Below are 144,179 nucleotides of genomic sequence, written 5' to 3'. Positions count from 1 at the left end.
CTCCTGATCGATCCTGTGTAATAATTGTGCCATGTGCAGTTTTTCATAATTATGGCCTAAGCAGAGGGCAGTGGAAGCCTGGTGCCAGGTGAGTAGTTGGTGCATCAAGAAGAAAATGAAAAAGATGAGGGAGAAGCTGCAGCAGGGCAAGGAGCAAGGGAATACAGAGTGTGATGTGGAGGAAGAGGTTTGGACACGAAGACACTTTACGTGAAACTGAGTAATTATGGTGTTCGTAATGAAAGATTGTGATCCAGCCTTTAATGTTTACATTTTTTACTTTAATTCGGATAAGTTTATCTCCAAAAATGAAAAGATTGAATACAGTTAGATCTCTGTGTTATCTGAATTGCCCAGTTTTGACTGACACAGTGACAACAAATATAGCGTCAGAGGTTATTGTTAGTGTTTGTTCCGTCCTCAACTCCTCCTTCAGCGAGTGTCCGCATGTTCATGTCTTGTCATTCCTTCAGTCCGGCTCGATGGTACTCTTGGGTATGCCGTTAATTCTTTTAGGTGGTTCCTTCTCAGAGCTGAATGTTTGAATTTCGTCCCCGTCAGTTGATGGACGTACTATTATGGTATTATCCTCAATAATACTATGCAAAATGTACCCAGTCCTCCTACACCATTGCCTAAAATAAAGAAATAACAAGTTTGTTTAAAATTATTTTTTCTTAACCATAAAATGTTTATTCCACCCATCATCATATAGAAGTATACTTGGGTAGTTTAGGAAAGAGAAAGCTAGAAATAATTAACATTATGTCGTTCCTATTTATGATCTGTCGGACGTGCTGAACGCTCCAAAGCGCATAGAGATTAATCCTATTTAAGTTCATACTTATTGCGGAGTAGTGTCAACAGGTTTCAAAGAAGGCGAACGTTAGAAGTTGTTGGGGATACTGAACACTCTAGTCATTGTTCAGAACTCTGTAGTGGTGATGATGATTACGAAGATCACGAATATCGTGAACAAATCTTATGTTGAGATCGAGGGAGGGAGATGGCAGCAGTGAGGTTAGCGACGTTCTCTTGTTCAAATTCCGCGCCAAAACACTAAAGTGATGTTAGGGTCTGTCAAGAGCAAGTGATTTTGTTTACAAACAAGACCACGTGCTCGTGACGGCACGGTCACCTGGTGATGACGTCATGGGTCGGTGACCTTGGCCGGGGTCAATAACCTCTTGGGAAAATGCTTACGCAGATCCCATTGTCTTATAACCCGCCCATCCCTACTACTAAAGTGCAGTAAAGCTAATGCAGTGAAAATGCAGTTGCGATCAACTGTATTCTGTAAGAGAACTCTGTAGTTTGTACAATGTAGTACATATGAGATGGTTTGGCATAACAGCAGGCTTCATAGCCTGAGCCACGCCACAAGTCAATAAATAAATAAATAAATAAATAAATAAATAAATAAATAAATAAATAAATAAATAAATAAATAAATAAGAAGGAAGTCAGCTCACATACGAAACTAGGTTTTGCCTTAATAACACACTGAGAGCATCCATACATGTGTGCCTTTTGGATATTCCTTTATTTTCTATATATTAATAGCTGACGAACGGCAAATATTTCAGCTGTTTATATAGATGCCATGTGGGATAATATGAATGTTTCGATAATAGCAGTTGAGGGGAGTAAAATGCGACTCCTTTCTTTCTTCTACAATATTGCTTTACATTGAACCGACACAATGGCGACAATGGAAAGGTCTAGGAGTGGGAGGGAAGCAGCCGAGGCCTTATTTAAGTTACAAACCCAGGATTTTCCTGGTGTAAAATGGGAAACTACGGGAAATTATCTTCAGGGCTGCCGACGGTGGGGTTCGAACGCACTCTCTTTCGGATGCTACCTTACAGTGGCCCGCCCCTAACAGTACGGCCAACTCGCCTGATAATTCGCAGTTAGGAAACAATTTCCTAACTGTGAAGGTGGAAAGCATGTGAAGTTACGAAAGCCTCACAACAGTGGCTTACTGTACTTCAATTATTATTATTATTATATTGTTTTATGGCACTTGTGTCTGGGGATCTGACTCTCCCCGTGATAGTTGTTGGTTCCTATGGTAGAAACAGAGATGGTGGGATCCTTTCAAATTCTTTATTTGAAGAGAAATTAATTAATAAGCAGATTGACCTTCCAAAGACGAACCTCTCTATGAATGAGGTATAACTGTGCCTCATGTGATTGTGGCTGATGAGGTGTTTAGATTGCTTCTGTACGTATTGAAACCATGTCCAAGTAGGGGACTCGCTGATGACAAATAGCCTTTCAGTTTTCAATTGTCTTAAGCACGGAGTGGTGTAGAATGTGCCTGAGGTTTATTGGCCTCTAAGTTCCATACCCCATAAAGTACTGAAAAAATAATACTGCCAATCTGTGTCCTGCATAACATGATACTGGAGAGAGATGGGGTGGGGTGCGATGAACTCGTCCAAGATCCAAGAGCCTTCGACAGCTTAACAAATGACACAGGTGACTATAATGCTGAAAGAAATGTCAATGCCTCAAGTCATTGTTCACATAAAATTAGAAATTAGAGATAAGCTTAACACGTTTCCTTCCACCATATTCTAAAAGATCTTTCTCAGGAGCCGTTTTGGCAGTATCAGACAATCCTAATAAATGTCACTATATTTTATCAAAAACTTGTCCATCGAGTTAAAAAAGTAAATATTACACATTTAAAACAATATTTATTTTGTGACGCCTTAAAGCGTCAGTGGCATTTCGGGCCGTGTTTCGGAAGAGAGTCCCACCTGATGCTTTAAAGTGTCAAGCAAAACATTTCTTTTGTACTAATTATTTGTATAACGATGCACAACGTTGTTGATCAGAGAGCACATTATTGTAAATAAACGTCCGTTTGTCCCAAATTGTGATGGACTCAAGTTATATTGTTAAACAAATAATATAATTTATAGGTACACAAACATGCTAATTATGTCCGCATAATGTTTACGAATGGCACAGATGCAGAGATCTTTGATTGTACATCAATTTGTGACAGAAGACACTCCAACGTAGACAGTATCCTGGTTGATCTGGACATGCGTCTGTTCGTCCTCCTTCTTGAGCACAGAGTGTACATAATCTGTTTCTTCCCTGGTGTTGGTTCGCGCTGCTGTGGCACATCACTTGATGGGCGGTTCTGTTCACTGATTGAAGGTAACAGCTGCTTGATGATGTTCAGTCTGAAATCATAAAGTGTCATAGTGCCACCCCAGTACTTACTGAACAAGTAATTTGAATACAGTAGAACCATTTCAACAAAGTGTGTGAAAAGTGTGTTAGGCCAACGGACTATTTCCCTTTGGGGTGGATAATAGGATAACATCTGATCTTGTTTATCCACTCCTTGCATGAATTTGCAAAGGCTTTTTTAATGTTCCTTTCCGTCTGTTTTCTACTTTCACAAGTCTGTTCTCATACTCCGTAGAGATGTAACTACTTGCCTATCATAACTCCGTTAGCATATCTTGCGATTGTCTCCCCTTGTTTCTGTTTTGCATCTTTCACTTCCTTAGGTGAATTTCATCTATCCAACCTTAGCGTTCCAGTACAGTGTGTTTCAACATCGAGGAATTTCTTAGCCAAATCAAAACTGTTGTAATAGTTGTCCATAAAAATGTGGTGAACAACATTTAATTGAACTGCTAATAAATGGTTAAATACCTTCTGTGCATAACCTTTACCACCACAATCATCTAACGAACCAGTATATACCGCAACTTTCTGGGTGAATACTTTCGGTGTTGTCAGCATGTAAATTTCACTCCATATTTAGACCGCTCATTCTTATGTCAGCTAGCGACAAGTGCAGACGTGTGGGGAGAGGAGTGCGGTGAGTCATGGTGGGAATGGAGCAATGCCGGGCGGCTATCGGGAGCTGTCTGAGAAGGTGGTAGATAACTACGGGGAAGACGGCAAGTAAGAATGGAAGGGGAAGATTGGAGACGTACTACTGGTGGCGGCGGTGATAGCGTTGATGTTGGTGATTGGGGGTGGGGTGGTATTGAACCCCGTTCCGAACGGCAACTTGAATTGGGAAGATATAGATAATATTCGGGAGGTGGTAATTGGAGTGTTAAAGGAGCAAAACCAAACGAATAAGGTAATGGAGAAGCTAGAGTATTTGAGAAAGGGACAAGAGGACCTCATAGACTGATTGAAAAGGCTTAAGGTAGAGGAGGAGACTAAGTCAGGAAGACACGAGAAAGAGAGTCAGAGGTTAACAGAAAAGTAAGTAGTCTTAAAGAGGAGGTTGTGCTGTTGAAGAGAGAGGTGGCGGGCATAAGCCAGGATAGGGTGAAAAAATACATTTTCATATATGGAGTGCAGGAAGAAGGGGCAGAATCGAAGATAGATATAATATATAAAGTCATGGATATTATACAAAACAAAATGAAAATCAACTTTAGTTAGGTGGATATTGAAGACGTAGTAAGAATAGGGAAGGTGAAGAGTAGTGGGGCGATAAATGTTCAACTGATATTTAGAATAATGGCGGACATACTATTAAGAAACGCGAGCAATCTGCAATGAAAGAAAATTTGGCTTAAGAGAGACATGGGGAGAGTAGGCAGCGAGATCCTAAGAATCCTGAAGAGGCATCAAGGGAGAGCAAGAGCGCAGGGGCTGAAAGCGTATATTAGTGGGCAACGGCTGTGGGTGTCCCGCGGAAACCGGAGACGATCCTGGACCGTAGCTGAGCTGAAAGTTATGGAACAGAACCTGAAAGAAGAGGACCTGGATTCAAGACAAGACGGAAGACAGGCAGCAGATCAAGAGGACCGAGGAATCGAGACAAGAAGTTAATCCAACGAAGGGGTAAGTGTGCAGTGCAGCATGGAACTAAATACAAGCTCCCAGGAGGTAGGGCTGGTGGGTGACACCCAAGAAAAATCTAATACAGAACAAAGGGGACATGGGCATAATAATGAAGGAAATGGATCGAAGGACGATAAAAATGGGAGAGACATGCTGGTGAAGGGAGAAAGCAGGAGCTTAAGAGATCTGTGGGATAAAAAATAAGGGTACGGAGGAAAAAGATAAGAAAGAACGCCCAAATCGTCAAGATATGAATGGGTGGAGGTAGATGGAGAAAGGCTAATGACGACGAGAAATAAAACAAAGAAGGTAATGCAGGAGGAAGAGAGAGCAAGTTATAACTAGATTTGTAAATATCGAGGGTCTGCCAAGCAAAATAAATAATACCGACGTGATATAGGTAGTTGTAAGTTATGATATTGTAGCATTACAGGAGACTTGGATACAACCGGGAGTTCACTGTTAAATGCGAGGTAAGGAGAAGGAACGAGCACCTGAAGGAATAGTGGTGTTAATTAAAGACGAAGTTAACGAGTTGGTAGAGGAAATTGATAATAATCTAGATGAAGTGTTATGGTTTAATATAGGAAGGGAGGAGGGAATAAAACAGTTATGGAGTTTTGTTGCTGGAGTTCTGTGAGTCAGGAAAATTCTATATTTCAAATGGATTCTGGGAGGGGACAAAAAAGGGAAATTGACACATATAAAGCAACTATAGTGGGAAGTGTGACTGACTTAATGTTGTGTTCAGGAGATATTCTAGGAAAAATTAGAAGGATAGAAATTGTAGATTGGATAGAGTCACACCACGCACCGATAGGGGTGTGGATAGAAAGGAATATAGGGGAAGAACGGACAGGGCTTAAAATTAGTGTGGAAGAGAGGGGCAAGAGGTATGCTAAGTATATATGGACCGAGAGTACACATAGAGAAATAGAGGACTTTATGAAGCAGGAGATGCAGTTAATAAAGTGTGGGTGGGAAGTAGCATTAGATGAGAATAACATAGATAGAGCATCCTATAAGGAGGGCGGCAAGGGTGGAGCAAGGAAAGAGATGGAATAGTTGGATGGTACAACAAGGAATGCAAGATGTTAAGGAGCCAAGTTATGAAGGCTTTAAAAAGGTATTCATTTAGTGAAGACATGGAGGAGAGAGTTTATTTCTGTAGGTTAAGGAAGGAATACAAAAGGAAAATTGCTGAGAGGAAGAAGTTATGGATAACAGAACAAACGGAGGCGATTAACAGTCAATGTAATTTAAACCAAGCGGAGAGAGTACCGAAAAGAATAAACAGAATTAATAAAGGAGGGAAAAGGTGTGATAAAGCTGTAATCGATTATCACCAATGGGTAACTTACTTCAGTGGGTGGTTAGGAGCCAGGAATAGCTGAAAGTGTGAAGACAGGATGACGAATACATGGAGACATTTAGAAATTAGTATATAAGAACTAGACAAAGAGATCTCTATAGAAGAAGTACAAGAGGTAATAAGAAAACTCAAGAATAAACCGGCGTGGGAAAAGGAATGGCGTAAATAATATATGCCGGAAAAAGTATGGAATTACAGTCAGTTGAGGGAGGGAATAGTTAAATTATTCAATAGGATCTTCGATAGCGGCATCACACCGAAAGAATGGGAAAGCGGAATCATCTGCCCAATCTGCAAAGAGAAAGGGAGCAGAAAAGTACCAAGTAATTATCGAGGAATAACGTTACTGGACTCGCTGAGTAAGATTTATACAGGGGTTTTGGCTGATAGGTTAACGATATGGGCAGAAAGTCAATCAATATTATCAATATTCCAAGGAGGATTCCGGAAAGGAAGACGAACAGACAATATTATGACAGTCAGGATTATATTGGATAAATATTTAAGTAGAGAAAGAGGATGTGTGTACCTTGCGGCCATCGATTTTGAAAAAGCTTTTGATACGGTCAACAGAAAAGCACTGGTATAAAAAATAGCCAGGTTGGGGGTCTCAAGAAAAATTATACGAGCGATAGAGGCGTTGTACAAGACGGTTCATTGCTGTATCAAGCTAAAAGACAAATTAATTAACGAGCCCTTAGACTGTAAGACGGGGCTAAAACAAGGATGTAAACTTTCGCCGCTGCTATTCTTGTTGTTCAATAATGACATCTTGGAAGGGCAGGGCAGAAAAAGTGGGAAGTACCGGTCATGAATAATCTAGAGATCCCGGGTTTGACTTTCGTAGATGATGTCATATTAATAGCTTTGACAGGAGGTGGTCTACAAAACAGTTTGGACGAGCTGTCGGAGTTCGCAAAGAAGTGGGAATTAAGAGTTAACAGCAACAAATCCAAGGTACTAACTATAAGCAAGGTCAAGAGGTGGAAAGCAAAAAGGAAATAGAAGTTACAGGGAGAAAGCACAGAAGAAGTAGACAAGTTAGAATACTTAGGAGTGATATTAAACAGAACGGGGGGGGGGGAAGATCATATGAAGAGGGCGAAGTGGAGAAGTGCTGCAGCACTTTCTATGGTTAAAATCTTAATATCGAAATTCCCGGGGATAATCTACAGGATATTGAGATTAGTGTTAAAGACGTTAATTTTGAGTAAGGTACTATATGGGACAGAAGTTAGGGGGATGGAAAAAAAAAGGAATATGTTAAACCAAATAATACATAAATTTAACAAAATAAATATGAGACTACCTCAATGCACAGCGAACGTGGGGGTGGCATTATTATGTGGAGAACATATAGAAGTAGATTGCGTTGGGAGACCTGCACTATTGGAAACGACTGAGAAGAAGACAGGGTGGGCTAGTGGTCCAGGAAGCCTTCGAGCAACAGGAAAACGGTATGCATGCAGAAAGTTGGTTGGTGAAATTTAAAGCCTACGTAGAGAGGATAGGGTTGGGCTATATGTAGATGGAAACATGGAAGGGTAAAGGAAGTAGAGGCAAGAGAGCTATGCTAGCTAGAATTAAGGACATTCAAACTCAAAGGTTGATAGAAGAATATGGGAAGAGAGCTTCTCTTAGTTTATATTACAAGGAATTCCAAGTCTCTAAGATGAATATAAGATTTGGAAATAAAAGACGTAAAGGGGATTGATTTGGAGGGTAATGGGGCTGCAAAAGAATTTTTGTTATTTGCTTTTTGTCGTACAGACACGGATATGTCTTACGGCGACGATGGGGTAGAAAAGGCCTAGGAATTGGAAGGAAGCGGCCGTGACCTTAATTAAGGTACAGCCCCGGCATTTGCCTGGTGTGAAAATGGGAAACCATGGAAACCAACTTCAGGGCTGCCGACAGTGGGGCTCGATCCCACTACCTCCCGATTACTGGATACTGGCCGCACTTAAGCGACTGTAAATATCAGACTCAATGCACAAGAATATGGGATGGATTACGAGAAAAGACACTTCATTATATATCTGATGTGAAAGAATACGGATGATCTACATCTGATTGGGTAGTGTGAGGGAACTGAGAAATTGGATGGTAAAAGAGTGAAAACAACTTGTACAAATACTTAAGTGCCGTGAGGAATCTGTGTAAAAGAAAGTGAGTTTGGAATGTTGCGTAGTTGTAAATAGTGATGATGTAAGAGATCAAACAGAACGGAACTTAAATGGTAAAGAGAACAGACCAGTTCCAGCAGAAAAGAGGTTCGCGCACTCACTATCGGAGCCAGGCAACAGTGGTATATCGTAATACTAGGTCAGCTGGCTCCTTGCAGGGAACAGATGAGCAAACACCAGGCATTAGTTTGCATTATGTTGTGCTACTTATTTTATATTTTCTCATCCTTTCAGCATCGTGAGTAACCTCGCGATTACTGGCAAACCCCGTTTACCTGGCAATCTCCAGACTCCAAAACGCAGTGAATACCGCGCGGAGAGCATTATACTCCGGGCCACACCGGGCGGTGGTCGCTGCGTGGACGGTCTACTTAGCATGTTTGTATATTTTAACTGTATACTTGTTTGGTTCATTACTAACAAAACACGGTCGGAGTTGGAGGCGACGTCTGTATAGATCCACTGGAAATAAATAAATATATAAATAAATAAATAAATAAATAAATAAATAAATAAATAAATAAATAAATAAATAAATATATAAATAAATAAATAAATATTTAGACCGCTTGTTCAGGATGTATTGACGAAATGACAAACGACCTCGCCAAAGAACCATGCTTTCTTCTAGTGACCGTTCACGACCTGGACAGTACACTTCTGACATCCTGTCATTGAAATATGTGATCACTGGTCTTATTTTGTACAAGCGGTCACTTGATTTCGGTTGACCTTCACCAGGATTTCTTCAAAAATAAAGAGCGCGCAATATCAGAAGAAACCTACAGTGTGACTCATACTCGCTGAAATGCCTTTATTATACAGTAAAATGTATTTCTTCCCATAATACTGTAACCTATTCATTTTCACTTTACCCGTGTGGAGATACACACCCAAAAATACCATTCTAAAGTTATGTCTTTCCGCTGACAGATGCGCGATTTGTCTTTAATTTATGTACCCAGAAATATCTGTATAACATTGTAATTAATTTCGTCTACAACTTCTTGGACGAATAAATCATCCAATAAAAGATGGAAGTAGTCAATAGGCTGGTAACCGTCCGAAAAAATAGGAAGGCTATCCTTCTTGGTAAACGGGAAACAAGTCATTCCTATTGGATCACCTACCCAATTAATTTCCTTTCCATTTGCTGATGTTGATTGCACATTTTCACGAACAGAGTAGTCTTCATTCAGTGTACTGTTTTCACTTTCACTATCAGAATCCCTCCACTCATCGCCCTCACTGCCTGACAACTCACCAGATTCGCTGTCATAAACTTTTAACATTTTAAGTAAATCTCCATTAGTATCAAATTGTCTCTCATACAGCTTCTCAGGATGAGACGGTGCGGGCTCTGACCTGTTCTTCCCCATTTTAAAGCAAAACTGATTGTCACCTAATTACTCAACAATGGAACCATGCGCGGCAAATTGTTCTAAAGGCAACCTTCCTGCAGTGCCGGTATAAACACAAGCATCAGTCGCCAAACCGGCGTGTTTCTCTGCAGCTTTAGAAACGTAGGGCCCTGTACGCTTTAAAACATCAGTGGCAGTGAACATGTTAAGGATTATTTCACCTGGGACTCTGTTACAATACAGACAATACAGTTTTGAAAGTTTCATTTTTTAACATTCGAGCTCAAAATGTCATTAGGTTTAATCATTTAACAAAGGGATCAATTTGATATTTTTATTTATAACTTAGCTACAAATACTCACTTGGTTAGTATTTTTATTGTGTTCTTGAAATCCAATTTTTTGTTACAGTAATATTTTTAAACATTGAAGCATTTGCCATGTGTATGTGAATTAATTTCCTTTCACAGTTATTTCTGGCACTTACGACTTTACATTATTTATCCCTGGAAATTTTTCAGGTAATAGAAATGTATCAAATTTCAAGTCCATTAAAAAGCTGCTTTACTACCTAGCTGAACAGCTGTGAAATTTTAAAACATGGAGTTCTTGTGATAGACAATCAAAATATGTGCACGCGTTTTAACAGGTGCCAGTGATACTACTGGTGACACCCCAAGATTTTGTTGACCCAATATACCTCTAAGAAAATGTAGGTTATTTTATGTATACGACGATCATGAAACATATTTTTAAATCCAGAGAGATACCACTTACAGTTTTTACGGTATAATGTGTAGTTGAGCTCCGGTACCAATACTGTGGTGTAGCGTGCGATAAATAATAGTATCAAGTGAAGTGCACGGCACTAGTGGCAATGTACATACGATAGAGATATAATACAAGATAGTATAGAGCTTAAGCAATCATAGAAAGAGGAGGCTCGGATAGTAATAATAATAATAAAAACATAGAAACGCGCAGTAAGAAGGAGCTAGGCCAAGAAATGAAAGAATATGGGAACAAGAGAAAAAAAACAAAGATTAACAATAAGATATATTTAATAATGAAACATTTTGCAACAAGATAAATAAATCGAAGACATATTTTAATAAGTAGTGAAAGATATATATGTAAAACCTGAGAAATAAAAGTGTGCCACATTTACAAGTAGGTATATCAAAATATATCATAGAATAGCCCTATGACCAAAGACGAGCGTACAATGAAGATATATAGAAGCTGGATAAGAAAAGAGGAACGAAACCTGAAAGAAAAGAGGTACGAAAGGAAAAGAAATGGGAAGTGGGATAAGGATCAGAATGGGAAAATTATTTTCTTCACCGGATAACACTATGTTGCGGGAACAGAATTTACAAAATAGCATACGTCTTAAAAGGCAACTGAAGTGATTACAAATTTTTGCATTGTCCGTAGTGCAGTTCGTGATTAGAAAGGTGTTGTAGAAGTGAAGCCTTGCATATGAGATTTGAAAATACAACTTTAAGTCGGCGGAAGGAAAGCTCAGCAGGCAGATGGCTCAGATGAAAAATGAATGTCCAAATATTGATAAATCTTGCTCACCAAATTGTTTGAAGATTAAGAGTCCAGATGGAAGTGACATAATACAGAGTAGCACGGTTATTTTAGTGCTCCACCACTCCGAGACGAAGGCAGACTCAAACTGTGGTGCAGCGGAGTGGGAATGTATAGCGGTGTAGAAAGATCTAGAAAAGTAAGGAGGCTAAAGGCCAGCAAGTTCCAGAAGCATTTTTATCACGTGTCCAGTAGGTAAGCAGCAGCGCACACACGACGGAGAAGGCGAAGCGTAGAGAGGATGACGTCAGAGTCACGTGAAGAATGGAGCAGTCAAAGCACAGGAAAGCGGAGTAGTAGAATGCGTCGAGCAGCGGCGACGAGATCGAAGTAGCATGCAAGGTGGGGAATACAGGTAGTATAAGCGGAGATCGTAACATATTCCCCACGTGCCGGCGAAAGCGAACCGTCCAGATGATGCAGAGACGATAGCGTAGCGGTCTTCACAAGTGGCGCCAACTTGGAAGAGCGAAGATCGAGCACTAGAAGGAGAAAGCAGACTGGCGAGAAATGGTGTACCCTAATGAAGAAAAAAGGGGGAAAGGATATGGACCGGTCCAAAAGGAGGGAAAGGGAATAAGAAGGAGGAAAGCGGTTCAGAAAATTGAGCAGTGATATATAATCGTTACATAAGTAGTACAATATAAAGTATACAATATAAAAAATACGGATTGGCACAGAAAAAAATATAAATATAGTTAAGAATACATAGGTTTCCAAATTAGATTCCATGAGGGCAATGTAAGAAAGAGAAATGAAAATTATTTAGCCTCTCATGGGGAGTCCGGATGGAAACGGAGTGATGGAGACCAGAATCTGATGAGCAAGAGAAATAATAAAAAAAGGTCGGTAACCCAAGGACCAAAAAATAAACATAAAATAACCAAATAACAAAATAACCAAAAGGACCAAAAAACAAGCCCCATAAAAAATGAAAGGAAACAATCACTCCGGGAAGAAAATCTTTCCACATAAAAAAGGAGGGGGGAAGGAGGGAAAGAGAGAGAAAAAATATTAGTCATCAGAAGTAGGAGCATGGAATATTTTAGCTGTAAAATATGAACATGTTTGACATCAAAGGAATCAGAAGTGGACTGTAAAAGGGCATTAGCAGGAGTAGGGAGGGAAAGTATGCGAAATGGGCCTATCCACGGAGAAGTTAATTTAGCAGAAAGCTGATCACTTTCGGAACCTTGGGGGTGATTACGTAAGAGAACCATGTCACCAAATTTAAAGGTAGAAGGTCGGTGACGAGAGTCATGTGTTTCCTTGGAAAGTAATTGAGCAGCACGAAGATGAGAAAGAGCTTCGGTCCAAAGAGACTGAATAGATTTAGCATCATCAGAAACTAAAAGGGCGTGAAGATCCCAAGTAAGTGATAAAGGAGTATGAATATCGCGGCCCAAAAACAGTTTAGCAGGGTTTGTTGGGTAGAAGAATTTATGCTCCAATTGAAAGCAAGGACTAAAGCAGAAAGATTTAGATCCCAATCCTTATGGTAGGAGTTGTGAAAAATAATAGAGAGCGATTTTAAGGTTTCCGTGATAGCGTTCGACGTTGTTAGCCTGGGGATAATATGGAGAGGTATTTATCTTCTTAATTCCTAGTTGGAAACACATTTGAAAGAAAGCTTTGGAAGTAAAAATAGAAGCATTGTCGGAAACTAAATTAGAAGGAAAACCAATAAGGGGAAATATGATGTTGGAGAGAATATTAATAATAATGGAAGAAGAAATTTTTCGTAAACGGTGAAGTATTAAATACTTAGAAAAACCATCCAGTAAGTTAAAAATATAAGTGTTACCACGGGATGAACGAACAAGAGGTCCAACCAGGTCAATAAAATTGTTTGAGCTGGAGAGATGGGAGAAAGAGCAGAATGTAGGCCGGCAGAACTAGAATTTAAAGGTATAGCTAACTGACAATGTTGACAAGTAGAAACATACTGACGAATATCTTTACGCATGTTAGATCAGAAATAAAGAGAAGCAATGCGAGCGTGAGTTTTGGCAAATCCAAAATGCCCTCCCACAGCAGAAGAATGATAGTAAGAAAGTATCATGGGTTGAAGGATAGAAGAGACAACAACTCAGGCAGAAGATTTAGGGGCGGGTTTAAAAAGAAGTAGACCTTTGGAAAACACAAAAGGACCGCAATAGGAAGGGTCAGAAAGCAAAGCTTTCGTCTGAATGCAAAATCCATCCTGAAGTTGATGAGATTGGCAAGACAGAAAAGATAAGGGGAAATCAATCAATGAACAAATTAAATTATCCAAAGGCGGTGAATCAGAGGTGGGGAGCGAGTGGAAAGTGGTAGGTGAAGGAGAAGTGTCAGAGAATGAAGGATCAAATAGACGAGATAGAGCATCTGCAACACAATTCTGGGTACTAGAGATGATTTTAATAGAGAATTTAAAGCGAGAAAGACGGAGCAACCAGCGGTCAGTTTTGCCAAATTTAGGGGCATTAGAGAGAAGCCATGAAAGGGCTTGATTATCGGTTTTGACAATAAATTCTTTATGACCGAGGTACTCAGAAAAATGTTCAAGGGTGGTGACTAAAGCCAAGGCTTCTCGCTCATAGATGGAATAGTTACGTTCAGTGGGGGAGAGTAAGCAATAGGCAGAGGGTGCCCTCAACAACTTGATTAATAATACCAGAAATAGCATCATCAGAGGCGTCAGTGGGAACGAAGGGTAAAGAGAAATCTGGGAACTGCAAAATGGGGGCTTTGATAAGAAGAGTAGGAAAAGCATGTTGAGTAGGCGTCTAAAGAAATTGAACAGCTTTAAGTTTGAGATAATGCCATTGTTCAGCAATATGAGAGAAGTTGGGAATAAAACGGTTATAAAAGGACACCATGCCAAGAAATGTGCGCAGTTGTTTAGGAGGAGAGAGTTGAGTAATAGCCGCAATACGATCAGAAACACCTTGGGAGGAAACGATGTGACCTAAGAATTTAACAGAAGTTTGGGCAAGAGAAAGTTTGGAAGGGTTAATAGTGAGAACTGCCGTACGAAGACGAGAAGGTACTTCAGTAAGATGAATAATATGGGAGTCAAAATCAGGAGAAAAAATCAATAAATCGTCTATGTACGGATAAAGATAGTTGTACTTAATATCAGAAAAAAGGGAATCAACAAGGCGTTGCATGACCTGGGATCCTATATTAAGACCAAAAGGAAGCTTAGTAAATTGATAGAGACCATTAGGTGTAATAAAAGCAGTAAGTTTAAAAATAGCAGAATCTAAGGGAATTTGGTGAAAAGCGGAGTTACAGTCAAATATGGAAAAATATTTAGCATTAGCGAAAAATTGAAAAGCGTTTTGCAGCTTGGGAAGGGGATAAGCATCATATTTAATCTTACTATTGAGATGACGGTAATCAATGACAAAGCGCGTGGAATTATCAGGCTTATTGACCAGAAAAGCAGGTGAAGCATAATTCGAAGTAGAAGGGATAATGGTACCATCAGCAAGCATGTGAGATATGTGTTGCTCCAAAAGTTGCATACGAGGTGGACTAAGATGATAAGGGGGAGATCTGACGGGAGAGTGGTCCATGAGATAAAAATGAGCCTTATAATTGCAGACAGTACCAAGTTGTTCGGTAACCACGCCAGAAAATTGGTTAAGTAGCGAAGTTAAAACTTCCTGCTGAGACTCAGTAACATAAACATGAGAGTTATAAAGATGTAATGAAGTGGGGGTAATCAGAAGGATTAATCAAATGAATGCTAGTCAAGGAGTCAAAATGAAAAGAAATGGAAGAGATTTGAGTGTGGAGAATTAAGCCAGTATGTAAAAATATCATATCAAAGTATAAGGAGAATAGGAAGATCTTGAGCGACGTAAAAGGGAAAGGACCATGAAAATTTAGAAATCTTTACAGTAAGAATAAGTTGACCAAGAACATTTAAAGGGTAATGTGAGACAGAAGTACATATTAAATCCGAAAAACGTAATTGAATGTGTGGATGCAATTGAAGTAATTGCTGAAAGAAAGAGGAACTGAGAAGTGAAATAGAAGCTCCGGAGTCTAATAATGCAAGGGTTGGGAATATTCTGATGTACAGCAAGAATATAAGCAGATCGAGCCTGACACGGAGCGGCGAGTGGCAGATTTTGCCCCATAGACCGGATGCTGCCTACATACGGCGGGAGGGAGCGTTTCCCGATCGTGGAGTTGAACAATAGCGAGCGATATGGCTTCGACCTTGACAGCGAAAACAAGAGGGAGTGGAGGTGGCTGGATGAAGAGGAGAAGTAGAAGAAGAGGGAGGGAGGGTGGGAACAGAAGCATAATATGAAGCATTACTATAAGAATTGCAAGTGTCCATTTGAGCAATATGATAAAGGTGAGAAATAGACGTGGGAGGAGAAAAAGGGTTAATTCCTGAGGGTGTTCAGATGTGGCAAGAACATCAGCAAAGCTAATGAGAGAATCCAAAAATTCATAAGTCGTTTCATCAGGACGTTGATGACGACGTAAGAAAACAGAGCTTAACTGTTGGCGAATCTCATAGGGAAGACAGTAATTGTGTACAATGGAACGAAATTGAATCCAATCGTGGCAATCAAACATGTTGTAAAAGAAAATTACTAAAATGACCAGAAGTTTTAGAATACAAGAGGGAAAGTAATTGAGAAAATGGGGCCATGTTCAGTTTTAAACATTTACGAGCGGCAAACAACCAGAGTGTAAGTACCTGTGGATGCGTCGAAGTGAGGTGGGAGACTAAGTCTAAGGATTTCTTAATAAGATGGAAGTTAATAGCTTGTGAATGAGGAGAGGTAGAAAAGGGATTAGGAGATTCATACCAAAATTGTGGAGACGGAGTAGGCGATGGTGTAGGCTGGGGTGGGGAAGCGGTTAAGAAAGGTTTGGGAGGGGGAGGGGCGATTGACATAAAGGGGAATAAAGGGGACATAAAGTAGGAATAAAAGAGGCATAATCAAGAGATGGTTCTTTCGGCGGTAAAGAAGTTTCGGAAGAAGGTAGGGCAGAAGACAGCATAGAATCCGTAGTGGAAGAAGAATTATGAGAAAGTAAATCATAAGCAACAAAAGGGTTTGGAACCGAGAAATTGACAGGATAGGAAAAAGATGTAGAAGAAGTGTCGGATTGATAAGGAGAAAAATTGTCTGAAAAGTAAGCCATAGTAAGAAGACAAGGAAGAAAGCAAAAGACTATACCTCAAATAAAAATAAAAGAAGAGACGGGAGTCGAACCGGAGTTACTCTGCTACCATACTGTTGTTGAGCTCCGGTACCAATACTGTGGTGTAGCGTGCGATAAATAACAGTATCAACTGAAGTGCACGGCACTAGTGGCAATCTACATACGATAGAGATATAATATAAGATAGTATAGAGCTTAAGCAATCGTAGAAAAAGGAGGCTCGGATAATAATAATAATAATAATAATAATAATAATAATAATAATAATAATAAAACCATAGAAACGCGCGGTAAGAAGGAGCTAGGCCAGAAAATGAAAGAATATGGGAACAAGAGAAAAAACATAGATTAACAATAAGATATATTTAATAATGAAACATTTTGCAACAAGATAAATAAATCGAAGACACAGTGAAGTAGTGAAAGATATATATGTAAAAGCTGAGAAGGAAAAGTGTGCCCATTTACAAATAGGTATATCAAAATATATCAAAGAAGTAGCCCTATGACCAAAGACGAGCGTACAATGAAGAAATGTAGAAGCTGGATAAGAAAAGAGGAACAAAACCTGAAAGAAAAGAGGTACGAAAGGAAGGGAAAAGGGAAGTGGGATAAGGATCAGAATGGGGAAAGGATTTTCTTCACCGGGTATTACTATGTTGCGGGAACAGAATTTACAAAATAGCATACGTCGTAAAAGGCAACTGAAGTGATTACAAATTTTTGCATTGTCCGTAGCGCAGTTCGTGATTAGAAAGGTGTTGTAGAAGTGAAGCCTTGCATATGAGATTTGAAAATACAACTTTAAGTCGGCGGAAGAAAAGTTCAGCAGGCAAATGGCCCAGATGAAAAATTAATGTCCAAATATTGATAAATCTTGCTCACCAAATTGTTTGAAGATTAACAGTCCAGATGGAAGTGACATAATACAGAGTAGCACGGTTATTTTGGTGCTCCACCACTCCGAGACGAAGGCAGACTCAAACTGTGGAGCAGCGGAGTGGGAGTACATAGCGGTGTAGAAAGATCACGTGGTCATGACGTCATGGAATCAATGTCCTCGGCTGGAGTCCATGACCTCGGTAGCTAACTCAGCAGAAAAAAGTGCTGACGAGGTGGCTTTGAATCCCCTTTGCTCATACTCCTCTTGGCCTGTTTTAATCCGTAAAAGAAATAATCAAGCTGGCCACATGGGCGAAAATCTTTATTGTACACAGTCTGGTCAAATCGTATTTTTAAACAAAATTACATCGTATATTTCGATTTGAATTAAAAGTAATTCATTACTTTTGAAAAGGTAACATCAATACCACTTTTGATAGCCAAAGACGCTAAACTCTCCTGGGCTACCGTGTTCCTGCATTATGTTTCTAAAGGCCTCAAGCAAGAAAAGTGCCTCCCACTTGTTGCTTAGTTCATTATACATTATATTGTATAAATCTTAAGAATTCTTATAAATGTAATGTATTGACAAGGTTGACCATATAATAACTTGTTTTATTTTATAACCTAATATATGAATATTCAATACGGACCAAACATGATATTTAGTTCATTAGAACTGTAGAAATCAATTGGGAAACTTCAGAAATGAGACCGAACACATTTTCAATTACTTATCTACGAAAGAGCCAGGTCTTTCATAGTTATACTTCTTTTTATTCTTCCATTTCGTAAAACAAATCACCGTATCTCAGACAGAAAGAGTTTCTTGTCCAAAGCGTAAAATTTACATACACGTCTACTTCGCTTTCATTTACAACTTGACTTAAATGGTTAAGAACATTAAAGCCTGCTCTCTAACCCTACCTTAAGCATGTCAATAATTGTAGCTTTGTAGCACCGTTGTCCTGTCTCAAGTGGAACTTTATTCCCAATTTTCTTGGCAAATCTGTGGCGCTAAATGCACATTTCTCTGCTCCCTCCGTGCAGTGATTGAACAATATTGAGTAAATATTCTTGGCTTGTAAAACATCAAGTGTCATTGCATTTTTACAACTTCATAGGTCACAGTGCTGGACTGTTATAAGGAGTCATATTCCGTTAGAACTCTACTGAGTAAAAGCAATTAAAATCAAAAGTTGAAATCCTCCATGGGTTTTAACAGGGCATTACCTTGTTTACCGCTGGCAGAGTCAGCCCGTGAAATTTGTTGTAGAGCCGACGGAGTGGCCTCAACAGTATCTAACAAATATTGTTAGACAAACCTGAAAAGTATTTATCCATAAAGATAAAATGTTGTAATTAACGTGGCACAAATTAAACCGGAGAAAATAAATACAGTTGAAGGTTCCCTTACCATTCAGCCACTAAAATTATTGAAGTATGCGGCAAATCAGAACAGCCATTACGTACAAGTACAGGAGGTGCACGAGACAGACAGTCTGAACATCAGTTGTGTAGAGCCGCAGTCCGTCGCATTTTATAAAGCCTTGTATAGGTAGCCGCACAGTTCTGTAACGATCAGTTTGTTTCGTTGGATGAAATTTAATGAGGAAAATTTGGTTTTTATCAAAATATTGGAGTGGCACTGCCACCCCCCGAATTACTAATTTCTTGTAAAGTGCAGCACTTTGGGCCGTGCAGCGGATGATTGCTAGGCTACGGCCTTTCAGGGTTGCTGCGAGTAGGTTTAGCACACTGTGTGTTAGTGAGGAAAACAACAGTAGCTGTGGTTGCTCATGTGTTGCAGTAGCGGCGCTAAGAATCTCGCCATTCCCGCGTTTCCTGATAAGGAAAGTTACAAGTTTATTTCGTGGTACAAGATTGTATATTACTGCAATGAGTAGCAACGACGATAATAATAATAATAATAATAATAATAATAATAATAATAATAATAATAATAATAATAATAATAATAATCATCATCATCATCATCATCATTTTTCCGGGGATGTATGGAAAGCAGAGGTGAAAGAAGGTGCGGGCATGAATATGCAAGATATTGAAGCTTAATTTAGAACTTTAAAATTATCACTTTCATGTCTTTCCTCTGTCTTTCAGATTTTAAACAGAGTTAGAAAATAACAATAAATCAGGTACAATATTTAGCCTTTAAGCTTGAGTAAAACAGTTGGAAAATCAGAATCACCAATTAACAACCTGAGCTTGAAGCTCTCACCTGAGCACTACTGCTCCTTTAAATCACTAGTCAAGCAGACTGATCTCCCAATATTTTTTATACCACTAGGAGGCAGAGCACCTTTGTTTCACGAAAGGAGACTAATCTCCAGACATTATACTATTCCGGCCTTCTGCAGGCACCATTCAACCTTTACATTAATAGGGAGAGAGCCTTGCTCTCTAAATCGACATTTAGAATTTTTTTTCGAAAATTTACACTTTACAGGCCTATCAGAGCCATAAGCTACATCTGAAAAGTCAAACAGTATTCGCTGTCTTAACTGCTAAATTAATTGCCTCACAACGAAAAATAATGAAATACAGTTTGACAGGGATAACAAGTACCCATTATATTTGACCTTATTGAAAGGAAAAGGTTAACTTTAAAGGCCTAAAATCATCATGTTAGGAGTCGAACTCTTGCACTCCTTTGAAAATCATCTGATATAAGTTAAAACCTATGGGGGCTTACAGCCCGATGCTACAGAGGCCATTACTGAGCTGACTAGATGTAAAAACATTCAAGTTACAGAAATTACAAGATAGAAAATGTTACATAATCATAGTCACCTCAGAATCAAGTTGAGAAGGAATACGAGAAGGAACCTCACTCTCTCTATTCCCTGATTTCGGTTGAGTTCTTTCGGCTTGTTTGAAATTTATATTTAGAGTTTGAAATTTACATTTTAGAAAAAGAAGTTACATTAGTTAAGATTGGAAACCTTCCCCTCGAGGTAGCTTTCAAAGACTACTACATAGCTAAATTGAATCTGCCATTACCTTGAGCTGGTGAACCTCCTAAGAATGGAAGAGACGGCCCCACGTACGCACTCTCGATTGGAGCGATCACAACATGGCCAGAAAATGTGCCTTCTTTTATAAAGGAGGGTAAAGTTCCAAAACATACTGGGCCAAGGCCCTGACACACACCCAATTATGATTGGTTAATTCTATAAATACTACAACATTTTGATTGGAGGGAAAATAAGTGTACAAAATTTCCAATTGGCCAACATCTTAACTTGGCGGGAAGAGATAGGAGTGTTGATAACTTTTGAACATCAAAAACAAACTATAAACAACTCAGTTTAGCAACCTTAACAGACAAAATTACTCTTGAATTTAAATAGTTCATCTTCACACCAGATGGCGCAACATAAGTTTATAGTAGCGACCTCTGTGAGAAACGTTCAAACTTCTTGTAATAGTCGTTTCAAGCTTTCAATTAAAAAGGGCCTAATCCAAGGCGCTTAATTTAAACAATAATAATAATAAAAATAATAACAATTTGCACAATTTAGTTTCAAATCCGAAGGAATAAAATAATACACTTATATGGTGCAACCCCCCCCCCCCCCCACACACACTCACAAGAAATTCAAATTCCAATTATAGTAACCAAAACACGGTGACCGTCACAATGATAGGAAGTAATCTCGCTCGAAGGACCAAATAATTTACTACTATTTACAAACAAAACCGTCCATTGTAGGCCTTCTTAGCTACTCTGACTGCCAAGAGTTATAAACAGGCTCGAATCTTCAGTATTTAGAGTTCATATAAGATGTTTTTGTTATCGCTTATTCGCTTACTACTGGGTTCTCAGAACTGGATAATTATTTCAAAAGCCTTGTTGATTGTTGTGAGCGGCAGCAAGGGATTGTTATTATTGGAACACGCTGGGAAACCCACATTCTTTCAGGAATATCTACCGGTACTCCTATTTGCGAAAAACCTCTGCCATACGACGGTCTAAGTTTGGAATAACCCTATGCAATACAAAAAATACTGTGTTATGCGCTGTACCTTTTTCAATATGTAAAATCACCCTTCAGCTACTGAATTAATAAACAGTCATGTGCCCCTCATAAGCGGGGTCCTTATCGCCACCACTCGGTCAGCATATGGCCCCAGTATATTCAGAAAAGAGTAATAGCGGTATCGGTCAGTGTAAACTAGGAATTAAACACAGAGTCTGCGCATGTTCACAGGTGATTTATTCCACATTCAGATATGATTATCGTAACTACTTTTAAAATTAATATTGGTGTCCGAATTTTCTCCAGCGAGAGAACTTGCTTAGGTGTATATAAAACAGAATTAAAAATATAATTCCCAACCGAAGAGTAGACATTATACAGGAATTAAACGGCGCGTTTACAGAAGCGTATCACATATCATTGATTAAATTCACCACAAACACGAACACGTTTAGTGGTGTAACATGGTAGCATTTGACACACAACTTACTCACTTTCGTTATCATAATATACACTGTTATCCAACGGGAAACCATCACTAAAAGGGAGTAATATGGAAATAAAGGCTATGTTCTCCTTGCTCCTCATAACCGCTCTCCTCCTTACGTCACACAGCCCCGCGCTACCGAAATTGAACCTCTTCGCTGGTTCGGGAGAGCGACCGAGTGTCAATCAATCAATCAATCAATCAATCAATCAATCAAGCAATCAATCAATCAATCAATCAATCAATCAATCAATCAATCAATCAATCAATCAATCAATCAATCAATCAATCAATCAATCAATCAATCAATCAATCAATCAATCAATCAATCAATCAATCAATCAATCAATCAATCAATCCTTACTGCGTTTACGCCAGTCGCCCAGGTGGCAGATTCCCTATCTGTTGTTTTCCTAGCCTTTTCTTAAATGATTGCAAAGAAATTGGAAATTCATTGAACATCTCCCTTGGTAAGTTATTCCAATCCCTAACTCCCCTTCCTATAAACGAATATTTGCCCCAATTTGTCCTCTTGAATTCCAACTTTACCTTGATATTGCGATCTTTCCTACTTTTAAAGACACCACACAAACTTATTCGTCTACTGATGTCCTCCCATGCCATATCTTCACTGACAGCTCGGAACATACCACTTAATCGAGCAGCTCGTCCCCTTTCCCCCAGTTCTTCCCATCCCAAATTTTGCTACATTTTTGTAACACTACTCTTTTGTCGGAAATCGCCCAGAACAAATCAAGCTGCTTCTCTTTGGATATTTTTCCAGTTCCTGAATCAACTAATCCTGATAAGGGTCTCATACACTGGAACCATACTCTAGATGGAGTCTCACCAGAGTCAAATATGCTCTCTCGTTTACATCCTTACAACAACCCCTAAATACTCTCATAACCATGTGCAGAGATCTGTACCCTTTATTTTCAATCCCATTTATGTGATTACCCCAAAGAAGATCTTTCCTTATATTAATACCTAGGTATTTGCAATGATCCCCAAAGCAAACTTTCACCCCATCAACGCAGTAATTAAAACTGAGAGGATTTATCCTATTTGTGGAACTCACAACCTGACTTTTAACCCCGTTTATCATTATACCATTGCCTACTGTCCACCTCAGAACATTATCGAGGTCATTTTGCAGTTGCTCACAATTTTTTAACTTATTTATTACTCTGTACAGAATAACATCATTTGCGAAAAGCCTTATCTCTGATTCCACTTCTTTACACATATCATTGTTGATATATATATATATATATATATATATATATATATATATATATATATATATATATATATATATATATATATAAGAAAACATGAAGGTGCAAAAATACTTCCTTGAGGAAGTCCCGTCTTAATTCTCACAGGGACAAATAAAGCTTCACCTACTCTAATTCTCTGAGTTCTATTTTTTAGAAACAGAGCCACCCATTCAGTCACTCTTTTGTCAAGTCCTATTGCACTCATTTTTGACAGTAGTCTCCCATGATCTACCCTATCAAATGTCTTAGATAAGTCAATCGCAATACAGTCCAACTGACCTCCTGAATCCATGATATCTGCTATATCTAGCTGGAATCCTACAAGTTGGGCTTCAGTGGAAAAACCTTTCCCAAATCCAAACTGCCTTCTATCAAACCAGTTATTAATTTTGCTAATGTGTCTAATACAATCAGAAACAATGCTTTCCCAAAGCTTACATACAACGCATGTCAAACTGACTGGCCTGTCATTTTCAGCTTTATGACTATCACCCTTTCCTTTATATACAGGGGCTACTATATCAACTCTCCTTTCATTTGGTAAAGTTCCTTCATGCAAACAAAAATCAAACAAGTACTTCAGATATGGTACTATATCCCAACCCATTGTCTTTAGTATATCCCCCAAAACCGTATCAATTCCAGCTGCTTTTCTAGTTTTCAAATTTTGTATCTTACTGTAAATGTCATTGCTGTCATAGGTAAATTTTAATACTTCTTTGGTATTAGTCACCTCGTCTATCTGGACATTATCAACAATCTTTACCTTCTGCTGACTGAATACTTCTGCCTTTTGAAGATCCTCTCATACACATTATTCCTGGAATGTCCTTCTTGGAACCTGTTTCTGCCTTAAAGTACCTATACATACTCTTCCATTTTTCGCTAAAATTATTGTGGCCACCAATTATGCTTGCCATCATGTTATCCTTATCTGACTTCTTTGCTAGATTCAATTTCCTAGTAAGTTCCTTCAATTTCTCCTTACTTCCACAGCCATTTCTAACTCTATTTCTTTCCAACCTGCACCTCCTTCTTAGTCTCTTTATTCCCTGTTATAATATAGTGGATCATTACCATACCTTACCACCTTTAAAGGTACAAACCTATTTTAACGTTCCTCAACAATTGCTTTAAACCCATCCCAGAGTCTGTTTACATTTTTATTTACCGTTTTCCACCGATCATAGTTGCTTATTAAAAACTCCCTCATGCCTGTTTTATCAGCCATATTGTACTGCCTAACAGTCTTAATTTTAATCTCTTCCTTTCTTTCACATTTATTTTTAACTATCACGAAAACAGCTTCGTGATCACTAATACCATCTATTACTTCGGTTTCTCTATATAGCTCATCTGGTTTTACCAGCACCACATCCAGGATATTCTTCCCTCTAGTTGGTTCCATCACTTTCTGAACCAGGTGCTCTTCCCATATTAACTTATTTGCCCTTTGTTGATCATGCTTCCTGTCGTTCGCATTAACTTCCCAATTGACATTTGGTAAATTGAGATCACCTGCTACGATCACGTCCTTTCTTTATCGTTTCCCACATAGCTGATTATCTTATCAAATAATTCTGCACCATGTTAAATGATCGCAACGAGTGCGAATAAACAGAGCTAATTAAAGGAAGAGGCTCTTGATGAACCATCTTACTACTTCTAGGAGCTTCACTGAACACACAGTGGCTGTAGGTAGGGGGGCAAAAAGGAATTACAGACAACAATGTACCCTGGTTTGTGGGGGAGGGGGGGTGAAAAAATGCTTCAAAATTGTAAATGTTCTGCTCACTGAGCGAATGTTGCCAACTTAACTGTGATAACAATAGTTGTTTGAGATCTTGATTACATACTATACAATAAAACTTTCACGAAAGGAACAACAATTAGACAGTTAAATATTAGTACGGCGTGATTACAAAATTAAAATAATTTTGTATTTGACAATGTGGGATGGCCACGGCCTCCCTCGTCCCCTTAATCGCCGCTACTGCTTCCTGCCCACTTCCTCTCCCAACGTCCCCATAAAACCTGTCGCTTTGGTGGGGCGTGAAGAAAACACTTTATTATTATTATTATTATTATTATTATTATTATTATTATTATTATTATTATTATTATTATTATTATTATTATTATTATTATTGTACCGGTAAGTACACCAGTCCATGAAGCGCCATGAAGAATGCCATCTTAAATCTAAAACTTGCAACAACTAATAAAATAAGTTTGGAGATTTCTCTACAGATGTGTCTACTCTAACTTATAGTATGTTATGCCCTCTGCTGTGAAAATGGACTTTTTAAATTTTAATGTAACTTGGTATCCTAAGGCTTCCTTAACCCGCGAGTGGTCGCTATATGAGATTTTCTCTCACATTATTTTTTATTGTGATATTACTTCACAGTGATGAAAGGGAGGTGACTGTTCCCTCTTCTAGCTGACTTTATAACTGTCGTGAGTAGAGAGATTCACATTTGAAGGGTAGGCACCCTTCCCCTAGTCAGAACAAAGGTTCCTATGTGCCCGTGCGTGCTACGTGAGAGTTTCTCTCATTGCGCGACCAATGACGTTTTGTTATGTTGAAGTGGAGCGGGAAACTTACTCCTGTTAGTATTTGTATTATGAGCACTTCTTGTTTTTGAAAATGTTATTGTGTTCAGAAACCTTGCTTTGTAGGCCTACATAAATATTACTAGATATAAAGCATGTGTGAGATTTTATTTTTACAACTTCAGGACGGATGTTATTTTTATGTACATTGCATATGTTAATTTAAGTAGTAATTTGTGTCTTTAATAAACAGCTAATCATTTCATTTTTATCTAAAATATGTCCGGCTCCATGGCTAAATGGTTAGCGTGCTGGTCTTCGGTCACAGAGGTCCCAATTTCCGGCAGGGTTAATTTTGCTGGCTCGGGGGCTGGGTGTATGTGTCGTCTAACATCATCATTCCATCCTCATCACAACGCGCAGGTCGTCTACGGGAGTCAAATCGAAAGACCTGCATCTGGCGAGCCGAACTTGTCCTCGGACACTCCCGGCACTAAAAGCCATACGCCATTTATTTCATTTATCTAAAATATAAAAGGTAGAACTTGCATTTCATTTCAGTAGTAAATTTCAGCCTTACGCCCATAAAACTGTGAAAAAACTGATATTTATTTTAATGTGAGAGAAAGTCTCACGCGCGACCACTCGCGGGTTAACTGAAGTGATTATTCCTTGTTTTTGGTGTTTTAAAGTTTACAACACTTCTATCTTTTCCCGCCAACTTAACATGTTGGCCAATAGAAAATTGTGTATATTTATTTTTGAGCCAATAAGCATTGTTTAGTATCCATTTAATTACCGAATGAAAATTTGGGTGTGTCGGGCCTTAGCCCAGAGTTTTCTGGAACCTTCCTCTCGGGTACAAAACCTGGCACAGTTTCGAGCCAGAATTGATCGTTCCAGTCTACAGAGTGTGTGTTAATAAAGGAGGTGGAGGTCCCTCGTCCATCATTGATTAGTCAATCAGCTCAAGGTAATGGCAGTTCTGGTTTTAAAGCTAGCTCGAGGGGAAGGTGTCCGATCTTTAACCATGTAACATTAATGTAAATTTTAAAATTCAAATGTAAATTTCAAACAAGTCGAAGGAATTTGGCCGAAATCATGGAACAGAGAATGTGATGTCCTCTCGTGTTCCCTGTCAACTTGATTTTGAGGTGACTGTGATATTGTACCCTTTTTCAGTTTGTAACCTTTGTAACAGGGAAATAAAGGCTATGTTCTCCTTTCTCCTCATAGCCGCTCGCCTCTTTATGTCCTGAAATTGAACCATGGAGAATTTTTCTGAATAATAATAATTATTATTAGTTACCGGTACTTGATTGAAGGATGATCATTTTAGAAATAAGTACCCAACAAAATTTAATGTATACTTATAATTTTTTTTTTTTTTGCTAGTTGCTTTACGTCGCACCGACACAGATAGGTCTTATGGCGACGATGGGACAGGAAAGGGCTAGGAGTGGGAAGGAAGCGGCCGTGGCCTTAATTAAGGTACAGCCCCAGCATTTGCCTGGTGTGAAAATGGGAAACAACGGAAAACCATTTTCAGGGCTGCCGACAGTGGGGTTCGAACCTACTATCTCCCGAATACTGGATACTGGCAGCACTTCAGCGACTGCAGCTATCGAGCTCGGTCTTCTAATTTTTATAAATTGGAGTTTTACTTAACTTACCTGTGTGTGCGTTTTAAGAGGGATACCAGTACACGTAATGTTGATTTCTTGGCTCCGGTAAAGAAGTAGGGGACTGGAAATATTATTAATATTACATTGAAAATTACTCACAGGTGTTCAGGACTCAATTTTGAATATTATTTGATCCCGAAATGTTGCATTATTAATGATTTTGTGGGTAATATTGGTAATAATTGCACATAAGAAGTTCGAGGATGTATTCATGATAGCCATCTTGGTTTCCAGAGATGTTGTGGTACAGACTGGTTACTTTGACTTTACAGCAAAGCAAGGAACTTTGTTTCCAGAGATGTATAGACTGGTTACTTCAGTTAGGTGAGGAAAGCATGGAAGACAGAGCTCGGTCTGGATTTTGCAAAGATAGGTTACAGCTATTAAATTATATTTTTTCTTGCCGCGTGGGCAGTATGCGCCGCGGCGATAGTTAAGAGCCTCTCGAAGGGAGTGTGGCCCCTGGGGGCCACTGTCTCATGACAGAGCTTGGCCTGGATTTTGCAAAGATAGTTTACAGCTACTAAATTCATTTTCTTCTTGCCGTGCGGGCAGTATGCGCCGCGGCGATAGTTAAGAGCCTCTCGAAAGGAGTGTGGCCCCCGACTGTTCTAATTACAGAGCTTGGCCTGTATTTGCAAAGGTAAATTACAGCTACTAAATTAGAGGAGTTGTAACATCCATGCTTTATGTTGTAATTTCCATGCTTTCCTCACTTATCCGAAGTTTCATTCTTTGCTTTAAAGTCAAAGCAACCAGTCTATACCATAACATCTCTGGGAACAAAGATGGCTATCATAAATATATCCTCCTAATTCGTATGTGCAATTATTACCAATATTGCCCACAAAAATCACTAATAATGCAACACTTCGGGACCTAATAATATTCAAAATGGAGTCCTGAACACATGTGAGTAATTTTCAATGCATTATTATTATTATTATTATTATTATTATTATTATTATTATTATTATTATTTCCAGTCCCCTACTTCTTTATCACTATCGATTTCTTACTTTGTAGGCTAGAAAACACTATATTAGTAACGTTCTAAATTTGAAATCGTGGGAGTTGTTCTATTTAGGTTATCTGTAATATTATCTCTATTTCTGTACAATTTCTCTGTGTATCAGTGTTAGTTTTGAGAATCTTCTGTATAATATCAATACCGTACCCCACAACAGTTGATAGGCAGTATTTACTCCTGACATTTTCTTCCTGTGTGATATCATAAAAGTGGCCGCCTCTCTTTTGTAAGATAATTCCTTGGAGATATTAGTTCATAAAATAATTTCTTCTGGATCTGAAAACTCTAAAATGTAGTTATTTGCTACAAAACCACTAATAGTACAGTGTCTCAAAGTAAAGGATATTTTCCTTGTCACCTGAACAAACACTGATCAAACCACTCCCAGAATTCCACACAGAGAGGTTTAGTTACTATCCGGGGAACAGTAAAACCTCCTGATCATTTAGACCAATGGTCTGATAGTAAGAGTTGGTAGCCTTGTTGCAGCAAGTGATCAAGGTGCTAACAACAAGAAAGTATTATCCTTTGTGCCCTGTGGGGTGTACACTTGTGCTGCTAGCTGATGGAGCATACTGAATTTCTATGTAGGCCTTTCTTCATCATCGTCATCCATGTATTGGGCTGTGTGTTCCATTACGGTCTTGCACCACTTTATCGGATGTTGTGCAGATCTTTCTCCCTGGGTTGAAACTGGAGACTCCCTTTTGGCAATCTTCTAGGTATGATCTTTGTATATGACATTTCCAGTTTTCTTGATAACTGTGTAAGTAGTCAGTTTTTGGTTGTATTTTCAGTTCTTTTAGCGCCTCTTCATTCCTTATATGTGGCATATTCTGGAGTACAGCTCATGAATGTCATTTCTCATGCTGTGATTCTTGAAACATATTGAGTTCACAATGACCATGCCACACAGCTATAACAAAGTGTTGGCCTAGTAAGGGTATTTTGAAGTCACAAATGAGTATTCTTCTGTAGAAGTGATGACTTTGTGATATGGTTAATTATACCTAATGTTTTGTGAACTTATTAATTTTGCTCATATCTATTTCTGTTTGGTATCATGAGTTGCACCCTAGGTAATTCAACACAATTACTCTCTCTAATATTGTATTATTTAAATATGTTTTACTAAGAATGGGATCTCTTCCCTTGATAGCCATTATTTTACCCTTTTCTGTTGAGATAATCACATTCAGTTCTGAGGAAACATTACTAAGTTTAAATACTGATTTTGTAGGTCATTTCTGTCAAAGCAAATGATGTAATATCATCAGCAGTGAGAATGGCATCTCAGTGTTTGAGATGTCTATCAGTCAGTACTGAAGTGTGACACCTGTGCCTCCAAGTTTTCATTATAGCATTTATATAGATGATTAATATAAGAGGGGAATGTCCACAGCCTTGTCTTATACCTAAATTTGGTTTCTTCTTTGCCTGGTTCTCTTCCAGTTTTACCGAAATGATATTGTATTTGTAGACGTTGCAGCTATGTGTATGATCTTTTGACAAACATTATCTTTATTTGGAATTTCAAGCAGTTTATTTCTGCTTATTTTGCCAAAGGCCTTCTTAAAGTCTACAGATGTTATGCGTTTCCAAAATGAATTCCCAATGTTATTCTCTAATATCTTCGTAGTGGAATATGCATCATTGCAAGAACGTCCTTTTTGGAAACCAAATTGTCCGTTCCCCATTTCATCTTAATAATGTCTCTGAAACATTTCGGTAATGATATTTGCAATAATTTCATAACATGTCAAATCAAATCAAAATCTCTTTATTTGCAAATGAGGTGTCTACCTCGGTGGCAAATGGTACACTAAAATACATTATTGTCAAGCACTAAATATTAAATTAACAAGAGAAGAAAATTTTTCCTATAATACAATATTATACAATTTACGCTAACAATGTTTTCTATTAAACACACAGCTCATCCTTAATAAATTTATATTGTTTACAAAATTCTAATTATAATATCTCCTGTACTACTTACAAATATAGTCAACTTATATACAGTATGTGGAATTGCTTCAAATGATACTATAAAACTGGTATAACATTAATATTTACATTGCATTTATTTATTTACTATTTTTTTTTTTTTTTACCCGTTCTGGATCCTAAGTAGCATAACGACCTGCTGCGTCTTAACCAGAGCCCCTTTTGCCACCACTTTTCAGAGTTCCTGAAGGGCCTTCACAGCTACCGTAGCGGTCCCAGGGCCCTCGAAGTCCCCACTGTACTTCACCCCTACAGGCAGTCCCCTACTTTGGCTGTCCAAACTCCTTAGACCAGGGGATGGAATTAATTTATTCACACACATTTTTTTTTTTTTATTTACAATAACCTGCACTGGTCGAATGCCCTCTAACACTTCATTTATTTTCTCTGTTGCTGTTTATTCTCTTCTTGAATATCTGTACAGATTTTGGAAAAGGATCAAACACTACCCCTGGTAAACTGTTCCACTCCTTCACACCCTTCCCAATGAATGAAAATTTACCCCAATCGCTTCTGCTAAAATTCCTTCTAATTTTATATTTGTGGTCAGTCCTGCCGATATAATTATTTTCCAACTGAAGCCTCTCACGGATATCTCCCCATGCTTCTTCTCCTGTATAGGCTCTATATAATCCTGTAAGTCTAGTTTTCTCCCTTCTCTTACTTAAAGTTTCCCACCCAAGTTCCTTTAACATTTCTGATACACTACTCTTTCTCCTGAAATCCCCTGTTACAAATCTTGCTGCTTTCCTCTGCACACTATCTATTTCTTTTATTAGGTATTCTTGGTGAGGATCCCAAACACTGTTTGCATATTCCAATAATGGACGAACCATACTCAAGTAACTTTTTTCTTTTAATTCTTTGTTGCATCCTTTAAGTAGCCCCATTATGACATGTAATGATCTGTATGCTTTCCCAACAATGTCATCAATATGACCCTTCCAGTGCAAATTACTTTCAAATCTCACACCTAAGTATTTGCACTTGCCATCTTTTGGGATAACTACCTCATCCAAAGTATATTCAAATTCAGTTTTAAAGCTCCTGTTTGTAAAAGTTGTAACAGTTGATTTGCCTCCATTAACCTTCATATTATTTTCTTCAACCCATTGTTGGATACTTTCAAGGTCCCTTTGTAATTCTGAACAATCCTCAATGTTGTTTATTTCTCTATAAACAATTATGTCATCTGCATACAATCTTATTTTTGATGTTATATTGTTCCCTAAATCATTTGCGTATATTAAGAAAAGTAACGGACATGTGTTAACGATACTAATGCCATTCTTAAGAAATAGAATTTTCCCAGTTCTGTTGTAGATATTCAAATTAGAAATATTTTTTCAAGTTGTGAAATGTGGCTTTATAACATGGAAGGGTTGAAGCCTTTGATATGTTGTGTCATTGATATTTGTAGAAGGTCAGATGAGTAGAACGGGCCACAAATAGATAGTGAGTCAGTTTTGGAGAATAATGACTTGTGAGTATTTGATCCTAAGAAGGGAAGGTTTGGCAGATCATGTCTCAAGACACTGGGAACTTGTTCATTTGGTTTGATGGACAGATAAGAATGATAGGAAGAAACTGGGCAGAATATAAAAAATAAATTAAAGTGTACAGTATGTGGGATGTTAGCACAGCACAGCTATAGTATTGTGGAGAGCTGCATCAAACCAGGGTATGGATCTGGGTGGTCAGGATGATAAATAAGTGGCCACGTCATTGGAATTACATGAAGTTTGCTGCTATTTGTTCCCGTTTACTTCACATGGGATTTTGAAGTAAAAAGTCGCATCTCTGTCGCTTTATTGCTGTATAAAACTGTAGGCTAAATCCTGTGGCTATGATTATGATATCAATGGCCATCAAATACTACAAGCTTGTGGCTGATTATATTGACTATGAGCTAGGAAATAATAATAATTACCTAATATATATTTCTGATTCATCTTTCAGTTAGTTGCCATTGGAAGCAATTTCTAAACCTCAGCACCTTTGAACTACTTCATTTGCAGTGTGAAATGGACCAGAAAGTTGATGTCAAAGAGGAACCTGTCTGGCTCGAGGGAACAACAAATACATCACTTGTAAGTGTCATTCCAAGTAACTTTATAGTGACATGAATCAAACCTTTGGTAGTGAAATAGGTTTTGACAGGTTAATGCCCAACTACTTGATGAAGGCTGATATTCAGTGAAATGTCTAGGAGAAGTAGTGAGAGTTTCTAATAATCTATCTTTGGTCTATTGCTGCACTCAATGTAGGTCAGTTGTAAACTTTTAAGTGTGTAATTTGCAGTTCATTGATCCTTGACTGGAAAAATGTCAGCCTGAGTAGCTCAGAGGTAAGGCAGTGGCATGCTAATTTCAGCATTTGATGCTGGTTTGGTCCAGTGAAGTTCGGAGATGGTTAAATATCCCAGCACTGGCATGTAAGTGAATTGCTACAAGAAAATATTCTGACACCTCAATGTCTTTGAAAGGGACGTAACTATACAAATACTGTAAACTTCTTCATAGATGTGATTTGGCTAGGAGTTGCTAAAAGCTAATTAATGCACAGTGTTCTCAGAATAAATATTCGCTGAAAGTGTTCCAAGGAACAAGCCCTACAGAAGAGAGTGATGTCGTTACATATTCTTCACACACGTGTACTCATGTTCAACATCCACAGCTTTGAAAATTCTTGAACCTGACGTACAAGCACAGTCCTGTTCAATAACTCTAGGTTCGATATCATGTAATGTTACTGTGTCAAACTTGAACCTGAAGTACAAGCACAGTGCTGTTCAACAATTAACAGTCGAGTTGGCCGTGCGGTTAGGAGCTCGCAGCTGTGTGCTTGCATCCGGGAGATAGTGGGTTCGAACCCTGCTATCGGTGGCCCTGAAGATGGTTGTCCATGGTTTCCCATTTTCACACTAGGCAAGTGCTGGGGCTGCACCTTAATTAAGGCCACGGCTGCTTCCCACTCCTAGGCCTTTCCTATCCCATTGTCCCTAAAAGACCTATCTGTGTCGGTGCAATGTAAAGCCAATTGTAAAAAAACTGTTTAACAACTGTAGGTTTAATATTTATGATATCAAACCTGCAAGAATTTTAAAGTTATGTAGGAGAAATTAGTGGCAATGTGGGAGATACATTTTTACAACATTTTTTTTTTCTTCATGACATACTGAGTTATTCTAAATAATTCATTGCATTTTAAAAATCTAGCATGAAGTCTCTCACATAGCTAATGTTTGGTACATAACGAGAAATGTACAATTGTTCAATGCATTTTCCTTTCATAACACGGCCCACATATAGGTGGTAGTCTTGTTCGGGTAATACAAGCTGTGGGATTTCTCTGTTGTTGAACATCACAACAGCAGTGATGCAGTCCTGGAGGACTTTCATTCTTACTGAAAACTGTGGGTAGATGCTGACTTTGGAACATTGATATCTTGCTATATTTCCTCTCATCTTTGCTGATTTGACATGATGATAAATGCACTGTGCTCTAACCGCAGTGTGTCCAGACATTATTAGTACTCGTGACACCTTCGTGCGGTGGGGATAAGGGGCCCCACAATGACCCGTGATGTTTACTGTTAGTGACAGAGAATTTAGGTTAGGTTCTTCTGGTGGCTATCAAATGATACAGCCTGAATATAGAGCCTTCCTGTTACCTAGAGACTGTGGATTTGATTACCGGCCTTGAGGTATATTGTGACCAGAGTCACTTCCACTCGGCCTGACTGAGAACAAGTCAGGAGTTACCTGATGGGATCATCGGGGCTCCAGTCTAAAAAGCAAAGTGCCTGTTATATTGGCCAGGAGGAAAACATGCACCATCTTGTAATCTGCTATGTTAAAATACATTTTGGCAGTCTTTGCAGACTAACGTGTAATAGCATGTCCTGGCTAGGAAAGGAAAGAACTGGAACACTAACTCGCTCATCATTTCTTTAGCATGCCTCCTCGGTAACACATGGATGCTCTATGAAAGGTTATTTTAGATCTGTTGAGGATCCAGCCAGTCTTTTAGCTGCAAACTTAACATACAAGTGAGATGGAAGAGACACATTTCCTGCTGAGGTGAACTTCCTGGTGTCAAGTTTTATCAACAGAATTCTATAATATAAGACTTTCCATGTTGATACTATACATTCATAACACTACATTAGTTGCGTGTTGTCTGAGGGATACACGGTGGTGTATATTTGCTGTAACTTCAGCTTGCTCTAGGCTAGAAGCACATCTCCCCTCTTAGCTTCCTGTCTCGGAAGTGGTGACATCTAGCAGTGTTGTGATTTTCATGCAGTAGAAATGCCACAAACTGCTGCGGGCTTTATTTGACAGATACGACACAAATATATTTGTAAGTATGCTTGTTTATTGCATTTCATTTGCTGGGAATTAACTCATTATTTTTGTGCTAGGTACTTGCAGTTTGAGATCATTCGAAATTGAAAATTAAGATGAAGATGATTTGTAAAACTTTATCGTGTTTAGTGAGATATTTGACTTACCAATAACGTTATGATCGTAGGATACTGAAGACTATGAAAAGAGCAATCAGATAATTAGTTTGTTTCAAATATGCCAGGGTCCTTTCTCAGTTCTTCAATGGTTATGTTGAAATTAAACCTTAAAGTGCAATTTAACTTGGTTACTATCTTCTATAAATTATATAGGGATTGTGTAGATGGACTGAATTTATGTATCTCTCAGATATGATGTGAGCATTGATGCTACTTTTAGGTAATGCCTAATGCAGTGTTAATGTAAGCTATCTAGTAGTATATGTTTCATTCCTTAGGAACATCTTCAGTTACTTGTTTCATTCCTCAGGTGACATTTTTTTACAAAGAGTTATAATCTTTGTTTAAAGCCATCTTTAGCTGTAAGTTAATTATATATAAAATAAAACTAATAAGGAAAAAGGTTTACGAAGAGGGGCGGAGGGGAGGGGATGAGGTAAAGGTGACAGAAGGGTGAGGAAAGGAAGATTAGTTATACTTATCTTCAAACTTACTCTAAAACTTTTGCATCTGTGAGATTTTGGGCATTTGAGAGGCCCTGATATATTAAAACATGCTCAAGGGTACCATGTATTTTAAGGAACGTTGTCTCACCTTGTTATGAATGTCATCATCCTACTGTTGTCCTTGGAGGTCTTATTGCAGTGAGTGTGGCTTTCCATCCAGCATGTCCATTGTGGAGTTTATTCATCAGACAGTGTAGGTAAGAGTGGAGGGTAGGGAGGATGCATATAACTTGCAACTACGGTTTCAAGGGCTGTAGAGGATGGCATAGAGGGAATTGATACATGGGCAGAAAGAGGCTTGAGCAGGTCTTTTCAGTTATATTCCCTATTTACTTTTGCAAGTGGCTTTATGTTGCATTGACACAGATAGGTCTTATGGCAGCAATGGGATAGGAAGGAGCGGCTGTGGCCTTACTGTAGGTACATCCCCTGCATTTGCCTGGTGTGAAAATGGGAAACGAGGGAAAACCATCTTCAGGGCTGACGACCGTGCAGTTTCGTATCCACTATCTTCTGGATGCAAGCTACAGCCGCACGCTCCTAACCGCATAGCTAACTCACCCGGTAGATATTCTCTATTATTGTAGACATTGTATACATAAGACCAGAAGATATCTTGAGCACATTAAATATAATTACTATCTATAATAAATAAACCGCAGTTATCAAAAAAGTGAAAAGTCTAACGTATTAAAGAATTCTTTTGCTCACGAATATTGATACGACCATGTTGAAGCTTACAAGTAAGTTTGATTGTCAGAATTTTTAACTATCATTTTGTTTAGAGTGAGTTGAATAATTGTAAGTATTTCTGTAGGGTCTATATTTTCCTGACATCACAGTCATATTTTAAAGTAACTTATGTGTGATATGAATGCTGTGCAATAAAACATATCTCTGATGAAACAGATAAGGTTTTCTTGTCCTGAACTGCACATTTTTATTTTAATGTTCCTCTAAGAGTAAGCATTTTCCCAAAGCATTAGTGAAATGTTAAAATTAACTCAAATTCCCACAGGTAATGAAATATTCTGTTCAATGGTTGGTGAATATATTGGTGGATGTTTGTGAAGAGCGTGAGTAATACATCTTCTTTTCTACAGGAAAATTCTGAACGTGTATGGGATATGATATCTCTGAAACCAGAAACCAAATCAGAGTTAACTGTGCCAAGGCCAACACAGGAAAACACATTCGAGGTGGTGTATATAATTTGTTAAGCCATTGTCTGATTATGGAAATAGCAAAAACATTGTGGAACAGATTTCAGCATGCAACCCTTCATTTCAATGCATATGATTCGAAAGTTGTAGGGAAAATATACATTTTTATAAGATTGACAGTTTTCTTGCCTAATTTTCATAATAGCTTCAAGTGGTTCCAAGGTCTTCCACTAGGTATCATGTGTACTAAAAATAAAATTATTGGGCTTATTCAGGGCCAAACTTAACTGCTGCAACATCTTGGGGACCAAATAATTTTGTGCCCCCTTCCTTAAAATTGACGAGACCAAATTGCAGTTACTACTATTATCATGTAATGAATACAGTAATACATTAGAATTCCTTCAAGATAAAATACCTAACACTAATACCATTAAGTAATAAGTCCAACCCCATCTTTTAAGCATTATCACGTAATCGTGATGAGAGTGGAAATTCTCAAGTTCCGTTACCCGCTGATTGCCATGCTTCCAATCATTGGATGTCTCTCCAAAACTTTACAAGGACCACAAAAGCAGATTGTTGGCTGCAGGAATAAGCCAGGTATTCACATTGCATAGTTTCTCCATTCGAAAGCTTTCTTTCAAACATCACCTTTCACAAAAATCGCCAGCTGTCTTAATACATCCGTATAGAATTACAGAAATTGTCCTGATTCTGTTTCACTCCACTTTTAGCATAGTAATCTCTAGTTACATTATTCATAAGCCTAAAATAAGGGTAATCATTACATTTAAGAATATCCTCTCTTGGTACTAGATCGTCTTAATGATTTTCACTAACAATGCAACAGCAGACCAATGGAAATGCTACTACAGTTGGGCGTACACTCAAGTTTGCTTCCCCTCCTCCTCTTCTGTTCTGATGATCTGCGAGAATATGTGCCACTAAGCATAATTCCTCCTCTGCAAACCATGTGACCTTGCCGCGGTGGGAAGGCTTGCGTGTTCCAGTGATGCAGATAGCCGAGCCGCAGGTGCAATCATATCGGATGGGTATCTGTTGAGAGACCAGACTAACGAATGGTTCATCGAAAGGGGGGTAGCAGCCTTTCGGTAGTTGCAAGGGCGGCAGTCTAGATGATTGACTGATACGGTCTTGTAATAATACTCAACATGGCTTAGCTGTGTCGATACTGCTACTCGGCTGAAAGCAACGGGAAACTACAGCCGTAACCACCTCCCGAGGACATGCAGCTCTCTCTGTATGAATGATGTACTGATGATGGCTTCCTCCCGGGTAAAATATTCCGGAGGTAAACTAGTCCCCCATTCGGATCTCCGGGTGGGGACTACACGAGAGGGGGCGATCATCAGGAAGATGGATGCTGACATTCTGCGAGTCGGAGCGTGGAATGTTAGAAGTTTGAATCGTTGTGGTAGGTTAGAGAATCTGAAAAGGGAGATGGATAGGCTAAAGTTAGATGTAGTTGGTATAAGTGAAGTATGTTGGCAGGAAGAACAGGATTTTTGGTCAGGCGACTACCGAATTATCAACACGAAATCAAACAGGGGTAATGCAGGAGTTGGTTTAATAATGAATAAGAAAATAGGGCAGCGGATAAGCTACTACGACCAGCATAGTGAAAGAATTATTGTCGCCAAGATAGACACCAAACCAATGCCCACCACAATAGTGCAGGTCTATATGCCTACTAGTTCAGCGGATGATGAAGAAATTGAAAGAATACATGAGGAGATAGAAGATTTAATACAATATGTCAAAGGTGACGAGAATCTAATTGTGATGGGAGACTGGAACGCAGTGGTAGGCCAAGGAAGAGAAGGTAGCACAGTAGGAGAATTTGGATTGGGACAAGGGAATGAAAGAGGAAGTCGGCTGGTTGTATTCTGCACTGACCATAATTTAGTCCTCGCCAATACTTGGTTCAAACACCACAAACGGCGGCTGTATACGTGGACGAGACCTGGAGACACTGGAAGGTATCAAATAGACTTCATTATGATTAGGCAGAGATTCAGAAACCAGGTGTTGGATTGCAAAACTTTCCCAGGAGCAGACGTGGACTCTGACCACAACTTGTTGGTCATGAAATGCCATCTGAAGTTGAAGAAAGGAAAGAATGCAAAAAGATGGGATCTAGACAAGTTGAAAGAAAAGAGTGTGATGGATTGTTTCAAGGAACATGTTGCAAAAGGACTAAATGAAAAGGCCGAAGGAAACACAGTAGAGGAAGAGTGGAGAGTCATGAAAAATGAAGTCAGTAGGGCTGCTGAAAAAATGTTAGGAAGGAAGAAAAGATCAACTAAGAATCAGTGGATAACTCAGGAGATACTAGACCTGATTGATGAACGACGAAAATACAAGAATGCTAGAAATGAAGAGGGCAGAAAAGAATACAGGCGATTAAAGAATCAAGTGGATAGAAAGTGCAAGGTAGCTAAGGAAGAATGGCTGAAGGAGAAGTGCAAGGATGTCGAAGGCTGTATGGTCCTGGGAAAGGTAGATGCTGCATACAGGAAAATCAAGGAAACCTTTGGAGAAAGGAAATCTAGGTGCATGAATATTAAGAGCTCAGATGGAAAGCCACTTCTAGGGAAAGAAGACAAAGCAGAAAGATGGCAGGAGCATATCCAACAGTTGTATCAAGGTAACGATGTAGATAATTTTGTTCTGGAACATGAAGAGGCTGTTGATGCTGATGAAATGGGAGACCCAATTTTGAGGTCAGAGTTTGACAGAGCTGTGAGTGACCTAAATAGGAACAAGGCAACTGGAATTGATGATATTCCCTCTGAATTACTGACTGCCTTAGGAGAAACCAGCATGGTAAGGTTATTTCATTTAGTGTGCAAGATGTATGAGACAGGAGAAGTCCCATCCAATTTTCGGCAGAATGTTGTTATACCTATTCCCAAGAAAGCCGGTGCTGACAGGTGTGAAAACTACCGCACTATTAGTTTAGTATCTCATGCCAGCAAAATTTTAACACGTATTATTTACAGAAGAATGGAAAAACAAGTTGAAGCTGAGTTGGGGGAAGATCAATTTGGCTTCAGAAGAAATGTAGGAACACGTGAAGCAATCCTGACTTTACGTCTGATCTTAGAGGATCGAATCAAGAAGGACAAGCCCACGTACATGGCATTCGTAGATCTAGAAAAGGCATTCGATAATGTTGATTGGACCAGGCTATTTATGATTCTGAAGATGATAGGGATCAGATACCGAGAACGAAGAATTATCTACAACCTGTATAAAAATCAGTCTGCAGTGATAAGAATCGAGGGCTTTGAAAAAGAAGCAGCAATCCAGAAAGGAGTGAGGCAAGGCTGCAGTTTGTCCCCTCTCCTTTTCAGTGTTTACATGGAACAGGCAGTAAAGGAAATCAAAGAGAAATTTGGAAAGGTAATCACAGTCCAAGGAGAGGAAATCAAAACCTTGAGATTTGCCGATGATATTGTTATTTTATCTGAGACTGGAGAAGATCTCGAGAAGTTGCTGAATGGTATGGATGAAGTCTTAGGTAAGGAGTACAAGATTAAAATAAATAAGTCCAAAACAAAAGTAATGGAGTGCAGTCGAACGAAGGCAGGTGATGTAGGAAATATTAGATTAGGAAATGAAGTCTTAAAGGAAGTAGATGAATATTGTTACTTGGGTAGTAAAATAACCAACGATGGCAGAAGTAAGGAGGACATAAAATGCAGACTAGCACAAGCAAGGAAGAGCTTTCTTAAGAAAAGAAATTTGCTCACTTCAAACATTGATATCGGAATTAGAAAGATGTTTTTGAAGACTTTCGTGTGGAGCGTGGCATTGTATGGAAGTGAAACATGGACGATAACTAGCTCAGTAAGAAAGAGAATGGAAGCTTTTGAAATGTGGTGTTACAGAAGAATACTGAAGGTGAGATGGATAGATCGAATCACGAATGAAGAGATACTGAATCGAATTGGTGAGAGGAGATCGATTTGGCTACATTTGACGAGAAGAAGAGATAGAATGATAGGACACATCTTAAGACACCCAGGACTTGTTCAGTTGGTTTTTGAAGGAAGTGTAGGTGGCAAGAACGGTAGGAGTAGACCAAGGTATGAATATGACAAACAGATTAGAGCAGATGTAAGATGCAATAGTTACGTAGAAATGAAAAGGTTAGCACAGGATAGGGTGGCATGGAGAGCTGCATCAAACCAGTCTATGGACTGATGACTCAACAACAACAACAAGCATAATTATTTTCAACATAACCCAAAACACTTAAGAAAACTCTCATGAAATGAATAAAAATGGTTTTCACTTTGATGGGCATTGTGGGAAATTAGCGGCTTTCTCGATTCACTCAACACATGGTTGTTCCTATGTGGTGTGGATTCACCACCCACTTGAATAGGTTGCAGCGTAAAGTCATCTTGATACCCGTACGCAGAGCTGAGGGGACTGTGTTTGAACATTGTGGTGGCATTTATATTATTATTGTATGGTGCTATCTGGATAGAGGAAGACAGAAGTGTGCAGGCCGGGTTCTGGACAGAGAGAGCAAAACATAGGGGTAGTACATTAACTTTATTTCAAGCTATTTCCCCTTTGGGGCCTTCCCTTTTCTTTCAAATAGTATGAATGTGCAACACTGTGTAAAAATATTAAACACATTCACTAAAGTGTATCTTTGAGCTATATCTATGTAACATAGGACTGGGAGTAAACCCAAATCGATTAATGAAGCTTACAACTTCTGCTTGAATCTCTCAACAGATAAAACTTGCTTTTAATATAGTGAAACGAGTCACTGACATGTACATAATTTGTTTAGAATCAGTTAATTCTGGAAAACTTGTGACATGTATCTTAAATAACCTAGGTAATAGGAATTTACACCAACAGCATTTTAACCCTCAAATGGTTAAATGACGATGCATTGCCCTTCTTGTACACATCGCCATCGTCAACGACGATACATCGACTGTTTTGCAGCCATTCATTAGACACACTCTCGTTATGTGCAGTAACACACAAATGTGCTCTATGTAGTGTCATTTTAAACAGCAGATTGCAGTCTCTCTTTTCACTCTAGTTGCTAGGCTGTAGACTGCTGTTTAAATGAACTGTGCAGTTTTAAAATTCAGTCGCTAGGCTCGCTACCTTAACTGCGCAGTGCAGTTGGTGCCTTGCTGCGTGACGGTGTAGTTCTGTTGTACCTACGTGTTGTTTTTATCAGTTATTTTGCAGATATTATCAGTAATTTAGGTTCAAGCCCCATTCGGAAGATGTTGGATAAAACAATCAGAGATGCGAGTGATATGAGTGATAATGACAGTGACATATACAAACTTCCCGGAAAGCTGGAACGTTTAAGGGTAATCTGTGGACCATAAATGAAAAGGGGAAGGATCCGGTATTTATGCGCTGGTTGTAACTGTGCAGTTCACAGGGAGTGTTACCACAATTAACAGCTTTTTTGGAGGCCTGAAAGGAGAGGAAGGAAAAGGAGAGTGCAGTCTAATTCTGGTAGCTCCTCTGAGTGACTTTGCAGAGGCGTTCTAGTGCTTATGTATATATTTATATATTTATTTGTGCTTATATCAACTAAAGTGTTTATATTTTTCTGAAGTGCATAAAATTGTGAAGAATTTTGAGATTTGACTTTTTTGGGTAAGTCGAGTATTTTAGCGTCTGGTATGGGTGCAAACATTTTGATGATAACATTTTGGAACACTTTTTTGGAAACTCAGGATGGCTGCAAAGATATAATGAAAGGTACAAAACAAAAATATTTTCATTTCAATAGCCTATGATATTTTGATTTAATAAAATGTATTACACTGCATGGTTTTCTTTTAAAACCTATTTTTAAGAATTTTTTACTGAAAGTATACAAAAATCCTGAAAATTGTGTGACCATAAGTCGTTGCAAGTCGTACAGATAGACCATTTGAGAGTTAAAGCACAATAAAAATATAAAAGAAGAAAACAATCAAAAGTACAAGACTCCCAAATGCGCAAAATCACATAAGACAATGAGCAGAAGGGGATCCAGAATGCACTGGGTCTTTTCGTCAATGAGGCTGTTCATGGCAGAGTTAATACATTTTGATTTTTTTTTTTTTTTTTTTACAAGTTTCCCTTGCCAATTCAAATCGGCCTAGAATCAAACGTGGTTATATAACCCAACTATTGATAAAAGCCTGGATACTGGCACAACACAGCTATAAGATTTATATCAAGTGTACTCGTGTACCGCAATTACATACTTTAAGAATTTCACATATCAAGCCAGAATAATCCTCCTTTCATCCCCTTATCATCAGAGAGGTTGACTTTTGAAACCTTACCTCCATGCCACGAACCTACTACGAAGGCGTAGCAGGGGGAGAGGTGATACTCCCACGTGGCGCGTCCCAGGTGGCGGATAGGGGGGTCCTAACCGGCTTGCCGGCGGACTTGAGGGAAATAAAATACCTCTCGCGGACCAAACACACTACCCCCTGCGGGTGGGGGACGCACATGTAGAATACACCCGCGGTATCCCCTGCCTGTCGTAAGAGGCGACAAAAAGGGGCGACCTTGGCGCGGACATGGATTGTGGTTTGGTATAATGTGTTGGACCTCCTGTGGATGGGAGAGGCTGAATACATCCATAGGTAATCCCTGCCTGTCGTAGAAGGCGACTAAAAGGGTTATGTGGCCGTGGTCCCCTCTTTATTTTTTATTATTTTTCCGAGGGTCAGATGTAGACCACTCAAAATTTTGATGTGCGTGCTGCCCGGCGATGGAGCTCCTATGTGTGCGACTACGCTCAAAAGCCCGTGCCAGCAACCACCCAGGACGCGGCGGGTGGGAGTGTCATGTACCCGGGCAGTGGTATCCGCCTGACAACGCAGGTCCCCGCACAGCCGAATGCCAGAAGGACATATTATTATTAATTATTTTTATTTATTTTTTCTATATTTAGTGCTCTGTATACGCTATGGGGTACATGCTATTGCGGGTGACTGGAGGAAGGGAGTCCTAGTGCTCATTGCCTCAGTCATCACGTATTAGGCATCGTTCAACATCGGACCCCGGGCAATACCTGCTATGACCAGGTGGGTATTGCCTTGGCTGCTTGGTTCGGCTACAGAGACCCCTGATCGGAGTGGGTGGCATTCGGGGAGGATACTTTCGGGATGGCGTCGAAACAACTTCCGCCAGCAACCTCGGGTAGTTCGCTACCCAAGTCTTTAACTTTTGATTCCCTAAGGGGGGCAACCCCTTGGGAACAAGCGCAGCGACTTAGTCTGGGTTCCAGCTTCCCTAGGTTCCTGGTTGCTACCAGGACCGATGGGCAAGACTTCAAGCTGGTGAAATCGATTCTCTTTAGTCGCCACATTGAAGGTGTCTACGGTGAACTGGAGGACCTGAAGAAAATGCGCAATGGTGGTTTGCTTTTAAAGACGAGCACTGCGCTCCAAGCAGATCGGTTGCTTAAGTGCGATCACTTTGGCGACATCCCCGTCAAAGTGGAAGAGCACAAAACCTTGAATTTGGTTCGTGGAGTGATTTTCCACCGCGATCTCGTCCTGAACACTGACGATGAATTGATGGAAGACATGAAGCACCGCGGCGTGACCCACGTCCGGCGTATCACACGCAAAGTCAACGGTGAAGACGTTGCCACGGGTGCGTTTATAGTCTCCTTCAAATTGTCAGTGTTGCCAGAGAAAGTCAAGGTGACAACCTATCGTTGCGATGTGAGGCCGTACATCCCGCCTCCTATGCGGTGCTATCAATGCCAGAGATTCGGACACATGGTATCTCGTTGTTCGAATCAGTCAGTGTGCGGTACATGTGGGAAAGTAGCTCACGGCGCGGAGGAATGCACGCCTCCGTACAAGTGCACTAACTGCTCTGGTCTTCATTCTCCTCGGGATCGGAACTGTCCGACCTATCTGAGTGAGAAGAAGATCCAGGAGATCAAGACCCTGGATGGTCTTTCCTACCAGGAAGCGCGCCGTAAGTTTAATTCCCTGAATGCACCGGCCAAGACACTTGACTTCAGCTTGATAGCTCAGTCCCTGCCAGGTTCCTCATTTTCACCTGCAACACCTGTCCAGAAGATCGCTGCGCCCAAGGCGGCGGTTGCTCCTGCCAGCAACGCCGCAAAGAGAACAAGCTCGAAGGCTGGTCCATCCCGGCCTTCGACCACCAATCTGCCTGTGCCGGCTAAGAAACCTACGCCGGCACAGAAGGGGAAGAAGACAACGTCTCCTTCCCCTACACGGTCGGCGAAAGCCGCGCCTAAGCCGGCGGAGGCGGCATCGTCGACCAGGGCTGGGAACTCCCCTCCCAGCCCGTCTAAACAAGAATCGACGGCGGGGAAGAAGAACGCCCATAATAGGCGCTCTTCCAAATCTCCCACAAATGGGGTGTCACGCCCTCCACCTGGAGGGCCTGATTCTCTGTCAGCAGCTCTTCCTTCGGGGAAACCTGCGCGCTCCCCTCGTGGGCAGAAACCCCGCACCCGGACTACGTCAAAGAAGTTGAAGGCCTGCATCACCTCGTCTGATGACGAGGAGCTGCACATGGAGCACGAATCTCCATCTTCGGATGGGGATGTTAGTGTAGGTTAGGTTAGGTAGCATTCCGTTGCTCCTATCCTAATCCTCAGAAGTCCACACTTACAATATGGCACTGTTACAATGGAATTGTAACGGTTATGATAGGCATCTTGCTGAGTTGCGCCAGCTCATTAGCGAGTATTCGGCGAGTATAGTCTGTATTCAGGAAACAAACTTCCGACCAGATCATCATACGGTATTGCGAAATTTTCGACTATACTCGACAGAACGACATTATGCTCACCGGGCGTCCGGTGGCGTTGGCATTTTTGTCCGTTCTGATACCTACAGCGAGGAGGTTCCACTAAGAACCCCGCTGGAGGCTGTAGCTGTTCGCGTTCCGCTGCCTGTCATAACAACAGTGTGTAATGTCTATTTTCCGCCAGGGCTACCTCTTAACATTAATGATGTCACTGATCTTCTAGATCAGCTTCCACCTCCCTTCCTCTTGTTGGGCGATTTTAACGCCCATCACCCCATATGGGGCTCTGAGACGCCTTGCCCCCGGGGAAGAGAGCTGGAAACATTGGTAACAGACCTGGATTTATGTATTTTGAACACAGGGGAACCAACACACTTCAGTGTACGTTACGGCACATATTCTCGCATAGACGTAAGTCTATGCAGCCGAACGTTGGTTCCGCTGTTTCGGTGGAACACACACGACGATCTTTGTGACAGTGACCATTTTCCCATCATTCTTACTTTGATGAACCAAAAATCCGTCGAGGCTCCCCCTCGATGGATTCTTAAACACGCTGATTGGCCAAAGTACACATCACTAGCTGTCTTTAACGATGATATCAGGCGGACCGTCGGCGAGGAAATAACTTATGTCACCAAAGTTATTCTTGCTGCTGCTGAGGAGTCCATTCCGTTCTTCTCGGGGACTTCTCGCCGAAAACTCGTTCCTTGGTGGAACGAGGAAATAGCAGCAGCTATCAAAGAACGCCGTCGTGCTCATAAACGTTACCGTAGACAGCCTACTGCGGCCAACTTGGTAACATTTAAGAAATTCCGCGCTAAGGCGCGGGTTCTTATTCGCCAAAGTAAGAAGGCTTCATGGGAGAGATATGTGTCGTCTATGACGTCACACACTCCATCATCTCAAGTGTGGACTAAACTTCGGCGTATTTCGGGTATTCATGGATCATCTTCGGTACCGGGAATTTCCATTGCAGGCAATATCGTCACTGAACCACTCTCGATTGCTAACTATCTTGCTCGCCATTTCGCGGACGTGTCTGGCTCCGGGAATTACCATCGTGACTTCCTACCTCTGAAGCGGGAGGCAGAACGTCGTCATCTCAGTTTTGCCACTCAGGCTTCAGAGGACTATAACGTGCCCTTTACGGAGTGGGAACTCCGTAGCGCATTAGCGCTTTGCAAGGACACGTCTCCTGGACCAGACAATATCCATAACCAGATGTTGAAACACCTTAGTGAGGACAGTCTTCTCTATCTCCTTTGTGTGTTCAACCGAATCTGGATGGAGGGTGACTATCCGTCTCAGTGGCGAGAGGGCATCGTCATTCCTGTCCTCAAGCCTGACAAAGATCCTAAATATGCAGGGAGTTATAGACCTATTTGTCTTACCAGCTGCCTGTGTAAGCTGTTTGAGAGGATGGTAAATCGCCGCCTTGTGTGGTGTCTGGAGAAACAAGGACTCTTGTCCGAGTACCAGTGTGGTTTCCGAGCCGCTCGATCCACCACTGACCACTTGGTACGCCTGGAGAGTTCTATCCAGGATGCGTTTCTCCGCAAACAGCATTTGGTAGCTGTTTTCTTTGACTTAGAAAAGGCCTACGACACCACATGGCGATATGATATCCTTTCAGTCCTGCATCAATGGAAATTCCGAGGTAACTTGCCGGTTTTCATTGCGAATTTTTTGTCCCTCCGTCTATTCCGTGTCCGAGTAGGGAGGACATATTCGCAATACCACGTTCAGGAAAATGGAGTCCCACAGGGATCGGTTCTTAGTGTCACTCTGTTCGCGATTGCCATAAACGGTATTGTTGCTGCTGCTGGTCCTGCAGTAATACCGTCGCTATATGTGGACGATTTTGCTCTTCACTATAGCTCGCACAGTATGGCAGTCGCAGAGCGACAATTACAGCAAGCTATCCGGAAGGTGGAGCAGTGGACCTTTGAACATGGTTTTCGGGTTTCTACTGCAAAGACCTCCGTTGTCCACTTTTGCCGTCAACGTACTCTACATCCAGATCCTGAACTTTATCTAGGAAATGTCGCTCTTCCCGTGGTTGACACTTACCGATTTCTTGGGCTCCTTTTCGACAGTAAATTATCGTGGGAGCCACACGTGCGGGAGCTAAGAGTGCAATGCACCAAGAGGCTAAATCTCTTGAAATTTCTTAGCAGCACTAATTGGGGAGCTGACCGTGCGGTGCTCCTACGATTCTACAGGGCACACGTTTTATCTAGGTTAGACTACGGCAGTGCAGCATATGGCTCCGCAAGACCAAGCGTTCTTGCGAAGCTGAACAGCATCCACCACGCCGGGGTTAGGTTGGCGACGGGAGCTTTTCGTACAAGCCCCATCGCTAGCCTGCTCGCTGAGTCTGGTGTGCCGCCTTTACACCTGAGGCGCCAGCAAATGCTTCTTTCGTATGCTGCTCATTTGCGACAAATGCCACTTCATCCCAGCTATCCTTGCGTATTCAACAATGGCAACCATTTTCTGTACGCTGCCCGTCCTCGAGCTACGCGGCCGGTTGGAATACGCTTGGAGAGCAGTTACAGGTTGTTTAACGTACCTTCGGTTCCATGCCTTGTCAGACAACCGAGTGGGGCACCTCCGTGGGTAGTTCGACGTCCTGAAATAATCCTGGACCTACACACTGGCCCGAAGGAAAACACGGACCCTTCGATTTATCGGAGGCTCTTCATGTCCGTTGTTGGCCGCTATCCAGGTTCAGTCGTCGTCTACACGGATGGTTCACGGACAGATACGAAGGTGGGCTGTGCGTTCATTGTCGACAATGATCGGTTTCTTTTTGCTCTCCCGGAAACCTGTAGTGTGTACACGGCAGAGCTCTATGCTATCTGCAGAGCTCTGCGGTACGCACTATACAATGAGCGCCGACGCTTTCTTGTGTGTACTGACTCCTTGAGTTCGCTTCAGTCTATTGATACCTGTTTCCCTCAACACCCTCTGGTGCAGCGGATCCAGGACCTGCTGGTCGGGTGTTGGGATGCCGGCACCAGAATCACGTTTCTGTGGCTCCCAAGCCACATGGGCATAGAGGGAAACGAGTTAGCAGATCAGGCTGCCAAGGAGGCAGTTACACTGCCCCCGTTGCCTTTCAAGGTTCCAGCAAGTGATATTCGCTCCCAGCTGCGACATCATGTTATGTCCCATTGGGAGTTGGAGTGGCAGGCCATTCCACCTCCCAATAAGTTGAGAGCGATAAAAGGAACGACGAAGGTATGGAAGACTTCCCTTCGGGCTTCGCGGCGGGAAGCCGTGGTATTATGTCGTCTTCGGGTCGGCCATGGTATCGTGACTCACTCGCATCTTTTGAAAGGAGAACCTCCTCCGGTGTGTACCTGCGGTGACCATCTTACCGTTGTACACATGCTTACGGAGTGTACGGACCTGGTTGATCTTCGCCGTAGTCTTAACCTCCCGGATACCATCTCCCTTATCCTGCGTGATGACGTGCAGTCAGCAGACCTCGTCATCCGCTTTATGAGGGATAGTGGTCTGTTTTATCGTATGTAATGATGTCCTTTGTGCTTGTATCTTTGTGTCAATTACGCTCTCATCCTATTGACTTCATTTTAGTTTGTGTTGCGTATTTTAATGTGTTCTTTTCACGTCTAATGTAAAGTATGTATATATATCTGTACTAGCAGGCAATGCCTTATTCCATTATCTCCTGTAATTTTTCTTATTTTATTCCCAAATAAGGCATTGCGAATTAGATCCACTGATTGTTTTAATTTCATACTCATTTTTCATCGCATTTTTTAAAACTCTAATCAGTGGCTCCGTTTTAAATTTTAACTATCATATGCCATTTCGTCCATCTCGTTCCATTAGGGGCCGATGACCTTCGATGTTAGGCCCCTTTAAACAACAAGCATCATCATCCATTACCTCCATGCCCCAGCGGTGAGGAGTTCAAACCTCAAGCGGGCAAGACTGGAGTAAATCAGAGTGAAATACAAGTTAGTCGAGGCGAGAGGCACAACATATATAGGAGAGGAAGATGTCCTGATTGATCAGCTAACAAGGAGAGGCACGTCGGCATGGAGGCAGGCAGCGAGTGCGTCATGAAGGCCGAGCTTTGCAATGCACAACTCACGATTGAAAACATACAAGGCATACACAAATCTCATATCTTGGGGACGACATGAGAGAGGACCATATAAATTCAAATGTAAATTTCACAGGAAATAAGACGTAAATTAAGAGGCATTACCTCAAGATGTTAAAAATAGGATTAGCAATGATAATTTACCAGGATGCTACAAATCTCACAGCAACATTATAAAGGGGAGAAAGGAACTCATGGTACAGATCTCTCCCAAAAAACCTACAAGGAGTTTGCAAATACCTTTTCCCTGGTAAGGGAAGAATGCCTTTGTTTTCCCTTTTTGCTTTTTTTTCAGTTCATACCTAATTATTGAAATACATAAGGGTAATCACATCTTAATACAACATTAAACCAAGTATTAAAATTCTCTTGAAGTTTTAAGTCCACAGAATATTGCTTCACGATAAGGTGTATCCCGGGATGACACAATGACAATGCATGAAGATGAATGATAAAATCCACAAACAGCTTTCAGGAACCAGGTGGTTCAGGGTGTCTGAACCCCACATGTGACGTGGTCGACCTTCAGAATTTAGCAGGAGAGCATCCCACTAACATTATAGCGGAGCTAGAAAACCGTCCAGAATTGACGAAAGGGAGCGGCTGCTCACCGCCAGCTGATTATGTGCAGCTACTTGCCGGAAGGACACGGCTCCAGGAGATGAAAAGAGCCGGGCGCAGATTAATATATTCCTGTGGCTGTAAAATAAATCAAAGTGCCAGCAAAACTTCCAATTACCTAGTCATTAGGTTAGGTCGGATGAAGGGCATAAGGCTCAGGGCCAGAGTATCCCAAGGACTTTATAACAAGTTGAGGTTTCTTTAGGTACCAGATAGTATAGTCTGAGTTTTGTTAGGATTTACCAACAAGCTTTTATTTTGGGCATAGTCATTGAGTCATTGTAAGTCAAAATTTATTCTGTCAATGGCTACATGTATGTCTTCTGGAAATGAGTGATAATAAATCTGAAGATCATGTGCGTAGATGTGGAACTTGCTATATTCCAATACGTCCCCTATGTCATTCGCACTAAGAACAAATAACAATGGGTTCGAAAACAACCCCAGCAGGACAACTAATGACTTATTAAGTCATCCTCAGTGCATTGTTCCCACTGATACTCCTTGCCAGCAGTCACTGAGGCAGCAGCCAAAAATTTAAGAGATGTCCCATTAATGTTGAAGCTACGGAGTTTGAGCAGTAGTAACGCAGGGTTAAATATGTCAAAGGCACTTCTTAGGTCTAGTAATTTTGCTGTCATATAATTATGTCATTGGTCTGTTGCACATGAGATATTGTCCATAACTCACAGTAAAGCTGTTGCGGTACTATCTCCTTTTATAAAACCGGACTGAAAAGGGTCAAGGAGGGAATTCTGCATCAGGTAATCAGTAATTTGTGTATGATCAGATGTTCAAGTGCTTTTGTGAGGGGTGGTAGAATGGACACAGGGCAGTAATCTGAGGGAGAACCTAAGGTAGTGTTTTTTTCGGATTGGCCTGATAAGTGTGTCTTTCCAAACATTAGAGTATATTTCATTGGTCAGGCAGTAGTATAATATATGAGTAAGTATTGGCAGTACAGCCCTGATGATAGGAACAACATAATTATAAGCTACAAATATCATTTTTGTTCCATATTGAAGTGCAATTATAAGAACTAAATTGACAGGGTCCACCTTTTCAATACAGTATATCAAGTAAATAATATTACATAAGTCTTGGGACTACTCTCAGCCACTTAGTGGCCATCTTCATTGAAAATCATAATTAAACAGAGCATGTGATAACTAAAACTTATATATATCAGATAAAGACAGTGTGGCAGGAATAATTATAACATTAAAACATATATAATAACAAAAATTACGGTTTTGATCATTTTGCCATAATATGATGCTTTTAAGTTGAGTTAGGACCTCGGGCAATGAAATAAATGAGGAAATGATTGTCACAATTAGGAATGAACAGACAAACTGAAAATAAATTAAAAATAAGAAAAATGTATATTTTATTTAATGTTGTCAGAACAAATTTGCATGTCAGTATCATAAACTAAGTTCCCAGAAGGAAACCATAAAGGTCAAAGGCAGGCATTTATACAAGTGGAGACACATGCTTCCCCTAGTGTAAGAGGCTTGTAGTAGTGCCTCAACAGCGTCTTGATCTGCACTGGGAAGAAATGCTGGATTTTCTTAATTGAAAAGATGTACAGGGCTTAAAAGTTTTTAGCATGTCAATGTTTGTTCTACATCAGACATTTTACTATAGAGGTGAGTCTCTTAAGGAATTTTTCTCCTTTTTAATTTATTTTCTGTTTGTTTACTCATTCCTAATTTTGGCTATCATTTTGAGATTTCTTTCATTGCTTGAGGTCCTAACTCAACTCAAAGACATCATATTATTACAAGAAGATCACACCCATAATTTTTGTTATTGTATGTATTATAATGTTGCAGTTATTCCTGCAACATTGTCTTTACCTGATATACATGTTTTAGTTATCACAAGGTCTGCTTAATTATTATTTTGGCTGAAAATGGCCACTGAGTGGCTGAAACTATTCCCAAGACTAAAGCAATATTATTTACTTGATGTATTGAAAATGTATACCCTCCTGTCAATTTATTTCTTATGATAGGAATGGCATGCAGATTTTGTGGGGTTAGCTGGAAATGGAACTGGTCTGACTTCGGGCTGTGAAAAGTAATTTTTCAACGTATCTAGAGATATGGTAGGAATGTGCTCCTCTATGGCTTTGCTGTTGCCCAAAGATCATAGCTTCTTCCAGGTTTGGGTTAAATTATTATTATTTCCCACTAACAGGTGAAAGTTGCAAGCTGTTTAATGTTGTTCCTAAGTTTCCTGTATTGCTCCAATTCCTCTTTGTCACATGTTCATCTGTATTGTCTATACCAACGGTCATGGCTGGCCATAGCTGATTTTATCTCAGTCGTCAGCCAGGTGGAAGGGTGCCAGGTAAATGTTACCTGCCGCTTCAGAGGATGTTTATAATACAAGTTCAGCACTAGTGAGCTGAATCTGTAAACTTTGTAGTGAATGTCATGAACCTTACGTATGTCATCCACAGTACATTATGCATCATTGCGTAGGTCATCTCTGTCAGTATCTTTTATGTATCTTAAAATAGTGTAGCGTGCTTTATGCTTTGGTCCTCAGATCGAATAATATAAGTACAGTGAGTCGTGGGTTGAAATCTGTCCATGCTTAATGAATTTTTGGGGTTGATTTGCAATTATATGGTCAATTAATGTGTGAGTTGTGTGGTCAGGATATGTGACGTGGTTTGTAGCGTTAATTGGTGGGATTTCCATGCTCAGAGCAGGGAATAAACAACATGATTTGTCAATTCCATAGTTTGTTTGAACAAGTCAGTATTAAAGTCACCTGTGGCTATGACATCTCCTTAGAGGAAGATGATACCTGTTAAAGCTGCTTTGAAGTCATCCCTTTGTCTATTATTATGTGGCTTATAAACAATTCTTATAAATATTTTGTTATTAGAGTTGATTGTTATATGTGTGGCCAATCCCTTTTTAATGGTTTTAACATCTTATGGTTGATGACGTCTAATATCATTAGGCCAAAACTACCATCAAGATTAAAATGAATTGAAGTACTAATATTTTACTATATTGATTAGGTGGATTACCTCATTTTTCTACAATAAATGGTGGATAAACGAGAAAATGTCATAGGACTAATCCTGTAGCCCACTAAAATGGCATCTGATGGTGCAATCTCTTGTCAGTAAGACAGCAGCATTTAATCTAGAAACGAAGGTCTGCATATACTTTCATATATCGCTCTATTTATGAGCAGCTGATAGCCAAAGAGGTGGTACTGAATATTTACCAATTCTGAGAAATTACATTATTTGTGTTTCTTTACTTGTAAATTATTGGTTTACAATATTTCATGATTCATGTGATAAAGTGTACAAGTGAAATATTAAAATTACATTTACTAATGACACTTCAGCTATTTGTATTTAAATCGCTTTATATAGTCCCTCAAATTTAGGGTACCACTTTTCCCCTCAGCTATTTACTCACAGTGCTATAAATGAAGAGTTATGCCACTCTTCATTATAAATGTTCTAGTGAAGTTGAATCCAGGGGAAGGATTAATCCATGTTTCAACCCCCAATATTGTGAAATATTTGTGAAATAATTCTTAATGAAACATAATATGTTACAGTAAACGCAAAATTGTACTTCTGACTCCTATTAAGTATTTTTTCACACATACTGAGATAAAATCATTGCATTTTGTTGAAAGTTAGAACTCTACTTACTCAGTCCATTCTAGTAGGTCAGGAGTGTGTACACCTATGTATTATAAATGAATTGTTTTTCCAAATGTCAACATTTATTAAAATGGACTTCTTGTTATGCTGAAATTTCAACTGGCTTTATAATGAACATATCAGTTTACTTGATTTCACAGTTTACATGATCTTCCTCTGCTAAAGGGTCACCAGATCCAGGTTCAGATTACACCACTGAACTTGCAGTTGTCACTTGGTTCAAGAAAGTGTGGTGAACCAAAGGTTTGTTTTGAAAGGGATTCTATCATCAAGAAATTCCTTGTATAAAACAAAAAATGGCATCTTTCTGGAAATGAAGCCATCAAACATGAAGTCAATTTAATTTTTTTTCTTTCTAAATGTTACACTGTTCTCTAGAGCCTTTGTTAAGAGAAAATAATTAAGGGCCATTCTACTACCGGTAATGTGTTGTTTTCTCCTTGCAATTTGAATGGCATTACACCAATCACCTGGGGTGAAAATTTTGAGCATAAACTTACAGCATCTTCTATCAAAATTTCATTGTATATATATGTTTGATAAAGCCCATACAAAGGTAGTGGACGAATGACTTCTGTACAGGGAAGCCGCGGAGAAGTACGGGACACCTCAACCCTAGAGATCAAAGCATGCTAGTAGATGGAATTCTGAAGACTGCACATGTATGGTTTCCTTTTCTCTATTTAGGTATCCAATATAAATACCATTATATTGTAACACTCCAGAAATATACGTGAAAGCATGTATGTCAGCAGTTGTGTGAAATGTGGGGGTTTACTCAATTTTTAATAAGTGTTTACTTTCTGGTGTATTGTGTGAAATTACATGTTAAGACATTCCTTATAGATGCAGCAAATAATGATTGAAATAAGAGTATCTGAAGCAATTGTTTCTTCTGCTGAAAGAATAACTGCAAAAATTGCCAACATAACCTCATTTTATGGTAGCTTATGATTTTTGACTTTCCTTAGTTAAGTGTAGATTAATGAATTCATGAACACAGTTGTGATTTACTTTGGAGGATGTTTCACTGTAGATTGTTTCTTTCATAAACCAAGGATATAAATCACCAATCTAAACTTCATGTATGAAGTCAAGTCATTGTCTATTAGGATTCTCAGAACTTTGATATGGCAAGCGATTCACTGAGATTTTTTGCAATTCTTTTTCTCCCAGAACAGTTTATCCTTAATTAAGGTTCTGCCCATTCCCAAAAATATTTTTCACATTAATTTTTTCCAGTATATTTTTGATAGTAATATATTTTTCCCACTAAATTCATAATAGTGTAATTAATATCAAATCATTAGACCTATATATTTCATGAGGTACAACTTTTATGAGTCATTTTTATATTAATGCCAGTAAATTACAGTTTAACAATTATGCTCTAATGTTATGAAATAATAATTAATCTTACTTCCTTCCTTATGTGCCATATTTTCTGGACAATAAAATGCATCTCTTTATCCTGAAAATACAGAATTAACTTCCCTGCCCCTTTTGGTCTGAAGGTCTGTAGATATTTGTCACTGGCTATACAGAGATGCACTTGTTATAATAAAATTGTCTTTAATAAGCCACCTAACGTTAAACAGCAGTACAGGTAGTGACCAGGAAAAAGGGTGAGAGAGCTGTGCTGTCTCAACTATGTTTTTGGTTGCAGAGTCAAACAGTGCTGTACTTTGTTTTGAAAATTTACTGATATTGTAGCATTTGAATGAAAAGTGCTAGAGAACAACATGGTAATACTGCAGCAGAAACACATTGTGGTCCACCATCTGAGATAAATTGATTAGCCAGTGGTGGAAAGAAGACAGTCAACTATTATGTCTAGGGATGTGAATATTTTTGGGAAGTGGAAATGAATATATTTAATTAAGACTAAAACTGACTTGCTGAGGTTCCATTTTACAGTGCATTTATTTTATGTCCGTGTTTAAAGTGTAACATTCCCTCTTGCATTCAGCGCGCCTGTCTATCAGCGCAAGATGTTATGGTGAGATCACTCACGGCGCCGATGTAGCTAGTTAGTGTGGAAAGAGAAAGCAAGGTATAAAGATGAAGAGATTGTCCTCGTCTTTCAAGTTTCTCCTTTTTGTTGCTACCTCTTCTAGTGTTATCCCGTCATGTTCCTATCTTTGAAATAATAACATTAAGTTATTTATTAGACCACCTAATCAATACAAAATCGTCTTGGATGATTTACATTTTGTATTGATTAGGTGGTCTAATAAATAACTTAATGTTATTATTTCAATCTAATATCATCAATACGGACCAAAAATGATATTTATTACATGTAATGTTCCTATCTCTCCGTATATTTATGGTTTCATTTAACACTTCATTTCTTCCTTTACATTTCCTGTACTGCAAGATAATTTATTGGTAATTTTATTGTGCCATTATGAAATTAATTTTGTCAGCTGTTTTTTTGTATATTTTTGTTCTTCACATCTTTACTCTGCTTTTCTTATTTCTTACTTATAGTCTTCTGTTGACATTAAAGAGGAAATATTGCTAGAGCAACAGACAGTTGATTTACTGGTTCCATACATCAAGGAAGAAAACAAGTAAGTACACCGCTAACCCAACACAATATGGAATATATTGTTTACTTATTCAGTGTCATGCTCAGTGGTGTGTCTGTGAACTGGGCATTTGTGGTCTTTACAACATTACATTTACACTCTAATTAATAAAATAGTGGATAGAATTATGTGAAATATTGAGGAATTTTGAGAACATGTTTCATCTGTTTCTGGATATAGTTTTACTCAATTCATTTCTGAAGTAGATAAAGATTTTTCTGAAGTGATTTTCTAACGATTCCTGTTTTCAGCCATGATGTACGCCTTGTCCGTGAGTGTGAATTAGTTGTTCAATCCTTCGCAGTCAATGGATAATTTGTCATGATGTTTTGACCATTTGAAATGTCTTTTGTAACTGTTTCCATTGAAGTATTTGTAGTTTTCTCAGAAATACACTCATGTTCATAGAAACCAGAACACCTGGAAAGACTAGAGATAGGAAGTTCATATTCACAGGACACGCATTAGTATGTTCTCAAGATGTGACTAGCATTTGAACCACTTTAGCCCTCAGGTTCAACGTCCACATCAATATCGCGGTGCACCTCCACTACCTGCGGCTCTCGTTGTCACTGTATACCGAAGGTAATGGATAAGTGTGACTTGAGCAGACCGACATATCTGAAAACTGTACCGTCAATGGAGTGAGTTTGAAAAAGGGCGAATTATTGGCATGAGATAACATGATGCATATATCCATGCTGCTCGTGTGGGACAAAGTTTGTCGTCACTGCAACGGGTGTGTAAGGAATGGTTCACAGAAGGCCGTAGAACACGACGAGATAGGTCTGGTCTAACCACCCAGATCAGTCCTCGAGAATATCAACACCACATTCGAATGGCATTGCAGGACAGATCTGTGTCCTCCTCGGCTCTGGCACAACAGTGGAAAATTGCAATATAGGGTACACTATCAGGAGTGAGAGTTTGTTGCTGTTTATTACGGTCTGGGTTACTGACGTGTCGTCCAATTCTCCACCTACCTTTTATTAATGTGCATAAACGTGCCAGACTGCAATGGTGTATGGAAAGACGTCACTGGGGACAGGAATGGCAGCAGATAGTGTTTTGGGACGAATCAAAGTTGTGTTTGTTTGAAAATTATGGCCGCATTTTTGCTCAGCGCAGACAGGGTCAAGAGGCATCACATTGACTGCTATCGCACAAGACATACAATGCCAACTCAAGGCATTATAGTCTAGGATGCTGTTGGGTACAACCACAAATCACAGTTGGTATGTGTCCAGGGCACTGTGGCCAGTTTGACCTACATGAATGACATCCTCTGACCCAACCTTTCTGCACGACACCCCAGATGCCATATTTCACCAGGACAGTGCGCGACCACATGTTGCTGCATCAACATGTGCCTTCTTTTTATCACAGCATGTCCAACTGTTGCCCTGGCCCGGTCAATTAACGGACTTGTCGCCAATCGAACATGTGTGGGATGTGGTGAAACGATGGCCCAACCACCAAACATGACCTGTGGAACCAGGTGAATGCAGCACGGATGGCTCTACTCCAGGTCTCCATTCGCGCCTTATACACGTCGATGCCATGGCGCCTGGAGAAATTTATCAGTGTCCATGGAGGACGCAGTGCCTACTAGGCAACAGGACACATGCTGAACCTAGGTAACTGAAATGCTAAATATTTCTGCAGAACATACTAATGAACATGCCATATGAATATTAACTTCCCATCTCTAGTCTTTCAAGGTGTTTTGTTTTTTGTGAACATGAGTGTGTTATGTATTTTGTACCATCAGTGACATAAAAAGGAAGCCATGTTCATAGGTTGTGAACTAAATCTACGAGTTCAACGTTCTTAGATTTGAGAATGTATTGTAAAAAGTATAAATATTTCAAACTCCCTAACTCAACAGTTCAACTCAACTGAATCTTCACTACTTCATATTTTGCCTTTTAGAAATGTAAAGGGTTTCTTATCCTTCGTGTATATAGGGTGACAAAATTCTTTTAAACAAGAGTTTGGTATTTTTAAGGTGTAACTCATATCACAATTCAAGCTATTGAATTTTTAATAACGTACAGTTATGGACAATAAGACTTAATTATAGTAGTCGAACTGAAGAATCAAGAAACAGTGCAAGCCATAAACTCAAACATTTACAAGCATGAAAGTGTTTTACGTATATGTTTTTTTCTATTTTAAGAATACTTACAAGTTAGTTTTAAGTTCAGAAATATTCACTTTTCATAGACGTGCATTCACACATGTCACATAGATAAATTATAACATTTCCAATTTGACGAATGCCCTACTCATGAGTAAAACTGACATGTTATTGTCACATGACCCCTTTTTAGATAGGGTAATATTTTCACTTGCATGATATGTTATATGTATATGTGTGTTCAGCTGAGGATGGCCCGCTATGGTCGAAACCAGTCCTGTATTTTTAATTATAACAATAAACAAGTTCTGATTAGGTGGAATTCTTCTCCTCTTTGTATTTGTGTAAATTATTGATACAGATATGAAACTCGTAGATTAATATATTGTAATAAAGCTCAGAAAGTGAGAAACAAAAGCTTTCCTGAACAATATGTTCGTTGTATTTACTTATGTCTTTATTTTGGCTAATTTCAATGGGTAAAACGTTAGCTATTGGTATATTATTTTATAATCTACCTGAGTTTTATTGAACAAACACAGATTCTTTCACATGCATAAGAGAATTTCAATACTATACCGTGCATTAACCAGTATGGATATAAAGTAATTTTGCTCACTCACATGCTCACAATAATTATACATGTTACACAGCTATCAATTATGTCTAAATATACAAAACTAAACCACTGGCAGTCCTTCACCATTCACACGCTCAGCTGTACAGAGCACACACCAGCCGGTAGCTTCCAACAAGAACCTCGACAAGACTTTTGAATTTAGGTATTGAATGACTCTTACTGACACTCTATGGTAAGGAATTCCATAAGTCTGCAACCCGTGGGAGTAAAAGAATTGTTATACGTAGATGAGTAGTGCAGAGGAATAGCAAGCGTGAGGCCAGTACTTGTGTTACAATAATGGAAATGGGAGAGAAATTGAAATTAGGAGTAAATGTACAAAAGCGAGTTGGCAGGTCTTAGCCATTGAGGTTTTTGATATTGATAGTTTCCATATCATTGCTCAAGTTAAAGACAAATCTGAGTCAACAGTTAAAAACTCACCACAGTTTCATTGTTTCTTCTGTAGGTACATGATACATTATATCACAGGAGACAAAGACAGGAAAGATTAACTTCTCAAGTAATCTTTGTCACATATCTGGTTCTGAGAAATCTTTGTTCCCTTTCAACAGATGAAGCAAAGGAAAAGACCTCCAGCCATGCAATTTTACTTTCATTGCAAGTTATGAATTTCATTGTAAAACCATGTTGGATTTCAGAATTAGTAGTTATTATGTTAGTAAAAAACCACCATTCCAATACATGACAATCCTTTGTATTTAGGATAAAACTATAAATTAGACATTATAATTAGGACATGTTTCGCTCATGCTTTGTGAGCATCATCAACTAGAGATAACTTAATCCAAGGTAGGACTGGGCCCTGATCACAGTATATATAATCTAAAAATGTATAATAGTACATTGAACAATTTTTTTTAACAATTTAAGAATAATCAGTAATGTTATGTCTAACAGAACAAATAGTGACCAGTAAAATTGCTTAAAAAGTAAGTGGAATGGATGACATGAAGATGTTACAATAATTTGCTGTGAGTGATTGTATAAATCGTTGATCATAATAATCTTCGCTCAATGGCATTAGAATGCTTGTAATTAAAAACAGTTTTTACATTAGGAGTGAGCTGTTGTAATGAACTATGATATTGTTTCATAGATTAAACGTCAACCTTGGAGCCTAAACGAGACCATCCTGAATATACAGCACCCAGCCATAATCCTTGGAGATTTTAACAGTCAGAACACTAAATGGGGTTATAACTATACCAACAAAGAGGGACAAGATGTGTCTGAATGGGCTGATGCCGAAGATCTTTTTCTATTGTTTGATGCCAAAGAAAAGGGCTCCTTCCACTCTACCAGATGGAATAAGGACTATAACCCTGATCTGTGTTTTGTATCAAAAGACTCTCTTGGAAGACCTCTACACTGTACTAGGTAAATTCTGAACAACTTTCCCCAAAGCCAACACAGACCAGTGCTTGTCAAAGTTGGCCTGGAAATACCTGCCATCAGATCAGTCCCACTTCTCCGCTGGAATTTTTCCAAAGCCAACTGGTCTAAATTCACCAGCGAACTGGAACATAATGTACAGTGGATTCCTCCTACAACAGGAAATTACGAGGGCTTTGTCAAACTAACATCCGCCATCGCGAAAAAGCATATCCCAAGAGGATACAGGAAGGATTATATTCCTGGATGGAACCCAAAATGCAAAGAGCTATATGAGGAATATGTGCTCAGCAGTGACCCTGAAATTGCAGATGAACTGATCCAGTCTCTAGATTCATCTAGAAAAGAAAAATGGTTCAATCTCATGGAAAATATGAGTTTTCAACATTCCAGTCGAAAAGCATGGTCACTTCTAAGGAAACTTGGCAACAGCACTCCCAAATTCGGTCCCAAGAGCTCTAAGATAAAACCAAACGAGGTGGCAAACAGATTAGTTAACCTGACAAGAAAACCAGTCGGCACAAATAAGAAAGAGTCAAAAAGAATTCAACAAGAGCTAAAATCGAGGATAACCCAGGCCAAAGCAGTCTCTCAGTTTTCCTCTGATTTCACAGCTGCTGAGATCTCAACTGCGCTAAAAGAAATAAAGTCAGGAAAAGCAGCCGGATTGGATGGAATATACCCAGAATTCCTTATACATTGTGGCCCCCGAACAACCGAATGGCTTGCCAAATTTTACAGCAATATCTTACATGTTTGACAACTACCATCAATATTCAAAAGAACAAAAATAGTAGCAATCCTTAAACCAGGGAAAAGTGGAGGCAATGCAGAAGATTACAGACCCATAGCCCTTTTAAGTGTCTGCTACAAACTACTGGAGAGAGTAATATACAATAGAATCTCAGCCAAAATCCTAGAGCACATACCACTTGAACAAGCTGGCTTCAGACCAAGCCGCAGCTGTACCGACCAGGTGTTAGCCCTAACCACCCATATTGAGAGGGGATTTCAAGATCGAAAGAAGACCGTAGCAGTGTTCGTAGATCTGTCATCAGCATATGACACAGTCTGGCGAAAAGGAATGATCCTCAAATTCCTGAAGTTAATCCCTTGTAAGATGCTTGCCACCCTGCTGAATAATATGTTGGCTAATAGAATGATTGAAGTACACCTACATGGCAACATAAGTAAAACTTACAAACTGAGTGACGGATTACCACAGGGATCGGTATTGGCCCCATTACTCTTCAACGTATATACAGCAGATCTACCTTCAACTAATGCTAGGAAGTTTATATACGCTGACGACATCTCTTTGACAGCCCAGTCTAGTGATTTTGCTGGAGCAGAAACCACACTCACTAAAGATCTCTGCAGAATTGATAATTATTTTAAAACCTGGCGACTGAAACCAAACATAACAAAAACAGAGGTCAGCTGCTTTCATTTGAGCAACAGACAAGCTAATTATGCCCCTCAGGTTCAATTCAGAGGTCATATACTGAAGTTCAATCCTCATCCAAAATATCTAGGCATTACCTTGGATCGATCTTTGACTTACAGCGAACATGTACGCAAAACATCTGCCAAGATCAAAACCCGCAATAACATCCTGCACAAACTCACAGGAACAAGCTGGGGCCCATCTGCATCCACCCTCCGAACTACAGCACTTGCGTTAGTATACCCAGTAGCCGAATACTGCTGCTCAACAGTGCCCATACAAAGATGATAGACACTCAGTTAAACGATACAATGAGGGCTATATCAGGAACCATCCAATCCACACCTTTGGAGTGGTTACCAGTTCTTTCAAATATTCCACCTCCTCATCTCCGAAGACAACTGGCACTGAAGAAAGAATGGGTTAAATGCTGTGACAATCCTCTTCTACCAATACATCAAGACTGCCTACGTGAAGATCTCAGGCTGAAATCTAGGAAACCTTCTTGGTTACTAGGAAAGAGGCTAGTCCAAGATGAATTTCATACTAACACTGCCTGGCGCTATGGGTGGGCAGCTTCAAACCCTGACAGATTAGGTCTAATTTCGGATCCAGTTATGCAACCTCCTGGTTTCAACTTACCCAGAAAAATCTGGTCATCACTTAATCGGATCAGAACTCAACATGGCAGATGCAACTTCTGGAAACACAAGTGGAAGATTACCAGCGATCCTTATTGCGACTGCTCTGATGTGCCTCAGACCGTTCAACATATCGTCACAGAGTGCCCACTCCGAAGATTCAGTGGGACAATAAAGGATATCCACGAGGCCAGTGATGAAGCTGTGAGTTGGCTAACAAAACTGGACATTCAGCTTTAGCAGCAATGCAGATATTGATGAGCTCAAATGTATAAATATAGTTAATAACCAAATTGTAACAATGTATCCTCATGCCATACGAAATAAATAAATAGATTAAACATGATGAGATGTGTTGAAATCACATGTATTGGTTGAAAAACGAACTGTACAGATGGAAAAAAACGTTGCCTGGTTCGGCGTAAAAACCTTATGAGACTCCATCGTGTTTCAAACGTTGTTATTATTATGTATAGATGGTGTATTATTATTGGGCTTCAGATGGGGAACTACTGATCTTGTAGATGAAAAACGTGAATCAGGTGTACCATGTCAAAAAAGAGAAAGAAGAAAATGATATGTGTGAGTTGCTGGAATTTAAAGGATGTACTACTGTAGGGAAATATTAATAGAAGGCGCTTACCCTCGTGTTGATTGAGGGGTGATTAGTCCCTTAGCTGTTTATGGGTTTGATGGTCACTGACTGGCTGCTACGTGTGTTGTACGAATGCGATCATAGAGGCGGGAAAGGTAGCGGGACGGGGTAGGAGGGTGGGACCCTTCGACAGCTGTTGTCAGCTAGTGGAGGGGATGCAGTGCGAGGAGGCATTGTATGTGTAGCTACTGTTGCTACCGGTGGATGGAAAGCATGTTTATAATGGTAGATTTTCACGAAATTTTTAGCATTGATACTAAAATTAGAAATTAGATTGGGGACTTGCTCTGTTATGGGACTATTAATGTCCGAGACGTCATTTAAATGACTGTTTTTATTAAAGTACTGATCCACGGAAATGTAGGCGTTTTCATACCAGGTCATTAGACTAGTTTTGTTTGCATATTTAAGTATTTGCATGTCTTGATTGATATTTCTGAAATTATTTCCGGTGTGCCTCATATGGACACACGTGGCGGAATGATTTTGTGTTTCAAGGCGTTGTAATGTCTATGGCCAGTCTGTCCTACATAAGAAGTATTTCACTGTGTACATCGGAGTCTATATATTCCCAAGTTTGAACATTTGTCGTAAATTGTATTAACGGAGTTATAGTTGAAGAAGATATTACGGTTGGTGTTACGAGTCCGTTATGCAGTTTTTATGTTGTGCTTTTTTAATGGTTTGGTGATACTGTAAATAGCTGGGTTGGTGAAAATAAAAATAGCGAAATTTTTATTTTTTATTTTTCTGGAACTAATTTGGTTGTATTCTTTACTTTATTTTACCTATGATTTTGGTGATATATCAGGTTTAAAGCCATTCCGCTTGGCTAATTCTTTGATGAAACGCAGTTCTTTTTCTCGATTAGCATTAGAGAGAGGAATGCTCATGGCCCTGTGAACCAAGCTGTAAAATGTAGCCTGCTTATGGGAGTGGGGGTGCAAGGATTCGCTATTTATTGGTATAGGATCGGCAGACGGTTTCCTGTAGATTTGGTAAAGGAACTTGTCTTTATCTCTAGTCAAAGTTAAATCTAAAATGTTCAAGGAGTTGTTGACCTCGTCCACTTTAGTAAATTTAATATTGTTAAGGTTGATGAAGAGCCTGAGTACGTTGCCGCAGTTGTTCAGTTGTTTATCTATGATCGCAAACGTGTAATCCACATATGTTAGCCAGAGTTTTACGCCGTTAATTTTATTTATTATTAAATTGGTTTCCATACCGTCCATAAAGATGTTAGCAAGAATGCCAGAAATTGGTTCGCCCATTGCTAGTCCCATTTGATGATGTATTTTATTGTTGAATATGAAATAGTTATTATTAGACGTTTTTACATTATGTATACCGGGATCAGTGACCTGACCTACCTTGGATGAAGTTGTCTCTAGCTGATGATGCCCACGAACAATGAGCGAAACATGTCCTAATTATAATATTTGATTAATGGTTTTATCCTAAATACAAAGGATTGTCATGTATTGGAAATGTGGTTTTTATTAATGTACTAATTTCTTATCTTTAGCTTTCATCCGTCCAATTTTGTGTTTCAGTCATAGTAATGCCAGTGTATTAAACAGTTGATTTGACTCCATACATTCAATCAGTCAGTCACTACTGATCTGCATTTTGGGCAGTCGTCGAGGTGGCAGATTTCCTATCTGATGTTTTCCTAGCATTTTCTAAAATGATTGCAAGGAAATTGGAAATTTATTGAACACCTCCCTTGGTAAGTTATTCCAATCCCTAACTCCCCTTCCTATAAACAGATATTTGCCCAAATTTGTCCTCTTGAATTACAGCTTTATCTTCGAACTTGGAGTGGAAGGAGTTGAGGAGTGTGGAAGGGAGGAGGGAAAGGGTGGAGCTAACTGCGTTGAGGCTGACAAACGGGTGGAGTTATCAAGTTTGATGTAAGCGGACCTACTACTCTAAGTTATGGATGGAGCCTTAGAGCGTAAAGAATTACATATATTAAGGATCCTAACTTTATCTGAACCAGCCGTATTTATTTATCTAGGTGTTAATTAATGTAATATACATTTAATGTCCATGACATCATTAAAGTTCTTTTCTTTATTAAACATCTGATCTAAATAGATATATAGGCTTCCTAGCTCGCTTAATATTCTTCCTTTCTCTATATTCCTAATTATTGCTGGATCCTTTTCATCTCCCTCGTATGCAGTCTCATCGCTGAGTACTTCGTATGTCTTTTCGTGTTAACATGTTCCATATATCTTGTCATGAAGCTCCTTCCAGTCTGTTAAACATATGAATAATTACACTGTGAAAATTTTAGTCTAGATACTCCCGATCCCAAAAAACTATTTTTGTTATAATCAACTTTATTATGGTCAATGAATATGGACTGGTTTGTGTTAGTGATTCTAAATGCTATATTAAAGTTATGTTTCTTGAATACATTAGCAATCTGGTCAATAGCTGGGTTGTTATATGTGAATGTAGCATACTCTCTCCTTTTGGATTTGTCTGGTATCAGATTCGTGGATATCCTGTACTTAATGTTATTGATCAGTCGATTGACCATTACTACTTTCGAGCCATTAAGTCTAGCAAGGGTCTTAATATAATTTAATTCTGTCTTTAAGTTCTTGAGGGACATAGGAATTCTAAGCACTCTGTATATTAGACTATGGAAAGTTGCCTGTTTTTGTGAATTAGGGTGTAATTAAGAGTTGTTTATAGTTGTAGGGAATTGTATTGGCTTTCTAATGATTTGGCCATCGAAGGTGTTATCTCTGCGCGGTGCTGAATTTCGTTGCTGGTAACTGCTGGTAAAACGGTAAGTCATTTCAAAAAGCAGACTACACAATCGCTGCTTGATTTAGAGAAATCTTCAACTTTGGTTCTGTGACTCATTGTCATATCTCAATTCTTTATACATTAGAAAGCGCTGCATTTCTTGATTATAATCAAATCTCTCCAACACGATTGTGACTGGTATTAGAAAAAGGAACTTTTCATTATAGTGTAATTATAACTCTCCATCTCTGTTGTGAATGGCAAGTTGCAAGTGAGCCTGCCATTACAGTAGGAGCTGCTGAAATGGATTTTGAATGACAGAAGGAAATGCAGACCTCCATTATCACCAAAACTTCCCCAACGTTCACCTCACGTCAAATACAACGTATATGGTCCTCTCCGTATTGTTTCTCAGATAGCGCTAAGTGATGTGCAGTTTATCTCACTGTTTGTACATCAATTTACGTAGAAATCCATATAAAATATAGGCTAGCATAGCACGGGTATATTTGCTACTTTTGGATGAATCTCTTTATCCAGGCAACCAACCGAATTACTTTGTCATAACTTGAAAAATACCAGTGATACCAATTCAAATTGCTCTACCGGCATTGGTGATTATTTACATGTCTTAGGGTGCTGCACAACTCACATGACAAATCTACTAAGCAACTCATTAGAGGTTATTTTCTCATTTCTTGTAAAATGAGCTCTGCCTTCACAGATGGACTCTCACAGGGCCACTCTGACTGGTCCTTTTTAACCACTCTGGATCCTCTCACCATCCGAGTGCCAGGCAGCCTCTTGAAAGAAGATCTGCTGGAATGCTTACATGGGTACAACCGATTACATAAGTGGATAATTAATTCTTTGTTTCTTGAGACCAGTTAGCTTGAACATCCTGAAATTCTGCTACAAAACTTGCTAATTTATCAGATACATAGGTGAAAAGTACTCTCATACTTTGAAGTAAATGTTCCACACCACTTTACTTCTCTTATGCCTATCAAGTGTTCTTCCAGCCAGCCAACGTACTTCTAATTAAATCTACAGATTTCCCTATATTCACCTATTGATGAATTGTTTTTTGAAGCATATGCACTCGTCTTGTATTCCTAAGCTGCTGCTGCCTTGCTGTAAGAATTTTTGAGCACTTGCTGATTTCTAAAGGTGATTCTGCAGGGTTATAGAACTTTTTCCAGATCGACCAGCTATTGCTCACTTGGTGAAGTAGCAATCATATTCACGAAATATCAAGCAGTAGGTTGGAAATATCAGTTGCTTGTTTTTGTTCATCACGGTCAGTAAATTACATCTCTCTCATTAGCACACGACTTAAATCTGTGAGATACTGGTCTAATATTGAAATGGATATCCTGAACCATGAGCTCCAGAAGACCATTAAACTCCAAGCAGAAATAATTGCTGTATTGCATAGTTGCCATTAGGGCAGGGATCCATTCTTGTTACTTTTTATATTTTAAACATTTTAACAACCAAGTGCTTAAAGAAGCAGTCCGATCCTTATCACCTATCAGTATTATGCCTAAGAGGTAAAAAATACAAGAATGTTGTTTTCGTACAAGATCAACTCAATGACGGGAAGTTAAATGCCGAGAGAGACATCACTTAGTCCAATCTCTGTCAGACTTTATTTGTATTAGAAGAATTACATTGAACATTCACGTGTTGAAACGTAAAGCACAATTGTATTGCTGTCGTTCCTTATCACCTGTCCTGCCTTGGTCAGCTCAGGCAATCAATCAATACTGATCTGCGTTTAGGGCAGTCGCCCAGGTGGCAGATTCCCTATCTGTTGCTTTCCTAGCCTTTTCCGAAATGATTTCAAACAAATTGGAAATTTATTGAACATCTCCCTTGGTAAGTTATTCCAATCCCTAACTCCCCTTCCTATAAATGAATATTTGCCCCAGTTTGTCCTCTTGAATTCCAACTTTATCTTCATACTGTGATCTTTCCTACTTTTATAGACGCCATTCAAACCTATTCGTCTACTAATGTCAATCCACGCCATCTCTCCGCTGACAGCTCGGAACATACCACTTAGTCGAGCAGCTCTTCTTCTTTCTCTCAATTCTTCCCAACCCAAATATTGCAACATTTTAGTAACGCTACTCTTTTGTCGGAAATCACCCAGAACAAATCAAGCTGCTTTTCCTTGGATTATTTCCAGTTCTTGAATCAGGTAATCCTGGTGAGGGTCCCATACACTGGAACCATACTCTAGTTGGGGTCTTACCAGAGACTTATATGCACTCTCCTTTACATCCTTATTACAACCCCTAAACACCCTCATAACCATGTGCAGAGATCGGTACCCTTTATTTACAATCCCATTTATGTGATTACCCCAGTGAAGATCTTTCCTTATATTAACACCTAGATACTTACAATGATCCCCAAAAGGAACTTTCACCCCATCAACGCAGTAATTAAAACTGAGAGGACTTTTCCTATTTGTGAAACTCACAACCTGACTTTTAGCCCCGTTTATCAACATACCATTGCCTGCTGTCCATCTCACAATATTTTCGAGGTCACGTTGCAGTTGCTCACAATCTTGTAACTTATTTATCACTCTATAGAGAATAACATCATCCGCAAAAAGCCTTACCTCCGATTCCACTCCTTTACTCATATCATTTATATATATAAGAAAACATAAAGGTCCGATAACACTGCCCAGAGGAACTCCCCTCTCAACTATTACAGTGTCAGACAAAGCTTCACATACTCTAACTCTCTGAGATCTATTTTCTAGAAATATAGCAACCCATTCAGTCACTCTTTTGTCTAGTCCAATTGCACTCATTTTTGCCAGTAGTCTCCCATGATCCACCCTATCAAATGCTTTAGACATGTCAATCGCGATACAGTCCATTTGACCTCCAGAATCCAAGATATCTGCTATATCTTGCTGGAATCCTACTAGTTGAGCTTCAGTGGAATAACCTTTCCTAAAACCGAATTGCCTTCTATCGAACCAGTTATTAATTTCACAAACATGTCTAATATAATCAGAAAGAATGCCTTCCCAAAGCTTACATACAATGCATGTCAAACTTACTGGCCTGTAATTTTCAGCTTTATGTCTATCACCCTTTCCTTTATACACAGGGGCTACTATAGCAACTCTCCATTCATCTGGTATAGCTCCTTCGGCCAAACAATAATCAAATAAGTACTTCAGATATGGTACTATATCCCAACCCATTGTCTTTAGTATATCCCCCAGAAATCTGATCAATTCCAGCCGCTTTTCTAGTTTTCAACTTTTGTATCTTATTGTAAATGTCATTGTTATCATATGTAAATTTTATTACTTCTTTGGCCTTAGTCTCTTCCTCTATCTCGACATTATCCTTGTAACCAACAATCTTTACATAGTGCTGACTGAATACTTCTGCCTTTTGAAGATCCTCACGTACACACTCCCCTTGTTCATTAATTATTCCTGGAATGTCCTTCTTGGAACCTGTTTCTGCCTTAAAATACCTATACATACCCTTCCATTTTTCACTAAAATTTGTATGACTGCCAATTATGCTTGCCATCATGTTATCCTTAGCTACCTTCTTTGCTAGATTCAATTTTCTAGTAAGTTCCTTCAATTTCTCCTTACTTTCACAGCCATTTCTAACTCTATTTCTTTCCAGTCTGCACCTCTTTCTTAGTCTCTTTATTTCTCTATTATACAGTGATAAGGTGGGTCTTTACCATTCCTTACCACCCTTAAAGATACAAACCTGTTTTCGCATTCCTCAACAATTTCTTTAAACCCATCCCGGAGTCTGTTTACATTTTTATTTACCGTTTTCCACCGACCATAGTTACTTTTTAGAAACTGCCTCATACCTGCTTTATCAGCCATATGGTACTGCCTAACAGTCCTACTTTGAAGACCTTCCTTTCTATCACATTTATTTTTAACTACCACAAAAACAGCTTCATGATCACTAATACCATCTATTAATTCAGTTTCCCTATAGAGCTCATCTGGTTTTATCAGGACCACATCCAAAATATTTTTCCCTCTGGTTGGTTCCATCACTTTCTGAATCAGCTGTCCTTCCCATATTAACTTATTTGCCATTTGTTGGTCATGCTTCCTGTCGTTCGCATTTCCTTCCCAAGTGACATCTGGCAAATTCAGATCTCCCGCTACAATCACATTTCTTTCCATGTCGTTTCCCACATAGCTGACTATCCTATCAAATAATTCTGAATCCGCATCAGTGCTACCCTTTCCTGATCTGTACACTCGAAATATATCAAGTTGCCTGTTATCTTTAGAAATGAGCCTTACACCTAGAATTTCATGTGTCTCATCTTTAACTTTTTCGTAGCTTACAAATTCTTCTTTCACCAGAATGAAAACTCCCCCTCCCACCTTTCCTATCCTATCTCTACGATACACACTCCAGTGCCGTGAGAAAATTTCTGCATCCATTATATCATTTCTCAGCCATGATTCAACTCCTATTACAATATCTGGTAAATATATATCTATTAAATTACTTAATTCTATTCCTTTCTTTACAATACTTCTACAGTTCAACACTAACAATCTTAAGTCATCCCTACTTGATTTCCAGTTCCCTATTCCCTTATCACCACTCCCTAGGCCATCCCGTTTCCCTGAATGTACCTCCCTATTACCCTTCCAAGCAAATTTCCTAACTTATACGTACCACTGCAGTTTAAATGAAGGCCATCCGAGCGCATATCCCTATCTCCTACCCACCCATTAGGATCTAGAAATTTCACTCCCAGTTTCCCACATACCCATTCCATAGTCTCATTTAAATCCCCAATCACCATCCAGTCAGTATCCCTCCTACACAGTATTCCACTAATAACAATCTCCGCTTTCTTAAACTTCACCCGTGCTGCATTTACCAGATCCCACACATCTCCAACTATGTTGGTACTTATATCAGCTTGCCTTACGTTGTTGGTACCAACGTGAAACACTACCACCTTCTCCTTCCCCTCCTCCCTCTCTTCTACTTTCCTCAACATCTGCCTCAACCTAATTCCTGGATAACATTCTACCCTGGTTCCCTTTCCTCCACACACTTTCCCCACGTGTCTAACGATGGAATCCCCCATGACCAGAGCCTCAACCCTACCCACCTCATTTGATCCCCTCCCCTCCTGGTCAGCCGTATCTTTCCTGATAGCTGCAGAAGCTACTCCTCTTCCCTTTTCTCCTTCCCATGACCCTGTTCCACCTGTCTTTTCCTATCCTCTACTCTACATTTCCCTTTCCTACCTTTTCCCTTCCTCCTACTTCCACGCATCTCAGCAACAGTTCCCTGTCCCTCATCTTCCCTCTGTTGTTCTACCTGGAGTGACTCGTACCGACTTCGCACAGACACCTGTCCTGAATTCTGATCCTGAATAGAGCCCTTGGCCTGCAATCTCCTTCCCCTTAGAACATTAGACCACCTGTCTTCTATGACTCCTCCCTTTCCTTCCCCTCCCTCTTGTACACCTACTGTAACCTGTACATTGTTTGAGGGAGTCCTATCTTCCTTCCTGTCTTCTGTGAGAATCCTAATTATCTCCCTCAAACTTTCCAACTCCTCCCTCATACCCCTCTATGCCTCACCACACCCACAATAAGTACACTCGCGCTCCTTAGCCATTCTTTACGGGGGAAAATTTTTAAATTTGAGACAATATTAAGTAGTGTGAGCCTCCCTTTATAACCTTTTTGGACTGGTCTTGTGCCATGGAAAATTTGTGTCAATCGGCTTTTCGCCAGCATACCATTTTTTTAAGTTACTGTAGACAGCGCGCCATCGTCCTGGCTTCGTGTGGTTGCGCGTAACTGCGCATGCGCCCGCCTGCTACCTAGGGACTTGCCTTCACCTCGCTTCCGACGCGAGAGCCAGTTCGCTTGGGGCAGCCATCATGAACGTGTGTGTGATTGTGTGCTAAGCTATGCAGTGGTGGATTGCCTTCAAACCGCCGTAACTATTACATTAACGGGGATATTCCCCCGTAGAACTAGTTGGAGACCTCCTACCATTTCCTCTGATCATATTTTTGCAACTATATTTCTCCTGGATACTTGCTAACAACGTCTTGTTGCTGGCCGCGTGACTGCATTCTTTTTCAACAATGGCCAGGTTTGGATTTCTCACAATTTCTTCACCACCAAAGGTATGTACCAGTGTTTGAAACATCTTAAGCGTCGTCCAGAAGAGGATTTTGATATTTTCGATGATATCAGGAAATATGTGAATAATAATAATAATAATAATGATTTAAACTTCGTCGTTAAATTGGTACTTATTGACGTGTGCGGTTATGAAAATCTGAAAAACGGTTTCGGCAACTAATCACATTAATGTGGAAGGTCCACAGTGAACTGAATTGGGATATTTAATTTAAAATTAAAATGAGTTTTTTTGGCACCTAAAATTGTAACTTTCCTTGTGAACCAAGGTACAGTCTCCAAGATAGCGGGCTTAACTTTCTTTGGGGTTTCTGTTTGCCTTCCTGTGATTTGTTTTCCCCTTTGTTAGGTATGTTTTCTCTCCCCCCCGGTGTTTTCTGTGGATTTAATTTTTCTCTAGCCTGTTTTCCTCCTTGTTCTTTTTGGAGGCGTTGCTTTTGTTTGGTTGTTACCTTGGCAACGGTTTTGTGTGGGCATTGTTGTCGGGATGTTGATGTAGTCTGGCGCATGGAGCCTGTGTGGATCTTGAATTATATATTTCTGAGTTGAGTGTATCGTTTACTGTTTTAAAAGTTGATTAATTTATTTTGGCCACCCTTTAATGTTGTGTTACCTTTTCTTGGCCCGGGTGGTTGTGCTTTTCTACGTAAAATTCTATATGTCTTGGAAACTGTCCTTGGTGGAACTGAACGATTTAATTTTGGTAATCATGAGAAGCGGCCACGTTGAGAATCAATTTAACTGAAAACCTTGTTAACTGAGTATGGTATTTTTAATTAATTAATTATCCGTGATCGATCACATTTTATTTTAATCTTATTCAAGGTAGTATTTATGTAAGGAGGTCAACTTGTTTCCTGTTGTTTTCAAATCACATTTTATTTTAACCTTATTCAAGGAAGTATTTATGTACGGAGGTCATCCTTTTCTTTTCTTTTGTTGTTTTCATAATTATAATTTATTATCTGTTAAAGAATATCTAGTTTCCTTAATTGTTAATTACTAATGAATTAATTTTTTTTCAAACTATACCTGGTATTTTCTGATTCATTTTATTAATTGTTATTTACTTTTCCCCTTTTTAACTTTACGTTGAATTTATTTACTGATTTTGGTTTTACTTCTTAAAATAAACATAGGTTTTATCAACTTAAAGATTTAATTTGTTACCTCCAATTTACCTTTCAATTAAAGTCGTTTAATTTCATTTAAGTGTTGGTTTTCATTCGCCGCGTTCGGTGGAGCACTGTCACCGATTTTCTTGTGTATTAGCTTCCACGGCCTTAAGTCATCTTCCTCCGCTGCTTCCAGTAAGTGTGGTAACTTTATCCTTTGGTTATTTCTATGGTTTCTTGTTTTTTTATTGTGCTCGGACCTTTGTTGTCGTTTTTCTTGTGCACATCGTTCTCCCTCGTGTTCGCTTAAACTCCTATTTTGGGGCGGACACGCTAGCAAACTTCTCACCAGGGTCTCTACCTCTCTCTTTACATCTATCTATTTCTATCTCTCTCTCTCTCTTTCTCTCTCTCTCTCTCTGTCCTTTTTCCTCTCTCTTCTCCCCTCACTCTGGTGGGTAAGGTTATTAACCCATCATCCCTAGGTCGTACCGGGGACCTAGAGGGTGGTGCCGGTTAGAGTGGTATCAGAGCGGTGGTTGTTTTGTTGTTCCACTGTTGTTCTGAACCCGGTGAGAGTGGTAGCAGACCGGTTGTTGTTGTTGTTGTTGTTGTTGTTGTTGTTGTTGCTCTGCTGCCTAATCTCTGTTGTTTCTGCCTTGTGCAGCCTAACTTTCCTCCCCTCCTACCCTTACTTGGTGCAGTGCTGTAGCGAATGTTGGTGGATGGAAATCAAAGACTAAGAAACTAAAAGTGTTATTGTCAGTAACTATTGTGAAAGGGAGTGCAAGGATCTTGTGTAATTTTTTAAATTATTTTGTTCCATGTTTGCTACCATGGCGCGTGCCGTTACGAACCCCTCCTTCCTGCGTCGTGCCGAACTGGAGTACAAGTTATCCATTCGTGGCCTTGAACCTGCCCGTACTGTCACTGAATGCGCTGCCTTGCTATCAGCCAACTCCCAGGTCCCTATTAACTTATTTACTATTGACAGGAGTCGAGTGGGTGAGTACCTTAACTTAATCTGTGAGAATCTTAACGAAATTAACATTATTCGTGAAGAATTTATTGAATTGCCTCCGTCCAAAGCCCAAGTAAACCGGCTGAGGGCCAGAGCTGACCACTACTCGGGCCGAATTCAGGACATATTATCCATTAAGCCTGATTCTGTTTTTGTGTCAGAATGTGCTAGATTGTTAACGGTGGTTTCTGGCATCACCTCTGATTTAGATTTGCTGTTAATTAACAGAGATATGGAGAATTGTTCTATTTCTACTGGTCTTAACCCTATTGTACCTACCCTGAGTGTCCCTTCCCACCAAATTGCGTCCTCGTCCCATGCCCAAGGTCCGTGTTGTGTAACAGCTCCTTTACTAGAAAGCTTAGTCTCTAAGCTAAATTCGGCGTCATCGCCTAACTGTTTAAAGGAGGTTTTTCGCGGGGTGAAGGGCTTTTCTGTAAATTCTATCGATGAGTGTATTCGATTCCTACGGTTTCTGGTGGAGTTGACTGAGACTGGTAATGTGTACTCAGTCGATGATTTGGGGATTTTCCGCGCCCTCTTCCCTCATTGTGAAGGGATCCTAAAGAGAGAAATTTCTGAAGCTATCTCTAAAAATTTATCGATTAGCACCTTTCATGAACTTGTCCTTTGCAAATTTATTCCCTCTCTTGCTCTCCAAAGTCTTGCGCCCCAACACAGTTTCCGAACCCAGTTCCTGCATGAGAACCTGCTAACTTATGTGCTAGATCTGCGATTCTTTTGCAAGGTTTTTAGAATTTCTGTGCCAGAAAGTGAAATGGTCTCTAGAATTTTAAAAGGAATATCTATTGCGTATCGCTCCTATCTTTCCTTAACCCGTTGCCCTACTACCTTTCAAGAATTGGAAGAGGCCTGTTCCTTTGCTGAAGATGTCAAACATGGGGATGCCTCTAGACCTGTGAATTTCCCTCCCCCTACTACTACCAATTGTCCCGTCCTTCCGTCAATACCTAAGGTAGTGAATGCCCATAAATGTTACAACTGTGGGTCCCGAAATCATCTAAGGAATTCCTGTCCTGACGTTAGACGTGGTCCAGGCGCTTGCTATTCCTGTGGCTCTAGACAGCATGTTAAAAAAAAAATTGCCCCTTGGTAGACAGAAATGGTACTCAATAACTAGAAAGGGAAAGGGCAAGGTCTGCCCATACTAAGTTTGTAAACCCTGAATCTCATAAAAAACCGGTGTGTCCCCCCATGTGCAATAGTATTTCTGCCCATGCCCCCTCCTCTGGCACGTGCACGTTTGTCGAGGTCAATAATGAACCCGTAGATGCCCTTCTCGATACTGGAAGCATAGTATGTTTGATGAATTATGCCTGGTATTGTCAAAAGAAATCCTCGTGTAAACTTCCGGAAATAAAACCCACTAATCTAAGATGCGTTTCGGCTAATTGTCAGTTTTTAAATATTTTGGGTACTGTGAAGGTCAAGTTGAGGATTGGGAATTTCACTTGGAAGATCAAGTGCTTGGTGACATCCAATTTATCATGTAACATTATTCTGGGTACCAATTTTCTATCTTGGGCCGGTGTTGTTTTGGATCCTCAGTGTCGAAATTTCTTTTTTAAATTTTCACCTGACCTGAAATTTGAATTGATTAACATTCCCTTGAAAATGACTAAAGTTTTGTGTGCGGGTTACCCTGAGTCAGATGAGTCTAGTGACATTGATCGGCTTGACCTGAATCATTTAGGAGATGCCGAAGCACGGCAAGTTCGTGATCTTTGCAAGGAATTTCCTGATGTATTCACTAGCAAGTTAGGCTTGACCGACGTACTCGAGTATGATATTGAGTTGTCTGACCTGCAGCCTGTTCGATCCCCTCCTTACCGCCTTTCCCCACCCCGTATGTTGGAAGTAAAGAAAATTGTTGAGCAAATGGAGAGAGACGGAGTGATCAGACCTTCCACTTCTCCGTACACGTCCCCTGTGTCCTTGGTACCCAGACCTTCTGGTGGTTATCGACCTGTGATTGACTATAGGGCCCTAAATAGTAAGATTGTACTTCAATCTATTCCTCTACCCGACCTTCATACTTGTTTTGGATGGTTCTCGGGTGCGAAATTTTTCACTGTCCTGGATTTGAACCAGGCATATTACCAAGTGCCTTTATCGAAGAGATCAATTCCCCTCACTGCCTTCATCACCGACTGGAACTTGTATGAGTTCCTCAGGCTTCTGTTCGGGCTCAGCTGTGGAGCAGCCGTGTTGTCGAGGTTGCTAAATTCCATTCTCTCTGACATTAAGTTCAACTATGTCTTTAATTACCTGGACAATTTGGTAATTTATTCGAATACCTTCGAGGAACATATGGTGCACGTCAGGGAGGTATTGCTACGGTTAAGGAAAGCCGGCCTTACAGTGAAGTTATCAAAGGTAGCTTTCGCCAGACCCAGCATGTCTTTCTTGGGACATGTAGTTTCTTCTGAAGGCGTTTCCATAGATCATTCCAGAACTCAAGCCATTAGGGATTTTCCACCTCCCAAAGATGTCAAGGGCATTGCTCGATTCATTGGTATGGTCAGTTTTTTTAGAAAATTAATCCCTAACTTTGCTGACGTGGCTGCCCCGTTGAACGACCTTAGGAGAAAGAATGTAAAATTTAGTTGGGGTAAAGCCCAGGAGGAAGCTTTCAATTCATTGAAGGTCGCATTGACTAATGCACCTTTGTTAGCTATTCCTGATTTTGAGAAACGTTTCATTGTCCAAACTGACGCCTCCGGGCGCGCTATTGCTGGCGTTCTGTTACAAGAACATGAAGATGGACGTAGGCCGGTGGCCTACGTATCCAGGGTCCTCAATGATCTGGAATCTAAGTACTCCATTTATGAACTAGAGTGTCTAGCTGTGCTGTTTGCAGTGGAAAAATTTCGATCATTCATTGAACACGTCAACTTTGATCTGGAGACCGATAATCAGGCTCTTTCTTGGGTGTTGAACCGACCAAAAGGGACCGGTAGGATAACTAGATGGGCATTACGGATCTCATCCTTTAATTTCAATGTTCGCCACATTCGTGGGTCAGAGAATGTCATTGCCGATGGCTTGAGCAGGATGTTTGAAGGTAATCCTTGTGCGGAAGCCAACCCATGTGTCGATGAGCTTGCTGTCAATACGGTTGGAGTTAGTGCCATCCTCACCGATTCCCCGTTGCTGTACCAAGAAATTGGAGATCATCAAAAAACTGATCCGGATCTGAAAAGGATCATTGACACAATCAGTAGTGGGATAGAAGTAAAACCTTACTCCTTATCTAAGGGTGTTCTCTGTTGTAAGGGTCGCAAGGACCATAATTCCAAAATTGTCGTTCCAAAAGTTCTGGTACCTGTCATTTTCAAATATTACCACTGTTCTCCCCTTGGCGGTCATCTAGGAAATTTCAAAACTCGTCTGAAAATCAGGCAATTCTTTGTTTGGAAGAAAATGGATAGTGATATCAGGAACATGGTCAAATCTTGTAAATCTTGCGCCATTAGCAAACCTAATTTGAATAATCGGGTGGGATTATTGTCTTCATCACAAGCTTCGCGCCCCATGGAGCGACTGTTCATCGATTTCGTAGGTCCCCTCCCCCGATCTTCCTTGGGAAACACCCACATTTTTGTCTGTATAGATGCCTTCTCCCGGTTCTGTTGGATCTTCCCCACCAGGTCCACTATTTCACGTACCTCTATCTCCTGTCTAAATTCCATCTTCGCATCATTTGGCCCACCTAAGTTCTTAGTATCTGACAGCGCTAGTTCCTTCACCAGTAACTCTTTCAAAAGGTATCTGTTTGAGCTGGGCATTTCCCATGTCACCACTATTCCATACTACCCAAATCCTTCTTATGCAGAGAGGTTGAATCGGAACTTAAAGTCCGCATTGATAGTGTATCATCATGACAACCAGTCCAAATGGGACTCCTGTCTGCATTGGTTGGCCCATGCTTTTAATTCCGCTACTCATGAGTCCCATGGTAAGACGCCTATGTCTTTAATGTTTGGCTATACTCCGTACTCCCCTATGTCTAACCTGCTATGTATTGAAGATCTTCTCCCGGACCTATCTAGGCCTAATGATGTTCAAAAGATCTGGAACGAAGCAAAAAGGAATCTAGCCGTGTCATACGAAAAGGTCAAATGGCAGTACGATAAAGGTAGGAAACCGTCAAAATTCAATGTTGGTGATCTCGTGTATGTTAAGTGCTACCCAATAAGTAAGGCTGTGAATAAGTTTTCGGCAAAACTTGCCCCTAGGTACCAAGGCCCGTGCACTGTGTTGGAGTTCTTGTCTCCCGTTTCAATTTTGGTAAGTGACCCTGTAGCAAAACGAATTAGGCGTGTTCATGTTTCTCAAATTAAACCTGGTTGATCTGGCAAGTTGTACCGCGTCTTCCGCTGCATGGATGGACCTTTGGTAACTGACCTGTATCGTTAGTGAACTTAGCACACATACTGTGGGATGGCGAGCGAGTCGATCTGGTCCTTTCTGTGCCTCGTGTTGGTGACTCTAATTTAGCACTCCTTGTATGTTACTGTTTCTAGGTGTGGATCCTTGTAGTTAGAAATTGATTTTCCTTATTGTCTTGTGATGGTGGTATTAATACCCTGGGTTAGATATCCTCGTTATCTAACCTTATGCTTATGTGGTGCGCTACCGAAGTTCCATTGGGGAAATCCAATGACATCTAACTTAAATTGTGCTTTGTTGTCCCTCTGTTTTCTCTAGGCGTTTAGTATGTAATTTCAAAGACTTATTTCTTCTGTGGCTCCGCGTCGGATGCCTTCCGCTGAACCCTTCGATCATCTTGTGACTTAATCATTGCTGAGCTATGGTGTGCTTGGGATGGAATGTAAGGGAGTGTGTCTGGTGCCTGAGTGTTTACCATTTTGTCATCCTTTCATTGTGTGCGTGTATCTGAAGATGTGTGGTGCTTAGTCATGATTGGGTTGCTATTTGTGCCATTTTAGTATTGTACGATTTCTGATTGTGGTGTGTTACGATCTATTGGTGTCGGAAAGGTTCCCTGCTTGCCTTCTGCATGGACCGCGTGTCTTAAAGGTGTTTCTTTTCCGGATACCGATGTTTGTATTCATCCATGATTGAGTGATCTGACACTCCTCCTTTTGGCACTCTTCGCGGCTGTTCTAAAAGTGGTATTCTATGTGTGAACCCTCGATATTATTTTTCCTGTAACGGGTTTTTGGGCTGAATTTATCTTCCTAACCTTTTGATTCTGGGGGTCGTTTTGGGGTTATGTAGAAAATCTGTTTCCGATTTTCTGTGGGCGTTCGGTTTGTGCACTTCTGCCAGCATTGTGGTTGTATCTCCTGTGTTGTAACTTGGTAATGTTGTTGTGAGTTGTTGGATCCTTTTGAATTGTGGACAGTTAGTAAGATTGTGTAATTTTCCTTATCTACCGGTTGGCATGTGGATTTTTCGGTGGTACTGTCAGACTTCCTTCCTGAGGATATTTCTCCTTTTGTGCTTCTATGGGATGGACCTAGTCCTTAATCTGTACCGGGTTTGCTGTTGTAATTTCTGCTTAGTATTGTGCTGATTTTGTTTTGTGGTCAGTGAGCACGCGTTGAGGATAGCTATCCTTTATCTCTCTACGAGTGACCCGTGTTGCTAGCTTGTCATTATTTATGTAATCGTGTTCGGATTACGTTGTTTGGCTGTCAAGACACCGTGGTTGGGATGTGATTTGTACTTTAATTTACCTCTGTGTCACGGTAGATTTGGCTGTTGGCTTGGTATCCACTACTCCGAGGAGGTACACCTTCGGGTGGGCAATTCTTAGTTATCTGTTGGCTCTGGGATTTTCGACTTGTTCTTCCTCATGCAGAATTAGGTTTGTGGTTACTATTCTGTACCACGTTGCCCCGTGCATTTATTTCTTGTAGTTGTACTTTGATGTGGCCGTTATGGATGACTGACTGATCGCGATTTTTCCATCTGGTAACCTATAGGAGTCTCCTGATTGCCCATCGATTCTACTGTTGCCTGTCTTACCTCTCTGTAACTCGAGTGGTTTCTGCGTCCCTTCTCTCTGATGGTTTTCCGTTGGTCTGTTCAAATATTAGTTTTCTATGCTTGAGTCCTTCCCTGTGTTTTGTTGGTGAACTAGGATAAGTTGCCAATCCCAGTGTGGTTTGTATTTTGCTCAACCCCTCGTTCTTGACCCTTGGACCGATTGACGAGTTCGCCACTCCGTGGTTGTGTGTGTGTGTGTGTGTGTGTGTGTGTGTGTGTGTGTGTGTGTGTCACTCCAATATCTAAAAGTGTAATTTGATAGGTCATTCATGTGTCCTCTTAGTTTAACTCCTGTTATTCTAAACCATATGTTCCAAGGACGTCTATTCTTTGGAGTGGTCCTGTACCTTTATTTATATATTTTTCATGGGGTGATTTGTGCTTGAGTAATATTACTGCTTTCCCTTCCGTTATTTTCAAGATCTATTCGGGATATCTGTCTTAGTCCTGGTTGGTATTAAGTGTTGGTTTGTACCCTATGTTTCTATGTGTTCTTGTTAATTGTTTCTCTACGTGTCATGGCTAAGTGTCCTTCGTGGCAGAGTAACATTGTATATTTTATGTAGTTTCCCGTTGATTTCTTAATTGTCGTAGTATGGACCCTTCTTTTCCTTTGGTGCTAAATCGGACCAAGTGGAAAGCTCTGGGCTTCAGCTAGTTTGTTGGTAACTAGCATAAAGTAAAGTTAATTGACGGATCTATCGATCCTTGTAACTAAAAACTCACCTACTTTAAATTTTCCTGGTTCGCCTTTTTTTTTTCCCTCTTCTTGTGGTTTTGCCCCCATCCGGGTTTTCCGGTGCGTTTCATTCCCCTGTTGTCAACTTTTTGCAACACGAGATCATGCATTTCCTTAATATCAAAGGAGACTTGTAAAGGTATTCGTGCATTAAAATTAATTTACCACCGTGCTTTAGAAAGTAACTTGTATGCGTGGACTAATAATCATGTGGTTTCGTTTGATTTTGGTCAGTATATCTGTGATTAGTGTAAGAGTTGCCAAACCTCAAAGGTGAACTGGATCATGTGTCAAAAACTATATCATTGTGTGATGCATTGACCAAAGTATATCGGGTGGAGCTGAATATTTGGTGTACTCTGGTCATTGTGCTCTCTATTTGATGAAAAACATTACTCTGGTGATTTTCTGAGTGCTCGGTTAATGTTCCTGGACACTGATGTTGATCGCACCCCGCCAATTATTTCTGAAAACAACGTGATATGGAGCTGTGTCTTAAACTATTAACCTGGTCATGTGAACTCCTAACTAAAACTAATTTATCCTGGTGGTCATTTTCTGTTGGGCTACTTCGCCCAAATTTAGTATATGTGTGACCACCACATCATTGATGGCATATGCATGAGATTTTGTTGTCGTTTCGGGGCGGGAGGGCTGAGACAATATTAAGTACTGTGAGCCTCCCTTTATAACCTTTTTGGACTGGTCTTGTGCCATGGAAAATTTGTGTCAATCGGCTTTTCGCCAGCATACCATTTTTTTAAGTTACTGTAGACAGCGCGCCATCGTCCTGGCTTCGTGTGGTTGCGCGTAACTGTGCATGCGCCCAACTGCGCATGCGCCCAACTGCGCATGCGCCCGCCTGCTACCTAGAGACTTGCCTTCACCTCGCTTCTGACGCGAGAGCCAGTTCGCTTGGGGCAGCCATCATGAACGTGTGTGTGATTGTGTGCTACGCTATGCAGTGGTGGATTGCCTTCAAACCGCCGTAACTATTACATTAACGGGGATATTCCCCCGTAGAACTAGTTGGAGACCTCCTACCATTTCCTCTGATCATATTTTTGCAACTATATTTCTCCTGGATACTTGCTAACAAGGTCTTGTTGCTGGCCGCATGACTGCATTCTTTTTCAACAATGGCCAGGTTTGGATTTCTCACAATTTCTTCACCACCAAAGGTATGTACCAGTGTTTGAAACATCTTAAGCGTCGTCCAGAAGAGGATTTTGATATTTTCGACGATTTCAGGAAATATGTGAATAATAATAATAATAATAATAATAATAATAATAATAATAATAATAATGATTTAAACTTCGTCGTTAAATTGGTACCTATTGGCGTGTGCGGTTATGAAAATCTGAAAAACAGTTTCGGCAACTAATCACATTAATGTGGAAGGTCCACAGTGAACTGAATTGGGATATTTAATTTAAAATTAAAATGAGTTTTTTGGCACCTTAAATTGTAACTTTCCTTGTGAACCAAGGTACAGTCTCCAAGATAGCGGGCTTAACTTTCTTTGGGGTTTCTGTTTGCCTTCCTGTGATTTGTTTTCCCCTTTGTTAGGTATGTTTTCTCCCCCCACCCCCGGGGTTTTCTGTGGATTTAATTTTTCTCTAGCCTGTTTTCCTCCTTGTTTTTTTTGGAGGCGTTGCTTTTGTTTGGTTGTTACCTTGGCAACGGTTTTGTGTGGGCATTGTTGTCGGGATGTTGATGTAGTCTGGCGCATGGAGCCTGTGTGGATCTTGAATTATATATTTCTGAGTTGAGTGTATCGTTTACTGTTTTAAAAGTTGATTAATTTATTTTGGCCACCCTTTAATGTTGTGTTACCTTTTCTTGGCCCGGGTGGTGGTGTATTTCTACGTAAAATTCTATAGGTCTTGGAAACTGTCCTTGGTGGAAACTGAACGTTTTAATTTTGGTAATCATGAGAAGCGGCCGTGTTGAGAATCAATTTAACTGAAAACCTTGTTAACTGAGTATGGTATTTTTAATTAATTAATTATCCGTGATCGATCACATTTTATTTTAATCTTATTCAAGGTAGTATTTATGTAAGGAGGTCAACTTGTTTCCTGTTGTTTTCAAATCACATTTTATTTTAACCTTATTCAAGGAAGTATTTATGTACGGAGGTCATCCTTTTCTTTTCTTTTGTTGTTTTCATAATAATTATAATTTATTATCTGTTAAAGAATATCTAGTTTCCTTAATTGTTAATTACTAATGAATTAATTTTTTTTCACACTATACCTGGTATTTTCTGATTCATTTTATTAATTGTTATTTACTTTTCCCCTTTTTAACTTTACGTTGAATTTATTTACTGATTTTGGTTTTACTTCTTAAAATAAACATAGGTTTTATCAACTTAAAGATTTAATTTGTTACCTCCAATTTACCTTTCAATTAAAGTCGTTTAATTTCATTTAAGTGTTGGTTTTCATTCGCCGCGTTCGGTGGAGCACTGTCACCGATTTTCTTGTGTATTAGCTTCCACGGCCTTAAGTCGTCTTCCTCCGCTGCTTCCAGTAAGTGTGGTAACTTTATCCTTTGGTTATTTCTATGGTTTCTTGTTTTTTTATTGTGCTCGGACCTTTGTTGTCGTTTTTCTTGTGCACATCGTTCTCCCTCGTGTTCGCTTAAACTCCTATTTTGGGGCGGACACGCTAGCAACCTTCTCACCAGGGTCTCTACCTCTCTCTTTACATCTATCTATTTCTATCTCTCTCTCTCTCTTTCTCTCTCTCTCTCTCTCTGTCCTTTTTCCTCTCTCTTCTCCCCTCACTCTGGTGGGTAAGGTTATTGACCCATCGTCCCTAGGTCGTACCGGGGACCTAGAGGGTGGTGCCGGTTAGAAATTAAAAAATAAAATAACTTATTTGCAAAAAAATAAATGAACGGAGGGATATATTGTCTGGGATAGTACACAACAATAAGGTAATTAATATACGACTACACTACAATACTACTTAGTCGTGCTCTATTTTTTTTAATCCTACAACCCATAACAGGATAAAAGCTGCTGTTAATTACTGAATATCGAAAGTAATACACAAGAACTACACAATTCCAAACTGCAATTAAGCCTATCCTAATTTCACCAATATTTTAGTAAGAGTTTCTACGGATACCTCTACTACACCAGTACTACACAAATATTTTACAATAATAAAATAAGCACACAGCTGTAGAATCTGTCTAAATGTTATCTTAAATATAAGTAGGACAGGGATTCAAATACATAGTTGTGAATGAGAATCGGGAGATAAGGAGTAGAATAAGTTTATTGAGCATTAAAACATAAAAGTTGGATGAAATCCTCAATCGAAAGACACAAATATAGAATACAAATTTTGCAGAACGAGTAGCAAAGTGACGACGGGTCTCTTGCCCGTATTATTAATGCACTTGGAAACCCTTGCGCTAAGGTGAAAACTAGCTAAGTTTGAACAGCATCAATTATTGTTCTGGTGCACGGGATTAAGAAAAAAAGATTTGCGTCATTAAACACTAAAATTATTCCTAATTAAATTAACGACACAAGGACACAAAATAACACGTGGTTCAGTACTGTGCTAGTTAATATGAGCACGATCCCATAATCAAGACATGAGTACAGAAACTCCCATCCATTAAAAAGCACTTGAGCTTATCCCCATTATGCAATTGACTACACAATGACAACAAAATAAATAAGACACATGAACGACTGCAGCAAACAATCAGAAAAATATTCCACTAGACCTGAAGTAAATACATAAACAAAAACTTGTCTTGATGAGTTGGAGACATCTTGAGCATGTGATCCACCCTCTGTAGGTTGTCATTAGCTCCAGTTTAGGCCAACATATAGGCAAGGTCATTGACGTCAGTCGTTATTGCAAATGCAGCTTTTTTCTGACTGCGAATACAAAGAATTCCAGACTCATTTACTCGGTGAGTCCTTCAAACTGTATCTCATGTGCCATCATGGCCACAAACCTCTGTTTCGCTTGTAAGTCAAGGGCTGTCCTCTCAACTGGGTGAACATCCCTCGCTTGGGAAGACTTCACAGTTCAGGCAATAAAACCCTCTCAAATAACTCGAAACAAAATATCACGTTAGTCTGGTACTTTTCCCCCCAGACTCGGAAAACACATCAAATAGGCCTGCATGTATAATGTAATCAAACATCAGGCTATTTGGAATATATCCCGCATCTCTGCATTTTACTTTCGACATTTTGAGCCTCACGCGCCGCTCTGAATTAGTCTGCCAGAATTTCCTCAAAAACCTTTCCAAATCATTGCTGGGGCTGCAATGCACACAGCTCTCTCTGCGCATGCATTGCCTAATGCTCAGAGTGGTACTCTTCCAGTTCGATTGCTTCCTCCTTTAGCTTAACATATCAAGCTATCATAAATCGCGACGAGACAATAATAACCTTATATTACTTAGAAGTGGATCTTATTAGCCTCGCAACCAATTTAACTCATGCAAAGCTAGAATCAGTGAATAATGCATGCAATTGTTTCAAACCTATACACATGAACACAAAAGTCGACCGTAGTCATGATAATATGCAGGAAATGCGAATCCAAACTATTCCTATCGTATGCTGAAATTCTTTTCAACTTACTTGTTCCTTTGCATCATCGGCTCCTCCATCCAGGTTGGCGGCGTAGCTTCGATGTCCATGGTTGCAGACCCTAGGTTCGTCTCTGTGCTTTGGTCCCTGGTTGGTGTCGTCTGGTGAAATTTATGTACATTTGGATAGTCTCGTCTTGCTCGGAGCTTACCTACTGGTGGTTACAGAATTTAGTGCAGACTATTAATCTAATTAGTCTGGCACTCTCTACACTGGCATTGAATATAGCATAACTTAGGAATTTCTAAATCTCCTTACTGTTTCTGCTATCCGAGCTGTTAGTCCAACCCTTCAAGCTACTAATCACAAACAAGTTTACCGTGCCATTTCGTTATTAATAATCACGCACTCCCTTCTCACTTACCACTTGATTAAAATACATTGCCTTACATTGAGGAACTGAGTACGATCAGAACTAACTCAATGTGAGCCTAGTAAATATAGCCTATTATCTGCCCTTTATTGTCTTTGTGCTGATAATGCATCAAATTTGGACTTCAGCACCGAGCACCTGGCACAGAACAGTGAGTCCGACTCTTGGTTCCCCTCTCTTTTATAAGCTATCAAAAAGGAAGCCACGCTAGTGAAATCACAGGCAACAACACGGTGTTTCTTCATGGAGGGCTCCATCTACATTCCCATGGTCATTCAGAACATGAATAATAATAAACTAGAGCATAGTTTTGAGATATGAACAACCCGAGACACTCAGTGTATTAAGCAAAATTTTCTTTTCATTTTAGATCTGCATAATGTGGCTCCTTGTTGTAATTAACAACTTATTTTCACAATATTGTAGTCCTGTCTTCTCTGACATTTCATAGCTATGGTTGGCAATAAGCAAAACCCCTAACAGAACGGATCTACCATCTCGCATCACTAGATCTGCTCTCTCCTGACTTCATCTTGGGTTGCCTCTTTCATGAATTTAACTTGTGCTTTGCGCCATCCACTTGTTCGTGACCTGATCTTGGTTTTCAATGTTCATCAAGCATTAAATAATGGTCTATTACCATGATACGGTAAGGTTCACTATATCCATAACACTGTTTTTTATACCCTGGTTTTTAAATAAACAGAATATACTGTTGAACTTCCCGAGCAGACTGAAATATTAGGTAAATTACGTCTGGTTCAGTAAGCTGTCTTCTTACCCGAAAGTTATAACAACATTATTTGTTCGACTATTTACAGTCCGTGAATTAATCCAATACACAAACATATGCCTGTGGTTTAGGAATTGGGATATTCTGGTTTAAGTGATGCTAAGTGATGGGATGTTGCATCTATTATTAGCTTAGCAAGTGAACGAACAGAAGTTATTCACTTCTTGACTTCATTCATATTCTAGAACTCAATGACAAAACTACTTTCAAGGATCAGTGGTTGAGTGTCGCCTCCGGATCCCGAGTGAGTTGGTTCAAACTCGGCAGAGGTCCTCCTGATAATAAAGTAAGGGAGAAAGTCCATTTGACATTCCATGTCGTACCTTGTTGGCATGTGAATGATCTCTGGTGTCACATTTAGTGTTTACCTGACAGAATTAATTAAAACCCAGCCAGAGACGCAGAAGGGAGATTCAATTTACTCTGTCAAGTATTACAATGGAATGTCAAAACTGATGAGCATATAGCCAGATGTCTGCTCACTGTAGCTGAGGCCATGCGATTATTATCATCATTACACATTTCAACATGTACCTTCAATTTTGTATACGTGTTTAACTTTGTTGGTAATCTTTGAGTACCATACCTACTGGTAGTTCTTGCGAATATCTAAATTTAGGCCTAATTGGATTTTTCATTTCTATTGTGCTTAGTAAGAAGCTAGGATACGTCCAAACGTAGTTTTAACATTATTGTAGTGTAGTATAGTAACTTATTAGAAATAAGAATGCCTACCCAATAATTTTGAGAAGTTTTGCGAATTTCGAACTTTAATTGTATTGTAATGGAAGGGTATGCATAGGTATTTTAAGGCAGAAACAGGTTCCAAGAAGGACATTCCAGGAATAATTAATGAACAAGGGGAGTGTGTATGTGAGGATCTTCAAAAGGCAGAAGTATTCAGTCAGCAGTATGTAAAACTTGTGGGTTACAAGGATGATGTCGAGATAGAGGAGGAGACTAAGGCCAAAGAAGTAATAAAATTTACGTATGATAACAATGACATTTACAATAAGATACAAAATTTGAAAACTAGAAAAGCGGCTGGAATTGATCAGATTTCTAGGGATACACTAAAGACAGGGTTGGGATATAGAACCACATCTGAAGTACTTATTTGATTATTGTTTGGTTGGAGGAGCTATACCAGATGAATGGAGAGTTGCTATAGTAGCCCCTGTGTATAAAGGAAAGGGTGATAGACATAAAGCTGAAAATTACAGGCCAGTCAATTTGACATGCGTTGTATGTAAGCTTTGGGAAAGCATTCTTTCTGATCATATAAGACATGTTTGCAAAATTAATAAGTGGTTTGACAGAAGGCAGTTTGGGTTTAGGAAAGATTATTCCACTGAAGCTGAACTTGTAGGATTCCAGCAAGATATAGCATGTATCCTGGAATCAGGAGTTCAATTGGACTGTATTGCGATTGACTTATCTAAGGCATTTGATAGGGTAGAAGATGGGAGACTACTGGCAAAAATGAGTGCAATTGGACTTGATGAAAGAGTGACTGAATGGGTGGCTCTGTTTCTAGAAAATATAACTCAGGGAATTAGAGTATGTGAAGCTTTATCTGTCGCTGTAAAATTTCAGAGGGGAATTCTTCAAGGCAGTATTGTTGGACCTTTATGTTTTCTTATATATATCAATGATATGGGTAAAGAATTGGAATCAGAGATAAGGATTTTCGCAGATGATGTTATTCTGTACAGAGTAATAAATAAGTTACAAGATTGTGAGCAACTGCAAAATGACCTTGATACTGTTGTGAGATGGACAGCATGCAATGGTATAATGATAAACGGGGATAAAAGTCAGGTTGTGAGTTTCACAAATAGGGAAAGTTCTCTCAGTTTTAATTACTGCGTTGATGGGATGAAAGTTCCTTTGGGGATCTTTGTAAATACCTAGGTATAAATATAAGGAAAGATCTTCATTTGGGAAATCACATAAATATGATTGTAAATAAAGGGTACAGATCTCTGCACATGGTTATGAGAGTATTTAGGGGTTGTAGTAAGTATGTAAAGGAAAGAGCATATTTGTCTCTGGTGAGACCTCAACTTGAGTATGGTTCTAGTGTATGGGACCCTTACCAGGAATACTTGATTCAGGAACTGGAGAAAATCCAAATAAAAGCAGCTCGATTTGTTCTGGGTGATTTCCTGCAAAAGAGTAGTGTTACAAAAATGTTGCAAAGTTTGCGCGGGGGAGATTTGGGAGAAAGGAGACGAGCTGCTCGACTAAGTGGTATGTCTTGATTAATAAATTTCATGATGTTCCGTATTGATATCTATAGTATGTCATAGAAAGAAAGAGATCCACCTTATCAATACTAAATTTAATATTGTTATTTAAAACAGGACCGGTTTCGACTTATTACAAGTCATCTTCAGCTGTCATTTACATACACATTAGAATACATGTTGAAACAGTTGTATCTTACAAATAAACATGTCGTGTTTGATAGACATTAGGTAGTATGTCTAGAAGTGAAATTCTGCTTCTTACATCTAAGTTTAAAGGATCAAGAATATTAAAAAGATATCTATCTTTAACACATTAAAAAATTACAGCACATGATAAAATTTGTTGTTTACACCTGACCTTGAATATAGCATTATCGTTCAAGTTTTACTTATAATAGTTCTTAAAAGGACTTTTATATTGCATTGTTTTTAGTCGACTAAATATGCTTAAATGTAGCCGTATGTGCTTATACAGATACTTCTTATTAGGCTTAGACTTCGTCAAAATGAGTAATGTGAATTCAAAGTTGAAATTACAATAACAAAGTGAAGTGCGTTTGAATTAATAGTGAGCTAGGTAATTGTAACCTCTGTTGAATAACTCCTGCAATTATATGCTATTTAATATACATTTCATGCAAAGAAGACATTAGCACACTTCAATATATAAAGGTAGAAAGGTATAAAACAATCATATACGTTTTGTGAAATTCATATGAAGTAATGTTCTTTCCTCATGCGTATGTGTCAATTTCAAATGGGGTAGTATACTTTATATAAACTTTGTCAAATTAAGTAATATGAAACTGAATTTTGAGATTGCGTTGAGAAATGAAATGCCAGGTAATTAAAACCTGTATTGAATGACCTCTTCAAATATATACTGTGTAAAATACATTAAATTCAACATAAAACAATGGTACATTTCAATATAAGTTAAAAGGTAAGAGGCAGTCCTGCAAATTTGTAAAACTTCATATGAAGTACTGTTCTTCACGTGTACATGCCAAGTTCAAATGGGGCACTATTGGCCACTATTTGCTTAAAGTCCAATCACTATAAATTTATATTGTCTTGTTGAATATACAGATTGAAGATGAATGTGCTGCTGGGGTTATGAAAGCTGTTGTTGTAGGTGGTTCTTTTTCGGTCTATGATACTTGATAACTATCTGTGTGTATTGTAGAGATTACTTACTGTCGTGAGATGATTGGGAAGTGTATCGCTTGGCAGCTTGGCGTGTACTATATCGTGAACTTGTGGTATTAGTGTCTGTTGTCGGGAGGGGAATGGAGGGATGGGGAAGGGGAGTTGCTAACTGTGTAGAGGTGGAGTTAGTTGTGTCTTTCTCCTGCGCTGTGGATTGCGCGTGGTGTTGTTTATTGACTGTTCTCAAATAATAGTTTTTTATATAAGGGATGATTTTATTAAATAAAATATTGGTTTTTTCTGTGATTTCATTAATATTATAATTAGGGTTGGCATATTGGTCTATTGTTATATATAGTTCTTGAGTAATATTGAGTAAGGGTCCTTTGGGGTTTGTGCTTAATATTATCATATCATTATCTATATTAGTAAAGTTATGTTTGTAATCAACCATGTGTTGTCCTATTGCCGAAAAATGGTTGTGTTTTATGGCACTGACATGTTCGTTGTATCTGATAGTAAAGTTTCTGCCTGTACGTCCTACGTAGCTTGTTAGGCAGTTATTGCAGCGGATACGGTAAACTCCAGAACGAAGGTATTTGTTGTTATTGTTGATAGTTTTTGTGTTATGTATGATGATGTTGCTGTTATGTGTAGTCCTGTAGGCTATTTCAAGGTTATGTTTTTTGAAAATGTTGGTTAACGAGTATATGTGCGTGTTATTAAATGTAAAGGTTGCGTAGTTTTTCTTAGGTTTGTCTATTTTTGATAATTTAGTTTTGGGTTTTGATTTGAATTTATGAATGATTGAATTGACTGTATCTTTCTTGTATCCATTTTTTCTTGCTATTTCTTGGATTAAATGTATCTCTTCATTAAAATCTGTTTTTGAAAGCGGTATGTTAAAGGCTCTATACACCATACTGTAATATGCTGCTTTTTTATGGGAGCTAGGATGAATGGAATCTGTTGCTATTGTGTTTATTGTATGGGTAGGCTTGCGATAAATTTTGAAAGATAAATGATTGTCTTGTCTAGTAATGGTCAAATCGAGATAGTTCAGATTGCAGTTGTTTTCTGATTCTTTTGTAAACTGTATATGTGGGTCTATGGTGTTTAATGTGTCTAACAAAGTGTTGTCATTGGTTAGTCTAATATCGATGATAGCAAATACGTCATCAACAAAACGGCACCAAAAGAATATTCCGTTTATTGTACTGATTGAGTTGTATTCGAGGTGGTCTAAATATATTTCAGCAATTACACCGGAGGCGGGAGAACCCATTGGTAAGCCTAGTTGTTGATAAATTGTGTCATGGAACTTAAAAAAGTTGTTATTGAAGGCAAATTCTAAAATTATTATGAATTCCTCGATTTCTAAATTACTTAGTTTACTGTAAGTTTTGAGGTTGGATGAAATTATATCTATAGTTTATTTGTAAGATACAACTGTTTGAACATGTATTCTAATGTGTATGTAAATGACAGCTGAAGATGACTTGTAATAAGTCGAAACCGGTCCTGTTTTAAATAACAATATTAAATTTAGTATTGATAAGGTGGATCTCTTTCTTTCTATGACATACTAAGTGGTATGTGATACAAATTCTAAATTATAAGGATTATAAGAATTCTAAATTATAAGAATTTGTATCACATGTAGATCTTCAATACGGACAAAAAAAAAGAAATTTATAACCTGCAATAAGTGTTATGTTCCGAGCTGTCAGTGGAGAGATGGCGTGGGAGGACATTAGTAGACGAATAAGTTTGGATGGTGTCTTTAAAAGTAGGAAAGATCACAATATGAAGATAAAGTTGGAATTCAAGAGGACAAATTAGGGCAAATATTTGTTTATAAGAAGGGGAGTTTAGGATTGGAATAACTTACCAAGGGAGATGTTCAATAAATTTCAAATTTCTTTGCAATCATTTAAGAAAAGGCTAAGAAAACAACAGTAGGTAATCTGCCACCTGGGTGACTGCCCCAAATGCAGATCAGTAGTGATTGAATTTGTTTTGTTCCCTAATGCAACAATTTCCTTAACGAGCAGCATTTCCTTATCATCATCCAACAGTGGAGGGATATTATTGGGCTCAAAATATTATAGCTTCTCTTCACTGATATAGAAGATAGAAAGATATTTCTGAAAACATTTGTGTGGAGATAGGCATTGTATGGAAGTAAAACATGGACAATAACTGGCTCGGAAAGAAAGAGAATAGAAGCTTTTAAAATATGTGTTACAGAAGAATGCTGAAGATGAGATGGATAGATTGAATGACGAATGATGAGATACTGAATCGAATGGTGAGGGGAGATCGATTTGGCTGAATTTGACGAGACGAAAGGATAGAATGATAGGACACATCTTATGACACCAAGGACTGTTTGTTGGTTTTCGAAGGAAGTGTAGGCATAAGCACAGTAGGGGTAGACCAAGGTATAAATATGACAAGCAGATTTGAGCAGATGTATGATGCAATAGTTGAAAAGTAGAGGTTCGCACAGGATAGGGTGACTGCATCAAACCAGTCAATGGACTCATGACTGAAACCACAATACATGATTTGAATTCCTAAGCATTAAAGAGGGTTTCCTTGAAGATTTGATAAATATTGATTTTCATACTAACATTGTAATTACTTTCTGTTTCTCTGACATTATAACTATTCTTATGTATATTTCAGCGTGGAGACTGTTGCTGAATTGCCATTGCCCTCTGGTGAGAGGCCGTACCATTGTGAAGAATGTGGTAAAATGTTTAATAGAAAAGAAAACCTCCGCACTCACATGGTAACTCATACCGGAGACAGGCCATACCATTGTAAGCAATGCAAGATGAGGTTCACTCGAGTAAGTAGTCTACGTAAGCACATTTCTACCCATACTGGGGAGAAGCCGTACCCATGTGTACTATGTAAAAAGACGTTTAGTAGTAATGATAATCTGCAAAGTCATACAATATGTCACACTGTGCACAGGTTATACCATTGTGAGGAATGCGGCAGGATATTTACCCGTAGAAGTAGTCTTCGAAGCCACATGGTAATCCACACCGGAGTCAGGCCATTCCGTTGTGAAGAATGTTGTAAATCATACAGTAGAAAGGATAATCTTCGAAATCACATGGTAACTCATACGGGAGACAGGCCGTTCTCCTGTGAAGTGTGCCAAAGTACTTTTAAACAGAGAAGCCACCTGCGTAGACACATGTCTATCCATACTCGAGAAAAGCCCCTGTAAAATGAAGTAATGCTATGGTACCTTTACCGAACGACGAAATCTCCGAGGACTTATTCTAATAGATAATTGAGAAATGCTGTATCGATTTGAAGAATGGTATGAGCAGTATGATTGTGGCAAAGATGGGGCTGTTGTGTGAATTTGAATATACAGCAGTAGGTTTGAATCATACTATGTGTCAAATCTGGGAATATGTTTGAAGTGCATTCAGCTGGGAAAAATGGGTAAATATTTCCTACATAGGGATTTGTGTACTGTGATAGCAGAAGTGCTTAACTGGCATTGTAGTATTAATAAAATTTGATGTGTACAAGATTACTTTGTTAAAAAACTTTTTCTGTCAAATAATTATGAACACAGGTTTTGTAAACCTCTTCATGTATTTAATGTAAGACAACATAAACTTTTTAGACTGTTTTTATAAATTTACTTACCTAATAGAGGGAACTGTCTTTTTAAGGTATGCAGCAGTGAACGGGGAGTGCATGCTTTGTGCTATTATCATAGCAACTTGTTATCAGTAAGGTGCAGACTAAGACAGTCTTACACCGCCCGATCTATATCATGCAGCATTATGATAGGCTTAAAAAAGAAAATGGGGTTTGTAAGCATACATTATTGAAATATATTGCCTGTCAATGTGGCAAAGATAGGGTCATGCCTGATGCATATTATGACTACAGCATCATGTTATTAGTAAGGCGGAGTTTTAAGAATTACTACCATTTTTTATCAGAGAAGAAAACTGATTTTTTAGAAAATTAAACATAGATGATCAAAATATTTGTATTATTATAATTATTGACATAGATTCAGCAAAAATATTTTATCTTAGTGGAAAAAATGTAATTCATTGGACATGGATAAATAAATTCCGTTATGATGTCTAATATTTTGTGTGCATTAGGAGTGGGCAAAACCGGTCATTACACTATAGAACACATGGCTAAGTTTGCATACACAGAGACATATGCTTTGACATTTAAGCAGCAACTATAGTTTTTTACTAAAATATTCCATATTTGCATAATAATAACTTTATGTGGAAGAATGTATTTAAAAGTTTTAGTGTTTGACATGAACCATACAACAATGTTCTACGGCTGGATGCCCTTCCTAAAAAGAGATTTTTGTAGAAGAATGCTAATACAATTATGTGGCAATGAGCAGTACACACTGTTATGTTATAATTTTAGAAGAATATAAGTTGCGAAGAATTCATGATAATGTTAAACTATTAGCTTCAGCTTGTGTAAAATATTGTGTAAGTTTTATGCATAATATTTACTAGAGATCTAAATACAACATTAAACTTTTATTTTTGTGCGAAATTACATAATGCTCTTTGTTTTACATAATGTTACCAAAATCTTTAAATGTTGCTTTTTATAAGCAAAATAACATGCAACAACTCTTAAATTCTACACAAATTGTTACTGTTTTAAAAAGTAGTTAAGTTTACAAGCATAAAATATCACGTATTGCTTGAAATTGTTGGATACATGAAGATTGTTATGTTGAACACATGTGCACTTTCTATTTAGACGTGACAGTTGCTTTCTTTACACTAACAACAAGCTTGAATGAGAGAAAATGTTGTAAAAAAAATTATATGAAAGTGTGCATAACCAAATATATATAAGTGCTGCCTGTTGATGTTACTGCACTGTGTACTTGCTTTCAGCTTTTTGTCTTCAACAAACACATTTTAAATACAAGAGTGATGGCTGTAGTAATGCGTGATGTGCTATCTCTTGTTGTTGCTGCTTCTGTTCCTCTTCTTCTTCTGCTTGTTGTTGCTGGTTTTCTGCTAACTGCATGGGAGCATGTAAATCATAAATGTATTCAGCCGGAGATTGATGAAAAATAAGAGCAAGCATTTTAACACAGTTATCTATACTCATCATTTGCACAATGCAAAAAATTGTGAAGGTCTGTTTCACTTAGAGCTTCTGTAGTATAATGTTCCTGGCTATAAAAACACTGTCAGCCTTTCATGTGCATGTAAACTCATAGCTAGCTCATGCAATTGAGCTCAAGTATACAGAAAGTACAATTTTTAGGCAATGTATGATATAACGAACAAGTTGATTAAAACCTTAAGCATATCTGTATGTGTATACATACTCAAAGAGAAAAAATATTAACATGCAGCAAGACGAGAGGTATGCAGTGTTGTGAGTACTGTGAAAAATATTACAACCTGCATAATGCTAAGAAAGACGTTAATTGCTTTTTATGGTTTTCATTTCCTGCAACTGTAGAAGAGTTAAAATGAAGGTGAATTAAATGCACAACCATGTTAGAGTTTTATATTTATGCAGAACAAGTATACTTGCTGCAACTATTGCCCACTTTGTCTTTTCGTTTAGCAATGTTAGAAGTTGCGTATTGTTGCGACAGCCGAAACAACATAACAAAGCTCGTTTCCATAGGTGCACAAATACAATTTTGAAACAAGTCAGATGGAGGACCAGACTGCCCTAACCAGCAGGCATAACACATCACACATGAATAAATGCCACGTATTCATAAATTTCTACAAACCACACGGAGATACACCAAGATGCGTGTACTGCTCCCAGTTGCCATGTTCATTCTGACCAATAATAATGGAAGCGGCCAACATCGGAAGTAGCAAATGAAATGCAGCAGGCGATTTGCCAAAACAAAATCTGAAACACATGCTAAAACAAATTAGATACAACATGTTAAATTATAATGCACAGTGTTTATAAATCTTGTGAAGCAGTGTTATAAGTTATTCATGTGCTGCACAAAGATATTTATCCTGTTAACTTGTTAAGAATAGTATACAGTAATGGAAATTACGTGTAGATTACCACATGTTTATAAGAATGACTACTAAAAGAGCTTATGTAGTTACAACATGCACCGCTCACTTCAAATGGATGTGAATGATTTGCTTTGCTTTGAATTGTTATGAATGAGTTATCCGTGTAGTTAGGGGAGCACGCAGCTGTGAGCTTGCTTCCGGGTATTGTAGGTTCAGACACTACTGCCAGCAACCTAGAAGGTGGTTTTCTTTAGTTTCCTGTTTTCACACTAGGCAATTGCTGAGGCTGTAAGCTAACTAATGCTACAGCTGCTTCCTTCCCTCTCCTAGCCCTTTCCTATTGTCACTATAAGACCTGCCTCTGTCAGCGCAATGTAAAGCAGATAGTAAAAATAATATTCTTACCTATCATATAATTCATTAACTGTTTTGACGAAGGTGATGTCAGGAATAGTACCCCGTTGTAAAACATATCAAATGTATTTATTTTACTTCACATGTCCAACCAAAATATAGAAACAGAGAAAGGGTTTGGACTCATACATGGTAGTTTTGAAAATAAGTTGGGAGAAAATTATGAAAAATTCATGTATGGTCAATCCTCAGGCTGAAGGTTGGTTGGATCATCAAAAGTTATATTGTGAGCTGTTATAGATAGCCTAGGCATCAGTGAAGAAGCATACTACGAATATGAATAGTACCCTTAAAGGTACAAACCTGCGAGAACAGGTTTGTACCTTCAAGGGTGGTAAGGAATGATAAAGACCCACCTTATTATAATAGAGAAATAAAGAGACTAAGAAAGAGGTGCAGACTGGAAAGAAATAGAGTTAGAAATGGCTGTGGAAGTAAGGAGAAATTGAAGGAACTTACTAGAAAATTGAATCTAGCAAAGAAGGCAGCTAAGGATAAAATGATGGCAAGCATAATTGGCAGTCATACAAATTTTAGTGAAAAATGGAAGGGTATGTATAGGTATTTTAAGGCAGAAACAGGTTCCAAGGACATTCCAGGAATAATTAATGAACAAGGGGAGTGTGTATGTGAGGATCTTCAAAAGCCAGAAGTATTCAGTCAACAGTATGTAAAGATTGTTGGTTACAACGATAATGTTGAGACAGAGGAGGAGACTAAGGCCAAAGAAGTAATAAAATTTACATACGATAACAATGACATTTACAATAAGTGTCAAAAGTTGAAAACTAGAAAAGCAGCTGGAATTGATCAGATTTCTGGGGATATACTAAAGACAATGGGTTGGGATATAGTACCATATCTGAAGTACATATTTGATTATTGTTTGGTCGGAGGAGCTATACCAGATGAATGGAGAGTTGGTATAGTAGCCCCTGTGTATAAAGGAAAGGGTGATAGACATAAAGCTGAAAATTACAGGCCAGTAAGTTTGACATGCATTGTATGTAAGCTTTGGGAAGGCATTCTTTCTGATTATATTAGACATGTTTGTGAAATTAATAACTGGTTCGATAGAAGGCAATTCGGTTTTAGGAAAGGTTATTCCACTGAAGCTCAACTTGTAGGATTCCAGCAAGATATAGCAGATATCTTTGATTCTGGAGGTCAAATGGACTGTATCGCGATTGACCTGTCTAAAGCATTTGATAGGGTGGATCATGGGTGACTACTGGCAAAAATGAGTGCAATTGGACTAGACAAAAGAGTGACTGAATGGGTTGCTATATTTCTAGAAAATGGATCTCAGAGAATTAGAGTAGGTGAAGCTTTATCTGACCCCGTAATAATTAAGAGGGGAATTCCTCCAGGCAATATTATCGGACCTTTGTTTTCTTAAATGATATGAGTAAAGGAGTGGAATCGGAGGTAAGGCTTTTTGCGGATGATGTTATTCTCTATAGAGTGATAAGTTACAAGATTGTGAGCAACTGCAACGTGACCTCGATAATGTGAGATGGACAACAGGCAATGGTATGTTGATAAACGGGGTTAAAAGTCAGGTTGTGAGTTTCGCAAATAGGAAAAGTCCTCTCAGTTTTAATTACTGCGTTGATGGGGTGAAAGTTCCTTTTGGGGATCATTGTAAGTATCTAGGTGTTAATATAAGGAAAGATCTTCATTGGGGTAATCACATAAATGGGATTGTAAATAAAGGGTACAGATCTCTGCACATTGTAATGAGGGTGTTTAGGGGTTGTAGTAAGGATGTAAAGGAGAGTGCATATAAGTCTCTGGTAAGACCCCAACTAGAGTATGGTTCCAGTGTATGGGACCCTCACCAGGATTACCTGATTCAAGGACTGGAAAAAATCCAACTAAAAGCAGCTCGACTTGTTCTAGGTGATTTCCGACACAAGCGTAGTGTTACAAAAATGTTGCAATGTTTGTGTTGGGATGAATTGATAGAAAGAAGAAGAGCTGCTCGACTAAGTGGTATGTCCGAGCTGTCAGCGGAGAGATGGCGTGGAATGACATTAGTAGACGAATAAGTTTTAATGGCGTTTAAAAAAGTAGGAAAGATCACAGTATGAAGATAAAGTTGGAATTCAAGAGGACAAACTGGTGCAAATATTCATTTATAGGAATGGGGGTTAGGGATTGGAATAACTTACCAAGGGAGATGTTCAATAAATATCCAATTTCTTAGAAATCATTTAGGAAAAGGCTAGGAAAGCAACAGATAGGGAATCTGCCACATGGGCGACTGCCCTAAATGCAGATCAGTATTGATTGATTGATTGAAGGTAGTTTCCTGTTGCTTTCCTCACAAAACTAGAATTTTCTGTTACATGTCAGTGTGCTACTGCATGAACCAAACGACCGTACGATCAACATTTTCATACTGTTCGTAGCAAGGACTGGTTGCATAAGGAATATCATTACTCAGGCTTCTGTCACTTTCATATCATTAAAATTATGTACATGACTGGACAGACAGACTAATGAAAGTAACAAAATTGTTCCTGCGCGAACTAAAAGATGCAGTGCAGTGTAAAAACTAGGTCTCACTAGCAAAGACATATAGTAATATTTTTGTTACAATTTGCTTTACATTGCAGCAACACACACACGCACACACACGCGCGCGCGCACGCGGGTTCCGACTTTAAGACTTGGCCTACCAATAGGGTGCTACTTACATACAAAATAGCTCATTGTTATCGCGGCAAAACTCTTTAGCTATTATATTTCTGTGCTGAGTCTAATAGCTTATGTTGTAGCTATGGTCTGACACTACAGTTAGCTGATTTGGGTCCAGTTGTTTGGAGAAAATACTATTAGAATATTGGCTCATCAAGTAGGGTAGATCCGGGTCTTGCTGGCTAGCTGGGTAGGGTAGTTGCAAATTTAAAATGTCTAATTTCTAAATTGTGTATACTAAAAGCCTGGATTAAATTCATAATTATTCATCTCTCGGATAGGCACATAAAGCATTAAGCAGACACTTTAGTGTTATTGACGGGAGTAGGCTACATGCTAACACCGAGTTTCACCTTTTTGCTAATGCTACATCCAGACGCACAGGTTGCCTATGGATGATAAGTAGAAAGCCCGTAACAATGCATGTCAAACGTGTTCTCAAACACTCCCGACATTAAGAAGCTTAAGTTAGAAAATATTCTACTAGCACACACACACAAACACACACCGTATGTTACAATATTTCTATAAAGTCAGCAGGTTTCGTGAATTTCATTATAAAATATGCCGATGTTATAGTTCTCATGTGTAGATATACATAGCAAACATCTACAACAATTAATCTTTGTTTTTTAATTATTGAAGTAAATATATAAAGATGCTTCACACGCTCGTAGTTTGTTGAGACTGGTTAGTACCACTGTTGACAGTAGAGTATTATTCAAGTAGGTAATGTGAAAGACTTTATTGTTACTTATGATACTAATTATGGTGAATATATTACATGTATTAATAGTCGAACTACATATATCTCATATCGAAAAGAATTTAGTGATACAACTTTAAACTTAATTGTTGAGTATTTTTCTAAGCCTATAACTCTACAACTCCACTGTAAAAATGGTTTTGATCGCATACATGATGTTGCATCCTTTAGAGCCGGACAACTAACACTGCTAGTTGAAACAGAACAGTTGACTATGAATGAAATCCTAAATCAATTTTACAGCTACTATGTTATTTGTAGAGTTTCCAATACCAATATATCCATTTGTGGCTAGAAAATTAGCTAGTAATTATATACATTTATCTTCAGCATTAGTAGCACTATACTGCACAAGGAGTACATTTAATGTTAACTGGAAAGGGTAGGTTTTAATATTTATATAAATGATGTTTAATACAACAAAGCAATTTGTTAACAAATGCATTCCTCCTTTCTAGATTTCTTGAAAATGTACATTACAACTAAGTTGGCTGCCCTCGTTCGACAGTGCTACTGCAGTTCGAAAGCCAACCGAATTACCAGTAAGTATTCCACAAATAGTCTAATTGTTAAGATGATAGTACCTTAAATGAAAGTTTGAAGCAAATGTTCCTAACTAATTCTAAACAACATCTAATTAGATTACTCAACCAATGTAGCAATGGATACGGAATAAACGTGTGGGAAGAAGGTTTAACAACTTTACAAATTCCAACGCTTATTGAAAATATGCAGGACATAACTGCTTACTGCATTATGTTAGTCGAAGCATTGAACAATACTTCAGCATTTAACATCTACGTACATGCGTACTGAACCATGCAACTTAATAGGTGAGTTATGTAATTCATGTTTTAACCCTTTCACTCCAGCGTAGCGAGTGTGGTGGCGTGACCCTCTGCAACGGGTGGTTCACCGAGCCCACTGTACGGGATACTCTCCACTCTGCAGTCAGCTCGTGACAGGCAGAGTGTAAAGGTTTTTTATTTGTAATGCATATTCGATGAAATGCTTATGACTATATTTTTAGCACTTTTCATCGTCCTCGCACAGAAAGAGTTACGATACTCGTTTAAAAAACCGCTGAAAGGAACCTTACATACTAGCATTGTCCACTAAAATTTTCATCCGAAATTAGCTGCGTCGAACTTATGTTTCTTCGGATTCAGGTTCTACTTTTTCCAATTTAGTTGTCTGCTCGTGGTTCAGGCACCTGATCTTGATCCTCACTATCTTTATCTTCAGTCGAATCACAGAAGTAGGCTTGCCATTCAGACGATGAAGCGGTAACTGGAGTAGTGAACGTGCCTGAAGTAGAAGGTGTGATTGAATTCGTTCCGTCACAGGAATCAGATGGCAAATCACTATTATCTTCTTCAAAGCCACTAACCAGTATGAGACCAAGAGCTTCCTCCGCAGTACATATTCCCTCCGTCAAAAGGCCTTTCACAATTTCAAAGCGATTGAAAGCTAAATCGAGAGTACAAGTACGTCAGCACAGGCGTGCCACTAGGCGCGAAGTGAGTAGCATACCGGACACATTGCTTTCGTCTTCGAACTGGTTACTCCTGTCATATGGTGATCATAGCCGTAACTATAGACTCCCAAGACAGCCAAAAGAGACCTCCAGCAGTCTATCGTAGCGAAACGGAAAACAGCCGAATTACAGCAGTCCCCAGGGTACGCGGCACAGCTCCTTCCCGACTGCTACAGCAGTCTACCGGAGTAAAAGCGTTCAACTACGCATGTATATATATGGTCCTTATAGTACAAATTGTGTGTTTAAAGATCCTACATTTGACCTTGCAGCTTGTTTTACACGTTTTAAAAAGTATGTGCAACAACCTTTAAAACAATGTGTTGTTAAAGTAAACACATCACTCCAAGTTAAATTTATTAAGCCTACAAGTGAGGACGAAGAAGTTAGACAGTTTAGGTCAATACTAAGAATCAAACCAATACAATGAGTACTAACCTCTGTGAGTGCTACACTAATTATGCAGTGAAACAACTTGATGCAAAGCTAAGTGAATTTGAAGAAACGAATGCGGGATGAGTTTTGTGTGAGTTGTTAAAATTATATATTCAGGGCTTCATGCAGACAGTGCTGTAAAATTGCCAAAACTCATTCGCAACTGGAATGCTGCAATAAACATTCTAAGCAATAATAATTTTTCACTTTGCCTGGGCTGTAACGAGTGCTGTATATCTGGCAGAAACACATACAAACAGAGTAAGTTCTTACCCCACACTAAAGCACGGTATTCAATTCACATTAGCAGCAGAGTAATCTGTGTCTGAATGTTTATGGAGTATAGTATGACACTGGTGATTGGTAACATGCGAGTCTACGGAGAGAGAAAAACCCTTTTACACTAGTACCTATCTATATTACACAACATCAATCAATCAATCAATCAATCAATCAATCAATCAATCAATCAATACTGATCTGCATTTAGGGCAGTCGCCCAGGTGGCAGATTCCCTATCTGTTGCTTTCTGGCCTTTTCCTAAATGATTTCTAAGAAATAGGAAATTTATTAAACATCTCCCTTGGTAAGTTATTCCAATCCCTAACTCTCCTTCCTATAAATTAATATTTGCCCCAGTTTATCCACTTGAATTCCAACTTTATCTTCATATTGTGATATTTCCTACTTTTATAAACGCCATTCAAACTTATTCGTCTACTAATGTCATTCCACGCCATCTCTCCGCTGACAGCTCGGAACATACCACTTTTCAACAATGATAAAGGTGTTTTAATTTATTCCACCTATTCAATACTTATATTATCACGTATAGTTGTTACATAATTAAATTCTTAGTTACATGGGACATGTTTCGCCCTCAATTAAGGGCATCTTCAGCCTAAATACAATAATAAAAAATACAACTAAATTAAAAGTGGAAGTTAAATACAATCATCAAAAATACAACTAAAATAAAAAGTGGAAGTTAAAAGTTTAGTCTGTTCTTAAAATTCAGAACAATAAAATTGTGAAAAATGATAAAATAAAAAGATACTAATGGAAAACTGTCTTATGATTAAACTATAATCTTGTCGGAGACTAAAACTTCTATTAAAATTCGAATTAAAACAGTTCATATAAAATATTGGAAAATCAAAGTGGTAGTAATAAAAAGCCAACGACATGAGGGCGTGTACACAAGCATAAACTTGATTGTCATGAATACAATCTTTTCAAGGCCGCTGATGAAATTCGTAGTAAGTAAGGCAGAAGCGTCTATTGAAAAATTGTAAGAGGCCGTTAGCACCGGTAGGTAATAAAATGGCTGAATCCTTGCCAGAAAATGTCAACAGATGCAGAAATAAGTTTTCTGTAAGAGAAGGAAAAGAAGAAATAAGAAATTGAACGTAAGGAGAGAATTCAGTCTTACATAATTTTGAAACAGATGAGGACTTACATGTAAGTGGAAGTTGTTATTTCTTAACTACTGTTGAGTTGGTTGCTGCCCGTCTGTTGGCTCTAAGTCTGGTGTTATAACTGTGCTGCAGAGGCGGTAGCGAACTCGGAGGGGAAGGAATAGGGGAGTGCGGAAGGGAGGAGAGGATGGGTGGAGTCAAATGTGACGAGGCTGACAAAGGGGCGGAGTCAACTGCATTGCTGGAAGTAGGCCTAATATCTGTAGGTATGGGAGGAGTATTAGGGTTTGAAGAATTAAATATATTACGTATCCTAAATTTATTCGAACTAACTGACTTTAATAATTTCGGCATTAATTCATGTAACATACTTTTATTGTCCGTGGTTTCATTGAGATTATTTTGCTTATTGTACGTCTGATCTAAATAGATGTATAAACTTTCTAATTCATTCAGCATTCTTCCTTTTTGTATGTTTCTAATTATCGTTAAGTCTTTCTCTATGGATTCAAATCTGTGGCCAGTCTCCCTCATATGCAAACTCATCGCTGAGTATTTCCTATGTTTTTCCGCGTTAACATGTTCCATGTATCTTGTCATAAAATTTCTCCCAGTTTGTCCAACATATGAAAAATTACACTGAGTACATTTAAGTCTGTATACTCCCGATCCTAAATAACGATTCTTATCATAATTAACTTTTTTATGATTAAAGAATATGGACTGGTTAGTATTAGTAGTTTTAAAAGCTATATTAAAATTATGTTTCTTGAATACGCTAGTAATCTGGTGTATAGCTGGATTATTAAAAGTGAATGTAGCATACTCAGTTTTTTTGGTCTTTTCTGGTATCAGATTCGTAGATAATTTGTTCTTAATTTTATTGATTAATTTGTTGATCATTTCTATTTTGAAACCATTTTGTTTAGCGAGGTATCTAATATAATTTAATTCTTTCTTCAAATTCATGGGAGATAGAGGGATTCTAAATGCTGTATAAATTAGACTGTGAAAAGATGCTTGTTTATGTGAACTCGGGTGTAAAGAGGAATTGTTTATAATTGTAGATGATTGTGTCGGTTTTCTAAATATTTGGAAATCAAAAGTGTTAACCTTACGCGTAACTGTTATATCTAGAAAATTCAATGAGTTATCGACTTCGTCCTCTTTCGTGAATTTCAAATTAGGTTCGATTTCATTTAATTTATTTAAGATTTTTTGACTATTAGTGACATCTTTGTTTATGATTACAAATGTATCATCTACATATCTCAACCATAAATCTATTCCTTTAATTTTTGCTATTATTTCATTGTGTTCGATTGAATCCATAAATATGTCGGCAAGGATGCCCGATATTGGGTCACCCATTGCTAATCCATTCTGTTTATAAATATTATTGTTAAATGTGAAGTAGTTATTGTCTAATACGTACTTTAACAATCTAGTGAATTCTTCTACTTCCATTTTACTAAGATTACTGTGTTTACAAATATTATCATGAATGATATTAACAGTTTTATCTGTCGGAATATTCGGGAACATATTCACTACGTCATACGAACACATCATCTGGTTTGGAAGTACGCCAAATCCAAGCAAAATGTCACACAAGTCAATGGAATTTCTTAATGGTTGTTTATTATTAAAAGTGTAATGTCTTTTCAAAAAATTGCGAATGTATTTGGAGACTTTATACGTGGGAGAATTACGGCAATTGATAATCGGACGAATCGGAATATCTTTTTTATGTATTTTGGGCATAGCTCTAGTTTCCGGGAGCCTAGGATTCATATTGACAAGTTTTAATTGTTCTTGTTCAGTAAAGAGAGATGTGGATCTTTTAAGTAAGGCTTTTAAGTTGCGTTGAATTTTAGTTAGCGGATTTTTTGTTACTAATGTGTATTTATTATTATCAAAAAAATCTTCAGTTTTCTTGATATATGTATCTTTATCCATCAAAACGATCGCACCCCCCTTGTCAGCCTTGGTTACTATAATATTGTTATCTTCAATTTTCGATTTCATGTTTTTTATTGTTTTCTGTTGTTTGGGATCAAAATTGGAATAAATTTCTTTAGCCAGTCTGGGTAATTTCTTCTTTAACTCCAATCTTACTTCATATTGTACATCGCGTGGGAGTTTTGATATGTTCGCCTCCGCTTCTGCAACTGTGTTAATGATATCTATTTCTCTATCTTTATTAGGCCAATTGTATTTTTGACAGCTGTCTCCTCACATTGGAGGACAATACAGCGTCGCTAACCTCACTGCTGCCATCTTTGCAGCGGTAAAGCTCAAGGCTGCCACCTTATGCATGTTATAGCGGGGAATTTAAAATCCAACAACAGAACATTGCTAACCTCACTCTTGCCATCTTTACGGCGGTAAACCTCAAGGCTGCCACCTTACGCATGTTATAGCGTAGAATTTAAAATCCAACAACAGAACATTGCTAACCTCACTCTTGCCATCTTGAAAAGTTCAGTGTTCTAAACACTAGTTAAAAAACGTAACTCATCGCACCTCAGGGATTTTATTAGGTAAGACGTAACCCCTAGGTTCCATTCCTGGTTCTGAACATAAAACCATTTACCAATAAAGATTAATTTTCTACACTTAACAAAGTACAAGCGTTCTTGCTGATAGCGATCGATGAGGTTGTTGCTCCTTTAGCCCTTTAGCCCATTAGCCCTTTAGCCCATTAGCCCTTTAGCCCATTAGCCCTTTTGCCCGTTAGCCCTACAAGGAATGTGCGGTAAGGAGGAGGAAGAGTCCTTTCATCCTTTTTGCCCTTCTGATAAGATGTAACCCCTGGGTTCCATACCCTATCACGATTTTTTTTCAGCCATGTTTATGCGATAACTTGTTCGACTGATTTTCACACAAGACGAATGATGGAAGGTAAATAATTTGAAGTTATACTTTGGCTATATCGTTTACCGAGCGAGTTAGCTGCGCAGCATGGGTACAGTGTGTTTTTGATTTTTACACTATGCAAATCATTGAAGTTGTAGTTTTGCAATATTGCTTACTGAGCGAGTTAGCTACGCGATATGTGCACAGTGTGTTTCCATAGTTTTTGATTTTACACTAAGCAAATCATCAAAATTGTACTTTTGCTCTGAACACATTAAACAATGTTCTGATCATATGTTGAGGTTAACAACATCGATTACAGTGTTCGATTCTAGTCTTGTTATGTTTTCATTCTGATCTTCTTAGAACAAGGGTACCCCCTAACATGTTCTAAACACATGTTGTATTGAGTACAGTGTTCGATTCTAGTCTTGATCACTTATTTTGTGTTCTGAACACATCGATCAATGTTCTGATCACATGTTGTATCGAGTACAGTGTTCTATTCTAGTCATGATCACTTATTTTGTGTTCTGAACACATCAATCAATGTTCTGATCACATGTTGAAGTTAACAACATCGATTACAGTGTTCTATTCTAGTCTTGTTATGTTTCAATCTGATCTTCTTAGAACAAGGGTATCCCCTGACATATTCTAAACACATGATGTATTGAGTACAGTGTTCGATTCTAGTCTTGATCACTTATTTTGTTTTCTGAACGCATCAATCAATGTTCTGATCACATGTCGTATGGAGTACAGCGTTTGATTCTACTCTTCTTATGTTTCGAAAGTCTAAACATGCACAATAATGTTATCGCTGCACACGCTTGCCTTCGCGATGCAGGTTTAAACTTGTTCGATATAAACTATGCCTTGACATAAGAGGCGGAGGAGGAGGTAGAGAAGGAGGAGGAGGAGGAGGAGGAGGAGGAGGAGGAGGAGGAGGAGGAGAATGATAAGGCCTTAACAGCCTATGTATAGTCGCCATTGTTTAAAGATGACAGCTGTCAAAAGAATTTTTCAAATTATCCGCCACCACATTTCAGCTAAAGAGGGCAGCAGGGTGCTCTGTTGATTAAGCATATAGAATTTCAAATTACCCTCCACCACATGCATAACAGCAGCTGTTATCTTGCGCAGTAGCCTCTAAGCTAGCTTTCTTCATAAGAGTAGCCGCCATCTTGTGCGAGCACCCCTAGGCTGTCTCATAAGGAGCTATGTATAGTCACCATTTTGTGTCTGCCATCTTGCGTAAGCATCCCTAGGACGTCTCAAGGCATCTTGTTTCTCATAAGAGCAGCCACCATCTTATAGAAATAGATAGCTGCCAATGCCAAAGGGCCTAAGTAGGAATCGAACCGTTGATCTCATCATTAGACTATGTTTTTTCTTGTTCCTGATACTACGAACCTACGTATTAGGCGGAAAAATTTTGTCCGTTTTCGAGATATTTAACATTTTGCATTTAAGCCTCCAAATGTAATGAATCGAACCAGCACGGTACGTTATACTCTCTACCATAGCTAGACCTGATCATGTTACGAAGACTCGCTTCAATACAAGCTAAAACAGAGCAAATGCCAAAGGGCCTAAGTAGGAACCGAACCGTTGATTCCATCATTAGACTATAGTTTTCTTGTTCCTCATACTGCGAACCTAGGTATTAGGCAGAAAAATTTTGTCCGTTTTGCTCTACGGTGCACCGTTTTCGATATACACTAGAGTCCCGTTAATCCGAACCCTGTTAATCCGAATGTCCGCTTAATCCGAACTGAAATATTCAATGTTTTTAAAAATTATCCTTATTGAAATGAAAGAACATAGTATAGAATGAAGATTTACTTGCATTTTATTAGTCATATTTAATGTAAACATTGTTACACATCATAAACCATCAATCACTGGTCGTTTATCTCTACAAAGTCTGTTCGTTTCTTTTGCCGTAGTGATTGGAACCTACTCGCAGATGCAGTGGTAAACCACTACTACTGAGAGAGCGGCAGAACTATTAAATAAACAACACAAGCAGCTGTTCGCATGCCGGGCATAATGCAAAAGTGTAGCCCGTTACCGTATTTTAGCAGTTTTAGGAGACAAGTTTTAACGTAATTTTAGTCGCTTTCTTCTCTATGGGTTTTTAAATACCCTACTGTAATTTTATACAGTATTTTATTAATGTAACTACTAAAGAATGGACATTTCAAATTACAGTATGTACTGCACTGTATTGTAGAAACTATTTTCCTCAGACGATTGCCTCGCTGGCCTTCTGACCCCAACTTGGCAGGTTCAGTCGTGGTTCAGTCCGGTGGTATTTGACGGTGCTAAAATATGTCAGCCTCGTGTAAGTAGATTTACTGCCACGCAAAAGAGCTCCTGCGGGAGAAAATCCCGGCACCTAGGCGTCTCCAGAAACCGTAAAAGTAGTTAGCGGGACGTAAAAACAATAACATTATTATCAGAAAATATTTTCCGGTTAATCCGAAAATTTCATAATCCGAACAGACTCCGGTCCCAATTAGTTCGGATTAACGAGACTCTACTGTATTTAACATTTTGCATTTAAGCCCTAAATTTAATGAATCAAACTAGCACGACACGTTAGCCTCTAAGCTAGCATTCTTCATAAGAGTAGCAACCATCTTGCGCAAGCACCCTTAAAGCATCTCATAAGGAGTTGTGTATAGCCGCCATCTTGTGTCCGCCATCTTGCGCAAGCATCCTTAGGGCGTCTCAAGCCATCTTGTGCAAGGACCCTTAAGCCGTCCCATAAGAGCAGCCGCTATCTTGCGCAAGCATCCCTAGGGCATCTCATAAGGAGCCATGTATAACTGCCATCTTGCGCAAGCATCCCAAGGGAGTCTCATAAGAACCTGTGTATAGCAGCCATCTTGCGTAAGCACCCTTAAGGAGTCATGTATAGCCGCCATCTTATGCAATTAGCGTCGAGAGAGGGCTGCTGTAGAATTTTTCTTTTTAAATTATCCACCACCACATTTCAAAGGTATCTAGCTAAAGATAGCAGCACTGCGGATGACAGGTGACGAATTTACATCTACTATGATAAAGAGGGCAGCACGGTGCTCTCTGTATTAAAGATGGCGGATGACAGCTGTCAAAAAAGCACGTGGCTATGTTTACCAAACAAGAGCACGTGGAATTTGCCGCCACCACATTTCAAAGGTATCTAACTAAAGAGGGCAGCACTATGCTCTGTTGATTAAAGATGGCGGATGGTAGCTGTCAAAAAAGCACGTGAGTTTGTTTCCAAACAAGAGCACGTGGAAATTTTCAATTTGCCGCCACCACATTTCAAAGGTATCTAGCTAAAGATGGCAGCACGGTGCTCTCTTGATTAAAGATGGCGGATGATAGCTAACAGAACTTTTCAAATTGACCGCTACTACGTGCTTAAGGTAGTAGCCACAAAGAGGGCAGCATGGTGTTCTGTGGATTAAAGATGGCGGATGACAGGTGATGAAATTGTCCGCATGATAGCAGCACGGTGCTCTGTTGATTAAAGATGGCGGATGACAGCTGTCAAAAAAGCACATGGCTTTGTTTCCAAACAAGAGCACGTGGAATTTGCCGCCACCACATTTCAAAGGTATCTAGCTAAAGATGGCAGCACTGTGTTCTGTTGATTAAAGATGGCGGATGACAGCTGCACGTGGCTTTGTTTCCAAACAAGAGCATGTAGAATTTGCCGCCACCACATAGAGGGCAGCACTGTTCTCTCTGGATTAAAGATGGCGGATGATAGCTGTCAAAAAAGCGCATGGGTTTGTTTCCAAACAAGAGAATGTGGAATTTTTCAAATTGCCGCCACCACATTTCAAAGGTATCTAGCTAAAGAGTGCAGCACTGAGGTTTGGGATGCAAGATGGCGGATGATAGCTGTCAGAAAAAAGCACGTGAGTTTGTTTAAGAGGGCAGCACGGTGCACAAAGATGGATGCTGTCAAAAAGCATTTTTCAAATTATCCGCCACCACATTTCAAAGGTAAGTAGCTAAAGAGGGCAGCACTGTGCTCTATAGATTAAAGATGGCGGATGACAGCTGTCAAAAAACACGTGGCTTTGTTTACCTCGCGCTAGTTAGGTTAAGTTGGTAGCACTAAGGTTTTGACCCGTCAAGATGGCAGCACTGCCGATGACAGGTGACGAATTTTGCAGCTACTGCGATATAGAGGGCAGTACAGTGCTTTGTGGTTTAAAGATGGCGGATGACAGCTGTCAAAAAAGCACGTGGCTGTCAAAAAGCACGTGGCTTTGTTTACCTCGCGCTAGTTAGGTTAAGTTGGCACTACTGAGGCTTAGGCCCGTCAAGATGGCAGTACTGAGGTTAGCGATGCGTTGTTGTCGATGACAGCTGTCAAAAAGCACGTGGCTTTGTTTACCAATTCAAATCTCGCGCCAAAATTCAAATTTCCCGCCAGAATTCAAATTTCCCGCGCCGCGGGAGGAGGAGGAGGCCGCCGAACCACCCAATTATACTACTATCGTAGACATATTTTAATAAGTAGTGAAAGATATATATGTAAAACCTGAGAAAATTAGAAAAGTGTGCTACATTTACAAGTTGGTATATCAAAATATATCAAAGAATAGCCTTATGACCAAGGACGAGCGTAGAATGTAGAAGGTGGATAAGAAAAGAGGAGCAAAACCTGAAAGAAAAGAGGTACGAAAGTAAGGGAAAAGGGAAGTGGGATAAGGATCAGAACGGGGAAAGGATTTTCTTCACCGGGTATTACTATGTTGCGGAAACAAAATTTACACTGTAGCATACGTCTTAGGAGCCAACTGAAGTGATTACAAATTTTTGCATTGTCCGTAGCGCAGTTCGTGACTAAAAAGGTGTTGTAGAAGTGAAGTCTTGCATATGAGATTTGAAAATACAACTTTAAGTCGGCGGAAGAAAAGTTCAGCAGGCAAATGGCCCAGATGAAAAACTAATGTCCAAATATTGATAAATCTTGCTCACCAAATTGTTTGAAGATTAACAGCCCAGGTGGAAGTGACATAATACAAAGTAGCGCAGTTATTTTGGTGCTCTGCCACTCCGAGACGAAGCCAGACTCAAACTGTGGTGCAGCGGAGTGGGAATATATAGCGGTGTAGAAAGATCTAGGAAAGTAAGGAGGCTAAAGGCCAGCAAGTTCCAGAAGCATTTTTATCACGTGTCCAATAGGTAAGCAGCAGCGCACACACGACGGAGAAGGCGAAGCGTAGAGAGGATGACGTCAGAGTCACGTGATGAATGGAGCTGCCAAAGCACAGGAAAGCGGAGTAGTAGAATGCGTCGAGCAGCGGCGGCGAGATCGAAGTAGCATGCAAGATAGGGAATACACGTAGTATAAGCGGAGATCGTAACCAATGTGACAGTTTCGTTATGTCTGATGGTGTGCCGTGGACAGACGGAATGTTATATCTTCATGTTAGATGACTTTGCTCACATGTCGCTCTCGTTTGCCGACCTGTCACTTTTGTTTATTTTCTTCTTGGTCATTTGATCTCTGCCGAGAGATTATAGACCAGTGTCGGCTGCAAATACCTAAAAACTCGTTTGTAAAGGAAAAGAGATTTTTGCACCGCCTAAGTCCAGTTCTACAGGCGAGTGGTGTGATAAACAAATATGGCGATCAGAACGAGAATTTCATTCTCCTAGTAATAAAATATACTTTATTTTCTTCACCATTAATCCTTGTAGTACAAAGACACTCGTTATGTGGAGTAGAAACTGATTAGAAATGAACATCACGTAACTGATTAAGCGAGTCATTCAGAGAAGCAAGAAAGGAGTGAATTGTGAAGGAAAATTTAATCATTCCTTGCTCCGCTAGGAGACGCCATTTTTGGTCAGGGAATTCTTTTTACTAGCAAATAACAGCTCAATTTTCTTCCAATGAACACTTATCTCATTAGCTCCTACTGGCGTATAGAAATTAAACAACGCAGAATAACAGCTCAACTAGAAGATGCACATCGACCGATTCGGGTAGGGAAGTGCATTTCAATATCTGACAACCTGGAGTGTGTATCACCTCTAGTTACTTAGCATCGCATTGTGGTTATAGTTCAAGTGATAGACGAGTGTACTTAACTCAGTCACTGCCGCTTAGATCGAGATGCCTATCCGTAAACACGACCAAGACGGTTGCCAGAATCTAGACAAATGCGGCATCTACAGACAGGACTACGAACTAGGCTCGCAAGCAATTCAATGTGAAGGCGCCTGTGAACTCTGGTATCACAAAGACTGTGAGGGCTTAAAACAAGGAGAATTTGATATCATCAGCGGGAGCAACTGCAAACTAACAAGGCTCTGCGAAAAATACAAAACGGCACTAAAGACAACGAAATTACAAGGAAATGCAATGCACCAATTGATGTTTAAACTGGAGGAAATCTAAGTAAGAACCCTCGTATAGATCAACTGGTAGAAAGTCACATCAAAGAGAAAACGGAAGAGAATGAAAACTCTCCAATAAAACTACTCACACAGAATATCGAGCATATCAAAAACATTCTAGAGGTCAAAGATAAAGAGAAATTTACAAAGTCACTCACCAAAGACATTTCATCAAACTCCAGGCCATCAGTTATTACGCCACAAAGTATATCTCCTCGTTAGCAGCCAAACGAGGTATTCGGTCCTAATTTTAGTCTCATCGAAGCACAGAATAGTGATGTCTACCCAGAACAGGCAGATGCGAATGGAAGACAAGAAGCTTGGTGTACACAAAAACATAGAAGAAGGAACAGTAGCAAAATAGTAGTAGGCAAGAAGCAAGGAGCAAATGAAGAATTAAAAGCAGTCACGAGCTTCCTTCAAAGAAACGGAATAAACGATAACATCGAATGCGAACATTAGGGAGAAGTAAAGCATTCAAGGTGGGAATACCTTTTCCTCATTACGCCAAGACGCAAGAGGAAGAATTTTGAGCCCAAAGATTGATCATAAGACGGTTTAATTTTCGGAGGTCAAGACGGGAACCCGAAGCAGTCGACCTCCGAAACTATTGAATGCATGAATACGAAATACGCAGAGTCAAACCTACAGCTAATACAATGGAATATCGAATGCCTAAAAAATGCGACAAATCTCTCGCCTGGAAATATGTTTGAGTGTTTTGACATTATAATTCTAACTGAAACTTTTCTTACTACAGACTGGAATCCAATCGGTTTCTACTGCACTAACTCCTACGCAGATCAGGGTCCACTCGGTAGGCCTAAAGGAGGTATCGCTTGTATGTTCAAACCACAATTCTCTCTTTTTGAAGTACTTCATAGAACTAAAAGCATGCTCGTTTACAAACAAATAATTGTTCTCTCGTATGTGTTTATTTTCAAGAAGACTACACTGCTGAAGAAATCATCGACGAAATTCGTGAAGGTCTCACCAAAATTCCTCACAATAACTTAGTTATCCTTGCAGGGGATATTAATTGCCGCATTGACACCCCAAACCAAAAATCAACATTGGTCATTGATTATCTGGAGAGTGAATGCCTCACCTTAATAAATAATAACCACATGAAAACATGCATAAGCTTCAACGGATTGACTTAGTCTTCTCGAATATGAATAATGCAACCCCAGTTTCACAACGAACATTGCTAGGAAACACCTCCCAGTTGTAACATCATTTTCTCTAAATGGACTCCAAAGGCACCGCCAACCACGTCAAAATGAGAGAATGCCTGCCGTGATCACAGCATTCAGGCGATCAGTTATCGTCCAGGATGAAGGAGTCGAATAAAGCTAGTCAACACAAATCTAGAGTCATGAAGAAATACCTATTTCGTTTTGCATCAATTCAGTTTTAGAGTGAATTATCGCATCAATTATGTTCTTATTGTAAATTTATAACTCAGTAATAGGGATTATGATATGATATGATTTTCTTAAAGATGTTTTTATCTCCCAGATTTTATCGAGGGAACACAGATCTTTCACAATTAAACTAAATGAAAAATGTTCACTTAAATCTCAAGACGCAAAATAGTGTAATTATTGATTTGTTAGGGCGAGGTAGGGAAAACTCACATGTTCAATTCCATCTTGAAACACTTCCTTTGTACTTCAAGAGCAAGAATTATGTTAAAGATCATTTCCATCATCATAGATAGCGAGGATGACGAGTATATTTTATTTAAATAAACCATACCATTGTTCAAGTTTTACTGAGATTTTTCTTGTATGCCACATCCTACCTCATTTCTGAGGTGCTTGAATGTTCTTCGACGGATGTTCTAACGAGTGCAATAAGGACTTTCACTTACTGTAGCAGCCTTTATGCTTTTTCTTCTACTTCTTTCACTTTTATAAGCGCACAGGATCACTTTAGTAAGTCCATTATCCAAGTCTATTCGAAGAGACTGTTTGGGCTTTGCGGTCATCCCAGCACTTTTCCGAATGTTCCAATCTTCATGTCCTTTCTGACGTTGAAAGTATTTGCATTGTGAATAAGAAGGAAGTCAGCTCCTGGACAAAACTATCTTTACATCGGTCTGCGTTTAGACCAACTTTGCTTTACGGGAGTGAAATCTGGGTGGATTCAAGATATTCATAAGTTATAAGTGACAAACATGAAAGTAGGTGGGAACCAACGGCAGGAGGGCACTCAGAACGAGGAGATAAAAGCTATGTTAGGAATAAACTTGATGGATAAAGCTGTAAGCATAAATTGGCTTAAGTGGTGATGTCATATGAGGTGAACGGAGGAGGATAGGTTACCTACGAGAAAAATGGACTCTGTTATAGAAGGTAAGAGAAGTAGGGCGAGACTAAGGCGACGATGGGACAGGAAAGGCCCAGGAATGGGAAAGAAGCGGCCGTGGCCTTAATTAAGGTACAGCCCCAGCATTTGCCTGGCGTGAAAATGGGAAACCACGGAAAACCATCCTCAGGGCTGCCGACAGTGGGGTTGGAACCCACTATCTCCCGGATGAACTCGGTTTCTAACGGTTTAAATATAAGAGGTATAGAACTAAATGAGCCCACAGATGTAATTACAAATAGAGGATTGTGGTAACATTTAGTAAATTCACAGAGGTTTGCAGACTGAATGCTGAAAGGCATAACAGTCTATAATGAAGATGTATGTATTTATGTAAGTGTGAAGCAGATATTTGTATCCTGGATTTTTTGTTTAATTTTACCTTATGTGTGGTATGTTGTGATTTCTTTATTTTGTTGTAGTACATTTGAGTTGAGATAATTCTGTACCACTTGTATCAAAAGTCTCAATCTTGGGTTCTCATCATGTGTCTAAAGAATCCTAGTCTCTACAGTAACAGGTTCCAACTCTCCATTGTGCACTATGCACCACTGTCTTTTGTTAATGCAGGTTCTTCCAATTCTTCATTCGGTCTTTCATTGTTTGTTCAGATGGAAGTGCGGTTCTGCTACATATGTGGTTTGTGGTATTATAATTGTGTTGTAGTGCATTAGTTTTGAATTTATGGGTAGGCTTTTACATTGTAGATGTCCCGGTTTAATTTTTGTGCTTTATTTGTTGTTATTCGAATCAAGGCATTTCTTATTATGTTGTTTATTTTCTGCAGTGTATGCTTACTCTTGTGCTTATTAGGTGAATGTTAACAACTTATACATTTTTATTAATTTTGTTCTTCGTACCGCATTTTGCAACCCCGCCTACCAAAATAACAGGCATATCAAGAAATGCTTCTGGTCAAAATTTACATTTTGTAATGTAGAAATAGGGTGCCAAGTTTCTTTGAGACAAAGAACAATGCCATGTTAGTTCCTTACACTGTTTAAGAGTCTATCCCCTCCCTCATGAGACCCTGCAAATCTCTTCTTACCTCTCAGTTGTGCCGTGTTCAGAACAGTAGCATATTTCTTTTACGACAAGCACGTTGCTTAATTTCTGTAGTGCCTTCTGTGCAAAGAATCCGGGTCCAAATCCATTCTTTATAAGATGTCAATCCCGTCTCTATTTACATCACTGAAGACTGCAGCAGCTTCAAGAGCATCTGATTTCACCAAATGTCTATTGACATCTCTTCCAAAGTAGAAAGTTTAAATTCTCATTAGGGTTCTGTGTATGTATTCACAAATGTGTATATTTTTTGCTACTGGCTTTGCGTCACATCGACACAGATAGGTCTTACGGCGATGATGGGATAGGAAAGGCCTGGGAGTTGGAAGGAAGTCGCCGTGGTCTTAATTAAGGTACAGCCCCAGCATTTGTCTGGTGTGAAAATGGAAAACCACGGAAAACTATCTTAAGGGCTGCCGACAGTGGGATTCGAACCCACTACCTTCCGGATGCAAGCTCATAGCCGTGCTCCTGTAACCGCATGGCCAACTCGCCCTGTTACATTTTTAGGAGTGCAGATGAGGCTAATGCCTTGTACACTAGCTTAATAACTAATAGAACGCCTTCTGGAATATTGTACTTATTAATACATTGGCAGTGTGTTAGACTGACGCTCGTCCCAACTACACATAAATTACTCAAGGTCTAGTTTATTACCACCATCACTTTACATAAACTACTGTCTCCACAAACTTTGCACTGGCAAGCTGATCTAATTGCTTCACTTGACAATATTAAACCTATTAATCAAAATCTTGTAGTTCCATCCAAGTTACTGGCTAACTCATTGCTATAGAGTGATACATATTTCCACAAAGCACTGGTAGGACTCTCTTTCTTGACTCAATGCTGACTTTTTCTTTCCGTATTTTGTTTGTATGTAACTTCTTTACCGGCGTGAACACTATAGCAAGCCTACCTACCTTGAAATACTTTTCTTATGAATCAGTTGAAGTGAAATGAAAATTGCCTTCATTTCCACAAAAAAACCCAAGCAATGCAAAACAATAACGGGTGCTGAAAACAAGCCCCTTGCCTTCTTTAAAGAAGTCAAGGGTATGCCTCTCAAGCAAATAAATACTATGGCCGTGTAAAGTGGAATATTATTTAGCACTGTTGCTCAGGTGGAAAATTCCCTATCAGCTTTCATGCCCAGTTCTTTACTCTTTCCTCAAATGATTTCATAGCCTGTCAAAATTGTTTGTATGTACTGACAGAAAGTAATGTTTACATAGTAGGATGCATGGCTTTTGCAAGACCTTGGATTCTAGGGTTATTAATCAACTCAATCTTTTATTACGAGCATGTAACTGTCAAATAAATATGCAGTATTTTCGATAAATACATTTTATGCCATCTTCTTCTCTTATCACCACATCACATAAAATGCAAAATTTAAAATGTAAAATTTACAAAACACTTGTGAGGACACCTCTCAAGATAATTAGAAATAAATTTTTGTTATTAACCCTCCAACACTCGCGCGTGCTATCCTGTAGCCCAGCCATTTTCTTTTCTGTGATGGTTGCAGAGGGAAGGGGGTAGATAAGTGCGGTTTCAGGTACCTTCCTTCCTGTTAATCATGTGGCCATTTAGTGTGCGATTGCACGGACCTGTGCTAAAGTTAGTGTTAAAGTCGAGTGGGCTACGTGTGAAGCCCGTGCGAGTGCTGGCGTCATTGTGGCAGCTAACCATGAGAATATTATCCGACAGTGGTTGGACGATGATGAAGTTCCACAGGATGACAGTGATGGTGGTGACGAAGATTTTGTAACGGAACAGTTATGCACACTGATACTGAGGTAAGAGATAACGATTTTAGTGAAAACAGAGACCAGTCTTCTTCAGACAGTGAAGTACACAGTATAACAAACTGTGCATTAACGGTCTGAAAAATCTCAGAAGAAAATTAAAATATAAATAGAACATATTATAAATGAGCAATAATTAATTTAACACTAAAATAACGAAATAAGTAACAATGTATTCAATCAAGACGGAAATAAAATTGCGGGCTACATATGTAGCCCAAGCGAATATTCCCATAACATAATTGCGCGTGAGTACCGAAGGGTTAATTTTAATTTTTGAAAATTGTGTCCAATATATAATCAACAAAACAAAGTACACTAGTACATAAACAAAAAGTTTATACTCTACCCTTCCCTCCTATGAATTCAGCGCCGGATGCTCATAACAGGGCTTAAAACATGTGATCCCAGGTGATATTTAGAGTTAAAGGAAAGTAAAGTAATCTTAATTAACTACGTAAGGAAGGAAATAGAGTTAAAACTATAATAAACAGTCTATAGAATGAGAACTATCTTTCAATACTAAATGTATTTTATATTTGGCATAACAACTCAATACTGAGACAAATTAAACGGAATCTCAATAATAATTTTAAAACACTAGATCATCTGACACAAATGAATATTTTTTGCTAGTTGCTTTACGTCGCATCGACACAGATAGGTCTTATGGCGTCGATGGGACAGGGAAGGGCTAGGAGTGGGAAGTGGGAAGGAGGCGACCGTGGCCTTAATTAAGGTACGCCCCCAGCATTTGCCTGGTGTGAAAATGGGAAACCACGGAAAAGCATCTTCAGGGCTGCCGACAGTGGGTTTCGAACCCACTATCTCCCGAATACTGGATAGTGGCCGCACTGCAGCTATCGAGCTCGGTACACAAATGAATGGACGTACCCGTCGGAAAATTAAAGTTCTCAATGTCCTTCAAACGTAATCGTCCATCTTGATTAATTCAACATAATAAATTATACAAATAAATCAAATAAATTAAATGAACAGCAACAGCAATACAAAGGAACCCACAAAAATCATATATACTGCGCGGTTTCTAAGGCTATCGGGTTACAACCCATGCCCCAAGTATCATCCATGTGCAATAAATCCATGACAACAGAAAATAAATACACCACAACCATAGATATGAATATGTGTTGTTCAAACTCGTGCTGCAATGCAGTATAATAATACACCAACATATAAATACGCAATGCCGCAGCAACCTTCCATGAGATAACCATAACCAGTAACGAGGGTGAGAATTGAACCGAAGTCCTGCTGGACCGAAGAAACAGCCTACCTGAAATCCCTACATTCCGGAATCTGCGTTACGTTATTAATAGTGCTTGACTAAACTGAATCAGAGCTGTGTAGTGTGACCGTATCGGCACAATTAATATTTCAAGTGATATGCTTGGTAAGGAAGCAGGCAGTAAGCTTTCTTTGTGTGGATGTTGGGAGTGGCTTCAGGTTGTGCAATAGGACGCCCGCCAGAGAGACGCCTCACCCGCCCAGTGGGTGGCTTAAAGAATCCCCGAACTAGGCACACGTCATAGAAGAAGCAGGAGAAGAACACTATTTAGCGACTCCATATTGGAAAACAAATGCCAGCGTACAGCGATGCCAAAGCGATCGGGCCAAATTTAATGTATTTGCGGCGTAAATAAGGCTTGATTAACAAAACTGCACCCGTCAGAGCAGTGTGCTGAATTTTGGTGGAATTATAAAGTCAGGAGTTCTGATAGAAAATACTCTCCAAGCGAAAGGCGTTGGTAAACAATTTATATAACTGCGTTAGCGTACGTACGCCTAGTGAAAAGCCAGATGCCTTCGGGGACTCCCTACTTCCCCTCCAAGCTGATTAATTAATTACTGCGGATCCGCCGAACATATTCAACTCCGCATGGCACAGCGCACTTGTGCATAACCAAGTCACACAGTCTAGCGTATTGCTAATTTCGACAGGCTGGTTTATCCAGGAGCAGTCGAAATAAGAGTGGGGGAATGAACTCACTACCCACCCCTACCGCCGGTTTCCCTATAAGTTTTTGCAGTCCCAGAGAGCTTTAGCATTCGGTGAGGAGCTTTCGACGGGAAACGACGGCCGGTTCGCTATCGAATTACCGCTCCTTTGTATACTATGTGAACAAAGCGGGAGTGAAATTTTTCAGTTCTTTCGCTTATAATTTGTGATAGGCAACAGAAGATTATGGTAATGAGACGTACTTAAGATATCGGTTGTAAAGTAGACTAAGACTTCGTGAAATATGAAGTAGGATTTTGTATAGCAACGAGTACATGATTGTACGCAGAACTTCTGTAGGAGAACGCTCTAGCCGTAAGAATGAACTAGTGAGAGGGACAGAATCACAGTATTCGAAGACCTTTTCGAAATAGGTGGGGTAGAGGCAAAGAACTGTATAAATCTACGCGGTTTTCTGAACAAAGCGCAGGTCAGATTATTAACTGATTAACAGGCAGTGAGAAGTGTTCCTGAACTATTAAAACCTACAGAAGATAGGGATAGAAAATTCTGCATCATGCGGATGCTGGGAATGCCCGGCGTAACAGTGCAATTGGGGTAGACTAGCTGAAAGTAGCCGGTATAATCATCTCCATGTAACTGTCAGTGGGTAGACAAAGAAGTAGTAGGAGTGAATGGTGACACGTGAGCAAGAAATCGATAAATTGTGTAAGTTACAATCTAATTTCAGTGATCCGTGTGCTACTAAAATGGATTACGCGAGACAAGATATGGAACTTCTGAACTCCAGGATTCCAGGATCCGGCGCCATGGAGTAATCCAACATGGGTAGGCCTCCGGAACCTCCGGATAGGGCCGAAGACATCAACCGTTGAGTACAAAGTTATGTTTCTATTCCAATGCTAGTATTTCCCTTTGTAAATAACAGTCATGAAGTATAGGGTTATTAATAACATGATTAAATAGGCTAAATCCGCCTAAGAATGGTCGGGAATCCTTTTATTCATTTTGGTTTTAATTAATTAGATATGGGAAGGGAGTGATCCTATGTTAGTGTATAGAATATGGGACCCCTTTTAGTGGCTATATTTGCATGTTATCATAATTTGTTTATTTAGTGCTGAGAAGGAATTGAGGGGGAAAAGGAGTAGAATGCTATGTAGATGAATGATGTAGATCTCATCTGAGCAATTGCCTAAGTTACGCAGGGGTTAGCGAGGTGACAGAGTCATCAACAAGTGCCCGTATAAAAGGAAAGGCTTGGGCTAGAATCAGCACTATGTTCGTAAAGATAGAGTTTGTTGCATGGTAATATAAGTTTTGGCTGTAACTGAAGAGGTTCAAGGAATGAAGTGCCGAAGTTTGAACCCCTGTCCTCCACTACACTAGTGAGGTTACACGTAGAAGGTCTGTTAGTGGATTGGCAGGATTTAATAATTTAAATTAATTTATTATTATTGTTATTATTATTATTATTTCCCTTTCATATTTTGATCGATGATTTCATGCCGATCTATTTAAATGGCAAGTTAATGTTATGCCAGGTACACAATCTATACCCACACGGGTGGAATTAGGAGACGTTGTCTTTCGAGGAAAGGCGATTGGAAGTGTGAATGAGGATACGATTGGAAATGTAAGGGTTAAATCCCAACTGCTAGTATAATGAGGGAGTTTTTGATATAATCTGGCTGAGTAATAAGAATAAATAAATAATTATTGGTCATAAGGATCATAATGAGCTAATTTGAGCAGGTGACCCTGCATTAGCTAAATGGAATGATGTTATTGACTCCGTGAAGGCCGCCTGTGAAAGTGGTGAATTAGTCTCGCCGTGGTGCGAGAGGGGAATGGACTGGCGTCAGGATTTATGGCCAGAGCTGAGAGAGAACTCGCCTTGTTAAGAAAACGTTTCTGGTAGAATATTGCGTTCTACTGTGTGGAATAAGACACAAAATTTATGTAACTACTACACACTGTCCATTAGCCTTGATCCGGAAAACAATGTAGAGAGTAACTACTGTACGAGACATGATTAGCTTAGTTAGGGTTTTGCATTCCAGCGCCTTGGATGGAGACGACCAGAGTCTCAGGTTCAAACCTCGTGTGAGCACAGCAGGGATCAACAGCTCGCTAAGATAGCGGGTTACAACGGATCAACTACAGCCATTGTATTTATTGATACATGTGTTTGATATTTCTTTTCCAGGATGTGTTTTTGTTTACTTGTAATCGATGTCGATTTGAATCTAGACTTCGTGAAAGTCCACTGGTAGTGATTGCAAGTGATAGTTCGTTGTTCAAGTCTGTGTTTAATTTTATATGGAAGAGTTGAGTCCATTTATTTTTCTTTTCCGTGATTTAGCGATGGATTTCTGATATGTTCGGATTAATCCTGTTTAATATTCACTTTATTGATACTTTAAGTTAGCCGACCATTCAAAAAGCGGACATTTTTCTTTAGTGTAAATAGATTTGAACGTGTAATACGGGATTCAGTCCCATGGAATACTCGCATTGGGGGGAAACATGGCTTGTTTGTTTTTGTGAATATGGTAGGGTCATTTTATTGTGTATGTCGTACTCAGTGGTTTATGGTAAACCGGGTGATAGCACGCACAAAACAATCGCGATAATACACAAAACAATCTGTGCAGTATACATCCAAACCAATGTAGTCTTTAAGTAAGCAATGTAGGGCACAGGCAATTCAAAGTGATTGTATGTGAAAAGGTGAGATCATATTAACAACCTCTCGGTAATTCTCTGTCTTGGTAGAGAGGGATATGGATATTAACGTCTGTGTCAAAAAGGGAAAATTTATTGGATTAGAGATAGTACCAGCTAACGTTGCCGTCCACATAGATTTTGTCTGTGGAATGTGGAGGTAACAGCTGATGTCAATGGCAGCACGGATTTTTCCTCTGCAGAAATAAGTGATTGCTTATATCAACTGTGTACTAAGTATCAAGAGTGTATGTAAATTTTGTATATTTCACCGAGTGAATAGAAAATTGTTCTAAACTATTTCGTGCCTATCTATACCGAAAAACATGCATCCAGAATCCTCTTCCGTTCATTGTAGGCCTTTAAGATAGTTCATGTTTGATAGCCTCTATATGCCGCGAACGGTCTTCGGCCCTGAGGAGTCCGTGTTCAGACCTCAGGAACGGGAGAGTAGCTTTGATCTAGCTGAGCCGTATGGCCGATAACCTCTCATGTGAGTGGATTAAATATACAATCCCAATGAGGAGAAATCGGCACAGGCCAAAAAGATCCCTTGACTATCGGCTTCCATGGAGCATGGTCACATGTATTCGTTACCCGAAAGGGTTGGTTTGTTGTCACATGGTCCCATGAGTCATGGGGGACGGTGGGAAAGATTCCAGTAGGGGATCATTAGGTTAACTGGACCATTTTATCTTTTTATTTTTTGTTTTGTTTATTTTTCTGCTACATAAGATTGTAAAGATGTTTTGTATAGAATGATGAATGGTGAATATAATTTAAAAACATAAGCTATATCTTCAAATCATACATCAGGATTGGAATAAAAAATTAACCTGTGTCATAATGGTTCAGTTAAGCCCTGTGGAGATTAACTGAACCACTGCATGGGGTTAAATGAACCACTAGGTCATTAAAGGAATTAACAGGAAGTAGTACTATTTAGCAAACAGAAAAACAGGAAACTCATACAGAGCAATCAACATTTTATGTTCTGTGAATTGGAAACTTTATGAAAAACCTGAAGAAATAAATAAATTATCAAATTAAAACGAATGATCATCACAGTTGGTGGAATAAATATAACAGTAAAATATTGCATAGTGAATATATCCTTCCCTGAAAATCGAATATACTTTAATACATAAGTTTCCTTTGTGTCACAGTCAGATTGATCAATTGAACTCCCTACACAAACAAATCACTTGATACACATTAAAGTCACTGAAGTCATAGTTAAAGGACACCATGTTTGCATAACGTGCTGAAATTGAATAAACAGGATTGAGCAACTTCGAAACAACATCAGTCTCTGGCACAAAACAAGTTTCATCGTTCCACTTAAATGTTTAAAAAAATAATACTTTAAGTCCATCATTTACCTGACAGACGTAGTGTCGAATGATGTTTTACGAAGACCGTCACGAATAAAAAACTTCAAGGAGAAGCCACCGTATCATCTTCAGAACTAAAACTTTCTAAAGATGAATCAGCATCACAGTTGACAGATTCTGATAATCGTCAAACCCATTCATATCAAATATTCCCCGTTTGGCAGTTTACATTTTCTTCTTAGGATCTCCTACTCTTAATATCTTCACCTCTTCACTTAATGTGGCTGCTTCTTCAAGACAGCTTTTCATTGGTGTGTCTGTCACTATCATAGAGGTGACTTTCTTTACTTGCCCGGCCTTCACATTTGCAGTTTTTGGAAAACGCATTATTTCATTAGGTGTCACTGATTTTGTGGACTTGTTGAAACCTCTGGCTCTATATTTGCCGTAGAAGTTGATGGTAATTCTTTGAATCGTTCTGATACAATGGGCATGGTCCAATTGGTGACACAGTTTGGGAGAAAATCTTCAGTTCAAATGTGTCTCTGTTCAATTGTTTTATACAAGTAGCTCTAAAGCCACTACAGATAATATTTGTAGTAAATGAAAGAGCAAATGCTCATCCCACCAACACAGCAACAATATAAATTGTGACAGATCGGTCACTGCTTGCTATAAAGTCATTGCAAGCGTTGTTGTAGATTTACTTGAAAGAAGAGAACACCCACGCACCAAGATGCTGTAATTTGTGGCTGGTATGGGGAGGAATAGTTAACAAAATTACACCATTATTATTGGCATTCGGTTCAGAGGGACCCGGGTTCGATTCCTGGCCGGGTCGGGGATTTTAACCTTCATTGGTTAATTCCAATGGCCTGGAGACTATGTGTTTGTGCTGTCCCCAACATCTCTGCAACTCACATACCACACATAACACCATCCTCCACCACAATAACACGCAGTTACCTAGGCACTGCAGATGCCGCCCACCCTCATCGGAGGGTCTGCCATACAAGGCTGCACTCGGCTAGAAATAGCCACGCGACATTATTATATTATCTTTGGCACAGGTGATAGCAGCGATGGTGGTGTGATTCTCATGGCTATCTTTGGATGCTCCTTTGTCGGCCTCTCACGCTTAACAAAGTGCTGTAGGACTGATAGAAATAGTTCGCTGTTAATCCACCCTCAATTAGTGGCACCGCTACTAGAGCCAGCTGGGACATTATTCATCATGTGATCCTTAAAATAAACTCCCGGAAAGATAAAGAATGGTAGCACAGCTTTTCCTGTTGCGCTACAATTGCAACCGCAGTCACGAGAGTATCTTCTCAGCAGATATGGCTTGCCAAACAGCTCTGGAACCAGTCTGGCCAATTACTTTTGGTGACTTTTGTATTGTGGTAGCAGCTGTCTGATCCAAGTTGTAAATATCTTGAGCTTTTAAGTTATATTTTTTCGAAGAGTGATGAGATTATCAAATAATAATTTTACAACAAACTCGGGAAAACTGGTGGCTCGAGTGATACTGGTCTGTTCAGGAGTGCGTAATAAACGCCTGTTCCTCTTCATAAAGGCTCTTAACCATTCCAATCCAGCCATGTATTCCACATTCCAGTTTTTGGAACACATTTGCCATTGCTTTTAGCGTACTCTTATCCATAATGAAATTTATGTATAATTTCCTTGTCCATTTGTTATAGGTTAGGTTACATTAAGAATTAGGACAGCCTGAGCATTAGGGGATATATTAGCCATATGTAGAGGGGTCCATCCTTAATGAATGTTGCATGCTGTTTTGATGCTCGTTTCGGTGTGGAGTTTCTTAAATATCACTTGAGAGTTTGAAATTCACACTGTGAATAACTTGGTTAAAATTTTATGACATACCTCTTTATAGTTGCTCGTATAATAACTGTATCCTTTTGCAATTTCCTCAAAAGAATCTTCTCAGTTAGATAGTTATCTACAGCAAATTTCAGTACTGGTAGTTCTACCTGATAACCTCAATTTTTTGTGGTTCAGAATCTCACTCTGGGCATGCTGAATCCTGTGGACAAAAGTGAAAATATGAAAGTAAATTAAATTGCAATAATGTGGTTAACTGAGACACTGTTAACTTAACCCCTCTACAAGTGGCTAATATAACCCCTAATGCTCATGCTGTAACCTAACCTATAACAAATAAAAAGGAAATTGTATACAAAATGACTGCTTCAAATACAGAGCTTTTAGATAATGTATTTGTATATTGATCAAAGCTGATAGTTTACAAATTAATGAAAAACATAAAACAGAACTAAATTATTCTTATGTTTATTATTTAAACAACACATTAGAACTCCAACATATGATATTCTGGTGCCAAAACAAGAGATGGGCAGGTAAAAACCTTGGTGACAGAATACTTCATAAATGAAATTTCTCTTCAAGTGATTTTTAATATAGAGTGTTTCGGTTAAGCTGACCCTCCTGCTCCATGGAATAGGTGATATTATTTTGAAAACGTACATTAAACACAACACTTCTCGGATGTATTCTAGACTCTGGAGACTCTCTCATATCACTGACATATAAACGGTAGAGTAAAAATTTACAGGCAAGCTCCCTGGTTAATTAATTAACAGTTCCCCGTATACTGACACATGACCTTTCTAAGGGTATTCTCATAACATCTGGTACCGAGCCCGATAGCTGCAGTCGCTTAAGTGCGGCCAGTATCCAGTATTCGGGAGATAGTGGGTTCGAACTCCACTGTCGGCAACCCTGAAGATGGTTTCCTGTGGTTTCCCAATTTCACACCAGGCAAATGCTGGGACTGTACCTTAATTAAGGCCACCGCCGCTTCCTTCCCAGTCCTAGTCCTTTCCTGTCCCATCGTCGCCATAAGACCTATCTGTGTCGGTGCGACGTAAAGCCAATAGCGGAAAAACATTTGGTGCTTACTTCTCCAGGAATAAATCATTCTATTATTTCATTTTTACTCATATTTCACTTCATTTCCGCACATACTTTTTATACGCCCGAGTATGGGACAAATCTGCATCTATCTGCAATCACAGTTTCGTATTCATCTTAATTCGCCCATTACTTTCCCTACACGCACCGTTCCATTGACTACTGGAGGAGAAAATTCTGTGCAATGTCCATACTTAAATATATCTCACAGGAAAACAAACACAGCACTATTATCCGACATTAAATTAAATCTCATGGACTGCTATCTAACTACACTCCCCAGAATGGAACTTCACGTGTTGAGAGAGTACTTGATGTTATTTCAGTGATTAGAAAATCGAGTCAAATATTCAAAGAACTTGGCGGTTAAGAACCCAATTATCTGTATGACATTCCACCCCCCTCTGGCCTTGATGGTTGCACTGACTTGGGTAGGAAGTGTGTCATAAAGCCATTAAGCTGCAATCAAAAGAAATAGCGCTGTGCTTAGAAAACATTGACAAACTGAAAGAGGAGAACATTCAACTTAAAACGCAGCTCACCGAGTGATGGCGTGGTGGTTAGTAGTTGTGTGGGGGTGAAGCTCCCTCTGATTGTGTAATTTCAGTGTGTTATACCGTGTGTATGCAGCTAGAAAGGTATGTACTTCTAACAACTAGCATTTTACTATCAGGCTGATAAATACGTGTGCATCGAAATTCTGAGAACAATAAAATTCCAATTAAAGTGAGTACGAATTGTATATGTTAGATGAAAAAAATAGTAGTGAATGCACTGTTACCAACAGACAATTTCAAACTAAGGAAGTAATATCGCCGTTGAAATATCGATTCACCATTTCGCACATTCTCCGCTATGAATTCATGTGTAAAATGTGGTAAAACAATTGGCAAAAGGAGTAGTTCACAAAAAATTAAGTGCAGAGCATGTCAGGGTTGGTACAATAATAAATGTGTTGATTTTTTTGTTATTTGCATTTACGTCGCACCGACATGGATAGGTCTTATGGCAACGATGAGAGAGGAAGGGGCTAGGAGTGGGAAGGAAGCGGCCGTGGCCTTAATTGAGGTATATCCCCAGCATTTGCTTGGTGTGAAAATGGGAAACCACGGAAACCATCTTCAGGGCTGCCGATAGTGGGGTTCGAACCCACGATCTCCCGCACTTAAGCGACTGCGGCTATCGAGCTCGGTAAATGTGTTGATTTAACAGAACTGGACGTGGATATAATAGACTCGGAGGGACGGTTAGGGAAGTGTAAGACACGTCAGGCGCCATCTGTTAGTGATATCTACCAACTACTAACTGAGTTGAAGACTGAAGTAGTGAAAGTCAAAACAGAGATGAAAAGTGTAAAGACTGAACCAGAGAACGTGAAAACAGAACGGGAACTGAGCGAGAGTTTAGAATTAAGTCATGAGAAACTTGACACCGCCCCAGAGCTACAATCAAAAGAAATAGCGCTGCACTTAGAAAAACATTGACAAAGTGAAAGAAGAGAATCTTCAAATTTAAACGCAGCTTAACGATGTAACATTGCACCTTGACGATTTAGACCTGTATGGTAGGAGGAATTCTATCGAAATTTACGGAATTTCTGAAACGAAAACAGGAGACACGCTGGGATTAGTGAAGTTGTTAGATCGAGCATTGGACATTGAAGTGAACAACGAAATGATCGACACCTGTCACAGATTGAAGAAACAACCCCATTAGTCTTCAGCAGGAACCATTGTGAAGTTTGTGCGGAGAACAGATAAAGAAAACTTTACTCGGAGACGTAAAGTGAAGAGCGCATCCCAGCTTGGCTTTCGAAGTAACGGAATAAGGATCAACCCACAAATACGCGTAGTTCTTCTCATGCCCAAGAGGAGTTAAGTTCTGGTTTATGCAGATAGAATTCTTTCCTGTCTTGGGCATGAGCGCAGATTAAATAATGAGAAGAACTTCGCGTATTTGTGGGTTCATCTTTCAGGCAACGTAAAGGTTCGCAAGCGGGAAGAGGACCAGTACGTGTATAACCTAAAATCACGTGAAGAAGTCAGTAAGCTAAACTAAAATGAGTTATCTTTCAAACTCGTAATGGATTCTAATATAATTTATATTTATTATCGAAATGTGAGAGGACTCAAAACAAAACTAAATTAATTTTACGTAGATACCACGATTCAGAACTTGATGTATTGTTAATTTCCGAGACATGGTTAAGTAGTGACGTCAGCAATAGTGAACACTTAGATAATAGCTATAATGTATATCGTACAAATAGATATGGTACCAAGAGTGTTGCTGTCAATCAGGAGATTATGGCATAGCAACTAGATTTAAAATTTAAGGATACTGAGGCATATGTGTTAAATAGTGTTACATCACCATACACACTGCCTTGTATCTGTATACTTTACACCTGCCAGGGATCTAGAAACATACTTAACATTTCATAATTTATTTGAAACTAATAAAAACTTCAAGGCCAGGATATCACACATGTAGGCGGTTTCAACTTTCCATTAATAGTTAGTTTAGATTATGATATGTTAAATGGTGGGAACGACTTATATCCTAATTTGTTCAGCATGTTCCGGACATAAATCACTCGGCTGCCTCAATATCATTGTACCAAATATATTGGAATCTCTATTTTGCGAACAGGCACCAGAATCATACCAGGCTTTGTCATGATACTCTTCGTTGCGAAATCTACCATTTTGGTATTACAATCGCAAATTCAATATTTGACATATTGGATCCTGTCCTTGTACCACAGTCATGTTGTGCTAACCATGTGATATCATGTTATTGCCTTTTCAGTACACTTGACCACATATTGAGATATGAAATCAAATATCAAATTAATGACAAGATATGAACTCAAATGAATTAAATTACTAATTAGTAATAAGACTAATAATATTTAATTAATATTAGTTAAGTAAATGTTTTCCAATAGAAGATTTTGCGTTCAATAAATCACTGTAGCTTGTCCGTAAACCTAACGGAAAAACTGCATGCAGTTCAGTCTCCTCTTATAACCATCTCGTATGTCTTGCAACTGTACGCGTTTATACCGGGGTTTGTATCTCGCGTCGTCAATGGTCCTTGTTTGATGTTAGGCGTTCAAAGGTATAAAGCGCAATAATATGAGACACTGTGTTCTTCACGTAATGTTTTCATACCTCTGGTATTTATTTTTCAATGAATTCGCAGTTAACTAAGGTGACTCGAGATGGATTTCTACGATAGCAAATACACTGACTGACAGTGACAATGCAACACCAAGGAGGAGTGGTTCGAAAGGGATGAAAGTTGGGGAAAAAACAGAGACGGCACGGACGAATAATTGATGTTTATTTCAAACCGATATGCAGGTTACACAATGCGCACGGCATCGACTCAGTAGGATGTAGGACCACCGCGAGCGGCGATGCACGCAGAAACACGTCGAGGTACAGAGTCAATAAGAGTGCGGATGGTGTCCTGAGGGATGGTTCTCCATTCTCTGTCAAACATTTGCCACAGTTGGTCGTCCGTACGAGGCTGGGGCAGAGTTTGCAAACGGCGTCCAATGAGATCCAACACGTGTTCGATTGGTGAGAGATCCGGAGAGTACGCTGGCCACGGAAGCATCTGTACACCTCGTAGAGCCTGTTGGGAGATGCGAGCAGTGTGTCCTGCTGAAACAGAGCATTGGGCAGCCCCTGAAGGTACGGGAGTGCCACCGGCCGCAGCACATGCTGCACGTAGCGGTGGGCATTTAACGTGCCTTGAATACGCACTAGAGGTGACGTGGAATCATACGCAATAGCGCCCCAAACCATGATTCCGCGTTGTCTAGCGGTAGGGCGCTCCACAGTTACTGCCGGATTTGACCTTTCTCCACGCCGACGCCACACTCGTCTGCGGTGACTATCACTGACAGAACAGAAGCGTGACTCATCGGAGAACACGACGTTCCGCCATTCCCTCATCCAAGTCGCTCTAGCCCGGCACCATGCCAGGCGTGCACGTCTATGCTGTGGAGTCAATGGTAGTCTTCTGAGCGGACGCCGGGAGTGCAGGCCTCCTTCAACCAATCGACGGGAAATTGTTCTGGTCGATATTGGAACAGCCAGGGTGTCTTGCACATGCTGAAGAATGGCGGTTGACGTGGCGTGCGGGGCTGCCACCGCTTGGTGGCGGATGCGCCGATCCTCGCGTGCTGACGTCACTCGGGCTGCGCCTGGACCCCTCGCACGTGCCACATGTCCCTGCGCCAACCATCTTCGCCACAGGCGCTGCACCGTGGACACATCCCTATGGGTATCGGCTGCGATTTGACGAAGTGACCAACCTGCCCTTCTCAGCCCGATCACCATACCCCTCGTAAAGTCGTCTGTCTGCTGGAAATGCCTCCGTTGACGGCGGCCTGGCATTCTTAGCTATACACGTGCCCTGTGGCACACGACAACACGTTCTACAATGACTGTCGGCTGAGAAATCACGGTACGAATTGGGCCATTCGCCAACGACGTGTCCCATTTATCGTTCGCTACGTGCGCAGCACAACGGCGCATTTCACATCATGAGCATACCTCAGTGACGTCAGTCTACCCTGCAATTGGCATAAAGTTCTGACCACTCCTTCTTGGTGTTGCATTTGCTCTGTCAGTCAGTGTATATCCCTTTCTAATGCGTGTGAAGATACCACAGTGCCACAACACGGTATCACCTACTAATTATGTACATGGCAAGCTCTTCTTTATAAAGTTGCTATAGACTTTCCTAACTGTTGTCATTTAACCCTTCACATCCACACACGGCCTATTGAATTTAATTGTCAGTTTCACTGTTGTTCAACTTCAACAATATCAGAGTACTGACTATGTCACAATGATTTCTTATTGAGCAGGACGAAGTAGCCCAACTACTCGGACATTTACTCCGAATAATTACGCGTGAAGTACGGTAATACGCTTACTCACTCTAAAGACAGTGAACCATAATGTTCTCCCACAACGCACCCTCATTTTGATCACGCATCACTTCCTTGAAATATAATAAGTACACTATAAATATGAGCGTAGTAAGGTATCATCCAATAAAGAATCTCTCAAAATATACACCTTGTAAACTGAGAATAAATCTCCCAAATAGATTGTCACTACCGCACCAAGAAACAATATAAGAATGGATAGCTTGGTGTGGTTGTTGTTTCTTTTATGGTCTACGGGTGGTTTTCTTTCGAGAGGAAGTAATTACGCCTCCTTCTAAAACTCACTCCGCTAATAGCCGGTTCTTAGAATGAAATGGAAATTCCTTTGATAGCTCTCTTTTTGCCCTCCCTACTGATTGGTTATCATTAAGAAATGATCGTGCGTTTCAAAGTAATTATGAATGCGTCATTTGGATTTAGGTGCACGCTGTGAGTGTAGTGAGGAATCCCATCCCTGGGTTAGAATTCTCCAAGGGTCATCTGGTATTTATCACTGTGATGCTGCTCTAAATGGCGTCATAAAATTGCGTCGAAAATGAAATTACATTTCTATATTATTTGATACTGCAAATTACACGGCTCCGGTCTAGAAAGCCAAGAATTACGGCCGAGAGGATTCGTCGTGCTGACCACACGATACCTCGTAATTTGCAGGCCTTCGGGCTGAACAGCGGTCACTTGATAGGCCAAGGCCCTTCAAGGGCTGTAGTGCCATGGGGTTTGGTTTGGTTTGAATAATTTAAATGCTTTAGGAGTTATACGTCTCTTAATTATGTTTCATTAAGTGCTAAGTTACCATCCTCAGTTCAAAACTAATTAAGGGCAACGTTTACACCGATCCTCAAATTTACGACACAATTTAACCCTACTCTTAATGTATTGCTCAGTTTTAATTACGGGACATATCCTAGTCACATTAATAAATCAATTGGGATTCTGACTATTATATTCTTATAGCTCAATTTCTCTGCAACACTTTACACTTGAATCAGTTATCAGTTATTTTATCAGATTTCTTAACAGATTCTTACATTTCAAATTCTTACATTTTCTTCAGATTCTTACATTTTTCTTTCCCTTCAGATACTAAACTTCCCGATTCTTACAACTTTTTCAGATTCAATGGTTTATGTTCCCTTTTCTGAGATCTCGCTCGACTGCATTCAATTAATTAATCATCAATCAAATTTTACATTTACAACAATAAACCCTTAGTTGGAAATATAGAGCATAACTATCACAAAACAAAGATCCACAGTTCGACAATAATCCGAATCACTCGCTACGTGAACACGCACAGAGTTCTGCAAATCCACATGAGTAAACACAAAATTAAAGTACACAGATCCACACAATCACCTCAAATTTACGGAAATAAATTACTGCCGTACAGGTTTTATTATTATTACTATTATTAATTTGTATTATATCACGAGTCCTCAGATTCTGTAGATGACCCTACAATATGACATACGCGACTCATAGCAATAGATACAGACACAGAATGAGACGACAAATGATGAACCACAGCCACGTACAATGTTCAAATCCTAAACCACAGTTAGCACATCTTTAATTAGTAGTTGAGTTTATTTTGTCATAATATTATGTACGCTAGTAGTCACCACGTGGTTATAATTTACTCCATTTCAATGCACAACATTCGCCGTATAGATCCAATTCCACATCATCGCAGTCGATTTGGCCATTTTCGGCATTTCAACAATCACATCAACAATTTTTATCTCAACAGCCTGCTTAATTATCTCGTCCTAAATCTTTACTTTTATTTCCATGATTATTATTCTCGGTCTCATGAAATATTCTGAAGACATATATATCCCTGCCTGTCAAGGAATGTAATAAGTATTACGATCAGTTTTAAATAGTAAAGAGTAGGTCTCAATTTCTATAAATATTCTAAATCACTTAAGTGTCGACTACTGAACGTATTATTATTATTATTATTATTATTATTATTATTATTATTATTATTATTATTATTATTATTATCATGGACTCTTTATACCAGTGACAATCTTTGAAGATCATAAGTAACACACACATACCATCAATGAACTAGCAACACATCAGCTCTACTTAAGCAACACAAAAGTAAAAGAAAATCAAATCTAACTAATTGTAGAGAAATCACCAGTCTAGAAAACAATCTTACGAAAATCTACAGAAAGGAAAAAAATGGTTTAGTGGGTACCCATGTTTTCGATGCTGACAGATTCAGCTGACATGTGTAGACATGAACACATGTCTTCTCTCTCGACTGCGTTGGGTAGTACAAGTTCGCTGTGTTGGCTAACACAATTACAGCTTAGAAGTACAGTACATGATGTCCGCACAGTCAGGCAGTATGAAGTTGTGGCGATAATTCCTTGAAATTCTCGCAGAGATCCTCCCTCGCTGATCCATAACTGATGATCTTGCTCTTGTAGTTAGGCTGAAACTGAGATTCAAATTAGAGATTTGATCCACTCGTATTACATCACTAAGTTATGCACTATCACACTTAACTTGTCTAACACTTGATGCAGGGATGTACAACAGTTGATGTCCCATTTGCTCGGGAATCATAAAATAATGTCCAATACATTAAACTCCTCGTTGATCTCCTCATTTGGTGTCCTATAGTTGCGTACCATACGCTGTAAACTGCTAAACGTTGTCTCTCGACTCACGCCCTGTAGTAATCCATGTTGTACGTTTCCACAAGTTCACTCGATCAATAATTATTTCCTCTCGACGTCTTGCAATGTTCCAAGTGTACTTTGGAACGAAGTAATCCACACGAAATCGTGGAATGAAATTCAAATTCAAAATACGAACTCATTGGGACATTTACAGACCAAGTCCATAAAGATAGGTAAACGTATACGAAGTTTCCAGACGTATACTTCCAGACGAAGTTGTATCATTAAGACTCCTTCAAATCAAAAGTTACTCCTTTGACATTTTCTATCTTCTTCAGAAAATTCCAGAAGAAGAATATGACTGTTCCTCCCACCGTACTACATTTCACCTCCCAACGAACGAACAAGTAAGGTGACGTAAGCTCTCGATTAGAGTTTGTATCGGTCGAGATTTTAGTTTAAATTCGATTTGTCCTCCCTTGCGAGAGTATGGATCATTCTAGAATTGTGTCGCCCCTTCTCCAAACTTCTCTTGCATGACTATTAACATGGTAATGAACGCGTCAAACCACTAAATTGTATCACGGACTTAAAGCTAACGAGTTGCTTCCATTTATGGCTGCGAATAGAGTGGATAAGCAGGCAGAGAAAATGAAGTGATGAGCTGGGAAAAAAGATAAGGCAGCATGATTGGCATCACTAAAAGTGTTAGGGACCAGAATCTACCTGATTAGAGCCTAAACAATAGCGTGTTTTATTACATTAGTAAGGAACGTTCAAACTTAACACTTTTAATAGGTTTCCTCAGATTCCATCGTTCACAACATATTCCTATAGCTGGGCACACGAGAGTTGAAGTGTGACGTATAGCGCCATCGACGAGAAAAAATTGACTAACGCTGCTCGAAAATGATCTGTTGCTATGGCAATAATAACAGCATGCCACAATTAAGAACGCTATCGCCACGTGGGGTGTCTTGCTCTCAGTCGCTTTTGTTATATTATTCGGAGTACTAATGTGCTAACTGTGTTAGTTGTTGCTGGTTTATGTAACATTATTTCGTTGTTAGTTTATTTTTTGTAAGTTAATCAGTGGCTAGTTGTACAGTTCTATTCTCTATTGTTATTGTTAGTTTAGTGAATATGAAATCTCATATTTATCGAAAATAACGTGTTCTGATTTAAATGCCGGATTAGCTCGAGCTTAGGAACGGGTCAAAGTTTATTGAATTGCATTAGGCCAAAATAATTGATCATATATTCAGCCTGTATGCAAGAGTGATATGCAGCAGACTGAGGTAACTATGACAACGCAGCGTACTTCGTAGTTTCTGCTTTCGGCGTTCAAATGTCAGACTTCAACTCTGGTGGGCCCAACAAAACAGAGTTACAGAGAATAAATAAACCAAAGAATTCAAAATATAAAATATTTAATGAAAGGAAAAGGATTATTCTGCACGCGACATCCTCCCACCACTTGATTTAACATCAAAGCAAGGGGAAAATCAATGAAAGTTTATAAGGCTAGCACCTTTGTTGATAAGAAGTGATGTCTCAGCAGTTTCAGCCCACATCTGCAGGCCTAGCCTCCACGGGATAAACATGTTGGATGGGCAGGTTATACTCACCACTTAAGTGCAGCCAATATCCAGTATTCGGGAGATAGTGGGCTCGAACCCCACTGTTGGCAGCCCTGAGATCGTTCTCCGTGGCTTGCCATTTTCACACCAGGATCCAGAATAATCCTAAAACAGGCGAAAGTTTTAACACTTCACCTCCCTGCAGTGTCATTCACGTGTTCTCCCAACCCCTAAGTTCGAACTTGGCACCGTCTAATAACTTTCTCGCCTCTTTTATAAATCGAGTGTGCTCCTATTCATTTTCCACGAAAGTCACTCAGTTATCCGCACAGAGAGAGGAAATTAATTTTCTCGCAGTATCTCGGAAATCTAAACTATTTCCAGATCAAGATCTAAAACAGCTCCTAGTAAAAATGAGGTGCAATTGACCCCAAATACTACACTTTTATGATAGTATATGTACCATGAGTTACGCTCCCTCGTCGTTCATTTCCGTTTTCAGTTTCATTTATTTGCCCAGATCGATCTGTGTGTGTGTATTTTGTATTTATGCATGTATTATTTTTCCCTCATTCCTTAATAAAATGTATTTCGTCCCATCCACCTTTATGACCCCAGGGAAAAGGGAAATTATTTGCGCCCTGGTGGATTTTTCCATCTTAACGTTGGCCATCTTCACACCCGTCTGGTCGCTTCCCCGCCTCGCTCCGCTCCTCTACCTGAGAGGGAGGGGGCGTGGTGCGTATTGACAGAGGTCAGTGCCTCTTACAGGGTTGTTGAGATCGCTTGGCGCAAGCAGCGGGTCTCCGCTCAATCCATCTGCGGGTGTGGAGTTAGGGAAAATACTTGTTAACCTTCTTAGGGCTGAGAAAAAAGAGTTAATTAAACCTCGGAAATGTAATGTATTGGCTACGAGCCTCATTGATTGGAAAGAGTAAGCTTCCTGAAGGAAATGTTAATGAATGAGACTTGTTTTTAATGTAATTCGTCATATTGTGTTTTATGGACATTGCTTATGAGGCTGAGCCTCGCTTTTCTAGTATAATCTGATTCGTTGGTTGGGCAGTTAGTATAATTTTGCCCTTATTGAAGTTGAATTTGTATGTGGCCTAAGGCCCCTGAAGTTGTTGAATATTTGAGAATTGGTTTGTGATATACTCCTCTCATGTAAAGAAAAGAATAGTGGAGATTTTGTATTATGTAAGGGCAGCCCCTCCCCATTGAAAGGAAGTTTATTCTTGTTGGAATGCTTTGTAGTAATAAATATTAAGCATAGCAGATGGATTCAGTTTTCGCTGACTTCACTATCGCCCCTTTTATTTTACGTGACTGATAAATGGCTTTGATCTTAAAGCCCGCACCTTCCTTAATTCCTCTTCCGCTGCTAATTCTTGCTGCAGTATACTTTAAGCCTTTTCTCATGCGAATCCTGCCCCCATGGAAATTTCAAAAAATTGCGGTCAACATCGCGGACAGGGATCTGCGGGAATGCCTTCTTTATGGTCAGAGAGGATGGATGGATGGATGAGGTGGAACAGGGGCCACTGAGAGAGTGACTGGGACTGGACTTGGAGTAGAGGTTTTGGTTCTTGTTCAAACGGTGTTTATTATAAATCAAAATGACTGCTCTATATAGCACATTAGGTATTTTCCGAGATAAAAAATAAGATAAAAATAAGATTTAAAGAAAGATAAAAATCAGGTTTGCAAATTCATCCAGATGGATTAAATTTCTAGAAGGCTGACGAATAAGACCGCGATGATTATTGTTTTTTTGCCAAAAATTTCATAAAGAACATTTCTGAAGTTAGTTAATAAAATTAAACAGATTAAAATTCAATCACACTTTTCTATCCACTCTTTTGATGTAGGGTAACTAATATGTATCTCAGCATTCCTGTTAACGAAATTAATAAAGTACACTAAACTTAAGCAGCATGAAATGCAAGAATTCATGACTACATTGAAATTTGTTTTGCAAAGCAATTCTGTCTGTTCTGATAATTCCATATGGCTCATGGTGTGGGTTATTGAGTCATGTCCTAGTTTGTGAACCATGGGCAGCGGCTGAGAGGCCTAGTAAGTGGTCCTCAGAGTCTGGATACCAGTTGGGAGTGGGCATCTCGGACATATTCTTAGTCTCGGCCTTTTATCTGCTCAGGAGGCTAGGACTAAACAATCCACCGGTGCTCCCTAACCCATTAGAGGAGAGATCCTCACTTGGACTATGTGCAAGTAGGGCAGCATCCTGCTTCATTAATTTACCGAGCTCAGAACATTTTAAACAAGCCTCTGACCTATGGAAGTAACGGAGTCCCACTCTCATTTCAAAGGAGAGGGACTCCTTGGAAAAAACTTGTCGAACGAAATGGAATTCGATGGGGAGCTATCAATATAAATGGGGATTATGGAAGAAAGAAAGTAGAACTGGCTTATTCAGCAAAGAGGATGCATCTGGATGTGCTAAGAGTAAGTGATATTCGGGTAAGGTGAGATAACGAGGAAGAGATAGGAGATTATAAAGTTTACTTGACGGGTGTTAGAAAGGGAAGGGCAGAGTATGGGGTAGGGCTGTTTACCAGGAATACCATTGCACGCAACATAGTTTCTGATAGGCACGTAAATGAGCAAATGGTGTGGGTAGATTTGGTAGCTGGAGGAATTAGGACGATAATTGTCTCAGAAATTCACCATGTGAGGGTGCAGATGAGGATGAAGTTGACAAGTTTTATGAAGCAATGAGTGACATCGATTTCAGGGTCAAAAGCAAGGATAGAATAGTGCTAATGGGCGATGTCAATGCGAAAGTTGGAAATAGAACTCAAGGATACGAAAGGGTGATTGGTAAATGTGGAGAAGATATGGAACCTAATATGAATGGGAAGCGTTTGCTCGACTTCTGTGCTAGTATGGGTTTAGCAGTTGCGAAAACATTCTTCAAGCATAAGGCTGTTCACCGCTACACATGGGAGGCTAGGGGTACCAGATCCATAATAGACTAAATCTAAACTATACCTGTTAGGAATGTACGAGTTTTCCGGGGATTTTTCGATGATATCTGATCTGTAGTGAATTAAGTATCTCTAGGCCTAGGGTAGAGAAAGTGAATACTTGTCTGCAAACGAATAAGTGTAGAAAATCTCCAGGACGGGGAAATTAGACAGAAGTACTTGGATATGATTAGTGAGAAGTTAGGAACAGTAGACTGTAAGCAGGCTCAGGATGTAGAAAGAGAATGGGTGGCATTCAGGGATGCTGTAGTAGAAACAGCAAGGGAATGCCTAGGAACAACTGTGTATAAAGATGGGAAAAGGCGAACATATTGGTAGGATGATGAAGTGAGACCAGCTTGTAAATGTAAAAAGGAGGCTTATCAGAAATGGCTCCAAACAAGGGCCGATGCAGACAGGGATTTGTACGTAGATGAAAGAAACAGAGCAAAACAAATAGTTGTTGAATCCAAGAAAAGTCGTGGGAAGATTTTAGTAATAACCTGGAAAGACTAGGTCAAGCAGCACGGAAACCTATCTGGACATTAATAAAGAACCTTAAGAAGGGAGGGAAGAAGGAAATGAACAGTGTTTTGAGTAATTCAGGTGAACTCATAAAAGATCCAAGGAAATCACGGGAGAGGTGGAGGGAATATTTTGAACATCTCAACGTAACAGCAAATCTTCCCGGTGGTGTTGCGAACAGCCAAGCTCAAGGGGAGGAGGAAAATGATGTTTGTGAAATTACACTTTAGGAAGTGGTAAGGATGGTAAGTAAACTCATTGTCATAAAGGAGCAGGAATAGATGAAATTAGACCTGAAATGGTGAATTATAGTGGGAAGGCAGAGATGAAATGGCTTCATAGAGTAGTAAGATTACCATGGAATGCTGGTAAGGTACATTCAGATTGGACAAAAGCAGTAATTGCACCTATCTATAAGAAGGGAACAGGAAGGATTGCAACAACTATCGAGGTATCTCATTTATTAGTATTCCAGGCAAAGTATTCACTGGCATCTTGGAAGGGAGGGTGCGATCAGTCGTTGAGAGGATGTTGGATTAAAACCAGTGTGGTTTCAGACCACAGATAGGCTGTCAGGATCAAATTTTCAGAATGCACCAGGTAACTGAAAAATGTTTCGAGAGGAATAGGCAGTTGTGTTCATGTTTCTTAGATCCAGAGAAAGCATATGGCAGGGTACCTAGGGAAAAGTTTGTTAGCCTTACTGGGTACTATGGAATTAAGGGTAGATTATTAAAATCAATCAAAGCAATTATGTTGACAATTGGGCGTCAGTGAGAATCGACGGTGGAATGAGTTTTTGGTCCAGGGTACTTACAGGGGTTAGACAAGGCTGTAATCCTTCAACTTTGCTGTTTGGAGTTTACATGTATCATCTGCTGAAAGGTAATGGCAAGGAGGGATTCAGTTAGGTGTAAATGTAGTAAGCTGTCTGACCTATGCTGACGAATTGGTCGTAATGGCAGATTGTGCCGAAAGCCTGTAGTCTAATATCTTGGAACTTGTTAAGTATGAAGCCATGTTTTCCAGTGTTGACTTAGTTAAATGTAAGAAAGGCTTTTCAGTATGTCAAACACACAGCAAATTCAATATAAATTATAACACTATAAATATACCTGTAAAATACACACTAACATACAAAGAAAGACATGTTTCGTTCTACAAGAACATCCTCAGATTCTATCAAATCACTTAAAAACAAGCTTATATATGTACAGTATTGTTTACGTACCGGAAACTTGTCAATGAAAGAGAGTTTAGTGATAATATGAAACAGTAATGACAAAATAAAAATATATACAAGTATTAATATAATGAAAACTTACGTACTTATGTAGACTGCCGATGTTAAGTCCGTTGTCACCAAACACTATTTCAGGACTGTGGTCATGGAAAGTCTTTGTGAGGCACGCTGCGCGTGGAGAGGGGAGGGCAAGAATGGGAGGGGCCTTGTAGAGCGATGTGGATCTCTCCTATTGGATGATTAAATTTAGTTTACTGTATAGTGGAGAGGGGAGGGAGAAGTAGGGCGGAGCAGCTGGAGCGCTGTGGAACCTTCCATCAACATATCAACATTAGAGAGAGGAGAGAAGTTATTGACCTACTTCATGTTAAATGTACTTTTATGTAATATGGATGAATATAAATTAATAATTGAGGTGAATAAAGTAAGAAACGGTATAATTATTATTATTAATATAATTATTATGACAAAAGCAATTTAATGAGTAGGTGTTGTCAGATATTATCTGAGTAGAGCGAATACGGGGAATTATTTAAATGTGTATGCTCATACAGGTTATATGCATTAGCATTTTTGCGACTAAATTTCTATTGCTATTATTATTATTATTATCATTATTATTATGACAAAAACAATTTAGTGAGTAGGTATTGTCAGATTATGTGAGTAGAGCGAATAGGAGGAATTATTTAAATGTGTATGCTCATTCAGGTTATTTGCATTAGCATTTTTGCGACGTAAATTTCTATTACTTCTTTTATATTCAAAGGTTTACTTTTATTTTCGAAGTGTAAAATTTTTAGATCAGTGTTGATGTCTGTGAAATGATGTGAACAGTCGTAGATGTGCTCCCCGAAGACTGAATGCCGATTATATCTGATCGCGTTTTTGTGTTCTTTGTATCTGGTATGGAAATTACGTTTTGTTTGACCTATATATGTGGCGTTGCAGTTAGGTTCTTGGCACTTGAGTTCATATACTCCTGGCTTTGAGAAAGGGTACTTTTTGTTTAGGTTGCACCTGTTAATGTGTCTCTGTGTGTTGTGATTCGTTCGAAAGGCTACTTTTAAACCTTGTTTCTTGAAAATATTAGCCTCCTTGTATGTGTTATTCTTAACATAGTTGAAAACCACGTAGTTTTCTTTGTCATGTGTGGTGTTTTCACGGCGACTTTTCTTATGTTTATTTAATAGTTTTTCTACTGTGCCACACAAAATAGCAGGACTGTATACAATGATACATAGAGCTATTTCCATACCAATGAACACAGCGGATTTCAATGAAGAGATGCAAATCATTAAACAAATCGCGAAAGAAAACAACCATCCACCAGGCACAGTAGAAAAACTGTAAGTAATAAAAGTGTAAAAATGTTATTGTGCCAGAGATATATTTGGTTAGGCAAATAGATTCTGCATAGACAAATTAATAGCAACGGCTTCAAAATGAATCGCTACATTGGTAGATTGTACTCTCAAATAATTAGTTAATGAATTCCACAAGACAGAATGACAATTAAATCTGATCGCGTTTGCAAATCAATCACTTAAGAGAATTTAAATAAGGATGAACGTTACTAGAGTTGAACACGCAACTGAGTTATACAGTTCAAAATGTTATTAGACCGAGTCGAATGTAAAATGGAACTGAACTCGTAATGCAAAGCAGCCACTTAGGAAAGTGCAAAATTATGTCACTTTTCACTGTCGAATGTTAATAAAATTGACCGAAGAATAACGTGATACTTGGGAAAAATAAAGTGCTTCACTCGGTGATTATTTATAAGTTCACACAGTTTTCAACAAATGTAAAATTAATCAGTTCAATAAATTATCAATGAAGATTTCTATCTCATATATTTAGATCCATCCACTTCACTTCAAGCAATAATGTAACATAAATATTATCTGTTCGAAGACAGTCCTTGGTTCTACTTATACGAAAGTTAACTGTTATTTAGAGACATGTTCTACCAAGAATCATAAGAATGTTTATGAAATACGTCAGAAATGTCCTCCGCTCGCAAAACACAAGTTTAATGAAGTAATCACAAAGTCGTTACAATTTATGAAGTACTACATGGCCTCGACTGTGGTACTTAGTTGACTGACATGGACATGCAAATTTGCCTTTCTTTTATACCAGATTTTTGAAAATGAAAGCTATTACATTTTATTGAATATCTCCGTTAACCTTGGTTGAATTATCTTCAAACTTGGGGACTATGATGATAAAAACATCGGTTAACATGATGACGACGTGCCTTTAATTGTACACCGATCCAAAAAATGTTATTAGTAACAGAACATTTAGAATGTTCTCTCGGCTGACTTGGCGAAGAAATGCAGGACGTGACGTTACATGTTCCATGTTGCTGACCTGCTGTAGCCAACTGGGTGCTAGCGCACGGCACGTAGTTCGACTTCAGACATGGGGAACTGTATTAGACCAGCGTTTCTGGTACAGTATACATATTCAAACACAGCTGTGTCGCATTCAATACAACTTTCACCGGTACATGTTTATCAGCACAGGACGCTTTTATCAACTAAGTACGCAAGATGGCATTTTAAATTCACGCAACACAGTAACAACTCACCTCCAAATGTATTATTTGAATTGTTTATTACAGTGGTTATTTCTTAGGAACGATCATTTTAGATTAATATAATTGGCATGACACACATGACAAATTTCATCTAGTAAACTTTAAATTTACTAATTACAGTATCATATACTGAGAGATTTTTTCCTATTATGCAAAATAATTTATAATATGTACACAATAATATTTAAATTGTTAATTTGATTGT

The 144,179-nt window shown here is 39.2% G+C and overlaps 1 protein-coding gene across 2 annotated transcripts; it reads left to right on the top strand.

Moving 5' to 3' along the window:
- Positions 1-28,207: 28,207 nt before the first annotated feature.
- Positions 28,208-95,649, top strand: LOC137498982 (zinc finger protein 468-like). Of its 2 annotated transcripts, XM_068226947.1 has the most exons (5): positions 28,208-28,344; positions 32,429-32,559; positions 36,607-36,702; positions 56,454-56,536; positions 93,258-95,649. In XM_068226947.1, exons 2-5 carry the CDS (start codon positions 32,494-32,496, stop codon positions 93,811-93,813), a joined length of 801 nt encoding a protein of 266 aa, XP_068083048.1. In that variant the 5' UTR covers positions 28,208-28,344; positions 32,429-32,493; the 3' UTR covers positions 93,814-95,649. The 2 variants fall into 2 exon arrangements, with proteins under 2 accessions (XP_068083048.1, XP_068083049.1); XM_068226948.1 differs by lacking the exon at positions 36,607-36,702.
- Positions 95,650-144,179: the final 48,530 nt, after the last annotated feature.

The sequence above is a fragment of the Anabrus simplex genome, chromosome 3 (assembly GCF_040414725.1).
Source record: "Anabrus simplex isolate iqAnaSimp1 chromosome 3, ASM4041472v1, whole genome shotgun sequence".
In the NCBI taxonomy this organism is placed as follows: domain Eukaryota; kingdom Metazoa; phylum Arthropoda; class Insecta; order Orthoptera; family Tettigoniidae; genus Anabrus; species Anabrus simplex.
This window is presented reverse-complemented; position numbering and strand designations above follow the sequence as displayed.

Bases quoted from the DNA above. Each gene is read 5' to 3' on its own strand.
- LOC137498982 (XM_068226947.1), top strand. From the start codon at position 32,494: ATGGACCAGAAAGTTGATGTCAAAGAGGAACCTGTCTGGCTCGAGGGA. The intron at 32,560-36,606 runs GTAAGTGTCATT...TCTTTTCTACAG, and splicing joins GAACAACAAATACATCACTT to GAAAATTCTGAACGTGTATG. The intron at 36,703-56,453 runs GTGGTGTATATA...TCTTACTTATAG, and splicing joins CACAGGAAAACACATTCGAG to TCTTCTGTTGACATTAAAGA.